Source organism: Nerophis ophidion, linkage group LG01, assembly GCF_033978795.1.
Source record: "Nerophis ophidion isolate RoL-2023_Sa linkage group LG01, RoL_Noph_v1.0, whole genome shotgun sequence".
NCBI classification, from domain to species: Eukaryota; Metazoa; Chordata; class Actinopteri; order Syngnathiformes; family Syngnathidae; genus Nerophis; species Nerophis ophidion.
The window spans coordinates 63,084,513-63,228,691 of record NC_084611.1 but is presented as its reverse complement, the minus strand read 5'-3'; the positions used below and the strand labels follow the sequence as shown (position 1 = coordinate 63,228,691).

The window sequence follows — 144,179 nt, the reverse complement described above, 5'->3', positions numbered from 1 at the left end:
TTTTCTATCCCATTTTGTTTGCAGGCGGATGCATCGGGCAGAGGACTGGGAGCTGTTTTATCTCAGCAGCAGGGGGGGGGGGGGGGGGGGGGACCGACCATCCGATCCTGTATATCAGCAGGAAATTGTCAGAAAGGGAGGTCAGATACAGCACGGTGGAGAGGGAGTGCCTCGCCATTCGGTGGGCGGTCGGTGCCCTTCGGTACTATCTGCTGGGACGCCCATTCAGCCTCTGCTCGGACCACAAGCCCCTCCAATGGCTCCACCGCATGAAAGATGCCAACGCGCGGATCACCCGGTGGTATCTTGCTTTACAACCCTACCATTTCAGAGTGATCCATAGGCCGGGAGCACAGATGGTCGTGGCGGACTTCCTCTCCCGCGCTCAGGCCGGGGGGGGGGGCTAATGGGAGCAATCAATTCTACCTCCAAATCACTTTAAAAATGCATTCAAAAACCGTCACCAATACTTAATTTACGTTCTGTAACCTGTATAACAACTTAGCTGTAGAGATTTTGTTATTGTAAGAGATAACACTGAGGAACTCTCTTCCTATCATAGTAACACATTAGCGTGCTTCTGTATTAGCCGTAAGAGGTATCTACAGCAATAGATAAAATAGCTTCTATGTCAGCAAAAAATGCATTTGAGTTGGTAACGCACAACACCGCGATAAGTAGGGATGATGTTCGATAACCGGTTCTCCCGATTTTTCGATAAGAAAAGAACCGATTCCATGGATTCGAAACCCTATTTAAGAAACGGTTATTGAAGCCACTATAGTAAAGAAAAATATTTGGTTCTTTATTTGAATCCCTGGGAACAAATCCCGTTTCACAGGAAATGTCCTGTGGCACGTCACACAAAATGAAGAAGCTCAGTCATTCGGCGGTAGATACAGAAGCAGCAACAACAATGGACAGGAAAAAACGCTCCTAGGCATGGCTTCACTTCACTAGAAAATACGACGAGGAAACGGCTATCTGCAATTATTGCCAGGCTTTGCTCTCCTGTAAGGGGAGCAGTACAACAAAAACATGTCCTGTCTTCGACACGTGGAGCATCGACAGTGATGACAAAGCACACCCTTCTTCCTCTGCTTCAACATGCAGTCCCAGTTATAGTGCCGGTGAGTCACTAACGTTAACTGTTGTTGGTTAATTTCCATATCTGCTCCCTTGTAGCCTTTAGGCTAAAATAACATCACCTCTTATGTCAACCAGGACTGCAGTAATGTTAGCTAGACCAACGTTACCTAAGCATAGTCAGTGGCTAACGGTAACGTTAACGTTAGCTTTTTTGTATGTATCTGATAACATTAACGGTATTTTGTAGCCTACACCACTCCAGAGTTTGCAGGTCTGTCTAATAAACTAGTGCTTCCAAAATGTGAATTAAGATATTGTTAATGTTGACATTCATGACAGTCAGAGTGACCAGAGCAGTGTCTACTCTGTTTATTTTCTTTTTCTTTTAAAAAATAAAGGTGAGCTTTTGTTGAACCAAGTACCTTGTGTTTTTTTTCACATTCAACAACCTATCTGGATTCAATAAGAGAATCGATAAGGAATCGGTTCGATAAGAGGATTCGATAATGGCATCGAAATCGCTAATTTCTTTCCAAACATCATCCCTAGCGATAAGACAATAACCTGTATTGACTGAAAAACATGAACAATCATAATACAATATCTGTAACGTATTAGCCCACATTCAAAGTTTTTTTTTGTACATAGCTAGCTATTCAGCGTATGACGCGTGACATGCTGCGTATATCATGATCAATATAAAGTGTGACTCACTCGATGGACAGCTGTCTTTTTGGTCCAGCTGGCCGGGGACATTTTTTCTGGTTTATTTGAGGTGAGCACATCATTTATATCAAAATAGCTTGTTTCCAAATTCCACATTTGCATCCATCCATCCATTTCCTACCGCTTATTCCCTTTTGGGGTCGCGGGGGGCGCTGGCGCCTATCTCAGCTACAATCGGGCGGAAGGCGGGGTACACCCTGGACAAGTCGCCACCTCGTAGCAGGGCCAACACAGATAGACAGACAACATTCACACTCACATTCACACACTAGGGACCATTTTTTAGTGTTGCCAATCAACCTATCCCCAGGTGCATGTCTTTGGAGGTGGGAGGAAGCCGGAGTACCCGGAGGGAACCCACGCATTCACGGGGAGAACATGCAAACTCCACACAGAAAGATCCCGAGCCTGGATTTGAACCCAAGACTGCAGGACCTTCGTATTGTGAGGCAGACGCACTAACCCCTCTTCCACCGTGCAGCTTCGAGTCAATTTCACTTCCCTCTTCCGGCTCTCATCTGCTCCAACTTTTCACCCTCTTCTTTGTGCTCGCTTCTATAAGCAGTAGTTTATCCTCCCTTCATTCAGGTTCAAAAAGATAAGGTTGTGAATTCTAATTTGTCTTAAAATAGTTATATTAGTTTTTTGTTACCCAGTCTGCTATGATTAGAACACACAAATGTTTTGTATCCAGAAGTAGGAACACACTGGAAATCGGACGTGCGCTGCTCTGGAAACAGAAATTAATGTACGGAAGTTGTCAGCCCCGGAAATGATCAAAATTATCAAAATATGGTAAATAATATATATATTACACATTGTTATAAACGTGCCTGTTACTACATTATATATAGACTTGCAGTGTGTATACAAAATGTTGGAGGGTTTTGACGTTGTCTTAGAGGGCTTTGAAGGCTACAACAGTGACTCCCATTAAAGTTAAAGTTAGACTCCCAACCATAGTCACACACACACTAAGTGTGGTGAAATTATCCTCTGCATTTGACCCATCCCCTTGTTCACCCCCTGGGGGATGAGCGGAGTAGTGAACAGCAGCAATGGCCCCACTCGAGAATCATTTGGTGATTTAACCCCCAATTCCAACCCTTGATGCTGAGTGCCATGCAGGGAGGTAATGTATCCCATTTTTATAGTCTTTGGTATGACTCGGCCGGTGTTTCAACTCACGAACTTCCAGTCTCAGGGCGGACACTCTAACTACAAGGCCCCTGAGCAGGTTAGCCCCATTTTCCAAGCCTTTGTTCTTTAATCATCTTTAAAATAATGATATTGAAAAAAGACATATGTGGTCATGTCTCTCATAATGATTGTGAACAATAGGCGAAATTGTAAAAAGGTGCAGTTCCCCTCTAGAGCTTATGAAAACTATGATTGTTGGAGTTCTAATTATATATAAGATATGTTGATTTGAGTTTTTTGTGTGTGGTTTTTTTTTATAATATCCACAATCTTCAATGAGAAGTTTGTGTTTTGTGTGACAATGTGTGTTGAATTTTTGTGCTGGTTGATTTCTTTTTCTGCAATGTGACCTGGGCAAGTTGTTTGGATTGTGTCATATGAGTTATTGATGTCCTTCTAGACCAGTGGTTCTCAACCTTTTTTCAGTGATGTACCCCCTGTGAACATGTTTTTTAGTTCTAGTGTTAATCAGAGCAAAGCATTTTTAGTTGAAAAAAAGAGATAAAGAAGTAAAGTACAGCACTATGTCATACGTTTCTGATTTATTAAATTGTATAACAGTGCAAAATATTGCTCATTTGTAGTGGTCTTTCTTGAACTATTTGGAAAAAAAGAAATAAAAATAACTAAAAACATGTTGAAAAATAAACAAGTGATTCAATTATAAATAACAATTTCTACACATAGAAGTAATCATCAACTTAAAGTGCCCTCTTTGGGATTGTAATAGAGATCCATCTGGATTCATCAACTTAATTCTAAACATTTCTTCACAAAAAAAGAAATCTTAAGATCAATATTTATGGAACATGTCCACAAAAAAATCTATCTGTCAACACTGAATATTGCATTATTGCATTTATTTTCACGGTTTATGAACATTCATATTTTGTTGAAGTATTATTCAGTAAATATATTTATAAAGGATTTTTGAATTGTTGCTATTTTTAGAATATTTAAAAAAAAAAAAAAATCCCACGTACCCCTTGGCATACCTTCAAGTACCCCAGGGGTACGCGTACCCCCATTTGAGAACCACTGTTCTAGACCGTGCAAGTACAATTAATGGTTGAGTAAAGTTTGTTGGCCACCAGATGGCGACAACATTGTAGCTATTAGACAAGTGCCTGATTGTATGTGATATGAATACAATGCTCCCTGTGTCAAGACTTGGACTATGGAGCGGTTTATTTTCCCATGGTGCAAAGCGACTGGACTGGACAAGGCGTGAAGGTCAAGGCATGATTTAATTTTACTTGAAAAAAGGAACAAACAAAAGGCGCGCACAAGGCAGAGAACAAACTTGGCCAAGAAAACAAAAACTAGCACAAAGGCAGAACTATGAACATAAAAACGAAAACACTTACTGTGACGTGAAAAAAACCAGCATGGAACAATGTCAGGGGTATCAGGAGTGTATCAAGGGTGATGTCGCCAGCCTGACAACCTGGCAACTATGGCTTAAATAATGCAGACATGATTAGTGACAAATGCGTGAGTCTGAACACATGACAGGTGAAACTAATTGTTGTCATGGTGACAAAACAATAATGCACAAAGAGTCCAAAAACCAACAGAACATAACCAAACAAAACATGATCAATCCCAATGACATGACACCAGGTCGTATTGCAAAGTGAAGTGAAGTTAATTATATTTATATTGCGCTTTTTCTCTAGTGACTCAAAGCGCTTTACATAGTGAAACCCAATATCTATTTTTTTACATTTAAACCAGTGTGGGTGGCACTGGGAGCAGGTGGGTAAAGTGTCTTGCACAAGGACACAACGGCAGTGACTAGGATGGCGGAAGCAGGGATCAAACCTGCAACCCTCAAGTTGCTGACACAGCTGCTCTACCAACCGAGCTATACCGCCCCTAGTGAACATTGGCCGTCTTGTAGGTAAATTTGAAGACACACTGTCAGGTTATAGTTTGGACACATAATTATTTTCCGTTAGCATGCAATGTTGCACATAACAAACTCTCATGTTTCACCTCTGTGTGTTGACATCATTCCTTGTTTATTCATCCATCTTGAATCAGACGGCCAACACCAAATCTGGCAATGCACTTTAGTCCTGTTTAACTAATTGTCACAAGTTTAAGTAGTCCAATCTTTGTGTTGTATCAATCCGCCATGCAAAAACAACACCTTGTGGTTGAAGTGTCCACCCTGAGACTGGGAGATTGTGAGTTCAAACCCAGGCCCGTGTCATACCAAAGACTACAAAAAATGGGACCCATTGCATCCCCGCTTAGAACTCAGCATCAAGGGTTGGAATTGGGGGTTAAATCAACAAAATTATTCCCGAGCGTGGCGCACACTGCTGCTCACTGCCCCCCTCACCTCCAAGGGGGTAAGCATGGGGATGTGTCAAATGCAGAGGACACATTTCACCACACCCAGTGTGTGTGTGACAATCATTGGAACTAGAACTTTAACTAATCGCTGCAACCAACTGTTGTACATTTTTTTAGGGATAATAACTGATTAGAAACCAGCCATACAGTGTGTGGCTAAATACAGTTAAGAGTGCCAGTAATTAGACTAAGAAAAGTAATGTCGAATTCCAAGAGGATATTATCACAAAAAATTTCGTCCGAGTAGTCGCTAGCGCTATGTGGAACAGAAAGTCAACATAAGTACCAACCTGACAAAGAGAAAACCATTCAAGAATGCAAAGTTTTGCAAAAGCAGGGATGATATTTTAATACTATCATCATATTGGGATAAGGCACGTTGATGACACATTCTAGCTGTGTCCCGCTAGTTTGAGAGTGACAAGCGAACAGTGTTGGTACTAACATGTTACAAAGAAACGCATTACTGTAATGCTGTTATTTTCGGCGGTAACTAGTAGTCTAACATTATTTTTTTTATATTCATTTACTCAGTTACCGTTACTACATGATACGTTACTGCGTTATATTACGTTATTGTTTATGTAGTATCGGATAGAAACTGAGAAGATCTGAGTGTGTTTTATACTTTTATTGGAGAGCTGCAATCTCGTCCTTCTGAGTCTTCCTGTCTCACAAGGGGGAGAAGAGTGTGTGTGTTGGAGGGGGGGGTTACGTTTCTGTGTTTACAAACAACAAGACATCATGATGGAGCCGAAGTCGAGTTTCTTAACATGAATATATTCTCACTACTTTTCTTTTGTCGAGCACAAAGAAAAGAACATTTTAGTTAAAATGTAAGTTGTGTCTTGGATCAAAGATCCTATCTACTGCCCTACTAAACATCAAATAAAATTTGCTGAAACGCCTACAAAAGCAACATGCTTCGACCAAGCTAGGAAAGAGAGACACACTTCACCTCCACCACCACCACCACCTAAGCAACAGCGGCTGGATTTTAACGGTGGGACTGCCAGCCAGGACAAATTGATAGAGCCATTGCAGCGTAGGTGCTAGAAGACATGCAGGCTATTTCTACAGTGGAGTCACCCGCTTTCAGGCAGCTAATTAGCATGATATCGGGAGTCAAATGGCAAATGTCATGGAAAACATTTTCCAAGTACCTGGACAGTGAGTACATAAAAATGGAAAGTGAGCTGAAGAAATCATTCCAATTTCTGCCTCTGCTCATCATTCAGCCTTGAAGGTACTCACACTTTTTGAATTTTTTTTATATACTGTTGCTCTTTCATTCTAGTGTTTGATTATCACATCACTCTAAATGTATAGACTATACAGTTCACAAACATATATAGGAATCCTAGTGGGCCAGTCCAATCTTTCCTTATCTCTGAACTAAAACTGGGGAAATGCGTAGAGTGTTCTGGGTTTCAGTACAGTATTGATCTTCTGAAGACATGATTTTATTTCAGAATTCCTTGAGAGAAAAAAAGGCCTTGTTAGGCTTTGTGTATGTCATGCATGCCTTCCTTGGGTGAAGCCAGGTTTACAGTTATGTTGTGACATGATGTTATCATGCGGTTTGTTACTTTTGTAATGTATGTTGCAGCTATTTAAAGTCGTTTTGTCAATTTGTTATGGCCTGAAATAAATTGGGCCTTTGAAACATATCTTTGTCTTTGTGTGTTGTATGTAGACCACACTGCCTAGCAGAGTTCACTGATGCAGATTCATGTCAAGTTGATCAACAGATTGTATTATTCTCCAGTGCAATAACAGTACTGAAATTAAGGCTAAAATGGCATTAATGGGAGCCTTAAAAAAAAAAAAAAGAAGTAACTAAATGGTAAATTTTCACAGTAACGCATTAGAATAGAATAGAATAGAACAGGATATAATAGAACATAATAGACTTTATTGTTACTATATTTGCATATAACGAGATTAAAGACTCCAATTTACGGTGCGGTTGTGGGAACAAATATGGGGTAAAATAAATAACAAGAGGTAATAAAGGAAAAACTAACAATTGAAATAAACAGACTACTATCCAATAAAAATAACAAGCAATCTTGTACAATATACAAAACACTATAGAAATACAAAATACTGTACAATATACAGAACAAGACAAGAGTACCAAAGTAATAAATAACAATCAGTGTCGGACATATTGCACTCGAAGAGTAGTATTGCACAGTAGGGTATTAGGGCAGGATATTGTACAGGGGTGAATTATTATTATTATAAATTAGAGTTCACTTTTTAATGTTAGTAACTGAGTTAATAACTTAATTACTTTTGAAATAAAGTCACTAGTAACTGTAACTAGTTACTAGTTTTCAGTAGCTAACTCAACAATGCAAGCAAATGACAACGTCCTCAACGCAATGTACCGCCATCACTAAGAAGGTAGCAGCTAACGTCCCTTCACAGCGCGAGTTACAAATTCTTGCCTCCATGGTGGAAAATAAACAAAGTACCGTATTTTCCGGACCATAGGGGGTAACGGATTACAAGGTGCACTGCCGATTAACGGTCAATTTTTTTAAACCTTTTTTCATATATAAAGCGCACTGGATTATAGGACGCATTAAAGGAGTCATTTTTTTTGTTTGTTTTCGATATGGAAAACACTTCCTTGTGGTCTACATAACATGTAATGCTGGTTCTTTGGTCAAAATGTTGCATAGGTTATGTTTCTTCAAGCCGCTTTCTGACAGTCGCTTCAGGATGCATCGTTTTGTGGGTGGTCTTTTTTACGACAGCGTCTTCTCCCTGTCATCTTTGTTGTAGCGGTGTAGCGTGCAAGAGCTACAGTGGAAGAAGTGTCAAAAGATGGAGCTAACTGTTTTATTGACATTCAGACTTTAGTTAAATCAATATCGGAGCAGCATCTCCTCATCCGGACACAACAACAATGCCGGAAATGTGTCCCATGAAAAAACAACCGGAACTCTCTAATAACTAGAGTTCCTTGGGTGAATAATGTAAACTCACTACACTCACTATATGTTTTAACGCTTTCATAGCGAGTTTACTGACAGATATAAGTAAGAATTTCATAGGTTCCCAAAGTCGTACTAAACGATTTTGATAGATTTTTGAGCGCTGTGTGTGATGTTTTATATTTTCAATCAAACAAATAAAATGTTGGTGTTGTTTAATTGAGTCATATTGCCATCATATTGACTGCCATCTACTGGTCATACTTATCATTACACCATGTACCAAAAATAATTGCTTCGAGGTCGGTAACCAAAACCAGAATTATTATGTACATTAGGCGCACCGGGATCTAAGGAGCACTGTTGAGTTTTGAGAAAAAAAAAGATTTTAAGTGCGCTTCATAGTTCGGAAAATACAGTACCATTATCATTGGAGGATGAATAATACCTAAATATGCTCCACTGCACACTGTAAAAGGATACAAAAGCCATGCTAAATGCTTAGCTCAACCTCTTAAATGTAAACAAGGATGAACAAATTGTTAAGCATATCGGCAGTAATGATACAAAGTATAGTATCATTATATGGTCGGCATGACAGTGATTATATATTTTTTGTTATCACAAAATCTTTTTTGTTGTTGTTGTCATTTTTGTTATTGTTTGCAAACTCAGGAAATAGGTCTCTGGACACAAGCCAACTTCAAGGGCAAAAACTAAATGGTTTAAATCAAAGACAATAGTAATTTTTGCTTATCTTTAGTTGTTTTGCACAATTGACTTTATTTTGCTCAATATGTTGTGTGTAAATAACGGAAATAAATAAAACGTTTTATTGATATTGTTAGGTCCTGAGTAGTCCTGGGTTCAATCCGGAGCTTGGGATCTTTCTGTGTGGAGTTTGCATGTTCTCCCCGTGACTGCGTGGGTTCCCTCCGCGTACTCCGGCTTCCTCCCACCGCCAAAAACATGCACCTAGGGATAGGTTGATTGGTAACACTAAATTGGCCCACAGCAACCCCAAAAGGGACAAGTGTTAGAAAATGGATGGATGGATGTTACAACGTAATGTTGTGTTTTTGTTTGATTAGCTGAGATAGGCTCCAGCGACCCCCCGCGACCCCGAACGGAACAAGCGGTAGAAAATGGAAAGGTGGATAAATAGAATCGTTCAATGGTCTTTAAAGTTTGAAGCGTCAATATTCGCATTGGTATGACCAATATTGCCCCTGTAACTACTAGATATTGGATCGATACCCACATTTGTAGTAAAAACTAATGTTAAGTACCTAACAACAGAAGAATAAGTGTTTATTACATTTTAACATAAGTGTAAATAGAACCATGTTAGAGCAGGAAGTAACCATTTGTTAACAGTAAATTAGCACGAAGGTTAATAAAAACTTTGACAAAATAATACAACCGGAAATGGTGTAATGTTACATCATACGTCAGCAGTTTGTATCATTTATGTATGTACCAGATAATTTATTGTGATATGTAATGTTATCGCAGGCGGCTGCAGTAAATGTCATTTTACAGATTGCAATCAATATCGCCAATCCCTACTATAAATGTACATTCATAAATACAGTATTTACATACAAATGTTTAATCACTAGAGGGCAGTCTACTGTCGCATCCTATCTCATCTAATCCAATGCATTAACATAAAACGCAATAAAGCAGGATTATGCTTTTCAGGTCCAGTAATCCAAGAGCACTATAAACTATAAATCTGCGCTACTGAACATTTGAGCACTTTTACAAAGGATGAGATTTGATTGCTTCCTATCAGACTCTAATTTTGATTAACTGTCTCATGGCCGCCGTCCAAATGGACACGTCCCACCAATGTCAGACTCATACAGATGAGGAGGTGCAATGTGGGTCACGCTGACGTGGGATTACCATAGAGGTATTTGTAATTTTGTGGGAATATTATAGGGAGAAGATGACAAATACAAAAAAGAGAACAGGATTAAAACTACAGACCTACATACAATGCTCCCTTTTCATCTCCATTTGGTTCTGACAGATTATCTGACGCTGTCCGAACAATTTTGTTGTATTGCTTTTCTCCTGAGAAAACAGTTTCCACTGCAGTAGACATTTGTCTCTGGTTAATTTTTTCATAAGAGTTACACATAAAAAATGCAAATCACAAATTTCCACGGCAGTGGACGCTGGTTCTCAGAATGCAATAATCAACAAAATTAAATAAACATGTTATTCAAATGTTGATATTGGACTCAGTTTGTCAGAAATGGCGTGTCGGATAGTTGTAGAAGAAAAATGAGAAGGTTTAAAACAGTGCTTGAAAGGCTTTACTGATACATCGCGCACAGTATAGTTGACTGATGCTCCATGTGACGCATGTATGTTGTTTTTTTTGACCACCATACTCTTATGCAATCTACGGTACTATTCATGTGCAGTGAACATAGTCAATTATTTTATGTTTATGTCAAATGAGATGGACATTTGTATTGTCATTATTTTTCAAATGTGCTTAACATATATATATATATATATATATATATATATATATATATATATATATATATATATATATATATATATATATATATGTATATGTATTATATGTATGAATGTATATCTATATATATACACACATATATATATATATTTATTTATTTATTATATACTGTATATGTGATATATATGTATATGTACTCTACATTTATTATTATATATATTGATATATATATATATACATATATATATATATATATATATATATATATATATATATATATATTATGTATATATATATATATATATATATATATATTGTGTGTGTATATATATATATTGTGTATATATATATATATATATATTGAATATTTTTCAGATTAATGTTTTTCAGATCAAGTGTTTCTTCTTTCATCTCCGTAATATCGCTAAAATTCACTCCATTCTGTCCACTAAAGACGCTGAGATCATTATCCATGCGTTTGTTACGTCTCGCCTCGACTACTGTAACGTATTATTTTTGGGTCTCCCCATGTCTAGCATTAAAAGATTACAGTTGGTACAAAATGCGGCTGCTAGACTTTTGACAAGAACAAGAAAGTTTGATCACATTACGCCTGTACTGGCTCACCTGCACTGGCTTCCTGTGCACTTAAGATGTGACTTTAAGGTTTTACTACTTATGTATAAAATACTACACAGTCTAGCTCCATCCTATTTTGCCGATTGTATTGTACCATATGTCCCGGCAAGAAATCTGCGTTCAAAGGACTCCGGCTTGTTAGTGATTCCCAAAGCCCAAAAAAAGTCCGCGGGCTATAGAGCTTTTTCATTTCGGGCTCCAGTACTCTGGAGTGCCCTCCCGGTAACAGTTCGAGACGCCACCTCAGTAGAAGCATTTAAGTCTCACCTTAAAACTCATCTGTATACTCTAGCCTTTAAATAGACTCCCTTTTTAGACCAGTTGATCTGCCGTTTCTTTTCTTTTTCTCCTATGTCCCACTCTCCCTTGTGGAGGGGGTCCGGTCCGATCCGGTGGCCATGTACTGCTTGCCTGTGTATTGGCTGGGGACATCTCTGCGCTGCTAATCCGCCTCCGCTTGGGATGGTTTCCTGCTGGCTCCGCTGTGAACGGGACTCTCGCTGCTGTGTTGGATCCGCTTTGGACTGGACTCTCGCGACTGTGTTGGATCCATTATCAATCAATCAATCAATGTTTATTTATATAGCCCCAAATCACAAATGTCTCAAAGGACTGCACAAATCATTACGACTACAACATCCTCGGAAGAACCCACAAAAGGGCAAGGAAAACTCACACCCAGTGGGCAGGGAGAATTCACATCCAGTGGGACGCCAGTGACAATGCTGACTATGAGAAACCTTGGAGAGGACCTCAGATGTGGGCAACCCCCCCCCTCTAGGGGACCGAAAGCAATGGATGTCGAGCCGGTCTAACATGATACTGTGAAAGTTCAATCGATAGTGGCTCCAACACAGCCGCGAGAGTTCAGTTCAAGCGGATCCAAGACAGCAGCGAGAGTCCTGTCCACAGGAAACCATCTCAAGCGGAGCAGCAGCGTAGAGATGTCCCCAACCGATACAGGCGAGCGGTCCATCCTGGGTCCCGACGAGCGGTCCATCCTGGGTCTCGACTCTGGACAGCCAGTACTTCATCCATGGTCATCGGACCGGACCCCCTCCACAAAGGAGTGGGGGACATAGGAGAAAGAAAAGAAGCGGCAGATCAACTGGTCTAAAAAGGAGGTCTATTTAAAGGCTAGAGTATACAGATGAGTTTTAAGGTGAGACTTAAATGATTCTACTGAGGTAGCATCTCGAACTGTTACCGGGAGGGCATTCCAGAGTACTGGAGCCCGAACGGAAAACGCTCTATAGCGGTGCTATACTATCAATGGTTTCGCGCAGGGCGTTGTTAAAGTTGTTAGTGAGGTTATCAATAGAGCCCACATACTTTGGGAACGGTGCCATTACCGAGGTGCAGTAGGTCCGCAAGAGTCGTCGTTGTGGCAGCATTAATGTTGCGGCTGCTATAGCAGTTATTATTATTATTAGCTTGCCGAACATGAGTCTGAACTTCGAATTTTATAAGGTAATGATCGGACATTACTTTAGTATACGGGAGTATCATAACTTTGGAAACGGTGATACCTCTGACAAGCACTAGGTCTATCGTATTACCGCTGCGATGCGTCGGTTCATTTATTATTTGTGTAAGACCACAGCTATCAATTATAGTCTGGAGCGCCACGCACGGTGGGTCCAATGGGGTATTCATATGGATATTAAAGTCCCCCATTATAATTATATTATCGGCGTGCGTCACTAGATCAGCAACAAACTGAGAATTCACTAATAAAGTCAGAATAGGGCCCTGGGGGGCGGTAGATAACGGCCAGGCACAGAGGCAGAGGTGTGGCAGACTTCATAGAAAGCACCTCAAACGATTTATATTTATTATTTAAGTTAGGACTAAAGTTAAAGTTTTCGTTGTATATTAGTGCGACACCCCCTCCCCTTTTGAGGTGACGGGCAATATGCGCATTCGTATAGTTAGGAGGGGATGCCTCATTTATCGCAAAAAAGTTGTCTGGTTTAAGCCAGGTTTCGCTAAGACCGATGACGTTAAGGTTGTTGTCTCTAATGACCTCATTGACTAATAACGTTTTGGGAGACAAAGATCTGATGTTTAGAAAGCCCATATTATAGGTAGTGGGCTGTTTTAAGGAGTTGTTGATAAAATTATCCGTAGTAGCAATAATAATAATTTTGCGTTTATTATGCGCAGTGTACTTAAAATAATTACGACCATATCTAGGAATTGATATGACGGGAATTTTCAGATTGTCTACTTGGTGCTGCGATAAACTGAACGCATCATAATTTGCCACCTCAGTAGAACGCATGTCTAACTCTGACGTAGTCATAGACACAGTAGAAAAAACATTTTGTGAGTTGTGTATTATTCTACGAAAATTGCTATGTGTACAGGGATCATCCAGCCTGGCGCTGGCTAGTTCCAGCTTAACTGACTCCATACCCTGGCTAGCAGGCTCTGTAATTGCCTGTGACCGGGCTTGCTCTAGTGCAGTTAGTCAAATGTGGCTCAATGCGAAGTCTATCTTCCGAGACAAGAGGATAGCGCCTTCCTGGTTAGGGTGAAGGCCGTCTCTCCTCAGCAAGCCAGGTTTGCCCCAGAAAAAGGGCCAATTATCAATAAAAGTTAATCCCTGTTGTCTGCAGAAGCTATCCAGCCACTTGTTAAGAGAGACTAATCTGCTATATCTCTCATCATTGCCTCTCCCAGGCAGGGGGCCAGAGACAATTACTCGACGCCTGGACATCTTTCTGGCGAGATTACAAGCCCTGGCTATATTTCTCTTTGTAATCTCTGATTGTCTCATCCTAACGTCATTGGAGCCAACGTGTATTACTATATTCGCATAACTAGTGGTGCGGTTAGCCTGCCGTACGTGTTTACTAGACCTGTTGCGAGTTAGCTCCCTAAGATTAGCTTCAATGTCAGGTGCTCTGCCCCCGGGAATACACTTAATTGTGGCTGGTTTGCTAAGCTTTATGTTTCGGGTGATGGAGTCCCCTATGACTAAAGTGTGGTGCCCGGTAGACTGGGGTGTAGGACTAGCTAAAGGGCTAAATCTATTATGCGTCTCAACCGGTACACCGTAGCTTGTAGGCCGGTTAGGGCGGCTACAAGCTGGGCTAGTTAGCTCGCTACAGCTAACGCTAGCAGATGTGTCCGCAACATCTAAAGTTACGAAATTACACTGCTCTAACTGGCGGACACGGCTCTCTAGCAAAGCCAACCTATCCATGAGTAAAGTGCACGAAGCGCAGGAAGCCATACTCACAGAAACTTTCCGTCGCCGAGTGGGGTGCCAGCTGTCTTCGGGAAGTGGTGGTCACGGTGGCGGGGGAGAAGCTTCCTTCAGACCGGCGCTGCCTTTCTCCGCTAGCCTCGTTAGCTTAGCAGCTAGCTAGCTGAGGGCGAAGTGGTGAGACAGAGATTGGGTGATTTGCAAGTTAAATTGAACTATTAAATATGTTCGAGAAGTTGTAAATAAAGCTGCAAAACAGTTAAAATCACACAGATAGAACGATACTTAGCTTTTTTGCAACAAGAGCAGTCAGCGAGCAGTCATTCACGTTGACCCGGAACCGGAAGTTATGGATTGAACTTTCACAGTATCATGTTAGACCCGCTCGACATCCATTGCTTTCCTCCTCTCCAAGGTTCTCATAGTCATCATTGTCACCGACGTCCCACTGGGTCATTATTGTCACCGACGTCCCACTGGGTCATTATTGTCACCGATGTCCCACTGGGTGTGAGTTTTCCTTGCCCTTATGTGGGCCTACCGAGGATGTCGTAGTGGTTTGTGCAGCCCTTTGAGACACTAGTGATTTAGGGCTATATAAGTAAACATTGATTGATTGATTGATTGATATATATATATATATATATATATATATATATATATATATATATATATATATATATATATATATACATATATATAAGATGTATTGGTTTATCTAGTTTTCTTTACACACTCTCGTCAACTTGCCCCTCTCCCTGTGCCACTGTTGCACCAATATTTAGCTAAAATCTGTTTTGATTTTTCACCCCTGCTTTAGTGTGATGACATTGACATCAGGAGGGAGTGCATCATGAGAAGCCTTGTTATCTGTCTCAATGAAGATCCAGACACTTTCTTCAAGGAATATCTAGTAAGTTAATAGTTTGTGTTACACAGTAGCATGAAATGATGTTACCCATTTTTATTCACATATTTTGTGGTCCTTTGAGCTCAACACACTACAACTTTGTGAATAACTGCCATTTTGTAAACAATGGGGCTCTTTGAATTTTTTTTTTTTTTTTTTTGGAAGCACTGGTAGGTGCAAGAAAAGACAGAGTCAAAGTCTCCTAAGGTGGTAGTGGCAAACGGGCAGAGGCCCTGTGGAGTAAACAGCTATTTATGTCCCACAGGTCCATCTCTATAGGGATGCGGTTGCCTAAAGCAGTGGTTCTCAAATTTTTTTCAGTGATGTACCCCCTGTGAACATTTTTTTAATTCAAGTACCACCTAGCATTTTTGGTTGAAAAAAATAGATAAAGAAGTATAATACAGCACTATGTTATCAGTTTCTGATTTATAAAATTGTATAACAGTGCAAAATATTGCTCATTTTTAGTGGTCTTTCTTGAACTATTTGAAAAAAATAAATACAAATAAATAAAAACTTGTTGAAAAATAAACAAATGATTCAATTATAAATAAAGATTTCTACACATAGAAGTAATCCTCAATTTAATGTGCCCTCTTTGGGGATTGTAATAGAGATCCATCTGGATTCATCAACTTCATTCTAAGCATTTATTTACAAAAAAAGAAATCTTTAACATCAATATTTATGAAAAAATCAATCTGTCAACACTGAATATTGCATTGTTGCAGTTCTTTTCACAGTTTATGTACTTACATTCATATTTTGTTGAAGTATTATTCAATACATATATTTATAAATGATTTTTGCATTATTGCTATTTTTTAGAATATTTTTAAAAAATCTCACGTACCCTTTGGCATACCTTCAAGTACCCCCAGGGGTATGCGTACCCCTATTTGAGAACCACTGGTCTAAATTATCATGTTGCAGCAATTGCATTATGTTCATGACTGCTTACTGAAGTTATTTACGGGCCAATTTCAAACATTATGCTATTTCATATATATATATATATATATATATATATATATATATATATATATATATATATATATATATATATATATTGTACAAGGTTCTCATAGTCATCGTTGTCACTGACGTCCCACTGGGTGTGAGTTTTCCTAGCCCTTTTGTGGGCCTACCGAGGATGTCGTAGTGGTTTGTGTTGTGGTTTGTGCAGCCCTTTGAGACACTAGTGATTTAGGGCTATATAAGTAAACATTGATTGATTGATATATAGATGTATAAATATATATATATATATATATATATATATAAGTATATATGTGTGTGTATATATATATATATATATATATATATATATATATATATATATATATATATATATATATATATATATATATATATATACATATATATATATATATATTTATGTATATGTGTCTGTGTATATATATATGGTTAATTTTCCAATCACATTTAACTCTTAATGCATAAATGATTGATTTGACTAGCAATGAGGACTTTAAAAAAAAAAAAAAAAAAGAAGCTAATTCATTTTCTGCTAGTGGTGTTCAGCATTTTACCCTTTCTGTTTTTGTGTTGTTCAAGCCTCCGCCACTGAGGATGCAGTGAAGGACATTGCCCTCACAGTCATGGGGATATACAGTACATAATTCGTGGAGATGGCGATAGGGAGCCAGAGGATGTTGGAGTTGTTATTGAGGGCATCAAAGTCCTGAGCAACGTGGACACCGTCATCATGGGGATTATAATGATGTTTGGTCTCAATTATGCCCTTGATCTAAGCTTTCCAGACAACTTCAAGTGCACATTTGAGTTTTTCCAGAAGATACTAATTAACTTGGATGGTCACAAACTGAACACAAAGATACAGCAGCTGAAAATCAAGTTGTTTGCATGAGAGGTGAACACTTGATGACGAAGTTCATCATCGGATCTTTATTTTTGGTTGTATTGTTTTTGCCTTCATTTTCACCCCATTTAAAGACAATCTATGACCTTAAACATTTTGAACTTGAGAATTGGAGAATTGACAATGTTTCAGGGATGAAGAGGCTGTTTACTGAACTGCTAAAAGTACACGATCAACATAAGAAATGCAGTCATGGAGAGTGGAGAGCGATTACGGGGGGTTTAGACTGGATGAACTTTACCTCCCCGTTTTAGTGTGACTACCTTCCACACTGCTCGCATCCATTTCTTTCCTCCGTTTCATCACACAACTCAGGATAAATGGATTAAATTTGATGGAAGATTTTGGATTTTTTTTTTATTTTCTTGAATAGCTAATACTGTTCTCATGTTTTGTTTTTACTTGCTTACATTCAAAGGATATTTGCTACTAGCATCCCATTAATATCAGATTCCTGGTCTGTGATTAAGTTTTTCTTATTTATTTGTGTTTGTTGCCAATTTGATCCATGGGAATTTTGTGGTTGCCTTTCTTTTCTTTATTATATGCAGCTGAGATAGGCTCCAGCAACCCCAAAAGAGACAAGCGGTAGAAAATGGATGGATGGAACTCTAGTACATTAAGGCTAATGGTTACATTAGCACACTTTCGCAGGACTCAAATGTGTTTTTGCAGTTTCCTTTGTGGTGCTGAGTGTTAATTTTACACCACTTTGAGCTATTTTGGAGAACCATTTCTCGCAAAGTTTGCCTCAATTTATTTAAGGAAAGGTAAAACTGTTTCTTGGTGTTTTATATCCAAGACTGAGTTCTGTGTGCTTTGCATCAAGTACATTTGACATCTTTGTTTATATAAAACTACGTAATTGGTCTGTGTTGGTACGAATATCTGACATCTTTATGTAAAATTGACTTCTTGATGTTTTGTTTTCACTCAAACGGAACATTTTGATTTGTGTTTGCAAGTAACTTTGACATCTTGTGGTGTTATTTTCAAGATTGTTGAAAAAAGGATTATTCTACATTAAAATTACCAACCAGGTTTTGTCTGATGTGTTTTTATGGCATCAAGGGTGATTTTTAGCTTGCTTAATTTCCAGTCAATTTTGAGTTGGGCACATATGAAACAATTTCACTTAGTAACCATACTAATTTAATTTTAGCTGTATTTGTAAAAAAAATAGTCTGACAAATGTAAATAGAATTCGCTTAGATATTGCAATAAAATTAGTCAAGCTTTATTTGCTAAAAAATAAATGGATTAACTCATTTTCATTGTATTGTGAGAATGTACTAATTTTGAATTGGGGCAACACATTTTAATTGAGTTCATCCAATGAGTAATTTTTTTGAGTGTGTTGTCCGGTTGGAAATCGGGAGAAATTCGGGAGAATGGTTGCCCCGGGAGATTTTCGGGAGGTGCACTGAAGTTCAGGAGTCTCCCGGAAAAATCGGGAGGGTTGGCAAGTATGGTCATCACTTCCGTGTCATCACTTCTTGTCAATGGGAGAGGACGCAAATAAAAAGGTTCCGATTTTGCAATAGGGGTTTTTGATACATTTAAAGATTTTTGACCACTGATTTGTGATCACAGCCGCAGAAAAGTTACCTGGAATCTTCTAACATATTTTGGTCTGGCAAGTGGCATTGATCCATTAAAATAAGGCGAGTTGGAAGAGCCGTCAACCTCATCAAGCCAATGACCCCCACCGCAATTTAAAGTGGTTGCCTAGCAACCGGAAGATACGGCGAGAGTTTCAAGCTGTTTTAAAGTGCGTCAGACAACACAGACAGATACAAATTGACAGGCTGACACCTCAAGTTGATCTCTGAACGGTGCAAGGGACGAAATTCTTTAAATCAAGACGTTAAAAGTGTTGCAAGTTGCGAAAGAAGCAACTAACTTTAGCTAGCTGTTGCGAGGTCAAAATCTAAAAAAAACTAAAATACAGAAACATTCGGTGTCATCAAAACAAAAGATTCTCTGGAGAGGACACAATGGGAAGGAGATGGCACAGCAACAGGAGGTATAGCTCAGTGGGTTTTGTTGAGCCTTTAATGAATACATGGCGTGTGTATGAAACTATGTGTGTGGAAATTAACACAATGTGAATTACCAAGGGTTTGTTGAAGGTGCGTGTTGGTTGTGGCAGCATCCAAGTCCAGAGGGGAAGATCCAAAAGGGTTTGTGATCCAAGCAAGGTCCGTGGGGCAGGAGAGAGACGTCAAAGGTCCAAATCCGGGTGAGGGGTCGAGAATCGGGGAAGGCAATCAGTATCCGGGTGGAAGTGCAAGGCAACGACTGAGACACGAAGGCTGAGAGAACAGGAGATGACAAAAACGAGCAAGAGAGAAAGCACAGGAGGGAAGCCAGAGACCTGAGAGCTTACTGTAACCAGGGCTACGTTCCGACGAGAAGAGATCAGCGGCGAGGCTCTTTATCCTGTCGCCTCTCATTAGTCCCCGGTGTGTTGTTTAGAGATTGCCACCGGCTGTGGCTGCGCGGTTTGCGCAACAAGCGTGGGGGCATGTCTTGCTTGGCTCACAGCAGAGCCTCTGGGTGTTCCCGCAGCGGAGCGAGAAGCAGACAGTGTGTGTGCCGTGACAAAAACTTGATGTTTGGACACAGGACATGATGGGAGACATGATGCTAAAAAAATAGTCCATGACAGAAAATTGGAAGACTAGAACACAAAGCAGACCTGGAAAAAGTAATAAGACAACTTAAAAAAGATTTGAGAAAAGCAACAAAATATTACGAAGAATATCTGATAAGTATGTAGGAAAATATAGAAAATCCTCTAACTCTGAATAATAACATAATAAAGGATTTTTAGGAAATGCGTTAAATGGTTAATGGGTTACACAGAAGCTAATACAAACAATAACAGAAGAAATTAATAAATTAAACAGGTGGTTTGATAAAAAAAAGACTATACTTAAACCTTAGTAAAATTAAAATAATGTAATTCGGTAACAGTAGAAGAGAAAGTCAAGCACAAATACAAATAGACTGAATAGAAATTGAAAGAGTAAAGGACATCAAATGTTTTAGGTGTAATGCTTGATGACAAAATGAACTGAAACTCTCATTAAAAAATATACAACATGCATCCATCCATTTTCTACCGCTTATTCCCTTTGGGGTTGCGGTGGGCGCTGGTGCCTATCTCAGCTACAATCGGGTGTAAGGCGGGGTACACCCTGGACAAGTCGCCACCTCATCGCAGGGCCAACACAGATAGACAGACAGCATTCACACTTACATTCACACACTAGGGCAAATTTACTGTTGCCAATCAACCTATCCCCAGGTGCATGTCTTTGGAAGTGGGAGGAAGCCGGAGTACCCAGAGGGAACCCACGCATTCACGGGGAGAACATGCAAACTCCACACAGAAAGACACCGGGCCCGGGATTGAACCCCAGAATACTCATGACCATCGTATTGTGAGGCAGACGCACTAACTCCTCTGCCACCGTGAAGCCATATATATAATATACAACATAATATGGCAAAAAATGCATCAGTAATGAATAAAGCTAAATATGTATTGGACCAAAAATCACTTAATATTCTCTACTGCTCGCTAGTGTTACCATATGTGAGTTATTGTGCAGAAAAATAGGCAAATAACTACAAAAGTAACTTCATTTATGAACTGTGTTACAAAAAATATCAGTTAGAAAGATACATAATGTTAGATATAGAGAACACTCAGAGCCCTTCATCTATTGAATAAACAATATTGAAATTCCACGATATAGTGAATTTGCAAACAGCTAATATTATGCACAAAGCAAAATACAACCTGCTAACCAAGAATGGACAACAATTCTTCTCAACAAAAGAGAAGGAATATAATCTTAGAGAAAGATGTCACTTAAAACTCTTGTATGCTTATACAACACTTGAAACCTTTAGTATATCGGTATGTGGAATTAAATTATGGAATGGATTAAGTAAATATCTAAAACAATGTACTAGTATGATCCAGTTTAAAAATAAAACTGTTCTAACTTAAAGTGTGCAAAGAAGAAGAATCATGATAAACATTCTGAAGTTGTTGATAATCTGATTTATTTTACCCTATGAAATACAACTAATTATTATTATTATTATTACTATTGTTGTGTTATTATTCATAGAATATATTGTGAATAAAAGGACGTGAACAAAAGTGTTAGAAATTGCTACATAATAGAAAAGGGGTAGGATTAAATAAATTCTGCTTCTTCCTACTCTTTTGTTGAAAAGAGAAACTGGAAATTGTGATGTATCATGTATCAATGTTATTATAAATGTGCCTGTTACTACATTACATAAATAATTACAGTATCTATATAAAACCTTAATGGAAGTGTTTGGATGTTTTGTTAAGGCATTCATAGGCAGAATAGAGTGGCTCCCATTGGCTCCATTGTAAGTGGACTTTTGATCAAATGTATTTACTATTTAGAATGCAAAAAAAATATATAAAAATCCTCCATTGTCATGCCTTTCATTGGGATCCAAAAAAGTGAACCTCACCTTTAGGATCCAAAAAGTTGCTGCAAATCCATTGTTTGATTTCATTAATACACGCCTCCAGGTGACTACAATCTGGCGTGTTGGTCAGCTTTAAGGGCTTGTAGAGTTGGTTGTCATCAGCATAATCTCGCGGGGAAACCATTCTCACGATTTACACCCGGACACCATATTGGGGGCGTGCCTTAAAGGCACTGCCTTTAGCGTCCTCTACAATCTGTCATCACGTCTGCTTCTCCTCCATACAAACGGTGTGCCGGCCCAGTCGAATAATGTATATGACTTTTTACACACACGAGTGAATGCCAGACATACTTGATCAACAGCCATACAGGTCAACAAATACCCAGAACCCCTTGCAACACAAATATATATATATATATATATATATATATATATATATATATATATATATATATATATATATATATATATATATATATACATATATTAGAGATGCGCAAATAGATTTTAAATAGATTCGGGCGGGTGGCGGTTGAACCAATTCGGAAATATATAAACATAGTTAAATGTTGTTACCCACATACGAAAAATGAGCCTTACTCTTTGCAACAAGTGCCGCAAGTGAGCGCTCCTTCAGCGCAACAGGCCGCATTTTAGAGGCCAGGCGCTCTCGCCTGAATCTTGGCACTGTAGATGCCATTTTATTCCTGCAGGCTAATAAAAAAAATAAAATAAGTAGACATACGGTTGGATATGTTAAATGAATTAGTCTACGTTACCTAGGCTATACAAAATAAGCCCATGTCTAACCTATATTGAGTTCGGTCAGCTGAATAATTTTGATGGTTACGTGTTGTTTGGGCGCACTACAATGCAAAGGAATTAAGGCAATTGCGTTGTTTATTGTGTTTTTTTTTCTATTCGAGATCTACTACAGTGTTTTAATTATTTGGCCTCGCTTTCAAGTGAAGCGCATCTCCGATTGGCTACAATGTAAGGCTATTTAGCCTGCTTTGTTTGTCACGGCCGTTTATTTGAGCATTATAACGTTAACAAGTTATTATTCATTGAAATGAATTCAGAACATTTTTTTTACCTAACGAAAATATAGGCCTAGTCTTTCTAAAACATTTTTTTAACTTCTTAAAAGCATCGTTCTGCTTGCCGCTACTGCGCACACAAAGAGGGCATTGGAAACAACAGTCAACACTTTCTTAATGGAAATGACAATAATATTATAATAATGATAAATGATATTATCAACCATTAATATATCTTAGCCACTAATGCGTGGCCAAGAGATATTAATGCGTGGCACGCATTAATATCTCTGCTGCATTAGATCAGTCTCCTTTCTTTAACAGGCAAAAGCTTTCTAACCTCACTAATGCCTTGCATCGTGTATATTAGATATATAACAACGGGCGGGTGGCGGGCGGGTGTGGTTTTGATTAAATGTATGTTCGGGTGGATGACGACTTTTGTGATGCGGTTGCGGATGAAATAATTGCCTATCCGCACATCTCTAATATATATATATATATATATATATATATTTGAACAGAGGATGAATAACAGCTGTTTTGAAAGTGAAACGTTAAGTTAAATTAACTTAACGTTTCACTTAACTAATGATATTTAGCACTGATGGTCCTAGTATTACAAACAGCTCCATAATAAGTTTCCCAGGAAGTGGGTCAAGTAAACGTGTTTCATTTTTTTTTATCACATTTACAAGTCACAAATAGTTATTTTAATGTTATTTCTTCAAAATGAGAAAGATTATTTTGGAGAGCACGGTGTTCTGCTGACCTCTACTGCGGATATTGTGGATAGGTGGAGGGAATACTTCAAAGACCTCCTCAATCCTACCAACACGTCTTCATAAGAGGCAGCAGTGCCTGGGGAATCTGTGTCTTGGTTGACAAGACTGTGCAACATCACGGGGACATCAGGGGCGGTACATCTGGATTGGCAGACCGGGGTGGTGGTTCCGTGGTTCCTTTCTTTAAGAAGGGGAACCGGAGGGGGTGTTCCAACTATCGTGGGATCGCACTCCTCAGTTTTCCCGGTAAGGTCTATTCACGTGTACTAGAGAGGAGGCTTCGTCGGATAGTCGAACTTTGGATTCAGGAGGAACAGTGAGGTTTTCGTCCTGGTCGTGAAACTGTGGACCAGCTCAATACTCTCGGCAGGGTCCTGGTGGGTCCAAGGGAGTTTGCCCAACCAGTCTACATGGGCTTTGTGGACTCGGAGAAGGCCTTCGACCGTGTACTGTGGGGAGTGCTCAGAGAGTGGGGTAACGGACTGTCTGATTGTAGCGGTCCGCTCCCTGTATGAAAAGTGTCAGAGCTTGGTCCGCATCGCCGGCAGTAAGTCGGATCCGTTTCTAGTGAGGGTTGGACTCCGCCAAGGTTGCCCTTTGTCACCGATTCTGTTCATAACTTTTATGGACAGAATTTCTGGGCTCAGTCAGCGTTGTTGAGGGTATCTGGTTTGGTGGCTGCAGGATTAGGTCTCTGCTTTTTGCAGATGATGTGGTCCTGATGGCTTCATAAGGCCAAGATCTTTAGCTCTCACTGGATCGGTTCGGAGCCGCGTGTGAAGCGAATAGGATGGGAATCAGCACCTCCAAGTCCGAGTCCATGGTTTTTGCCCGGAAAAGGGTGGCGTGCCATCTCCGGGTTAGGGAGGAGATCTTGCCCTAAGTGGAGGACTTCAAGTACCTCACGAGTGAGGGAAGAGTGGATCGTGAGGTTAACAGGCGGATCGGTGCGGCATCTTTAGTAAAGCGGACGCTGTAACTATCCGTTGTGGTGAAGAAGGAGCTGAGCTGGAAGGCAAAGATCTCAATTTACCGGTCGATCTACGTTCCCATCCTCACCTAAGGTCATGAGCTTTGGGTTATGACCGAAAGGACAAGATCACAGGCACAAGGGGCCGAAATCAGCTTCCTCCGCCGGGTGTCGGGGCTCTCCCTTAGATATAGGGGGAGAAACTCTGTCATCCAGAGGAGCTCAAAGTAAAGCCGCTGCTCCTCCACATTGAGAGGAGCCAGATGAGGTGGTTCGGGCATCTGGTCAGAATGCCATCCAAACGCCTCCCTATGGAGGTGTTTCGGGCACGTCCGACCGGTAGGAGGCCACGGTGAAGACCCAGGACACGTTGGGAAGACTATGTCTCCCGGCTGGCCTGGGAACGTCTGGAGATCCCCCGGGAGGAGCTGGAAAAAGAGGCTGGGGAGAGGGAAGTCTGGGCTTCCTTGCTTACGCTGCTGCCCCTACGACCCAACCTCGGATAAGCGGAATAAGATGGATGACTGGATGGATGGATTTTGGAGAGCATTTGTCATACTACATACATTCGTTTCTGCGTTGTATCGAACTCAAAGAGATGTAACAAGAGCCAAAGCATTTTAACTCATGACAAGCCATGACCATTACCCTTAAAAGTCCAAATCTGCACTTGAACCTCTAAGATTTTCTTTTGAAACGTCTTAGTTGACGATTAATTTAGAGGAGTCTGATTCGACAATCAACTTCGCAGCCAACACTAATCTATTAAATTCTGGGATTCTGCTAGCTTTTTTGGGATTGTTACGACTTAGAATGCCTTGCATTTCTTTGTTCTGGGCCGCTGCGGTCGGGCTGCGTGTATGGGGCCCCTCGGGTGCCCTGCTTGACGGGGGCCTGCTGGGTGTTGCGATGTTGTGCGGCAACGAGCTGCTGGTGTAGTGGCCGTGTGTGTCTGTGTCATGGTTTGGTGAACATTGCTTGCAGCGTGACGCCATGGATGCAGAGAATAGCAGGCAGAATGCAGGTACAACTAATTTAACTGTCACAGGAAGCAGGGAATAAACAATTACAGCACACCAAGCAATAGTCTACAAAGTAAAATGATCCAGTACTGAAGGAGGGACCCAGGTGGAACCAAATTTAACTAATTCAAGAGAATCAGGTGTGCTGACAAAACATGGAACAAAAAGTAAAGGTGCTTCAAAACTCAGAGACCAAAGTGGAGTGAATTATATTTAGATAGCGCTTTTCTCTAGTGACTCAAAGCGCTTTTACATCGTGAAATCCAATTTCTAAGTTACATTTAAACCAGTGTAGGTGGCACAGGGAGCATGTGGGTAAAGTGTCTTGCCCAAGGACACAACGGCAGTGACCAGGACGGCGTAGGGGGGATCGAACCTGGGATCGAACCTGGAACCCTCAAGTTGCTGGCATGGCCTCTCAACCAACCGAGCTATATCGCCCAAAACCATAAATACTGACTAAACAAGAGCATGAGGAAAGGAAGGGATTCTAAACAAAAGTAAAAACTAGGAACAGGAATTAAAACACCAACACAGGAAAACCCAAACATGACCAAACTATCAGTAGCAAGCCTGACTGTGGTCTCCTTTTGTTGTTCTTTTTTTTTCTCTCCATTAGGGGGAGGCTCAGTCGTGGCAGTTGCTGGATGTACTATGTCCATCTGGCTGCAGGTACTCTGTGGGCCCTTGCGGGGTGTGGTCTCTTCCTGGCTTGAGGGTTGGTTGTCTCTTGCTTTTCCCGTGCCTTGTCCCCAACCGGGTACGTCTGTCTATGGCCTGCTGCCGGTGGCATGGTTGGCCCGGTCCTGGGGGTCCTGTCGCTGGCCGGCCTACCCGAGTGGGGCCACTGGTCGCTTGTTGCCTGGGCACTGCACCTGCCATTTTGGGTTTAGCTTTCTGAGTGGCTGAGGCTGTTCTTTGGCTTCTCCACATACTGGGGGACAAATATATTGTGCATACAAACATACAGATTTATACGCTAATACATGCGCAAACACATTGTACATACTGACGTATATTCATACATACTGTATGTACATGCATACATACATACGCACATACATTGGTATATACACACGTAAATATACTGTATACACATAAATACACATTCACTATACAAACGTATATCAATCAATCAATCACTGTTTACTTATATAGCCCTAAATCACTAGTGACTCAAAGGGCTGCACAAACCACATCACAAACCACTACGACATCCTCGGTTGGCCCACATAAGGGCAAGGAAAACTCACACCCAGTGGGACGTCGGTGACAATGATGACCCAGTGGGACGTCGGTGACAATGATGACTATGAGAACCTTGGAGAGGATGAAAGCAATGGATGTCGAGCGGGTCTAACATGATACTGTGAAAGTTCAATCCATAATGGATCCAACACAGCCAGCAGGAAACCATCCCACTGTACATATACATGCACATATACACACACACACAAAAACATAATTATGTTTTATTCGAGGTCGGTTGAAGAATGACACACTGCCAAAGTTTCACCTATTTTTACTATAACAATTTATAGGGTTAATTTGTCCGCTCCATTCAAGTATTCATTACATTTATGTATTATTGCATTTGAAGCAATTGTTATGTTGATAATAGAGGTAACTATTGATCATTATCAATACTGTTTTTTTTTTATTGGTATTTTTATTGCTCCATTTATAGTGTAATAATGTTCATTGCCATTTTTGTGGTATTAATATCTGCTTCACTAACTGCTTCTTTGTCCTAATTTTTGGTATCATATTGTATATATTGTATGCAAATACAATATATACAAATATGATTTTGTCCTCCTTTTACTTTGTGTCTCTTTGTCTTATCCCCCCTTGTCCCTGTAATCCCTCCCCGTTTCTTTTTTTCCTTCTATCTTTATATCCCCCATGCCAAACATTAAATAAATCAATTTGATAAAGTCAAATAAAAATAAGGCAACAAGAGAAGTGAATCTGCACAGCACATATGACCATCTACAAACCCCGTTTCCATATGAGTTGGGAAATTGTGTTAGATGTAAATATAAACGGAATACATAATTTGCAAATCCTTTTCAACCCAATTGAATGCACTACAAAGACAAGATACTTGATGTCCAAACTCATAAACTTTATTTTTTTTTTGCAAATAATAATTAACTTAGAATTTCATGGCTGCAACACGTGCCAAAGTAGTTGGGAAATGACGTGTTCACCACTGTGTTACATCACCTTTTCTTTTAACAACACTCAATATATATTTGGGAACTGAGGAAAGTAATTGTTGAAGCTTTGAAAATGAAATTCTTTCCCATTCTTGTTTTATGTAGAGCTTCAGTCGTTCAACAGTCCAGGGTCGTATTTTACGCTTCATAATGCGCCACACATTTTCGATGGGAGACAGGTCTGGACTGCAGTCGGGCCAGGAAAGTACCTGCACTCTTTTTTTATGAAGCCACGCTGTTGTAACACTTGTCTTGCTGAAAAAAGCAGGGGCCTCCATGATGACGTTGCTTGGATGACAACATATGTTGCTCCAAAACCTGTATGGACCTTTCCGCAATAATGGGGCCTTCACAGATGTGTAAGTTACGCATGCCTTGGGCACTAATACACCCCCATACCATCACAGATGCTGACTTTTCTACTTTGCGCCTATAACAATCCGAATGGGGTTTTTCCTCGTTGTTCTGGAGGACACCATATTCTGTGAACTCGTCAGACCATAGAACACCTTTCCACTTTGTATCAGTCCATCTTAGGTGAGCTCGGGCCCAGCCAAGCCGGCGGCGTTTCAGGATATTGTTGATAAATGGGTTTGGCTTTGCATAGTAGAGTTTTAACTTGAACTTACAGATGTAGCGACAAACTGTAGTTACTGACAGTGGTTTTATTAAGTGTTCCTGAGACCATGTGGTGATATCCTTTACACACTGACGTCGGTTTTTGATGCAGTACCCCCTGAGGGATCACGTAATATCATCGCTTACGTGCAGTGATTTCTCCAGATTGTCTGAACTTTTTGATGATTTTATGGACCATAGATGGTAAATTCCCAAAATTCCTTGCAATAGCTCGTTGAGAAATGTTGTTCTAAAACTGTTCGACAATTTGCTTACAAAGTGGTGACCCTCGCCCCATCCTTGTTTGTGAATTACTTAGCATTTCATGGAAGCTGCTTTTATACTCAATTATGGCACCCAACTGTTCCCAATTAGCCTACACAGCTGTGGGATGTTCCATATAAGTGTTTGATGAGCGTTCCTCAACTTCATCAGTATTTACTGCCACCTCTCCCAACTTCTTTGTCACGTGTTGCTGACATCAGATTCTAAAGTAAATGATTATTTGCAAAAAAAAAAAAAATTATCAGTTTGAACATTAAATATATTGTCTTTGTAGCATATCCAACTGAATATGAGTTGCAAATGATTTGAAAATCATTGTATTCCGTTTATGTTTACATCTAACACAATTTCCCAACTCATATGGAAACGGGGGTTGCACATCAACAATATGTTTTGCCTGAAGGGCTGGAAAAAAAACGTGTAAAAAAAACTAAAATTAATAAATACATATTCATTGTAATATTAACCTTAACATGCAACAGGTTTACAACAATTACTGTATTGATTTTTTTGATTGTTTTGTATTACATGGACTTAGAAGTAGAACTTGACTGCAGTAAAAGCACATACTCAGAGATCATTACTGTTTTAATTAATTAGACTAAATAAGAGTAATAACTACTGCAATTGGCAGGCGACCAGTCTAGGGTTTACCCCACCTCCAACCGGAAGGCAGCTGGGATTGGCTCGAGCTTTCCTGCGGAGCAGAAAATGGATGGATGGCTTACTGTATAAGAAAAAACACCCTCAGTCTTCCTTTTTGTCTGCTGTCTGCTTTGTTGTCCACAAGTTGCATACTTTCTCTGTGTATGTTTTTGGCCTGAAAAGTGTTTGTCAATTTTAAACATTCAATTATGTTTCAACACATTTACCCCCACATGTTAAGAGCATTTGTGAACTGTTGAGAGCGATTTATAGCACTATTTTCGGTTGGTAAATGAGAGATGATGAGAGATAATCATTTCACTTCAACATCCTTAACATGTAAATGCTGCCTCTTTGCTTGGTCAGTATTGTGAAGGAAAATATATTCTTAATTGTCTAACACTGGGTGAATACATGTTAAATAAATATATAAATGCATGTAAAATAGGAAGTACATTACATCCTTAATACTACATTACCCAGAATTATTTGCACCGTGGACAGGAACAGGAAGTAAGTCGGAGATACACAGGAAAATGACAATTCCACCATTTGATTAAAGGCCTACTGAAACCCACTACTACCCATCACGCAGTCTGATAGTTTATATATCAATGATGAAATATTAACATTGCAACACATGCCAATACGGCCTTTTTAGTTTACTAAATTGCAATTTTAAATTTCCCGGGACTTTTTTCTTGAAAACGTTGCGTAATGATGACGTGTACGCGTGACGTCACGGGCTATTATGAATATGAACGCTGCGTACACACACAGCTAAAAGTCATCTGCTTTAACGGCATAATTACACAGTATTTTAGATATCTGTGTTGCTGAATCTTTTGCAATTTGTTCAATTAATATTGGAGAAGTCAAAGTAGAAAGACAGAGTTGGGAAGCTTTAGCCTTTAGCCACACAAACACACGGTGATTCCTTGTTTAAAATTCACAGAGGTGAAACTCTAGTATGGATCACAGCGGACATGGATCCCGACTACATGTCAACCAGCAGGTTTCGGTGAGAAAATTGTGGTTCAAAAGTCGCCTCTTTCCGGATATAAGCTGAGCTTGTGCCGTCCATACAGGTGCCGTCGACTTCCCCGAGACACTGCGCGTCAACACCCGGCCGTGGACGTACACTTCCGACTATCAGGTACAGTTAAACTCACTAAAACACTAGCAACACAATAGAAAGATAATGGATTTCCCAGAATTATCCTGGTAAATGTCTCTAAAAACATATGAATCCATCTCAATGAAACGCGATTGCAATCGCGTTTTTTTTTTTTTTTTTTATAGTCCATCGCTATCAATATCCTCAAACACGAATCTTTCATCCTCGCTCAAATTAATGGGGGAATTGTCGTTTTCTCGGTCTGAATAGTTTTTTTTTTTTTGGAGGCTCCCATTAAAATCAGTGTGAATATATGAGGAGCCATCAACATGTGACGTCATCGTCACATGTCTAGAGACAGGGCTTTTCTCCAGTTGCGAACTTATCGTGGATGTTCTTTACTAAATCATTTCAGCAAAAATATGGCAATATCGCGAAATGATCAAGTATGACACATAGAATGGACCTGCTATCCCCGTTTAAATAAGAAAATCTCATTTCAGTAGGCCTTTAAAAATAGTTAATATATTGCTACACATTATTTTTCCTACATTGTCTACACAATAAACTAATATAAGTTTTGACTAGACAGTTGACGTGCACGTTTGAGCGGCGTTTAGAACAAAATATGATTGGCATATATAACGCTGAATGACCAAGCAGAGCATAAGACAAAGATGCGAGGCCACGTAGTTCATGGGAAATAGTTGAAATTGCTTGAATTGGCGCATTTGTGATGTCAAAGAATCCTGGAAGGACTGAATAGGCTTTACAAACATAATTAAAAAGGATCAATTACATGCGTCATTTCTCTAACTCTAACCAACATTAGGAAGAAAAGGTTTATCATTTTTTAGCAGACCTAACCTTAATCCAGTTTTACAAACCCCGTTTCCATATGGGTTGGGAAATTGTGTTAGATGTAAATATAAACGGAATACAATGATTTGCAAATCATTTTCATCCCATATTCAGTTGAATATGCTACAAAGACAACATATTTGATGTTCAAACTGATAAACTTTTTTTTTTTTTGCAAATAATCATTAACTTCAGAATTTGATGCCAGCAACACGTGAAAAAAGAAGTTGGGAAAGGTGGTGTGATGTGTCTTTGTCTCGGGTTTTTCTGGGACCACAAGGAAAGGCACAACACTCCTGCGCAACTTTTTTACAATTTTTTTTAATGATCAAATTTACAAAGTATTTTGTCTTTTCAGCTCTTCCAGGCGGCCTCGGTCTCTCGCTCTCCAGCTCACCTCCACTCATGGTTTCCGACGGGAACAGGTGATTAGATAACTCTTTCCGGCTGAGATATCTACTCAACTGTCTGCTGCTTCATGCACACACTCCACCCGCAGTGAACGGGTAGTAGTAGAGGGGCGAGAGAGGAAGTCGGCTACCGCCATCTGCGTACTCGGCCGGTGGACCACCCGGAAGTTGTAGGGTTGCAACACAAGGTACCACCGGGTGATCCATGCGTTGGCGTCCTTCATGCAGTAGAGCCACTGGAGTGGTTTGTGGTCCGAGCAGAGACTGAAGGCTCGTCCCAACAGGAAGTGACGGAGGGCCCCGACCGCCCACCAGATGGCAAGGCACTCCCTTTCCACCATGCTGTACCTTGGTTCCCGGTCCAAGAGTTTCCGGCTGAGGTATAGTACGGGGCGTTCGACATCCTCTACCCGCTGGGACAGCACCGCCCCCAGGCCCCGGCCGGACGCGTCCGACTGCAGACAGAAAAGGATGTCAAAATTACGCATGTGTAGCACCGGCTCCTCACATAGTGCTGTTTTTACCTTCTCAAACCCCCGCTGGCACTGCTCCGTCCACTGGACCAGTTCTGGAGCACCCTTTTGGGTGAAGTCAGTCAGTGAACCTGTGGTAATAGCCCGCCAGTCCCAAACACTGCCTCACCTCTTTTTTTGTCTTGGGGGGTGGACAGGTTGCGATTGCCGCTGTTTTGTCTACTTGTGGCCGCACCTGTCCCCCTCCCAAGTGGTACCCCAGGTACTGTACCTCCCTCCGGCCAACCGCGCACTTCGCCGGGTTGGCGGTGAGCCCCGACCGCCTCAGGGACTCGAGCACCGCCCCCACCCGCCGCATGTGTTGTTCCCAGCTGCTACTCTGGATGATGACATCATCAGGTAGGCAGCCGCGTATGCAGCGTGGGGCCGCAACACGCAGTCCATGAGACGCTGGAACGTGGCGGGCGCACCGAACAAGCCAAACGGAAGTGTCACAAATTGGTACAAACCGTCCGGAGTGGAAAAGGCGTTTTTTTTCTCGGGACTCTGGTAACGAAAGAATTAGCAGTGCCCAGCCGATCCAGGAGCTTGTCGACCCGGGGCATTGGGTACACGTCAAACCGTGATTGTTCATTCACCCTGCGGTAATCCACACAGAACCGCAAAGTCCCATCCTTCTTCCCAACCAGAACAATGGGACTGCACCATGCGCTGTGGGATTTTTCTATCACCCCAAACTCAAGCATGGTTTTTAATTCCTCCCTAACTACTTTGCGCTTGTGTTCAGCAAGCCGATATGGCCGAGACCGCACCGTAACCCCCGGGCTGGTCTCAATATGATGTCAGATGAGATTCGTGCGACTGGGCCGTGAGGAGAACACATCAGAGTAGCGCCGCTGTAACCTAGCAACCTTCGCTCTCTGCACTAATGTGAGCTGGTCGTCACAGGAAAGTTGAGGGGGCGGCCAGAGCACTGGACCTCTGGCCCCAAGTCCTCCTCCTCCCTCACTACTGTCACCATGGAAACAGGCTCCGCATCTTTCCATGCCTTCAGTAGGTTCAGATCGTAGATCTGAGTGTCTCCGCATCATTCCGAGCAACGAACCTCATAGTCGACATCACCCACTTGCCATGTGACCTCAAAGGGTCCCTGCCACTTTGCAAGTAATTTGGAGCTTGAGGTTGGAAACAATGCAAGTACTTTTTTTCCCGGTGTGAATTTGCGTGGTTGGGTCCCCTTGTAGTACGTGCGCCACTGACGCTCATGGGAACGGAGCAAATTCTCACGTGACAAGTGCCCCACCTTGTGGAGTTTTGCTCGCATGTCGCATGACGTACTTAATTTAATTTTTTGCTGGAGCTTGGACCCTCCTCCCAGCTTTCTTTAAAGACGTCCAACATTCCGCAAGGCCTCCGGCCCTACAATAACTCAAACGGTGCAAAACCAACTGAGGCCTGGGGTACCTCCCGCATCGCAAACATTAGGAGGTCCAACCATTTATCCCAATTCTGTTTGTCCTCGTGCATAAATTTACGGACCATGGTTTTCAGCGTTTTATTTAATCTCTCCACCAGCCCATCTGTTTGCGGATGGTACACACCGGTGCGGATCGCTTTATTTCCCCAAAACAAGTATAGTTATTTTATTGTGCACAACATAAAGGACGTGCCCTGGTCAGTCAGAATCTCTTTCGGGATTCCGACTCGGGAGATGACCTGAAACAGCGCTTGCGCAACACTCTTGGCAGAGACAGAGTGCAAGGGCACTGTGTCAGGATACCGCTTTGCTAAATCCACCAGGACTAACATAAAGCGGTATCCCCATGTGCTCGGGTGAAATTGTCGGATGAGGTCCATCCCAATTCTCTCGAACGAAACCTCCATGAGTGGTAATTGGCGCAAAGGCGCCCTTTGGGTGGCTGCTGGATTCACCAGCTGGCAGTCCGGGCATGCAGCGCACCAACGGCGCACATCTGCCCGGAAGTCTGGTCGATAGAATTAGACCATGACCCGATTAAGTGTCTTATCATACCCTAAGTGTCCAAACATGGGATTAAAATGCACCGCCTGGAAAACCATTTCAAGGCGGCGTTTTGGCACCAACATCTGGGTGTGTTCCTCCCCGGTTTGCGTGTCACGGCCCACTCACTATAATCTATACCGAATAATTGAAACATGGGGGAATACCCACGCTTTCCACGGGCGCACCAGCTGACTGTAAATATAATCCACCTGGTCCCAGGCCTCGCACAAGGTTTCATCACGGGACTGCTCGAGGGGGAAACTTTCGGCGGTGGTCTTTGGGGCTACTGCCGTCCCGGTCCAGTATGGCGTGGCGCAAGTTGGCATACTGCATGCGGGCGGTCGCCGGGAGACTCAACGCCGCCCGCTGCAACTCCCCCACCAGGAGCGGCAGCAGTTTCGCGCCCCATTCCTCCTCCGGCCACCTGCACGACGTCGCTGTGGCCTCGAAGACATCGAGGAATGTCTGGGGGTCCTCCCCATCCACCATGCGCTTCAAGGCAGACATCCCTCCCGCTTTCTCTGCTCTGTCCATCAATACCCACTGCACTTGAGACTGCTGCCGGCTTGCTGCTGATACTTCGGCCAGAACTTGACCCAGCGCCTCCAGAGGGGTGGGTGCCAACATATTTTCCGTCGTCTTTTTTTCTTGGGCGCCACTGTGATGCGTCTTTGTCCCAGGTTTTTCTGGGACCACGGAGAAGGCACAACACTCCCGCGCAGCGATTTTATAATTGTTTTTATTGATCAAATTTACAAAGTCTTTTGTCTTTTCAGCTCTCTCGCTCTCCATCTCACCTCCCCTCATGGTCTCCGACGCTGCTAATAAAAGGAACAGGTGATTAGATAACTCATTCCAGCTGCGATATCTACTCACCTGTCTGCTGTTTCATGGCCGGCCCCTGCACACACCCCGCCCGCAGGGAAAGCGTGAACCACGCCCCTCTCCACAGGTGGCAATACTGATAAAGTTGAGGGATGCTCAATAAACACTTATTTGGAACATCCCACAAGTGTGCAGGCTAATTGGGAACAGGTGGGTGCCATGATTGGGTATAAAAACAGCTTCCCAAAAAATGCTCAGTCTTTCACAAAAAAGGATGGGGCGAGGTAAATAAATAATAAATGGGTTGTACTTGTATAGCGCTTTTCTACCTTCAAGGTACTCAAAACGCTTTGACACTACTTCCACATTTACCCATTCAAACACACATTCACACACTGATGGAGGGAGCTACCATGCAAGGCGCTAACCAGCACACATCAGGAGCAAGGGTGAAGTGTCTTGCTCAGGACACAACGGACGTGACGAGGCAGGTACTAGGTGGGGATCGAACCAGGGACCCTCGATTGCGCACGGCCACTCTTCCACTACGCCTTTGTCCATAACTGCGTGAGCAAATAGTCAAACAGTTTAAGAACAACATTTTTCAAAGTTCAATTGTAAGAAATTTATTGATTTCAACATTTACGGTCCATAATATCATCAAAAGGTTCAGAAAATCTGGAGAAATCACTCCACGTAAGCGGCATGGCCGGAAACCAACATTGAATGACCGTGACCTTCGATCCCTCAGACGGCACTGTATCAAAAACCGACATCAATTTCTAAAGGATATCACCACATGAGCTCAGAAAAACTTCAGAAAACCACTGTCACTAAATACAGTTCATCTCTACAAATGTAAGTGCAAGTTAAAGCTGTACTATGTAAAGCGAAAGCCATTTATCAACAACATCCAGAAATGCCGCCGGCTTCTCTGGGCCCGAGATCATCTTAGATGGACTGATGCAAAGTGGGAAAGTTTTCTGTGGTCTGACGAGTCCACATTTCAAATTGTTTCTGGAAATATTTGACATCGTGTCATCCGGACCAAAGGGGAAGCGAACCATCCAGACTGTTATCGACGCAAAGTTCAAAAGCCAGCATCTGTGATGGTATGGGAGTGCATTAGTGCCCAAGGCATGAGTAATTTACACATCTGTGAAGGCACCATTAATGCTGAAAGGTGCATACAGGTTTTTGAACACCATATGCTGCCATCTAAGCACCGTCTTTTTCATGGACGCCCCTGCTTATTTCAGCAATTCAATGCCAAGCCACATTCAGCACGTGTTAGAACAGCGTGGCTTCGTTGAAAAAAAGTGCGGGTATTTTCCTGGCCCGCCTGCAGTCCAGACCTGTCTCCCGTCGAAAATGTGTGGCGCATTATGAAGCGTAAAATACGAGAGCGGAGACTCCGGACTGTTGAACGACTGAAGCTCTACATAAAACAAGAAAGGGAAATAATTCCACTTTCAAAGCTTCAATAATTAGTTTCCTCAGTTCCCAACCGTTTATTGAGTGTTGTTAAAAGAAAAGATTATGTAACACAGTGGTGAACATGCCCTTTCCCAACTAATTTGGCACGTGTTGCAGCCATGAAATTCTAAGTTAATTATTATTTGCAAAAAAAAAATAAAGTTTATGAGTTTGAACATCAAATATCTTGTCTTTGTAGTGCATTCAATTAAATATGGGTTGAAAAGGATTTGCAAATCATTGTATTCCTTTTATATTTATATCCAACACAATTTCCCAACTCATATGGAAACAGGGTTTGTACAAGAACCTCTAAGGTCCAAATTCCGCCCATTTACTGATTTCACCCATAATGGCCCTGCTCTGTCCCGTTAGGGCATATGTAGGACCTCCTGGGGCCACTAGGACCTTTATAGCCTCATAAAGCTCTTTAGTGCCGCCCTAGTGGCTCCCTGCAGCATTTTCAAAAAAGGATTGCAAATGGAAAAAGATTGTGGGAAAAATAAACACAAACGCAACAGTGTGTTTACATGTAAACGCTTCCACTCCTTCTTTGTCTCATTTTGTCCACCAAAAGATTCATGCCGTGCCTGAATGCACAAAGGTGAGCTTTGTCAATGTTATTGACTTGTTAGAGTGCTAATAAGGCGTATTTGGTCAGAGCATGACTGCGAGCTAATCAATGCTAACATGCTATTTAGGCTATCTGCATGTACGTATTGCACAATTATGCCCAATTTGTAGCTGTATTTGAGCTCATTCAATATCCATCCATCCATCCATTTTCTAACGCTTATTCCCCTTTGGGGTCACGGGGGGTGCTGGTGCCTATCTCAGCTACAATCGGGCGGAAGGCGGGGTACACCCTGGACAAGTCGCCACCTCATTGCAGGGACAACACAGATAGACAGACAACATTCACACTTACATTCACACACTAGGGCCAATTTAGTGTTGCCAATCAACCTATCCCCAGGTGCATATCTTTGGAAGTGGGAGGAAGCCGGAGTACCTGGAGGGAACCCACGCATTCACGGGGTGGGCATGCAAACTCCACAGAGAAAGATCCCGAGCCCGGACCAGGACCTTTGTATTGTGAGGCAGACGCACTAAACCCTCTGCCACCGTGAAGCCCCTCATTTTATCCTCTTCGTATACAATTTAGTTTTGCCTGTCTCATGATATATTATCTGTTTCTAATATTGGCTGCATGTCTGACAGTTGTTTGTGTACCATGTTGTTCCAGACCACAGCAAACATTACATGGCTTGCCAAAGATTGTAATGAATCTATTAAAAGAAGACGGCCTGCTGTCTTTAGCCATTAAAACCCAGTAATTTCCAGGAGTTATCTCACCTTCTGAGTAGCATCTGATTCACTAATGGTTTCTAGTGTTGTAAAAATGTGTAGAATATATATTACATTTCAACATTTCTGTCAATGAGGCTTTGCTTCAGCATGCAACGCATAGTCATTTGATAGTAGGCTATTATAGCTAAATTAGACACTTATGTCTTGTATCGGCCTTCATTATTAGACTTATACATGGCTTTTCATTTTTTGCGGCCCCAGACAGATAACATTTTTGTATTTTTGGTCCAATATGGCTCTTTCAACATATTGGGTTGACGACCCTTGGAGTAGTCCCTTTTGGGGGAGCTTAGGACCTTAAAGTCTAGTCCTATTTGGCGGCACATGATACCTTCAGGGTGGGCTGATGACAATTTTGCTGAAACCCGGGCCCTGTGAGGGCCAATGTCCTATTTGATTTGAATCTGAGGCTGGATACTTTTGTGCGTCAAAAAGAATAACCCCCAATCCCTTTAAGGCCAATTGGTGCCTCTTAGAGTCTTAAGTACCCAACCCTTGCTCAGACTCTTTGTTTTTCTTTCATAGTTGTTTTTATTGATTTCACATTCACATTAACAAAAAATTCAAACCCTCTTCATCCCCTGCTCCTGCTGTCACTCAAAACAATAACAAAAAAACAAAACAAAAGTAAGAGTACATGGGAAAATACCCAGAGTAAAATAAAAAAATAAGTAAATAAATAAATAACTAAAATTCAATACAAAGCACTTGACACAATATAGTTGATAGCTGAAACACACTGTTGAAGCAGCATGACAAGGCCTGAAAATATCATATTCAGATACGTGTCGAGGGCTATTCCTGTAGTTGTGTAGCGGATTGGTAAAGAAAATTCAAAAAAGGTCTCCACACTTTGAAAAACTTGTTTTCAGAGCCCCGTAATGTATATCTTATTTTCTCAGGCTTCAGGTTTGCTAGCACGTCCCTTATCCAGCGGGAGACTGAGGGTGGGACAGCTTCCTTCCACTTCAACAATATCAGGCGCCGTGCGAGGAGGGTGGTAAAGGCCACTATTTTATGACCCCCTACAGGTAGCTCCATCCCTTCAGGAATGATTCCAAATACAGATATTACAAGGTTTGGATCAATTTGAGTTGTTAAGACTGTAGAGAGTGCTTCATAGATAGATTTCCAGTATCCCTTTAGCTTCGGACAAAGCCAAAACATGTGTATTAGTGTTGCGTTATTTAATTTACATCCATCACATAATGGGTTGATTTGTGGAAATATTTTAGCTAATTTTGCTTTTGAAAAATGCAACCTGTGTATCAATGAGTGTCGTGCACACATTGAGGATGAGTGAACTCTTTTCTAAATTTTTGCCCAGGTTACGTCATCTATCGATGTTTGAAGGTCTTGTTCCCATGCGGTTCTAATTCTTAGCATGGAAGTGCATTCTAACCCTGAGAGTAAATTAAGTATTTATGAAATTGCCCTTTTCTTTGTTGGATTTAAAGACATTATTTCATCTGTGGTTGATTTAGAGGGTTTATCAGGGAACTGCTGGAAGAACTGTTTTAACATAATCCCTTATCTGTCGATCCATCCATCCATCCATCCATCCATCCATCCATCTATCCATCCATCCATCCATCCATCCATCTTCTTCAGCTTATCCTAAGCAGGGAAGCCAGGACTTCCCTCTCCCCAGGCACTTCGTCTAGCTCTTAAATGATAAATAAATGGGTTGTACTTGTATAGCGCTTTTCTACCTTCAAGGTACTCAAAGCGCTTTGACACTACTTCCACATTTACCCATTCACACACACATTCACACACTGATGGAGGGAGCTGCCATGCAAGGCGCCAACCAGCACCCATAAGGAGCAAGGGTGAAGTGTCTTGCTCAGGACACAACGGACGTGACGAGGTTGGTACTAGGTGGGATTTGAACCAGGGACCCTCGGGTTGCGCACAGCCACTCTTCCACTGCGCCACGCCGCCCCGGGAAATCCCGAGAAGTTCCCAGGCCAGCCGGGAGACATAGTCTTCCCAACGTGTCCTGGGTCTTCCGCATGGCCTCCTACCGGTTGGACGTGCCCTAAACACCTCCCTAGGGAGGCGTTCGGGTGGCATCCTGACCAGATGCCCAAACCACCTCATCTGGCTCCTATCGATGTGGAGGAGCAGCGGATTTACTTTGAGTTCTTCTCGGATGACAGAGCTTCTCACCATATCTCTTAGGGAGAGTCCCGCCACAAGGCGGAGGAAACTCATTTCGGCCACTTGTACCCGTGATCTTTTCCTTTCAGTCATGACACAAAGCTCATGACCATAGGTGAGGATGGGAACGTAAATCGACCGGTAAATTGAGAGCTTTGCCTTCAGCTCCTTCTTCACCACAACGGATCGGTACAACGTCCGCATTACAGAAGATGCTGCACTGATCCGCCTGTCGATCTCATGATCCACTCTTCCCCCACTCGTGAACAAGACTCCTAGGTACTTGAACTCCTCCACTTGGGGCAGGGTCTCCTCCCCAACCCAGAGATGGCACTCCACCCTTTTCCGGGAGAGAACCATGGACTCGGACTTGAAGGTGCTGATATTCATTCCGGTTCCTTCACACTCGGCTGCGAACTGATCCAGTGAGAGCTGAAGATCCCGGCAAAATGAAGCCATCAGGACCACATCATCTGCTAATCCCGCGGCCACCAAACCGGAACCCCTCAACGCCTCACCGCCGGTGTCCACCAATGGGTTCTCGAATTACAGCCACAACAGGCACCAGGTACTTCGTGGCCACAGCTCCAATCAGCCACCTCGACAATAGAGGTGCAGAACATGGTCCACTCGGACTCAATGTCCCACACCTCCCTTTTGACATGTTCAAAATTCTTCCGGAGATGGGAATTGAAACTCTCTCTGACAGGAGACTCTGCCAGACGTTCCCAGCAGACCCTCACAATGCGTTTGGGCCTGCCAGGTCTGTCCGGCATCCTCCCCCACCATTGCAGCCAACTCACCACCGCTCAGGTTTTGATCCGGGCGGCCATTTTTCCCAACCACACCTCTCCAGGTTTCACTGTAGCCGCCAACATGAGCGTTGAAGTCCCCCAGTAGGACAAGGGAATCACCCGGGGAAGCACTTTCCAGTACTCCCACGAGTGTACCCAAAAAGGGTGGGTCCTCTGAACTGCTATTTGGTGCGTAAGCACAAACAACAGTCAGGACCCGAAGGCGGAGGGAGGCTACCCTTTCATCCACCGGGTTGAACTCCAACGTGCGGGGTTTGAGCTGGGGGGCAACACGAATTTCCACCCCGGCCCGTTGCCTCTCACTGCCGGTAACGCCAGAGTGGAAGAGAGTCCAGCCCCTCTCGAGAGAAGTGGTTCAAGAGCCCTTGCTTTACGTCGAAGTGAGTTCGACTATATCCAGCCGGAACTTCTCCACTTCGCGCACTAGCTCAGGCTCCTTCCCCCGCAGTGAGGTGACGCTCCACGTCCCAAGAGCTAGTTTCTGTAGCCAAGGATCGGACCGCCAAGTGCCCTGCCTTCGACTGCTGCCCAGTTCACATCGCACCAGACATCAATGGCACCTGCTATTGGTGGTGTGCCCATTGGAGGGGTGACCCAAGTTGCCTCTTCGGTCAGTGCCCGGCCGAGCCCGGGCACAGGCCCGGCCACCAGGCACTCGCCATCGTGCCCCCCCTCCGGGCCTGGCTCCAGAGGGGGGCCACAGTCTTCGTCTTCGAGCTGCGCTTTGTCTGATCCCTCACCTAGGACCTGTTTGTCTTGGGAGACCCTATCAGTGCCCCAGACAACATAGCTCCTAGGATCATTGGGACATGCAAACTCCTCTACCATGATAAGGTGGCAGCTCAGAGAGGAGTAATCCCTTATCTGGAAATATCTAAATAAATGGGACCTGGGTAGATTAAATTTCTCGGACAATTCCATAAAAGAGGCGAATATATTGTCTATAAAAAGATCATTGAAGCATTTCAAACCCCTTTGATGCCACATAATAAAAGCTGTGTCAAGTGTTGAAGGTGGAAAGCAGTGATTTGATCCAACTGGGCTTAAAAGACTCATTTCTTGCCGGTTGAAATGTTTTCTATATTGACTGTATATTTTGAGCGAGTGACTTACTACAGGATTGATGTTAATTGCCTTCACTGATAGAGGCAAAGATGCACCCATTAGGGCTGCTAAGGAAGCCGAACCACATGAATGGGTCTCCAGCTTCACCCATGTAGGACTTTCCTGATGTAGGTGGTATTATGTCCAGTAGGACATGCAATACAAGTTGGCGGCCCAGTAATACATACAGAAATTTAGAAGGGCCATACCTCCATCATATTTTGCTCTTTGTAAAAACTCCTTGCGCAGACGTGGTTGTTTGCCATTCCAAATACAAAATGAGATTATTGAGTCAAATTTTTTGAAAAATGTACCAGGGATATAAACAGGCAAACATTGAAATAAATACAGTTATTTTGGAAGCACAGTCATCTTAATTGCATCGACTCTATCTATGAGTGAAATGAACAGGGGAGTCCAATTAGCCAGATCTTGCTTGGTTTGTGCAAACAACTTTCCAAAGTTTTGCCTGAAAAGGTTTTTAAAATTCTTTGTAATAGTAGCTCCGAGGTAATTAAAACTGTCTGTAGTGATCTTAAAAGGCAACCTAATGTTTTTTAATATTGAGACGTCCATATTCAAAGGCAGTAGCTCACTTTTATATAAGTTAAATTTATAACCGGAGATTTCACCAAACCGTTGCAACAGGCTGAGGATTAATGGAATTACGCACTCTGCGTTGGACACATAAAGGAGAAGGTCGTCAGCATAAAGGGACAATTTATATTCTATGTTTCCTCTATTTATGCCCATTATGGAGTGATTAGACTTAATGGCTAAAGCTAGGGGTTCGATAGCCAGGAAGAAAAGAAGGGGACCGAGGGGGCATCCCTGGCGAGTTCCAGGATGTAAATCAAAATGACTTGATTACAAATTATTAGTAAGAATCATAGCAGAAGGGCTGGAATATAACAATTTTATCCATGTGATAAATGTTTCCCCGAATCCAAATGTTGCCACTGTTTCAAAGAGGTAGTCCCATTCTACTCTATCAAATACCTTCTCTGCATCCATGGAGAGAAGACATTCTCAAGCAGCTTGACAAGGAGTATACATTATGTTAAACAATCGTCGGGTATTAAAAAAGGAACGTTTATGCTTAACAAAACCTGCCTGGTCTGGGGATATTAAACTGCGTAAAATATTTTCCAAACGACAAGCCAATACTTTGGCCAATATTTTATAGTCTGTATTTAACAAAGATATGGGTCTATAAGAACTGCAGTCTAAGGGGTCCTTGCTCTTTTTTGACTTTTTGTTTTTATTGTAATTATTTACTGTGTGCAGTAGGAATTCAATTCATGATATTTGATTTCTGCTGTGGTGAAAAATTAATCTTAATTATATTACAGAGGCTTCGCGGTGTCTTGGCTGGGTGAGCAGGTGTCGGACACCTCAGTCACCTTGGACGTATCCTCGCTCATCCATGCGGACTGGACACTGGCCGAGAGTGGAGTCTGCTGTCTTGGTTGCTTTGTTGGGTCTGCTCCTGTCTCTGGCCATGCTCCCTCCACTCCAGCGGACAATGGCGTGGAATACCGCAGAGGCCACCACAGTGGACATGTTTCTTTTACTTTTTTTATTCATAGCTGTATGTAGAAGGGTCTGGTTGTATCTGCTGCTTTAATGTCTTTAATGTACTCTGTGTTCTTTGATGTTTCCCTCTTACACACATGGAAGAGGGATGTGTTCTATGGCTATGAGTTGTTTTTTTCCCTTTGCCTCAGTCTGCACCCCCTCTCCAGGGCCCAGGCTAAGACCGATTTTTATATTTTATTTTAATCTTCTATTTTTTTTCTCCCATCCCCCGTTTACCTGCATGTCATCATTTTTGTAAGGGGCGCTGGAAGCCGGTAGACCCATTAGCAATCCTGTTCTGTCACCCTGTAATGTTTGTTTGATCTTGAATGGGATTGTGCTGAAAATTTTAATTTTCCTGAAGGAACTCTCCTGACGGAATAAATAAAGTACTATCTATCTATCTATTTATTATCTTTTTTCTGCATATTCGGTTATTATGATGCTTCCATTGTACTGACAGATGTACAGTATGCATTCATGCTTGCAGCTCAGAGAGAGAAATAAATATTGGATTATCGGAGATTGAACATGCCCATAAAAGTGCCAGAAATTACTCCGGCACACTTGTGTCAAAGCAAATTTTGCCCATAAACATACATTAGGCCATGTTCTGTAGTGTGTGTGCATGGTTTTGTGTGTGCTTATGTGTTTCCTGGAAGAGATGGAAACGAGCAGACAACTGAAATCCTGACGGATGAAGCAGAGTGGATGAAAGTGAGGCAGGGATCAGAGAAGGAGGAGCGACGACAGGAAGAGATGCGCCTCAGATTATCAGATGCTCCGCAGATATCGAGGACGAGTGGGAAGCGCAGACGTCTCCGTGTTTGCACCTTGCAGAGCTGACTGACGCGAAGAGTGTATTGTCCATGGATGTTCCGGAGGGAAAGTTATTGAAGAAGGTCAGTTGATGCTTAAGTCCTGCGACCTTCTGTCATTTATCTTGTCACCACAATCAATGAACTTCTCCTGGTTTTCCGAACGTGTTTCAACATGTTTGATAGTTGCGAACATACCTGATGTGTTTAGGTCACAACTCTAGACCTCATCCTAATCATGGCATATTTGCCATTTTTAACTGATCAGCTGTCGAGCCTGGCCGATTTTTACAGAATACCTTTCCATATTCTTTGAGTTGCATGAGTTCCAGGAGGGTGTGTGCCTTGCCATAACACCAACTAGTATTTGAGAGCAAGCTGCAACAAGCGTGTTGTCGATCCACAGTGCGCAGTCACTTCTATGACATAAAAAAAGTACAAAACCAAAAACCTGTAAAGTTGTCGCATTTTGTAAGTCGTAAATAAAAACAGAATACAATGATCTGCAAATCCTTTTCAACTTATATTCAATTGAATAGACTGCAAAGACAAGATATTTAATGTTCGAACTGAGAAACGCTTCTTTGTTTTTGCAAATAATCCTTAACTTTAAAATTTAATGGCAGCAACACATTGCAAAGAAGTGTGCCCGGGAGCATCTTTACCACTGTGTTACGTGGCCTTTCCTTTTAATAACACTCAGATAATGTTTGGGAATTGAGGAGACCAATTTTTTAAACTTTTCAGGTGGAATTATTTCCCATTCTTGCTTGATGTACAGGTTAAGTTGTTCAACAATCCGGGGTCTCTATTGTCTTATTTTATGCTTCATAATGCGGCACAAATTTTCAATGGGAAACAGGTCTGGACTACAGGCAGGCCAGTTTAGTACCTGTACTCTTTTACTTTGAAGCCACACTGTTGTAACATCTGGCTTAGCATTGTCTTGCTAAAATAAGATAATGATACTGTTGCTTGTATGGCAACATATGTTGCTCCAAAACTTGTATAGTACATTTTAGCATTAATGGTGCCTTCACAGATGTGTAAATTACCCATGTCTTGGGCACTAATACTATGAGGGGCCGTTAGGGAAATTATTCAGAAATACCTCTTACATACACTACTGAAATGCTCTTACATACACTACTGAAATGCTCTCACATACACTACTGAAATGCTCTCACATACACTACTGAAATTCTCCTACATACACTTCTGAAATGCTCTTACATACACTACTGAAATGCTCTCACATACACTAATGAAACTCTCTTATACACACTACTGAAATGCTCTCACAAACATTAGTGAAATATTCTCACATACATTACTGAAAAACTCTCACATAAACAACTAAAATGCTCTCACATAAACAACTAAAATGTTTTACTCTCACGCACGCACACACACACCACTTGCGTGTGAGAGACAACAATTTTATTAGTATGTGTGCAAGGATTTCAGTTATATGTATGAGAGCATCTTACCAGTGTGTATGAGAGGATCTTACCAGTGTATATGAGAGCATCTTACTAGTGTGTATGAGCGACATTGCATTCCGGTTCTGGCCACCAATAATGCACGCCCCTTTTCAGTTTTTTTTTTTTTTTTAAGCCAAGTTGTTTGTGAACAAAATGTCTGCCTAACTGCCGACAAGTAGCTTAACCAAGGCAGGAGCTGTACTTCATAATTTTAGGGCTTCAGCGGAGAATATAAGAATACTTTGAATGCAACAAGGGTCGGGCTGCCGCCGTGGGTTGCACCTGCTTGCCTCGACACCTGAGCGGACACAAAGCGGTGCTTTGTCCTCCCGACAGCCAAGCAGCCTGTTATATAAAAGTCTATGCCCATACTAACAATCCAACAGTTTTATATGTAATTGTGGAGGGGCGTGGTCGATGGGTCCCCTGCGGGCGGGGCATGCGCAGGAACCGGCTGTGAAGCGATGACAGGTGAGGAGATTTCTCAGCTGGAACGAGTTGGCTAATCACCTGTCTCTTTATCAGTAGCGCTGGAGACCATGAGGGGCGTCGAAAGACCGAGCGAGAGACACGGTGTGACACAGTGAGACAAAAAGGCACAGAGGACTGCAGGAAAGGACCTGGCAAAATACTGCTGAAAAGCATTAAAGTTGTGTTGTTTATTAAGTGTGCCGAAAAAAGGAAAAAGAAGAAAGAAAAATAAAACTGTGTCAACCCAGTGTGTTGGTATCGAGTGGTCCCGGAGAATCCAGTCAGGAAGACTTCCACAAGTGGCGCCCAACCAAACCAGACCCAACAATGTCCACCACAAACCCCCTGGAGGCGCTTGGCCAGGTCCTGGCGGAAGTGGCAGCGGCGTCCCAGCCACAGACACGCGTGCTGCAGGCGTTGATGGACAGAGCGGCGGGCGCATCGGAACGAAAGGAAGGCTCCATGCAACGCAAGACGGAGACGGAGGACCCCCACACGTACCCCCGACGTCTTCGAGGCCACAGCCACGGCATGCGGATGGCCGGAAGAAGAGTGAGGCACGAGGGTGCTGCTGCTCCTGGCGGGGGAGGCGCAGCGGCCGGAGGTGAGTCCCCCAGCGGCCGCCCGCATGCAATTTACGAACTTGCGCCGAGCCATTCTGGACCGGATCGGAAGCAGCCCGCAGGATCACCGACGCTGGAACTTGGCCCCGAAGACAGGCCCTTCACCCTCGTACAACAGCTACGAGACGCAGCGACCAGATGGCTCTAGCCCTGGGCAGCGGAGAGCCAGATGTTCGAACTAATAGTGCTGGAACATTTCATTGCGGCAATCCCAGCCCAGACCGCTGCGTAGGTAAAATATCACCGACCCAGCCACGTGACGACGGCAGTGAACCTCGCGGAGGACCACCTGGCGGTCCAGAAGGAGGCGGCCGCAAGACCCACACCTGCCCCGCGCAGACGATCCACACTGCCGGAGGCCACGGCGCCATTGGAGCCCCGTTGCCAACCGGCGGGGGCTGCGCCGACCCATGAGCAGGTTCCAGCGTCAGACACCCCCACCAAACAAAAAAAGACAATACACACATGCACACACACGCACACGCACACGCACACACACACACACACACACACAAACACACACACACACACACCAGCATTATCACAATGGGGGGGGGGGGGTATAACGGTGCCTCTGCTCCTCTCTTCCAGGGTACCGGCGCTGCTGATGGCGAGCTTCCCCCACAGACGGCACTGTGAGCACCAGGGCAGGTGTGTTGGAGGTGCGGACAGCCCGGTCACATGCGGCGGGAAGGTCCCACAATGGAGGTGGGCCAGGTGATACGGGTTGCCGGGCCTCCAACACCCTCCCCCGATCCAGGGGAGACGTATTGCGTCCTGGTAAGGGTACTAGGGAGTACACACCGGGCTATGGTGGATTCGGGCTGTAAACATTGCATGATCCACCAGAACCTGGTTCGACCCGGGGTGTTGAGGCATGCGACACAAGGGAAATAAGGTGTATAAACGGGGATGTGCACACGTACACTATTGTGCTTGTAGAAATCTGGTACAAGGGCCACAAACATACGGTAAAGGTTGCCATAAGCGCGCACCTTACGCACTCCATGATTTTAGGGACAAATTGGCCGGGGTTTAATCGCTTATCTTTCTATTGTATTGCTAGTGTTTTAGTAAGTTTAACAGTACCTGATAGTCGGAGGTGTGTGTCCACGGGTGTCTTGACGCGCAGTGTCTCAGGAAGGTCGACGGCAGCTTTATGGGCGGCACAAGCTCAGATGATCTCCTGTAAGAAGCGACTTTTTACCACAATTTTCTCACCGAAACCTGCTGGTTGACATTCGGTCGGGATCCATGTTCACTGTGATCCATAGTAAAGTTTCACATCCGGGAATTCTAAACAAGGAATCACCGTGTGTTTGTGTGGCTAAAGGCTAAAGCTTCCCAACTACATCTTTCTACTTTGACTTCTCCAATATTAATTGAACAAATTGCAAAAGACTCAGCAACACAGATCTCCAAGATTCTGTGTAATTATGCGGTTGAAGCAGACGATTTATAGCTGTGTGTGTGTGCAGTGCTCATATTTCATAACAGCCCGTGACGTCATGCGTATACGTCATCATTACGCAACGTTTTCAAGAAGAAACTCCCGGGAAATTTAAAATTGCAATTTAGTAAACTAAAAAGGCCGTATTGGCATGTGTTGCAATGTTAATATTTCATCATAGATATATAAACCATCAGACTGTGTCGTGGGTAGTAGTGGGTTTCAGTAGGCCTTTAGCAGTGTAACTGTAACCAGGAATAAGTCTTCAAGTAACAATATTCAAACACTAACTTTGTTGGGTAAGACAGACTTTGGTTTTATTCTGAATCCAGTGAAACAGATTGGTGGTTTTAGCAGATTATAAAGACTTTCAGGTGTTTATATATGTTTAAGTATTTGACAGACACATTTATTCGAAGCAACATACATGAAAAATACAGTGGTGAAGGGAAAGAAGGAGCTGGGGCCGGAGATCCAGCGCTCCGCCTCTTCTCCTCCTCTTACTTGTGTTGACCAGCTCACATTGGCACAAAGAGCGGAGGTGTCACGTGTGTGTCGCATTTTACTGTGAAATCGTTCCTCCAGTGCAAACATGGACACTCCGGACAACAAGGTAAAGGTAAGATGATTTAATAACAAAAACACTGGTACAAAAACAGACGAAATACACAAAAGAAACGCGAGCCGAACGCACGGAAGCTAATGCTAAGACTAGCACAGGTTTCAGGAAACAAGAAACGTGAAAGTTTCTTACCGCAAACAAGGGACCAAGACGAACTGACGGGATAAGGCAGGCTTAAATAAGAAAGTAATTAACAAAAACAGGTGTGCGTCTGGAACCCGCGGCAGGTGAAAATTAATAAGTTACCGTGGTGACCAAACTAACTCACAAGGTGCACAAACAACAAAGGGATTCCAAACTAACAGAAATAGCACAAAAACATGATCCGGACCACGGATCATGACAGGAGGTTGCTGAATTACAGTGGCGCTATTCGAATGTGTTCTCTGCACGGACCTCATCTGCCATCACATAGACTGGCCTGGGGTTTAAGGTGCGGTCTCGACCCTACACCAAACAAAAAACAAGCAGAGTCAAAAGTCATGGGAGGGCGGAGGGAGGACTTGGCGGTGGGTCGCCAGGCCAAGTGTCACCGAACCCGCCTATTCGAGTGGAACGCCACTGCAGCAGGTGAGGTGGACGACCAGGGGGCGGCCACATCCATGGTCGACGTGGAGGTCGGCAGGTCGGCGCTGTCGAGGCAGGCTTGGAAGCAGCAGCGGACGAGTCATGCGTGGATGCAGCAGCGGACGAGTCAGGCGTGGACGCAGCAGAAGACGATTAAGGCTTGGACGCAGCAGAAGACAAGTCAGGCGTGGATGCAGTAGAAGACGAGACAGGCGTGGATGTAGCAGAAGACGAGTCAGGCGTGGATGCAGCAGAAGACGAGTCAGGCTTGGACGCAGCAGAAGACGAGTCAGGCTTGGACGCAGCAGAAGACAAGTCAAGCTTGGACGCAGCAGAAGACGAGTCAGGCTTGGACGCAGCAAAAGATGAGTCAGGCGTGGATGCAGCAGCAGACGTAACTTGGCTTGGTTCTTGGCATGGTGGTGCTTGGCGGCGTGGAGCTGGTACTGGTACTTGTCGTGGTGCTGGTATTGGTACTTGTGGTGGTGCTGGTACTGATACTTGTGGTGGTGCTGGTACTTGTCGTGGTGCTGGTACTGGTACTTGTTATGAAGCTGGTACTGATATTTGTCGTGGAGCTGGTACTGGTATTTGTCGTGGTGCTGGTACCAGTACTTGTCGTGGAGCTGGTACTGGTACTTGTCGTGGAGCTAGTACTGGTATTTGTCGTGGTGCTGGTAGAGGCGGCCTAGGAGGAGCTAGTGGCTTGACGGGACGCAGCTGTGCTACCTCCGTAGCACAGATGCCAGCGTTAGCCCCCCTCTCAAGACGCGACTCCCAGGCGCGCTCTTTGTGGTCAGAAAATGTCTCTAAGGGTGGGCGGAGGAAGGTTAGGAGTTGGGTAGACTCCCCCCCTCTCGAATGTCCAAAATTTCCTCTGGAAAGGGAGGAAAAAGCCACAGAGTTGGGCGGGGCTAGAGGCCTTAGGGGCGGGGTCGAAGATGCAGGTGACTGAGAATGACTAGACCTGCAGTTACTAAAAATGTCCTGATAATATTTTATAGTCGTCTCAAAGTCACTAGGAAGTGGCTGACAGAAAGAATTAACAGTGTGTGAAAAAAAGTCTTTGTCTGTGAAGTCAACAGAAGCGGACGGGGAAACGTCCTCAGGGAACGCATCATCAGGGTGAGCGGCAACAGGGGGCGTCCACGGAGTGACGTCAACGGAAATGGGCGGAGTGGAGTTGTAGCCAAAGTTCATTTGGTTAGGAGCCCAATCGGAAAAATGTTTGGCAAAATGAGTGACTGGATTACCAAACATCGGCGGCGAGGAAAACTTTGACACTTGTGGCGTCTTGCTGTCCGGAGGAGTCTGAGGGAGTGGCGCGTCCCGGTAGTGAAGTGGAGCCCTTTTGGACCGCTTCCGTCTTCGCTGACGCGTCCGGTACTGTGGTGGGATCAACTTGCCGTTAAGACCCCACATCAGGTCCTGGCGCTCCAAGGAAGAGTGGCGTAGAGTTTCCGCCTCCATTGCCCTTAATGCCATCCTTGTACCTTTCTCCACTTCTTCGAAGCCCATGGCGAAGGAACTGTTAGCTTGGTCCCTTCTGTCCCGTGTGGGTCGCATTTTACTGCGGGATCGTTCCTCCAGTGCAAACATAGACACTCCGGACAACAACGTAAAGGTAAGATGATTTAATAACAAAAACACTGGTACAAAAACAAACAAAATACATAAAAGAAACGTGTGCAGAACGCACGAAAGCTAATGCTAACACTAGCACAGGTTTCAGGAAACAAGAATCGCATACTTGAAAGTTGCTTACCGCAAACAAGGGACCAAGACCGACTGACGGGATAAGGCAGGCTTAAATAAGAAAGTAATTAACAAAAACAAGTGTGCGTCTGGAACCCGCGGCAGGTGAAAATTAATAAGTTACCATGGTGACCAAACTAACTCACAAGGTGCACAAACAACAAAGGGATTCCAAACTAACAGAAATACCACAAAAACATGATCCGGACCACGGATCATGACAGGAGGTTGCTGAATTACAGTGGCGCTATTCGGATGTGTTCTCTGCGTGGCCCGGTCGCACGGACCTCATCTGCCATCACATAGACTGGCCTGGGGGTTAAGGTGCGGTCTCGACCCTACAGACTTCCCGAGCATAAGCGTAAAGTAGTGCGGGAAGAATTAAAAACCATGCTGGATTTAGGGGTAATAGAAGAATACCACAGTGCATTGTGTAGCCCCATAGTTCTAGTAGGGAAGAAAGATGAGTCTGTACGCTTTTGTGTGCATTACCGCAAGGTGAATGAGGGGTCACGTTTTGACACGCACCCAATGCCTCGGGTCGACGAGCTCCTGGATCGGGTAGGCACTGCTCGTTTTTTTACAACACTGGATTTAACCAAGGGCTACTGGCAGATTCCCTTATCACCGGAGTCCCGGGAAAAACGTCCTTCTCCACTCCGGAAGGCTTATACCAGTTTGTGACACTCCCGTTTGGCTTGTTCAGTGCGCCTGCGACGTTCCAGTGCCTCATGGACCAGGTGCTGCGACCCCACGCTGCATACGCGGCTGCCTAACTGGATGACGTCATCATCCAGAGTAGCAGCTGGGAAGATCACCTTGCAGCAGGTGGGGGTGGTGCTCAAATCCTTGAGGCAGGTGGGGCTCACCGCCAACCCCGGGAAGTGCGCGGTTGGCCGGAGGGAGGTACAGTATTTGGGGTACCACTTGGTGAGGGGGGGACAGGTGCGGCCGCAGGTCGACAAAACGGCGGCAATCGCGGCCTGCCCACCCCCCAAGACGAAAAAAGAGGTGAGGCGGTTTTTGGTTATAGCCGGGTACTACCGGAGGTTTATTCCTCGGTTCGCGGACCTGACCAGCCCACTGACCGACCTCACCTGAAAAGGTGCGCCAGAACTGGTCCAGTGGATGGAGCAGTGCCAGCAGGTGTTCGAACAGGTAAAATCTGCACTCTACGAGGAGCCGGTACTATGCATGCCTAACTTCTCCCTCCCTTTCTGTCTGCAGGCGGACGCGTCGGAGCGGGGGCTGGGGGCGGTGTGGTCCTGGCAGGTGGGGGGTATTGACCGCCCCATCCTGTACATCAGCCGGAAGCTCTCGGACCGGGAGGCGAGGTACAGTACAGTGGAGAGGGAGTGCCTCGCCATCCGGTGGGCGGTCGGGGCCCTCCGGTATTACCTGTTGGGGCACCCCTTCAGCCTCTGCTCGGACCACAAGCCGCTCCAGTGGCTCCACCGCATGAAGGATGCCAACGCACGGATCACCCGGTGGTACCTCGCGTTGCAACCCTACAACTTCCGGGTGGTCCACCGTCCGGGTACGCAGATGGCTGTGGGCGACTTCCTCTCTCTTCCCGCTACAAGGGTGGTGGGGAGTGGTCGCGGCCGGACGGCTGCCCGGCCTCAAACTGGCGGTGGAGGCATGTGGAGGGGCGTGGTCGACGGGTATGAAGCGATGACAGGTGAGGAGATTTTACAGCTGGAACGAGTTGTCTAATCACCTGTCTCTTAATTAGGAGCGCTGGAGACCTTGAGGGGCGTCGAAAGACCAAGCGAGAGACACGGTGTGACACAGTGAGACAAAAGGGCACAGAGGACTGCAGGAAAGGACCTGGTGAAATACTGCTGAAAAGCATTTAAGTTGTGTTGTTTATTAAGTGTGACGAAAAAATGAAAATGAAAAAATAAAAATAAAACTGTGTCAATCCAGTGTGGTGGTATCGAGTGATCCCGGAGAACCCAGTCAGGGAGACTTCCACAGTAATTTTAAGGAAAATCTTATTTTTTTAATATTTATGTATATTTGTACATTCAAGTCGAAAAATATATGTAGCCTGTTATATAAAGGTTTATGCTCATACTAACAATTTAACATTTTTCTCTGTAATATGACATACCTTGGTGACTGCAAGACACACTTGACCAACAGCCAACAGCCATACAGGTCACACTGACGGTGGCCGTATAAATAACTATAACACTGTTAGAAATATGCGCCACACTGTGTAGCCACATCAAACAAGATTGACAAACACATTTCAGGAGAACATCTTCACCGTAACACAACATAAACACAACAGAAAAAATACCCCAAATCCCATGTGTTACAATATACACCCCCACCACCAAACCCCGCCCACCTCAACCGACGCACGGAGGGGGGCAGTGATGTGGGGGGGGGCGCGGTTGAGTGGTTGAGCGGGTGTAGCCCGGAAGAGTCTGCATGGGATTCTGGGTATTTGTTATCTTGTGTTTATGTTGTGTTACAGTGAGGATGTTCTCCTGAAATGTTTATCCTTCTTGTTTGATGTGGTTTCACAGTGTGCCGCGTATTTGTAACAGTGTTAAAGTTGTTTATCTGGCCACCCTCAGTATGAGCTGTATGGTTGTTGATCAAGTATGTCTTGCAGTCACTATTATATGTCTGTTTGAGCCCATACACATCACACGTTTAAGTCGGCACACTGTTGGTTCGGTGAATGAGCGAACGCAGAGGGCAATAAAGCGCTGTTACGGTACACCCATGATATATATTTGTCCGGGTGAACATCGGGTCAATCCTACGAGAGGGTCACTGAAAGTCTCGCGGTGAAATCGAGAGTATCGGTAAGTATAATGTTAGGGCGGGATAGCCATTCATAGAAGGTAAACCCACTTTGCACCAAGTTCCTGCATTCAGTGGCCCCCCAGTAAAGTGAATGTGAGACCACTGATCCTAACAATTCAGAAAAAATCTGTAAAATGATGGTATTTTTCTGTGGAACTGTCAGCATTTTCACTTTATTAAAGTTAAAGTACCAATGATTGTCACACACAAAGGTGGTTGATCGTAATAATTTGGAAAAACTCTGTGGAATAAAGGTATTTTTCTGCAGAACTGTTTCCATCGTCACTTTATTAAAGGTGGTTAATCTTAATAATTTAGTAAAAATCTCTAAAATTACGATATTTCTCCACAAAACATTTCATGAAAATTTCTGTAAATATAATGTTTTTGATCATTACCCGGTTTACAATGTTTTACTTTAATTTTATGTTTTTTGTTTGGCAGCCGTAGCTGCCAGTAGATTATAAATGGGTTGTACTTATATAGCGCTTTTCTACCTTCAAGGTACTCAAAGCGCTTTGACACTACTTCCACATTTACCCATTCACACACACATTCACACACTGATGGAGGGAGCTGCCATGCAAGGCGCCAACCAGCACCCATCAGGAGCAAGGGTGAAGTGTCTTGCTCAGGACACAACGGACATGACGAGGTTGGTACTAGGTGGGAATTGAACCAGGGACGCTCGGGTTGCGCACGGCCACTCTCCCCACTGCGCCACGCCGTCCCTACCCCTAGATTACCGTCTTTTTACAGATTTTTTTTTTTACAGTGTATATAATCACTTATTGTTTTACATTTTAGGGGAAGCTGAGCTTCTAAAAATGTGAAATGTGGACTCATCAGACCACAGAACACTTTGCCACTTTGCATCACCCCATCTTAGATGAGCTCGGGCCCAGCGAAGCTAGCAGTGTTTTTGAGTGTTACTGATAAATGGCTTCCGCTTTGCATAGTAGAGTTTTAACTAACAGTTTCAGATGTTGCGACGAACTGTAGTTACTGACAGTGGTTTTCTGAAGTGTTCCTGAGCCCATCCTTTACACATGGATGTCACTCTTTGATGCAGTACCGCTTGAGGGATCCAAGGTCACGGGCATTCAATGTTACGTGCAGTGATTTCTCCAGATTCTCTGAACTTTTTGATGATATTACAGCCCTTAGATGGTTAAATCCCTAAATTCCTTGCAACAGTTCATTGAGAAATGTGGTTAATAAACCTTTGTGCATCCTTTTGACGAAAGGATGCACAAAATTTTAGGTGTTCGTACACCAGTTTTCCTTTAATGTAATCAATAAATGAAAGTATTTTCTTCAACCGTGAATTAAGTAATGCAAACTTAAGTCGGTTATGTTGTTCTTATGTGTAACGCTTTTGTTAAACTTATGAGATTTGGTTGAGTTCAGGTAATGAACTCCATACAGTCGTGGTCAAAAGTTTACATACACTTGTAAAGAACATAATGTTATGGCTGTCTTGAGTTCCAATAATTTGTACAACTCTTATTTGTTTGTAATAGAGTAATTGGAGCACATACTCATCTTGGAGAAAGCAAACCACTAGTTTAAATAGTGGTATTTCAGTTTGAGCACAAGAAATAAGGCCCCTTAGTTGGATATAAGCAGGTGGATTGGATTACTTCTTGTAGGAAAGAGGTCCTAATTGGGACTTCGGAATGCAAAAGTGATAGCCCTATTCTTGAGAAGAGACTACATGTCTAGCTCAACGCCAACATTTAAGTTATGACTTCAAACAGTTGTTTTCCAGACAGTTACACATGAACATTTCATTTTATAGTCAGGGTGTGAATGGGGAATATAAAACTAATGGTTTGACTTCTCCAAGTTGGGAGTGACTCATTTTTCTCATTGTTACCAGTGTTTTGATTGTTAACAACCTTTTGATTGGACACATTTAATTGAATGTAGATTAACTTAACCACATCAAGGCAGTTATACTCAATACCACAGTATTGCTTTAGTATATATATATATATATGTATATACAGTGGGGCAAAAAAGTATTTAGTCAGCCAACGATTGTGCAAGTTCTCCTACTTAAAATGATGACAGAGGTCTGTAATTTTCATCATTGGTACACTTCAACTGTGAGAGACAGAAAGTGATAAAAAAATCCAGGAATTCACATTGTAGGAATTTTAAAGAATTTATTTGTAAATTATGGTGGAAAATAAGTATTTGGTTAACCATTCAAAGCTCTCACTGATGGAAGGAAGATTTGGCTCAAAATCTCACGATAAATGGCCCCATTCAATCTTTCCTTGACACGGATCAATCGTCCTGTCCGTTTAGCAGAAAAACAACACCAAAGCATGATGTTTCCACCTCCATGCTTCACAGTAGGTGTGGTGTTCTTGGGATGCAACTCAGTATTCTTCTTCCTCCAAACACGACGAGTTGAGTTTATACCAAAAAGTTCTATTTTGGTTTCATCTGACCACATGACATTCTCCCAATCCTCTGCTTTATCTTCCATGTATCCATTTTGGTATAAACTCAACTCGTCGTGTTTGAAGGAAGAAGAATACTGAGTTGCATCCCAAGAACACCATACCTACTGTGAAGCTTTGGGGCTGTTTTTCTGCTAAGGGGACAGGACGATTGATCCGTGTTAAGGAAAGAATGAATGGGGCATGTATCGTGAGATTTTTAGCCAAAACCTCCTTCCATCAATGAGAGCTTTGAATGGTTAACCAAATACTTATTTTCCACAACAATTTACAAATAAATTATTCAAAATTCCTACAATGTGAATTTCTGGATTTTTTTTTACATTCTGTCTCTTACAGTTGAAGTGTACCTATGATGAAAATTACAGAGGTCTGTCATCATTTTGAGTGGGATAACTTGCACAATCGGTGGCTGACTAAATACTTGTTTGCCCCACTGTATGTGTATATATATGTAAAGTTAGTCTACATTAAATTGAATTTGTCTAATCAAAAGGATGTTAACAATCAAAACACTGGTAGCCAATACAAAGAATATTTTCTGATGTGTATTTCTGGTCTTGTCATCCTCGTCTGGAGAGAATGATGACACGGAAGTGCCGCTGGTAAAAAAAAGAGACGTCGGAGACGCTTTAATGAACCAAAAGTTGCTTTATTACAAACGAGCGTAATTATACAGGACTGCAGTTCTTGGAGGAGGTTAGGTCAAGAAAATGAGGCACTCTTAACTTGGAGAACCCAAACCATGAGTTTTGTATTCTTCCTTTCTGTCTTTGGGTGTGTGCTAATTCAGGACAGCATACCCTGACCATATGAGGACATGTTCGTGTGTAAGTGTCTGGAAAACAATTGCTTTAAGCCATAACTTACATTTTGGCGTTGAGCTAGACATGTCGTGTCCGGTCTGTCATGTTCTTGTGTTTCCTTATTTTCTGTATTTGTTTCCTGTCCATTGCTCCAATTTCTGTTCATTTCCTGTCTAGTTTCACCACTCTGGCCTTAGCGCTAATTCCCTCACCTGTTCATGGTTGCCAATCAAGCTCTCTTATAAGCCAGCCTGTCCTTCAGCCAGGCCTGTATGAGGTTGTAAATAGTCAGTGACGGTCGGTGAGGTTCATGGCTGGTGAGGCACTGACTTCATTACAGGTTCAAACGTATGAACCCTAAAAAGTATCTTATTCCCCATTTGATTGGCAGCAGTTAACGGGTTATGTTTAAAAGCTTATACCAGTATTCTTTACACATACAAACTGTAACACACAAAAAAGCACATTTAATAAAAAAAAAAAAAAAACGTTATTATGGTTTTACCTTTACTTATAAATGAAGTCCATGCACCGCTCCTTCTGAACAAAAGCATCGATGACTTGTTTATAGAAGTCTTCCTTATCTTTCTTTTAGTTTTAAAAGTCTCTCTGTCTTGATGGAGATCACTGTCTGAAGCAAACCTTTTAGCTCCGTCGTTGGTCTTCCTCTAATTATTACCTACAGCTTCATTTGAAAGTCCACTTTAGAAAACTGTTTTATTTTAGATATGTAATCATCCATGTTAAAAGTCCAGGGGAGAGGAAAAAATAAACGATCGCTGCGGCTGCACTTGACTTGCTAACTGTAGCTTGTTGTCACTTGTTCTGCAGCCGAGTAATCGCAAGAATGATCCCTGGGATCACTAGCGCCCACTATCACCATGAGGCGGGAGAACAGGTGCCTCACACAGTGCGTCTTATGATTGCCCAGCACAAGAAATACGTTACACAAATACAGTTGTTGAAAAAATACACTGTACATTATATACTTTAGCTGACTAAACTATGGAAATGTATAATGTATTCAAATAGCAATACGGTCTCACTGCACAGCAGCCAGCAGTTAGCCGAGTCATTGCGCAATCCGTGGTGAGGCTCAACTGGCTGCTGACTCACTGCAAGTCTCTTCTCAGTATTTGAACGGCAAATGGGAAAATTCAGCGATTTTGAATAAAAATAATCTAAAACTGGTGAAGTAAATGGAAAATAACTTTATAAAGTATAATGACTGGTTACATAAAACAATTTAATTAATTTTTCATTTATTTTTTACATTTTTTTTCATTCCATGATGGCACATGAGGAACTGCCTCACCTGCCTCCCCTGACTGCACGTAAAATAGGGAAGTGTCATCTGTCCAGTTCTGTTCAGTTCTTCTGTTTATGCAAATGATGGCGCTATTTGATATCGAGGGCAAGATCCTTTTAATGTGACAAACATAATTAAAGAAGCCATTAGTAAAGTGAAACAGCAGTCATATCACTGGGGATTTAAACTCTCTGCTGGTAAATCTTGTTATATGATGTTTGCCATGAAGAAAGGAATAGAAGAGATATAAAGGGTACACCTTTTGTCAAAAATGATTGATGGGGGTCAAAGGTGAAGGGGGTGGGGCTTAACCCGGGAATGGGCCGGGCTTAACCCGGGAATGGGCCGGGGTCTAACCCAGAAGTGGGCGGTGCTTAACCCAGAAATGGGCGGGATGTGACCAGAAAATTGGCGGGCCTTACACAAGAAACGGGCGGGGTATTACCCGGAAATGGGCAGAATTTAACCCGGAAATGGGTGTGGTTAAGACCGGAAGGGTGTGGTTAAGACCGAAAGAGGGTATTGTTAAGACCGGAAGAGGGTGGAGTTTAACCAGGAAGGACCTCAGACCGGAAGAGGGAGTGGTTAAGAGGGAACAAAGGAGGGTTTAGTGTGACAGCCATCTGTTTGACCCGCGGTCAATTTTGTGGAATAGTGTATTGATGGATGGGAATGATACGCGGGGTAAAATGTGGGAAAATGTGGATTGAATGGATGAGATCAGCCATCTGTTTGACCTGGGTTCAATGGTGTATTGATGGATGGGAAAGATACATGTTGTAAAATGTGGGGAAAATGCGGAGGGGGCTAAGATGAGGGGTGTGAGTTATGAACTCCATACAGTCGTGTGTGTGTGTGTGTGTGTGTGTGTGTGTGTGTGTGTGTGTGTGTGTGTGTGTGTGTGTGTGGTCGAAGTAAGTTTTATTATTTTTATAGATGGAAACAGGCGTATGGCTAATTATGGCTGAATCGAACAAAATTTTTACTCTAACGTATAATGCTCCAAATTACGAATAACCCTTAAACCTCCCTTTGTAACCCACGTGTGTGTGTGTGCGTGTGCATGTGTGTGTGTGTGTGTGTGTGTATGTATACATGTGTGTGTGTGTGTATGTGTGTGTGCGTTGGTTGGCTCAAAGGACCGATGGCGCTCAGATGTCATGTTCATTTTCCAAATCCCGACTCACTTTGTAACTCACACCACTCATCATAGCCCCCTCCGCATTTTTCCCACATATTACAACATGTATCATTCCCATCCATCAATACACCATTGAACCCAGGTCAAACAGATGGCTGACCTCATACATTCAATTCACATTTTCCCACATTTTACCACACATATCATTACCATCCATCAATATACCATTCCACAAAATGGACCCTAAACCCTCCTTTGTTCCCTCTTAACCACTCCCTCTTCCGGTCTGAGGTTCTTTCTGTTAAACTCCACCCACTTCCTGGTAAAACTCCACCCACTTCCTGGTTAAAGCTCCACCCACTTCCTGGTGAAACTCCAACCTCGTCCGGTCTTACCACACCCTCTTCTGGTCTTAACCACTCCCTCTTCCGGTCTTAACCACATCCCTTCCGGGCTTAACCACACCCATTTTCATGTTAAATCCCGCCCATTTCCGGGTTAACCCCCGCCCATTTCCCGGTTAAGCCCTACCCATTTTCTGGTCAAGTTCCACCCATTTTCGAGTTAAGCCCCACCCGTTTCCGGGTTAAGCCACGCCCATTCCCGGGTTAAGCCCCACCCCTTGACCTTTGACCCCATCAATCATTTTTGACAAAAGGTGTACCCTTTATATTTCTAATAGATGTTCACACCATTAACATATATTGGCAAAATATGGAAAAAGTAGACCATTTTAAGTATCTTGACATGTGCCTAGACTAGGGGTTGGCAACCCAAAACATTGAAAGAGCTATATTGACCCCAAAATACAAAAAACAAATATGTCTGAATCCACAAAAAATTAAAAACTGTATACAAGTCTTATAAAGAAGGCAAAATATGATGTAAGTGGCATGATGTAAGTAACATATGATACAAAATATCCCCCAACAATATTGGATTTTTTAATGTTTGTATTTATTCATTTAATTAGTTGTGTTACAATGAAAACACTTGTTGAAGTGCCAATACAATATTTTTTTTTATATTCCCAAAATTTACTGGCAGAGTTTTGGCTTCATTCCTTTTGGATGTCGAAATGCTTGATAAGTATTTTTCCCAATAGACTGTCTTCATCTACTCTTCTTCTTATGACAGGCTACATTTTGACAATATTTAATGTGAACAAATATTGTATAACTATTTTTATGTGTAAGAACAGTATGTGTATTCATATACTGATTTACCAATAGCAAATAGCAAAACATTCTTCTGATATACATACTTAACAGGACAATGTTAACTAAAAACGGGAGTTTTTTCTTGAAAACGTCGCGTAATGATGACGTGTACGCTTGATATCACAGGCTGTTAGAGAATATGAGCGCTGCGCACACACACAGCTAAAAGTCGTCTGCTTTAACCGCATAATTACACAGTATTTTGGAGCTCTGTGTTGCTGAATCCTTTGTAATTTGTTCAATTAATATTGGAGAAGTCAAAGTAGAAAGATGGAGTTGGGAAGCGTTAGCCTTTAGCCACACAAACACACATTGATTCCTTGTTTAAAATTCACGGAGGTGAAACTTTACTATGGATCACAGCGAACATGGATCCCAACCGAATGTCAACCAGCAGGTTTTGGTGTGAAAATTGTGGTAAAAAGTCGCTTCTTACCGGATATCAGCTGAGCTTGTGCCGTCCATAAAGCTGCCGTCGACTTCCCTGAGACACTGGCGTCAAGACAATCGTGGAGACACACCTCCGACCATCAGGTACTATTTAACTCACTAAAACACTAGCAACAAAATAGAACGATAAGGGATTTCCCAGAATTATCCTAGTAAATGTGTTTAAAAACATCAGAATCCGTCCCAATGCAATCGCGTTTTTTTTTTTACTTTTATTTTTATTTATTTTTTATTTTTTTTCTAGTCCCTCTCTATCAATATCCTCAAACACGAATCCTTCATCCTCGCTCAAATTAATGGGGAAATTGTTGTTTTCTCGGTCCGAATAGCTGTTTTTTTGGAGGCTCCCATTAAAAACAATTTGAAGATGTGAGGAGCCATCAACATGTGACGTCATCGTCTGCGACTTCCTGTAGAGGCAGGGCTTTTCTCTTAGCACCGAAAGTTGCGAAAATTTACCGTGAATGTTCTCTACTAAAACCTTTCAGCAAAAATATGGCAATATCGCGAAATGATCAAGTATGACACATAAAATCGACCTGCCATCCCCGTTTGAATACAAAAATCTAATTTCAGTAGGCCTTTAAATTATGGAACTGATTGAGCAAATAAATCAAACAAAGCACCAATATGATTCAGTTTAAGAGACTGTTCAAAGTGTTCACGAAAAAACAAAAATTATGATATGATTTTTTTTAGAGATAAAGATTATTTATGTATTTAATATTTGTTTACTTACTATTGTATATTATTTATTTATTGTTTATTCACTGTTCTGTTACAGAGAACAAGGAAATGGGATAAAATTGCTATGGTATGAAAAGGGGTAGGATTAAACAAGCTCAGCTTCTTCCAACTCCTTTTCGGACGTGCTGTAATGAAACAACTGGAAATATGCAATGCATTACATTGTATCGCAAGGATGTTCCAAATAAACTGAAACTGAAGTGAACTGAAACGTGTCATGACTGGATTCCCCAGTCATGACTTGTGAAGGTTTTGTTATTTTCCTAGATTTTGTGTTTAGCATATTGCCAGTACTCCTAAGCCTACCTTGTTCACTTTTCCCGTTGCTAGCAGTACTGAGCGCTCCGGATTTGGTTTTGTAATTAGTGTCCCCAGCTGATGCCAATTATCACTTAACTTTTATATACCATGTCACGTGACCTATGGTTGCGGTTGCACAAAGTTCTCTAAAGTTAAAGTACCAATGACTGTCACACACATACTAGATGTGGCGAAATTATTCTCTGCGTTTGACCCATCACCCTTGATCGCCCCCTGGGAGGTGAAGGGAGCAGTGGGCAGCAGCGGTGACGCGCCCATGAATTATTTATGGTGATTTAACCCCCAATTTCAACCCTTAACGCTGAGTGCCAAACAGGGAGGTAATAGGTCCCATTTTTATAGTCTTTGGTATGACTCGGCCCAGATTTGAACTCACGACCGACCGATCTCAGGGCGGACACTCTAACCACTAGGCCACTGAGTAGGTGCAGTTATGTTATTGTCAAGCTACGCAAAGGTAGCAGTCCCTTGCTTTGCTATGTGGTTTGTCTCCTTTCTATCTGCTATCTTAAGCCTCAAACTTCATGGGCTTAATTTGCCTTTGTCATTGGAATTAAAAGTTTATTACCTGCAAATTGTCCTTTGCATACTGGGAGACACGGCAGTTGCAACAATGCGCCCACAACAGAACAACAATACTGTAAAAAGACCAAAATTAAACATCTACTGTAGAGGACTCTGGTTCTCAGGAATATACAAAATATGACTAATAATGAAAGCAGAAGTCAGCCTCACTGGTCTTTAGTTTTCTGGAAATGTGGCCCATAAAACTATTGAATTTATTATCCCTGGTTAAAACTAATTTTAATTTTTCCCACATGTATGTTGCATTACATTGTACATTGTTTTCTTTTTGTGTCTGTGCATGTGTGCAAATAAATTAAATAAATGTAATAACTGAAGCTTGATATAAATGTTATTGCGTTTACTTTTTAATGAACATTTTCACTTCTATTAGCTGTTGCCAAATGTTTCGATCGCATCTGAGGCCAAAAATGTTGATCAAGACATCCCCAGTCACGACTATAATATGCTCTGATAAGAAAACACTGCTCATTAACTCCTCTGCAGGGTTCCATAAAAAAGAAGATCGAGTCCCTGCGACGTTGGAGTTCAGCGAGCATCAAGAGGCCTCCAAAGCCAAAGGCCAAAACCTTAAGCCTGTCCTCCCCTGTGGGGGACCCTGATGACCTTTGGCTGCAGGAAGGAGACAGGAGGAAATTGCGACCCATCGTTGATTCCGTGTTTGGGCAGGTAAGACTGTGAACCCTGGTTTAATTATTAAATATTAACAAGGACTGGGGAATTGAGGACGGAAATACAGTTGTGTTCATATGACGAGGGGGTGAACTGGGACAAAAATAAATCCCAGGACTGTTTTTCTTGTATTTTAGTCAAATCATGGATGGATGGATTTGCTAAAGGTAAAGATGGTTGGCTATAGGCTACCAAGAGCTAGCAGCTACACAACAGCTAAGCACACAATAGCAGACAAGCTAGACATACTCTATGGAATAAGTGTTCTTAATTGAACATTATTAACATCTAAGACACCATATTTGTCAATATAAACAAGTATCAAATAATTATAGTTGCATATTACTTAATGTTAGGAAAGTGCCCTGTAACAAATGTGTCCACATCATTCAAATGATATAAAACGTATGTGTCTCTTTATGAATTGTTGTGACAACTCAATGTCGCCAAAAAAACAAAAGACCACTACTCTTCAATTTCAAGAGAGCATAAATCCATCCTATGCGGTTAATAAAAAATAGGTTAATGTTTTTAATACCTAACTTAACTCATTTTGAATGATCAAACCTTTTCTAGCATTCTACACAGTAATATAATAAAAATGTGTGAGTCGTGCTGATTGGACTACTGACAGTATCGGCCGATACCTAAAGCTCATATGTAGATCTCTTATCGGAAGTTAAAATGTTATATCGGGACACTCCTGGTGATGATTTATGGGAATTTGTTGGTAAAGAAGGACCACCTGTAGGAAATTTCACATTGATCAACTGCATTATTGTATTTTTGTATAACTTTGAAATATTTTTTTAAGATAACACATAACAGTGGTGACTGATTTTTTGTTTTACGTTTGCTAAGAAAACAAGTTGTGTGTAAATACTTACTGACAGACATACCCATATATATATATATATATATATATATGTAGGTGTGGATACCACGGTATCGAGCACTATTCTCCGGATAATCCAATCAAGACATATATATATATATATATATATATATATGTATATATATATATATATATATATATATATTAGGAGTGGGCAAATTAATGCGTTAATTACGCGTTAACTCATCAATCTATTAACGCCAAAAGAGAAGTTCTTGGAAATTTAAGACAAAATGAGAAAAACAAGCCAAGCACAGAAAGATAAGGGAGGAAAGAGGGGAGTGTCCGCCATCAGTGAGAGCTAGAAAGCAACTCATTATTATAATCACATTATTATTATAATTCGGCCATCTTGGAGGGGTTAAGCCTCCCCTGTCTTTAAAACCTTGTGACACCTCTGCTTCAAACTTTAATCAAGGGTCGTTGAACGCACAGTTATATGCAAAAGTGAAACTTAAACATAACTTTGTCCGATGCTGCCACAAATTGATTAAATTTATTCTTACTGTTGGGATCTGTTACTCCAGATCATTCCTTGTTTCTGTTGTGTGCGTGTTTCTTCAGTGTTTGGTTTCACTTCCTGTCCTGCACTCTTATTTCGGTAGCTCTTTTTGTTTGGTTGGTGTTTTCCTGAGCACATTTCCCTGCACCTGTGTTCTGCTGGCAATTAGGACTATTTAAGTTGGTCCTAAGCATCATTCTTTGTTCGGATATTATTCTTTCTATGGTGATGTCAAGTATGAACGTACTTTGTGGACGGCACCTGCTCCACACATACCATGATTTTTCTGCCGTTGGGCAGCATTCAGTCTTTGTTCACTTTTTAGCCTGTTATTTTATCGCACATTTGCGTATGTTGTTTACATGCTTTTATTTTGTTAACGCCTTTTCTTAACAAGATGGCATCTCCCGGATGTACTTCGGCGTCGAGGGGCTCTCGGTAAAGATGGAACATTTGGCAAAAATACCGGACAATTCTGCAAATTTCATGGCTGGCTTACAGCGTGGTCACTCCGGGATCAATTCTGAATGTGGATTGATCGGACTGAATGACGCGTGCTTGCTAGACCGGCTAGCTAGCATCCAGCGGCCTGTGAAGCAGCGGAGTATATGTGTTGTCTGTCTATTTATGAATAATGCAGACGAGGAGTGTTGGCTGAGTTCTTAACGTTTGCTTTCAGAGCGTGCATATCACAACATACAAGATGCCGTCGTGGCGACACAACCTATACCGGGCTACCGCGCATGGTCGTCACTCCTGTTGCATGCTGGGTGGGGTAGTTCTATTTTTCCCTGGCTCATAACATCACAAATAGTACCATATATATGATGCGTTCAGTTTATCAAAGCACCAAGCAAACAATCGGAAAATTCCCATCATATCAATTCCTAGATATGGTCATAATTATTTTAAGTGCACCACGCAGAATAAACACAACATTATTAATATTGCTACTACGGATAATTTGATCAACAATTCCCTAAAACAGCCCACTACCTATAATATAGGATTTTTAAACATAAGACGCTGATAGAAAAAATGTTTCTGCCGTTACCTCAGAAATTGCCTGTTCAGATGTTATGATTGTGGCTCAGAGATTTGTATGTAGATTATATTTATTTTCCATAACAAACAGGATAACTTAAATACCCTGGCAGTGGCAATAAGCTTAAATGTTTGTATTGTTCATGTGGGAGAATATTCCAATAAAGGTGCATTACACACTACTTTTGAATTCATTATTGGGCTTTGCGTATACAATGCAGTTAATCGCGATTAATCAGAGAAATAGTGCGATTAACTTCGATTAAAAATTTTAATCGTTGCCCAGCCCTAATATATATATATATATAGATATATATCTATATCTATATTTATAATATATGTATATATATATATATATATATATATATATATATATATATATATATATATAGATATATATATATAGCTATATATATATATCTATATATATATATATATATATATATATATATATATATATATATATATATATATATATATAAATATATATATATATAGATATCTATATATATATAGATATATATATAATATATCTATATATATATATATAGATATAGATATATATATATATATATATATAGATATATATATATATATATATAGATATATATATATCTATATATATATATATATATATATATATAGATATATATAGATATAGATATATATCTATATATATATAGATAGAGATACATATCTATATATATATATATAGATATATATATATATATAGATATATATATATATATATATATACATATATATATATATATATATATATATATGCATGTATGTATGTGTGCGTACATACATACATGCATAAATACATGCATCCATGCATACATACATACATACATACATACATACACACATACATACATACATACATGGCATACATACATACATGCATATAATCATTTGCGGTTGTTGAAAGGAGTCATGTCAGCAACAGATGGAGCAGATGATGAGAAAAGGAAGGAGGGGTTATTAGGATGAGGGCTAAGGGTGATGGATGTCCTGTCGAAAGAAAGACAGAAGAGATTGATTGGGATTTAGCAGGGATTAACAGTTGAATGAGTGAGAAGACAAGGCAGACAGATGCACATCATTACCACCACTTTGCTTTCACAACATGACCAGGAGCACATCTGGATTTGTAATTTATGTGGGAATGTATAGAACGTATTTCCATTTTTTACTAATTAGATTTACTGAAGTTAGGACGTCTGCCTCACCATCTCTTACACTACAGTGGGGCACACACAAACATTGTCTAAACCTTAGGCAATTTTTTTTTGTATTTCTTAGAGAGCCCACACACAAAAAAAAAACGTGAAGCATTTAGCCGTTTTGATCTTTACGTGTGTGGTGTGCAACGATTCTGTCAGCACAAACACAAGGGTTCCATCCCACCATTGTGTCTGAAGTAAGTCAAAATCTTGCTCGAACAAACGTGATCTAAAATCAAAGAAGATACTTGGCAAGCGCCATAGTAACGACTGGAACACACAAAAACAGGCAACTTGGAAAGGATGTACTAGAGGAAGGATCGATTGTGTTTCTGGGACTGTCCTTGACAGAATAATCCCTGACTACAAAAAAGAAACAAATGTGGAAAAAAATCCTTCTTACTTGTTTGTGTCATGATCTGGCAGATGTCAATCAATCAATCAGTCAAAGTTTATTTATATAGCCCTAAATCACAAGTGTCTGAACAAGCCACAACGACATCCTCGGCTCAGAACCCACATCAGGACAAGGAAAAACTCAACCCAATGGGCAACAATAAGAAAGCTTGGAGGGGACCGCCCGCCGCCCCCTGGGCAACCGCTGCAATGGACGTCGAGTGGATCTAGTTAATAGTGTGAGAGTCCAGATAAAAGATGGCAGATCAACTGGCCAAAAAGGGGGGTCTATTTATCTCTTTTTTTGTTGTTGCAGTGCCTGGTTTCTGAGTAACGGGGTCTAACCACCTGTGCACACATCTGATACTCATTTACTCCTGACTACTTGAAGGGAAACTGCACTTTTTTTTTTAGTTTTGCCAATTGTTCACAGTCATCATGAATTTAAAGACAATGTTTTAATGCATTCTAGCACGTAATTAAAAGTACGCTTAAAGCGCAGCCAATGGGAAGTCCTCTATCCCGGCCAAAAAACCCAACAAATAACCATCCGGAAAGCACCAGTAATAGTAACCTAAAGTTGAGCTGGCACAAGTGGCAAAAAAAGACTGAGAAAGTTGAGGAATGATCATCAAACTATTATTTGGAACATCCCATGGGTGAATAGGCTAATTGGGAACAGGTGGGTACCATGATTGGGTATAAAAGCAGCTTCCGTGAAATACTCAGTCATTAATTTTGGCAGGACTTGCCGGAATTTTAGCTGAAATGTTTATTGTTAATATATTTTAGCTTAATTTATATTTGGGACAATGAGTATAAATATGTAAAAATAATCTAACATATCTGAAAGGCTTAAATGATTACAATCACCCTCCCCAAATAAGCTGTGCCCAAGGCCCCGTTAAAAAAAAAAAAAAGGAAACAAGTAAAACATTTGTAAAAGAGCGTTTTGTATGAAATTTTAACGGAAACTTATTCCTAGCTCTTTCCTGCTCCGTCACTAAACATGGTGACACATTTCCCTCAAAGGTGACACTTTGGTAATACAGGTTTTGATGTGCTATGATGTTAAAGTAGTAGTTATTTCGAACTAAAAAGTACATTAATAAAACATTTGTTTGACATTTTATTTAGTACGGAACTTGCATCACATTTAGTTAACGTTTGTTTAAAAATAAGTTTAATAAAGTGGAATGGGAATTCAAATAACATTTTGCTAATTGTCTCAATTTTGGTTGACTAGATTATATTTTGCAGTAATTTTAGGAATTGAGGACAGGCAGCAAATGTTCTTCCAGTGTTCAAGATAGTGTATATTTACATTTTTAACTGTATTTATTAATTAAGCAATCATGTTTTTAAAAAACTTTTGCAATTAATTGTATTATGTATTATTACATTTTATTTCTTCGTGTCCCATTTATTATCCAGATATCATTTATTGAAAAATTGTTTCACCAAGTGATTTGATTTGCATTCAAATGATGAGAAGAGTTTGATGAAGAAGTTTTAATAAACAGATTTATTTTTGCGTCTGATGAAAGTGGGCGCTTTAGAAGAGCGCACAGTTTTATCCTGCAGTTTTTGCAATGTTATATGCATTGTCCTATTAGCCTGGAAAATATTTAATCCAGCAGATGTCCTTGACTGGAGAGACGACGTAAATCCCACTTTTAGGTCACATGAAAAATCATCCATAAAACGTAGGCAAGTGCACCAGGTGTCAGCCTCTTTTCGAGTGGGTGAAATGAGAGCTTGGGATAGTGGACACATTGCAGTCCGTACAATGTCAGATTAGACTAAATCTCTTTTTCTTTCTTTTGATTTTTTGTTTTTAATAACTTTCAACACATCTTTCATTTGGCACTCCATTCATCAGATTTGTAACAAGCGCAATAGGTGTTCAACTTTAGCCTTAACCCTTTCGGTCTGCAACATTTTTTTTTTTTTTTTATGAATGTACAACTGTTTGTTTATGAATGTACATCTGTTTGTTTATGTAAAACTGTTTGATTATTTTGTTGACCATTGACCAAAGAACTAATAAACTAATAATAATAAACTAAACAATGTTTGGACGTACGATGAACTCAATTTTGTTGTACGTTTGTATATTATCCACAAAGGCAATAAAAGGAATCGAACGTACGATAACTAAAACACAGTTTACGTTTTGGCTAGCATATTCATGAACGAGAGTGGCACACATCCATAACATATTTTGGGCCTGATTTACTAAGATCCAAATACCACGTGTAAAACAGCGTGTACAAAAAAAAAAAATTGCGTGTGCAATTGAAAAGTGGTGCACATTTATGTTATGTGCCCACCTGTGTGCATTGTGTTGAAGTAGCAGGACACATTTATTATTTGTAACACCTTTTTTGAATCGCAAGTCACAGCCAGGCTGTGACTCGCATCACCAGCGCATATGTGCGCCTGGAAAGGCTCCAACGCAAGAAATAGCATGGTGAAAGACATGAACGAATGTCATTAAAACAGTTTGCTCCATCTTTTGACACTTCTTCCACTCCCGTCATTGCACGCTACAAAGCTACAACAAAGATGACGGGGAGAAGACGCTGCGGAAGGTGAGCCACATAAATAACACCGCCCACAAAACGCCACATCCTGAAGCGACTGTCAGAAAGCAGCTTGAAGATGACCTATAGAACATAATACATGCAAAATTTTGACCAAAATAACCACCATTACGTGTTATGTATTGTAGACAGCAAGGAAGAAAGATAAATAAATGATATGACTCCTTTTAATGCACCTTATAATTCTGTGCGCATTATATATGGTAAAAATGTTGAATATCGAAATATCGAAAATTCATCGGCAGTGCGTTTTATAATCTTGTGCGCCCTATGGTCCGGAAAATACAATAATAATTAAGTTAGGTCACTTTTGCCTCAGAGACTGTGTATGTGTAAGTCTTATGAAACTGTAATTGATATTTGTTTGACAAATGTGCTGTTTTAGACTGCATCATTATGCAATATATTTTAAGGACACTTAATATGTACTGTATGTCTAGCTCGTGTGCTATTGTGTGCTTAGCTATTGTGTATATGCCAGCTCTTGGTAGCATATAACCTACCACGTAAATAATTTGAATAAAATAGAAGAAAAGAACATTTAGATCTTACCGACACCCATCAAATTGTATAATGCTTTTTTTCTTTTTTGACTGTACTTGAATGTATAATAGATTTTATATACATTATTCACATGTGGATAATGCTGCATAATAGATTGTATTTATATTATTCACGTGTGAATAATGCTGTATTATTGACTGTATTTAAATTATTGACATGTAAAAAAGAACTAAGTGTTTATTGTTTATTGTGAGCGAACTGTGGTGCTGAATTTCCCCCAGGGATCCATAAAGTACTTTCTATTCTATTTTATTCTATTCTATTCTATTCTATTCTATTCCATTCTATTCTATTCTATTCTATTCTTTTCTATTCTATTAACAGGCTGTCCATGTTTGCACACGTACACACGCTGCAAGACTGCTTGTATAGGAGATTTTACATGCAAGACGATACTTGTTTTTTTGCTGATATCTAAACCATATCCAATATCAATATCATACTGGAACACCCCGAAACAATACCATACATGCAGCACAGTTGTTCTGAACAATGTTTCAATACAGGATGTACATATGAATGACCATTTCTCCACCGATAGTTCTGCAGATCCTGTTTCCCCGAAACTCATCAGAAATCTGGGAAACTTGCCACCTTCTCAGAATACGTGTCCGACAAATAATAGGCATGACAAGTTTATTTGTTGAGCATAATTTGTACACGGTTTTACAGATGCATACTAATACAATAATTCGAATAAAATCATGATTAAAAATATGATTGTAATTTGAATACAATTCTTTCTTTACTTGTTAAAACCAATCTGGGGTTGAAATCAGCAGTGGTAGACACACATTCATTCTCTCGTCCACAATAGAGGGTGAGCTGAAGCCTATCCCAGTTGACTTTGGGTGCAAGGCGCCACACACCACACACACACACACGCACACACACGCACGCACGCACGCACGCACACACGCACGTACGCACACACACACACACACACACACACACACACATTGTTGTATTTGTTACCTTCTTGAGACCTCAGAAAAATGCCTACCTCTTTAAGACCACCCTTTATAGACATATAAAAATTTGGTATTTACAAAAATATTAATATATACATACTATGCAAATATAAAAAAGGCAAGCTTTTATTTTTTTATATGTAATTAGTTTTTAATCTTCATTATTTATTTCAAGTTATTACAGTATGTCTCTATACACATATTTATTCATTTTGAATTAATTTTAAATGGTGCGCATTACGATGTATTACACGCACGTAATACATATGTTGGCCAGGGTTGGAGCACTTCAAATTTGTACACACACTTGTTATTTCGTATGTTGACCAAAAGGGGGGCACTTTTAAAACCAACACAGTCACATACAAAAATCCTTCATTTTTGTTACCGCCCTAATTTTGATCATTTGCATCAGGGGTGCAAATGGAACATTCTCTATTAGATGCAACGGTCTTCCGTACTGCTACCATGATTTTGGTCCTAACTTGTTCACTGGTCCTCATATGAAAGGTACTTTTCCTTGTTGATGTCTCAAGAAACGTAGAAATACAAGAACACAATCTGACTGTTCTCACCCCCCCACGTCCCTCTATACGCGTTCTCATAGACAAATGCTAAACTGTAAACTATGGTCAACCTGCACATCACTGCAGTTTTTATACCGCTGGACAAAGCTCAAACGAAATCTCGTTGACATGTATGACTTAAGTGTTATTTATGACAATGACAATAAAGGAATTGATTGATTGATTGATTAATTGATCACACACACATATCACATTGATGTGCTTATTGTGCAAACCCCGTTTCCATGTTAGTTGGGAAATTGTGTTCGATGTAAATATAAATGGAATACAATCATTTGCAAATCCTTTTCAACCCATATTCAATTGAATGCACTACAAAGACAAGATATATGATGTTCAAACTCATAAACTTTTTTGCAAATAATAATCAACTTAGAATTTCATGGCTGCAAGACGTGCCAAAGTAGTTGGGAAAGGGCATGTTCACCACTGTGTTACATCACCTTTTCTTTTATCAACACTCGATAAACGTTTGGGAAGTGAGGAAACTAATTGTTGAAGCTTTGAAAGTGGAATTATTTCCAATTCTTGTTTTATGTAGAGCTTCAGTCGTTCAACAGTATGGAAATCTCCGCTGCCGTATTTTACGCTTCACAATGCGCCACACATTTTCGATGGGAGACAGGTCTGGACTGCAGGCAAGCCAGTCTAGTACGCGCACTCTTTTACTACGAAGCCACACTGTTGTAACACGTAGCTTGGCATTTTCTTGCTGAAATAAGCAGGGGCGTCCATGATAATGTTGCTTGGATGGCAACATATGTTGCTCCAAAACCTGTATGTACATTTCAGCATTGATGGTGTCTTCACAGATGTGTAAGTTACCCATGTCTTGGCCACTATACACCCCCATACCCTCACACATGCTGGCTTTTCATCTTTGCACCAAGAACAATCCGGATGGTTCTTTTCCTCTATGATCCAGAGGACACAACGCCCACAGTTCCCCCCCAAAAATGTAAATGTGGACTCGTCAGACCACAAAACACTTTCCACTTTGCATCAGTCCATCTTAGCTGGCGGCGTTTCTGGGTGTTGTTGATAAATGGCTTTCACTTTGCATAGTAGAGATTTAATTTGCACTTACAGATGTAGCGACAAACTGTATTTAGTGACAGTGGTTTTCTGAAGTGTTACTGAGCCCATGTGGTGATATCCTTTAGAGATTGAGGTCGGTTTTTAAAATAGTGCTATCTGAGGAATCGAAGGTCATGGTCATTCAATGTTCGTTTCCGGCCATGCCGCTTATGTAGAGTGATTTCTCCAGATTCTCTGAACATTTTGATGATATTATGGACCGTAGATGTTGAAATCCCTAAATTTCTTGCAATTGCACTTTGAGAAACGTTGTTCTTAAACTGTTTGACTATTTGCTCACGCAGTTGTGGACAAAGGGGTATACCTTGCCCCATCCTTTCATGGGAAAGACTGAGCATTTTTCGGGAAGCTGTTTTTATACCCAATCATGGCACCCACCTGTTCCCAATTAGCCGGCACACCTGTGGGATGTTACAAATAAGTGTTTGATGAGTATTCCTCAACTTTATCAGTATTTTTTGCCACCTTTCCCAACTTCTTTGTCATGTGTTGCTGGCATCAAATTCTAAAGTTAATGATTATTTGCAAAAAAATAATGTTTATCAGTTTGATCATCAAATATCTTGTCTTTGTAGCATATTCAACTGAATATGGGTTGAAAAGGATTTGCAAATCATTGTATTGCGTTTATATTTGCATCTAACACAATTCCTAAACTCATATGGAAACGGGGTTTGTACTTTTACGTGACTGTTCAAAGTTAATTAACGATATTAGTAAAACGAATAATAAAATCTTTGTTTAAAGTGAACAAAACAAAGATCTAAAATTGCTAATTTTTCTACTTCAAAAAAAGGCTAAACCACAGTTTGTGAGAACCTTGGCACTGGTGCGGAGCACCAAGACGATATCAAACTTGACTAAATAGAGGAAGTAAAAGGCAGAAGAAAGTTTCTTTTTGTGAACCAGCTGAAGGATCTTTTTTTTTTCTAGTGACTAGCTACACCTCCAGGATGAGGTGGTGCGTTATGGTGCCCACGGTGTATCTAATTTCTGCTGAGTCCCACCGTGGCCGACAGTTCTGTGACAGCAGCGCGCCCCGGTGTGGATCAATCACGTCAACCATGTTTAAACCCCATGCTCCCAACACTATTGGTAAAATATTATTTTGTGCAGACATATCGATTACAGACAATAGGAGATGTAGGAACCCAACATGCAGCAAGCTGTTTTTTACATATGTGACGTCTCATCAGGAAGAAGCGACCGCTCTGAGGAAGTGACAACCAAAACTAAGATTGATCTCTTACACTATAAAACTCTGCACACATGTATTTAGTTGTAATATTTAAATAAGACATGTTGATGATAATGAGGGCAGCATAGTGGTGCAGTGGTAAGGGCTTATGATCCTGGGTTTGATTCTGTGTGGATTTAGCTTTTGTTTTTGTATTTGGGGCCCTGTGATAAGGCGTCGACTTGTCCAGGTTGTAACCTGCGTTCCGTCCGATTGTAGCTGAGCACCAGCGCCCCCCACTACCCCAAAGGGAATAAGCGGTAGAGAATGGATGGATGGATGGATTTGGATTTGGATCATGGGTTCTCTCCGGGTGCGCCGGCTTCCTCCCACCTCCAAAAACATGCACTTGGGGATAGGTTGATTGGCAACACTAAATTGGCCATAGTGTGTGAATGTGAGTGTGAATGTTGTGTGTCTATCTGTGCTGGACCTGCGATGAGGTGGTGACTTGTCCAGGGTGTACACTGCCTTCTGCCCGAGTGCAGCTGGAAGAGGCTGCAAATGTTTTGTATGTAGGAGGGAGTTGTGACGGCACATAACTACAAAGGGCCAATATTGCTCTTTGTATTTGTTATATATATAAACAATATATTTAATTAAACAACAAAGGAATGGAGTGTGACAAAATCCGAAGGGTGTATGGTGTAAGACTATGTGTATGAATGATTAGTTGTTGAGGTTTACGGTGTAGTGTTGAGTGAGTCAGCAGACGATTCCAAAAAGAGGCTAGGCAGAAAGAGGTCGTGATCCAAGCGGGAGGTGCGTGGGGCTGGAGAGCGACAAGAAGTCCATGTTGAAAGCGGTGGTCAAGGATCTAGGGGGGAGGCAGTCGAGATACAGTGGACACGCACAGCTCGAATCCAAGGCAACGGAAGGAAAACACTGCAGGCACAAGGAAGATGACATGGGACAAATCAAACACGGGGAAGAAAACACGAAGCGCAAAGAGCTAAGTTGCATAGAGCCAATGATCACTTACGGGACATCAACAGAAGGTTACGTTCTGGCCACGGATAGTAGGTTGAGCAGACTCTTGAAGGCAGGACCTCTCATTAGCGCCAGGTGCGTAGATTGCCGGCGATTGATTGCAGCTGACGCCGGTCTGACGCACACTTTGCGCGCTCTCGGAGCTGCGCTCAGCGCAACACAGAGATGAATGCGCACTGACGCTCGCCCGAGCCATGACAGCAATCCTCTCTGTGACCCTGCGATGGACAAGTGGTAGAAAATGGACGGAAGGATAAATGATGATGAACGCAGGTATCAAAGTTTGTCTAAGTCTATTAACTTGCATCCCCTTAACATCTGATGATTCAGCTGTGAGGTTGACAATCAAATCAGACTCCTCAGAATCAAATCGTCAAATGTTCAACTATTTGAAGACAGCAATAGTATTCACAAATTGATTTTAATTTAGAAACATTTTTGGACTGTGGGTGGAGAAAGATTGAGTTTACAGCTGGGAATCACTGACTGTGAGGCTTGACATGCTAATGTTTTCATTTAATTTTTTCATTTCATTTTGTTATAATACTTTTGTGTAGATAACACTAATCGGAAGTATTGTGTATAGTGAAGTTAATGTGCATTTTTCCATTAAATATTTATATTGAAGGGCTTCCCCCCACCTCTCAAGACATGCACCCGGGCATAGGTTGATTGGCAACACTAAATTGGCCCTACAGTGTGAATGTGAGTGTGAATGTTGTCTGTCTATCTGTGTTGGCACTGTGATGAGATGGCGACTTCTCTACAGCAGTGGTTCTCAACCTTTTTTCAGTGATATACCCCTTGTGAACATTTTTTTTAATTCAAGTACCCCCATTTTTGGTTGAAAAAAAGAGATGAAGTAGTAAAATACAGCACTATGTCATCAGTTTCTGATTTAATAGATTGTTTAACAGTGCAAAATATTGTTCATTTGTAGTGGTCTTTCTTGAACTATTTGGAAAAAAAATATATAAAAATAACTAAAAACTTGTTGGAAACTAAATAAGTGATTCAATTATAATTAAAGATTTCTACACATAGAAGAAATCATCAACTTAAAGTGCCTTCTTTGGGGATTGTAATAGAGATCCATCTGGATTCATGAACTTAATTCTAAACATTTCTTCACAAGAAATAAATCTTTAACATCAATATTTATGGAACATGTCCACAAAAAAAATCTAGCTGTCAACACTGAATATTGCATTGTGGCATTTCTTTTCACAGTTTATGAACTTACATTCATATTTTGTCGAAGTATTATTTAATAAATATATTTATAAAAGATTTTTGAATAGTTGCTATTTTTCAATAAATATATTTATAAAGGATTTTTGAATTGTTGATATTTTTAGAATATTTTAAAAAAATCTCACGTACCCTTTGGCATACCTTCAAGTACCCCCAGTGGTACGCTTACCCCCATTTGAGAACCCCTGCTCTAGGGTGTACCCCGCCTTCAACATTTTTACCTCAACCACTTCCTGAGAAACTTATCAAGGAGCTGTTTGTAATATTAGGACCATCAGTGCTAAATATTATTCATTTTATCACTTTCCTCGGGTACTTTTCCCCTAGTATTAAAAAGTGTTTAATCCTCCTCTGCTCAAAAGACCTAACCTTGATCCTGACCTCATTGTAAACTACCAGCTGGTGTCCCACCTTCCCTTTTATCTCAAAAATCATTGAAAAAATTGTTGAAAAGCAGCTAAATGAAAACTTAGTGTCTAACAATCTCTGTGAAACCCTTCCAGTCTGGTTTCAGGGCAAATCCCGGACACAGCCCTCGCAAAAATGACTAATGATTTATTGCTAACGATGGATGCTGATGCGTCATCCTTGTTGCTTCTACTTGATATTAGCACTGCTTTCGATACCGTCGATCATAACATTCTAATAGAACGTATAAAAACAAGTATTGGTATGACAGACTTAGCCTTTTCTTGGTGTAACTATTATCTTACTGACATGATACAGTAGGTCTCTCATAACAATGTGATTGAGTGGAGACGTTATCAGGTGATCACAGATCACCCTCCATGGTGGAATCTCTAGCTGTTCCAAGTCGGGACCCAGGATCGACCACTCCTCTTTGCATCAGTTGTTGATGCAAAGAGGATTTTCAAACGGTGCCTGCAGCACGGAAGTAAAATGGCTGATCAAATAAAACAGAAAAGTATCCATCCATCCATCCATTTTCTACCGCTTATTCCCTTTCGGGGTCGCGGGGGGCGCTGGCGTCTATCTCAGCTACAATCGGGCGGAAGGCGGGGTACACCCTGGACAAGTCGCCATATCAGACAAATACGACTTTCCCTTTTTAAAAAAAAATAAGGTTCAAGATGTTAATCAATTCATTGAGGATGTTTATCCTTCTTTGTACTTTGTACTTAGGTCTGAACAGTTTTTTAAAGTGAGTTTTTTAGTACTTTGATTAATTTTGTTTGCTTAATCCATTCTATAATCAAGGCATTAGCGAATAGAAATTAATAGATTAGCCGCACCGTTGAATAAGATGCAGGGTTCAAAGAATAAAGTAGCGCCTTATATTCCGTAAAATACGGCACTAAGAAGTGCAGTTTATCTGCTGAAATGGAGTTGACTATTGTCGTCATATTGTAGGAGCCACCGCGCACTGTAGATGGAGACACAATTAGCTGCTTGTCATTAACATTGTATACAATCACATACGTTTCAAAAAAATCGGCCGATGCTAATGGTGTTACAAGTGGTTAAGATTTTACAGGAGCACGACAAACTTCTAAGCTAATTAACGAATACGCAAATTTACAACATGTTTTCATTAGTGCTAGCAAACTACCAAACCATTCGTAACAAGCTTGACAATGCACTAAAACGTTTCGAAAGACAAAGTTTGAAAAAAAGCTTGTTTTCTCGGTATCTAACAGACATGTCAAGTGTTCCGACTTTATACTACTAAGCTTCCAACACAAGTTTGGTGATATATCCCTTCAATGCATTTGTCCGTGTGCGTACAACATTTTAGACCCATTGTAGCCCAACTTGACCACACACCCTGTAAGTACATTGTATCTTCTTATCTTACACGTCAAAGCAGCCTTACGGGAGATTATCTCACGTCGTAGGTCAAATGATGTTCAATGTACGTGGATGATTCTCCATGTACAGAGAAATAATTAATGAGAGGATGTACTTTTTCAAACTGGTACATCGTCCGTGTATTAAAGCCACACTACCCAACATGTAACTGTGTTTATATGTTATGACAGCACATCATCAGACATCCAGTAAGAATTACATTTTTGGAATCGTTTTATCTTGTTGGATTCCCTGCTGACCTAACGAATTTCTGTCCTTGCTGTTGCCAAGGGATTGATGCCTTCTGTTCTGGAAACGCATTTCTAGTTGGTATATGTTTTTGCAAAGTGAGTCTCCTACCAAACCACATACTTAATCTGAAGTTTATGTGTGACAATGTATGATAACAAGGAATGCCATTCCGGGACTGAAGGTTCCATTTGCTAATCTGGATCAGTGAAGCAAGGCATAATATTATATAACAAGTCTATGTTCAGCATTTGTTTGTCATCACATCATATACTGTGTAATATATATGTGTCAATCTAATTTACACTGTCTCACAAAGTTTAGAAGAATCCTGTTGGATGAATGTCCTCTTAAAAGGTTGGTTATGGTATTAGAAAGTATTGGAACCCTTTCGGCACATTGCGGTCTTCTTTTGACGCTTATCTTTAGTGACACCTGCCGGTGACTATTGGGTATTGCAGCAATTTGCGGATTTCTATATGCAACAGCAAGAAAGATGAGATTGGCTGCACTCTCGTGGTGATGTTTTGACAAAACAGGAAAATAATTTTACCCCCTGCCTAAAACATATATAGTTTTTAAATGAAATAAATATAATAATTATACATCATAATATATACATTAGATTATGTTGATTTTTTTTTATATATTTAAAAACTCCATATAAATGTAGAGATAACGCTTTGTGTTGTTTACTTTTCTATTTTCTTTTATTAAAAATGTATTTTGTTTAAAAGAAAATCACAGGGTATGTTAATCAGTCTAATAAAATATAATAGAGCAAATCCAATTTACGGAAGAATTGAGAAGACAAACTAATATAAAACAGTACCAATAGCAACAATAACATCAACATCAACAATAGTGATTTGAAACATTAAGCAACAAAAAATAAATACAATAACAGAAACTATATGTGTTGTTATTATTCGTATTGTTATTGTCACTGATCATTTCTATCATCATTACAGCCATTAATGTTAAAAACAGTCATAGTTGCTTGCATTTGTTTTGCATCTCATATCTGTGTTGGCCCTGCGACGAGGTGGCGACTTGTCCAGGTTGTACCCCGCTTTCTGCCCAAGTGCAGCTAGGATAGGCTGCAGAGAGGGTCATGCGGTATCAAATGGATGGAAAGTGTACCCCGCCTTCGGCTCGATTGTAGCTGAGATAGGCACCGTGACCTCAAAGGGAATAAGCGGTAAAAAATGGATGAATGGAAGTTTGACAATCACTGTAGCCCAGTGGCGTTTCTCACCACGCACTTCAGTGATGTCCTACTTAATCTGACTTCAACTCTCAAAATACCGTAATTTATGTCACCACATGGACACGGCTGGGGATACTATAGAGAAACACGCTTCCACACTACCGGGAATTGAATCTCTCCAACAGTGTACAAAACGGTCTATTTTTCGGAGCATTTAACATTGAATAAACCCGCTTCAGCAATTCTACCATATCTTACGTAGTACTGTCAAAATTAAAATAACTGTATAAAACAAATTAAATATGAAACAATTAAGAAATAACATATTTTAACTCGTAGTCTGTAGCTGGTCATAGTCGGTTGATTCGTGGCAAACCATTTCACTGCTGAGATAGCTTCCGGTGTTGGCCAACCTGGTCTCCCAAGATATAGTTTCTCTTTAAATATCCTTCTTGAAAATGGCCTTGATATAGATCTGCCACTAAATCAATATTTTGCTCTCCTTCTTTGTGAGCTCATATGGCTCCCCTGCAACTTCCTGTTTTTCCAACTAGTGATTGGTTACTCACTTGGGACTCCCAAGCGAGTATCAAATCACAGGACAAGTAAATGTCAGGACCAGCTAGAAGGCCTTACTGACAACAACTAGTGATCTGATTGGCTATAGCAATTGTCTATCACCTGTACAGAATCAACAACACCTGCATTGTTGATTCTGAAGGCCCCGGGCAGATTTCGTACAGCATGGCAACATAAGCTAGCTGAATTCTGATTGGATACAAACTCAAACCTAAAAAACCACAACACTGGAAGAAGCATAATATGACAGGAGGAGAATATGAATACTTTTAGATATTTAGGGAAATTAACTTAAAAATGACTTATCTTTAATTATTCTGTTTAGGTTAGGCCAGCAGATAAGGCCTTGTTGGCCCTCATGGCCCACCACTGCTATAATAATTATTCACCACAAGAAGGAAAATTCCCATTTTAGGTTCATTTGATGGGTAATATTGGTCATTGATATCCTTAATTCAGTTTTTCTCTGTGCATTTTGCGATTTTGTTCTATTTTTCTACGTTTGCTGTTTTCACTTAATGTGCCACCAGACCTTAAGACACCCCGCCCTAAAAGTGTCCTACTATTTACCCATATATATCAGGGGGGAGGCTATTATATATCATTTGTCCATTAAACTATATTATAAATGTATGTTACATATGATTCATTTTGCTTTAACATTCTCTCCACGAGCAATAAATACATTTGCACAATTCCATATCGAATAAAGACAATGGAGACTCTGAATTGTTTATTAACTAATCGGAAAATAAACAGATGTTACTCTAGTTTACCGGTCTGTATGTGAGCTAGCAGGTGTTTTTGCTGCCATCTTTCTGGGGAAAGATAAAGCCATAATACACAAACTTCAGAATAAGGCTTGGATTCCAGTTGGGGGAATGCATCTTGGATTTTTCTTTAAAAAAAAAAAAAAAAAGAAAAAGCTTAACTCCAGCTTCCTGCAACTGACCCTCTGTGGTGTGAAAATGAAAGGTGGATGTTTCTGCATGCAAGACCTCGCTAAACCTCAATTCAGTTAGAACACCCCCAACTTCCCACACAAGGGGAGGGGGTAACATGAGAAAATGTATGCTGTAAAAGAATACCTCACAATATGAAGGTCCTGAGTAGTCCTGAGTTCAATCCAGGGCTCGGGATCTTTCTGTGTGGAGTTTGCATGTTCTTCCCGTGACTGTGTGGGTTCCCTCCGGGTACTCCAGCTTCCAAAAACATGCACCTGGGGATAGGTTGATTGGCAACACTAAATTGGCCCGAGTGTGTGAATGTGAGTGTGAATGTTATATGTCTATCTGTGATGGCCCTGTGATGATGAGGCGACTTGTCCAGGGTGTACCTCACCAACCGCCCGAATGCAGCTGAGATAGGCTCCAGCACCCCCTGCGACCCCAAAAGAGACAAGCGTTGGATTAATGGATGGATGGAGGGATATTTTCCACAGTAAAATACTGTTATCAAAATTTTCTGTAACATTGGGACGGATGACTGTAAAAAAATACGATATCCTTATATTTCTCAGCAAAGAACTTTTATTTCAAAGTAAAATACTGTATCATATTCCTTTTTCATTTGCAAAAAGAAATTACTGATTATTCAAAATGGTTTGATGCTTAAGGGTTTCCCTAGGCCAGCGTTTCTCAAAGAGTGGGGCGCGCCCCACTGGTGGGGAATAGAGACATGACAGGTGGGGCGCGAGAAACGGGAGGAGATTCCACTTACATTTTTTCTTTTAGATTTTTTTTTTACAACCCGGTTTTCTATACAAACTGTAAATCACTTTGTGATTCTGTCTGTGAAATCTGCTATATAAATTAATGTAAATTACTTATTTTTCCTCTAGGCTTTAAATTTCTAGGTAGAAGCGAAAGTTTGACAGATGCAACTGTAACTAATGAGGGCGGGGCTGAGCGGAACATACTTTCGCGTGGATGGGTAGCAGGCTAATGTGTGGACCACAATTACACAAAATGGATAAATTGGCTTCATATAGAGTTGCAGAGAGGATTGCTCAATGCAAAAAAGCACACACAATTGCTGAGCAGCTGATTCTCCCCGCTGCAATAGACATGGTGTCAGTCATGCTTGACGAGACAAGCGCAGCAAAATTAAAAGCTGTCCCACTGTCAAGCGACACAGTTGCAAGACGTATATGCAACATTACAAGTGTAGGTGTACACCTAATATTGTGCATGTTCCTTATGCATCTCTAATAACCTGAAATCCCTCAAAATGTTTGCATCCAATCGTATCCAGGACCTTGGTAACAGACTCGGCCAATCGATGACTTGCTGGCTGGCGGACTGGCAAATGAGAGGAGAGGAGGGGCGGGACAAGGAGAGAGAAGAAAAAACAACAAGGAAAAAGAGACAAGAGATGGCGGCACCTGGAGAGCTCCGAGATTGACGAAGATTGGCTGACGGAGATTTGCGGTAGGAGTAACGATAACTAACAGCTTAGCTCTTAGTTACCGCATGTGTGACAGGCTAATCTGGGCTACGGAACTGTTAAGGGTTGTCAGTGGCGTGTGGAAGAGCGGAAGACTCCATGCTAACCACGTTGAAGACTCGTCCGCCATTATACCAGCAACAAGTATAAATCGTGTATTGCGAGGCACACGTCCTCGTTAGGTAGGGAAAAGTGTTTTTTTTATGCAAGTGTATTGCTAGCCGTCGTCAACGTGGGAGTCTCGTCACATCAGAGGGACGACATCCAGCCGGTTGACTCCTGCAGTACAGACGTGTTTGCAGTACAGACGTGTTTGTGGCTCGCCCCCCGCTCTCCTCCTCATCCTCTCATGCCAGTGATAAACGGTGCGGTTGGTGAGTAAAAAGACTTCCCCTGCCACACATAACTCCACCATTTGGACCGGACATTGCGCCCATGTTGGACAGGGTTTTTTTTGTTTTTTAACGGTCGTCATAAACGGAACGTTACGTTGGATGACCCAACCCAAAAGGAACTTTGAACTGAATGTGAACAAAGAGAGAACATTGTATAATGTGAAAACTGTGTGAGACTGTTTTCGGGTTTGCTATTAATAGCAAGGGTACTGTGTGTGCATTGTGTTCACAAACATACGACTGTTATTTGCATATGTGGGATTTTTGCTGGGGTTTTGTGTGTTATTGTGCCACTCTAGTGAAGTGAAGGTGAACACAACGTGTTGGGTTTCTTATAAGGGTTACAGATTATTATAGAAATCAATCCTATAAGTCTATATCTTGTTATTATATATTTTTTCTACTTTTCTGCCTTACTTAGTATTAGAGTGCTAATACTAGTTTAATAAATATAACCTTTTCCAACTTTCATGATACTGATTTTATTGTGAAGTTTTTCCTTTCCCTGAAGTAGGGGCGTCTCGTCCTCTGTTCTGGAGCATAATAGTTAGGGGGAATACAGTAAGTCCCACACACTGACACTTACATACTTATTCTGTACTTCAGGTTCTCATCGTGACAGGTTCAAATCCTAGAGCCTAAGCTATTGTGTTCTGACTGGACAGGCAGAGTGAACACGAGATTCATAGGCTTGGGGGTTAGGGATTTAGTTCCTCTAACTTCCTGCCATTCAGGGAAAAGTGATTCCCCCCTACTAGGCAGACGTAGGTCCCGTCTGTTACATTTTGGCGTCACGAACAGGATAACTTCTTGTAGCTTTGTAGTTTTTGCACGATGGCTGAGATGGAAGAGTTAAGGAAGCAATTTAATGATCTCCAGAAAACAGTTACCGCTCAGAAAGCTAGGCTGGGAGAACAAGCGGTACTTCTTGATCAGGCCAGACAAGATCAGAGGGAAGCGTTGATGATGGCTAAGACAGTTATCGAGCAGCAGGCCAAGAACCCTTCGTCTTTGTATATCCCAAGAGAGAGAAAATGTTCCGATTTCACTGGTAGCCCAGCCCTAGGGGAACCTAGCGTTGAGGAGTGGATAGCATCCATGAAGTCTAGTTTCAAGATAGCCCGAGTTCTAGAAGAAGATCAAATTGAGCTGCTCAGACAGCACCTCAAGGGGGAGGCGAAACTAACAGTTAGGTTTCTGTTAAGTGAAGGAACTACTGATATCACAAAAGTCTTTGAAGTTCTAGAGAAAACCTATGGCGACAAGGTCCCGGTTGGTACTCGCCTTAGAGAGTTTTATGATAGAAAGCAAGGGCCAGGTGAAAAGATACGTGCCTGCGCTTATGATCTTCAGGAAAAACTATGTGAGCTGAAACGGCGAGACCCAGGGCGAGTCGAAGATTCAAACCAAATGCTGAAAGAGCAATTTGTACTTGGGTTAAGAGATGACTTCTTACGGCGTGAAACAAAGAGACAAGAGAAAGCCCAACCAACGCTGTCCTTCCTTGACCTGATGCAAGCGGCCATCACGTGGTCTGAAGAAGAAGAAGCCCCTCCAACTGCGGCTGCAGCCAGAGGCCCAGTGCGAGGAGTGGTTCATGCAGCGGCTGCTGAAGAAACCTCCTCTCCACTGACCCTGAAATCACTATACGAAGCTATTCAAAACATTTCAGCCCGCCAAGAAGAACTCTATAAAGCAGTTTACGGAAGGGAGCAAACTGTAATGCACACTAGACCTGCTAGACCACCTCTAAGAGATGAGGAAGGACGACTAATTTGCTATTCCTGCAATAAACCTGGCCACACGAGCCGTACGTGTCGGCAGGGTAAACCAGCAGAGAATAGAGTGACGATGACAGCCATTGCCACAACAGAGTGTCAGGCCGAGAATGACACACAAGGCTCTGGTGGTTTGGCTTTAGCTGGCATTAAAGCCGTTACCCAGACCAACGAGAGGGACTCACCAGCTTCTAGTGGTGCATTTGGGGAGTGCTTCACAATTGATGTTTTGGTAGATGGAGTAAAAACCAGCTGCCTTTTAGACACTGGTTCCGAGGTCACTACCACTCCAGAGAGTTATTTCAGGGAACATTTCCAGGGGACCGAGTGCTGTCTGTCACCAGCTAAATGGGTTCGTCTAACAGCAGCTAATGGCCTTGAAATTCCAGTGATCGGGTGTTTGGAGGCTGATATTGAGTGTATGGGCAGGTTGTTGAAGGGGCGGTGTGTTTTTGTGCTAAAAGACAGTTGCAGCGGCCAGAAAGAAAAGGGAAAACCACCGGGTATTTTGGGAATGAACGTAATCGGAGGGCTCAAGGGTTTCCTGTCTGACTTCAAGGGTGTTAAGAAGCTTGACCGAGGTACTCTAAAGCCAGGCCATGCCAGCCTACGCCGTATACTGGCAACTATGGAAGAAGAGGAACGATGTGTAGGTCCAAACGGGCGGATCGGGTTTGTAAAAGTCGCAGGGAGGCGAGCGGTCACCATTCCCCCGTTCAGTGAAAAGGTGATTGAAGGTCGCTGTAGGATACAACCCCGAGCAACATGCAAAGTGTTGGTTGAGGCATCTGCCAGGGCCAGTCTCCCATGTGGTCTACTGGTAGCCAATGTACTGGCCCAGGCTACTGAGGGGAAGGTCCCAGTGCGCGTGCTCAACTCGAGTGAGAAGACCATCACATTGTTCCCAAGGTGCAGAGTGGCAGAGTTGAGTAAACCCGATGTGATCGTACCAAGGGAAGTAGTGTCCGTGGAGGAGGTGGATGGAGAAGTGTACGTGAGGAAGGTTAGTCGTAGGGAGGTCAAGTCAGTTAAGGGGGATGGATCATTGTATGTTCCGGTACATGCAAATCTCTAGGGCCTGACGTCACCACAGGTTCAGAAGCTGGACGATCTTCTCAGGAAACACAGGGATGTGTTCTCCGAGCATAAAAGTGATTTTGGGTACAGTACCACGGTGACCCACCATATTCAGACTGGCGATGCAAGGCCAATTAAGCAAAGACACCGGTGTATACCTCCACACATATTTCAAGAGTTTAAGAGACACGTGCAAGACTTAGTCGCACAGGGGGTACTTAAGGAGAGCTGTAGCCCGTGGGCCTCCCCTGCGGTAATTGTCATCAAGCCAGACCAATCAGTACGGTTCTGTTGTGATTACCGTAAGCTAAATGGTGTTACATTGAAGGACGCCTACCTACTCCCGAGGGTTGAGGAGTCATTGGATGCCCTTGGAAAGGCAACACTTTTCTCATCGCCAGATTTGACAGCAGGCTATTTTCAGGTGGCAGTCCATGTAGACGATCAGGAAAAAACAGCTGTTACTACACCATTTGGCCTATACCAGTGGACTAGAATGCCTTTTGGTCTTTGCAATGCCCCAGCCACATTTCAAAGGCTGATCGAGGTAGTCCTAGGTGACCTGGCATTTTACGTGTTGCTGATATACCTGGACGATGTCCTGGTGTTTTCTAACGACTTCGATAGCCACTGCGAGAAACTGGACGTAGTGTTCAGTCGTCTGAAGGAACATGGGCTGAAACTTGAGCCAAACAAGTGCTTCCTACTAAAGTCAGAGGTCAAGTTCTTGGGTCATATTGTTTCGGCAGAGGGTGTTCGAGTAGACATGGAAAAGGTCAAAACCCTCCGTGATTGGCCGGTGCCCAGGAGTACAAAAGATGTGCGGCAAGTGGTGGCGTTCATGTTGTATTACAGGCGTTTTGTCCCGAACTTCGCCCAGCGAGCAAAGCCGTTACATTCTCTAATGGGAAAGGGGAAGAAAGAGAGTGGAGGCCAGCCTGTCCTCTTTGTGTGGAGTAGAGAGTGTCAAGAAGCTTTTGATAAGCTAAGGGAGCACCTTTTGTCAGCTCAGGTACTCGCGTATCCTGACTTTTCCCTCCCTTTCACTCTTACCACTGATGGGAGCCTTCTTCGGTTGGGGGCAGTGCTTAGTCAGCGGCAGGAGGGGGTGGAGAGGGTTGTTGCCTTTGCTAGTCGAGGTCTGCGGGGTTCTGAGCGAAATGACAAGAACTATAGTGCGTTTAAGCTCGAGCTGCTAGCCCTTAAATGGGGGATAACAGAGAAATTCTGGAATTTTAAAATGTACTCCAAATTTGTCGTGGTGACTGATCATAATCCTCTGCGTTATCTCGAAACAGCTAACCTCGGGGCAGTGGAGCAGAGGTGGGTCGCCCAGTTGGCAGAGTATGATTTTGAAGTGCATTATAAGCCGGGGAGGGAGAACACTAATGCGGACGTGCTGTCTCGGCTCCCTCGAGCACAGGAGCCTGAAGTGAGCGACACTGATAAAGACTTTCTGGTCATTCAGGCTGAGGATGTGCGGGCCGTTCTATGGCCTGGACCGGAGACAAATGCAGGAAGGTCTAGTGTGCAGGTGGCTTCCCAAGCTGCTGTTGCAGCGAAGGTTGCTGGGTATAGCTGGGAGGAGCTTCAGCAACTTCAGGTAGAGGATCCTGTAGTGGGTCCTATAGCGCGGGCAACGAAATGTAACGCTCGGCCCAACAAGAATCAGTTTCAGGGGATGGCCTCACAATGGGATGGACTGAGCATCCGTCGTGGTGTCCTATTTCGTAGTATTTGTGACCCCAGAGATGGTGAAGAGGTGCACCAGTTGGTAGTACCAGAGTCTCTGCGGATACATGTGTTCAGTATGGATCATGAACATGGGGGTCATTTCAGTCAGAAGGGTACGCTTGCACGTATGACACAAAGTTTTTACTGGCCCTCAATGAGCAGAGACGTACATGAGTGGGTGAGGCAGTGTAAGCATTGTGCACTTGCCAAAGACATATTTCCAACTATCCGAGCCCCATTGACATGCGCTAATGTGACCACCCCTCTAGAGGTACTGGCCATGGATTACACCCGTTTGGAGGTGTCTGTGGGTGGCTATGAGAATGTGTTAGTCATGACTGACATGTTCACGCGTTTTACAATAGCTGTGCCCACAAAAGACCAGTCTGCTAAAACCACAGCCAGGGCCTTTGTCAAACACTGGTTTGTGTATTATGGCTGTCCCTCTAGGCTTCACTCAGACCAAGGCCGCAGTTCTGAAGCCAGTGTTATCAAAGAACTCTGTCGTATCTATGGCATCGCCAAGAGTCGGACAAGTCCATATCACCCCCAGGGCAACGCTCAATGCGAGCGATTCAATAGGACGATGCATGATATGCTTAGAACTTTGACACCAGAGAGGAAACGGAAACACATAACTCCACCATTTGGACCGGACATTGCGCCCATGTTGGACAGGGTTTTTTTTTGGTTTTTAACGGTCATCACAAACGGAACGTTACGTTGGATGACCCAACCCAAAAGGAACTTTGAACTGAATGTGAACAAGGAGAGAACATTGTATAATGTGAAAACTGTGTGAGACTGTTTTCGGGTTTGCTATTAATAGCAAGGGTACTGTGTGTGCATTGTGTTCACAAACATACGACTGTTATTTGCATATGTGGGATTTTTGCTGGGGTTTTGTGTGTTATTGTGCCACTCTAGTGAAGTGAAGGTGAACACGTGTTGGGTTTCTTATAAGGGTTACAGATTATTATAGAAATCAATCCTATAAGTCTATATCTTGTTATTATATATTTTTTCTACTTTTCTGCCCTACTTAGTATTAGAGTGCTAATACTAGTTTAATAAATATAACCTTTTCCAACTTTCATGATACTGATTTTATTGTGAAGTTTTTCCTTTCCCTGAAGTAGGGGCGTCTCGTCTTCTGTTCTGGAGCATAATAGTTAGGGGGAATACAGTAAGTCCCACACACTGACACTTACATACTTATTCTGTACTTTAGGTTCTCATCGTGACATTAGCGTTCTGTTAGGGCGATGGGGGCAGGTGAGGCTTGAAAACCCCCCCTTGTCCAAAGTGGGGGATGACAAAAAAAGTTTGAGAACCACTGCCCTAACAGAACGCTAATGCCAAGCTTAACATTTTCAAATTTATTGAACATCAAGTAACATCAAGTTGTATTAACTCAAACTCAATAACATAAAATAACATCAAGTTCAATAATAAATAAAATAACTTGCATCAAGTTCAATAGTAAATAAAACAAAAGTGTTGTAACTTGCATCAAGTTCAATAATAAATCAAATAAAAGGCTTATAACCTGCATCAAGTTCAATAATAAATCAAATAACTTGCATCAAGTTCAATAATAAATAAAACAAAAGTGTTATAACTTGCATCAAGTTCAATAATAAATCAAATAAAAGTGTTATAACTTGCATCAAGTTCAATAATAAATCAAATAACTTGCATCAAGTTCAATAATAAATAAAACAAAAGTGTTATAACTTGCATCAAGTTCAATAATAAATCAAATAAAAGTGTTATAACTTGCATCAAGTTCAATAATAAATCAAATAACTTGCATCAAGTTCCATAATAAATAAATTAAAAGTGCCACTTTTTCGTGTTTTGATAAAATTTACCGCGCTCACAACATCTGTTAAAACCTCATTGAGTTCGGGGCTGAGCTGCCTTGACGCGAGTGCTTCCCGGTGAATGACGCAGTGTGTCCAATGCGCATTTGGCGCAACCCTCTTTATTAGAGCCTGCTGCCCGTTTCTTGACCCTGCCATGGTCTGTGCGCCATCAGAGCAAAAGCCCACACAGTTTTCCCATTTAAGGTCGTGTTCTTTGAGGAAACCGTCTATTATCTTGAACAGCTCATCAGCAGTGGCTCTATGTTTTATGTATTTCCAAAACAGTAAATCCTCGCACAATGACTTGCCATTCACAAAGCGGACGTACGCGATGAACAGGTAGTCTTTATTGCTGTCAGTAGCTTCGTCCACTTGTAAAGCAAAACAACTTTATTTTAACTTGTCTACGACAGGGGTCGGCAACCTTTACCACTCAAAGAGCCATTTTGACCCATTTCCCAAATTAAAGAAAACAATGGGAGCCACAAAACTCTTTTGAAATGTAAAATGAAATAACACTGTCTAATCCCCCTCTGATCCCCACAATTTCCCCCTCTGTCTTCCTTTTTTTTTTCGCTTTCTATCCCTTGCTGCTCCAGCTCGGCTGCACCAAATGATAATATAAATACATTTAGTAAAGTCAAATTTAAATAAGGCAACAACAGAAGTATCCTACACTTCTCTTCTGTAAAGTAAATGTGAACAGCCGATATGGGCATCTACATCAACTATATGATTTGCCTGGGAAGCTGGACAGGACAAAACAATTACAAAATAAAATAAAAATAAAAAATAAAAAAATTAAATAACACCGCATATAAAGTTTTCTTTTTGCTTTGTACTATGTACAAACAACCTATGATGGGTTACGTTTATGAAATCAATGAACGTCTGCAGAAAAAATGAAATAAAATGTCTGCATGCAACAAAACGTTTTAACTCCGAAAAAGACGTCGGGTTGAAGGTTAAGTAAAATACTTAATGTCTATTTAAGTCCTCCTTGTAGTAATGAGAAAAAAACGCCAAACTTAAATTATTCACTGGCAGAGAACCAAAAATGCCGTAAAATGTCTATTTCACTGAACAATTAAAAAATGTGAATATATGCAAAATTATAGGAAATTAAAATATTTATCATACGTGGTCAATGTGATTTCTGCTCCTGAACCGCAGAGCACAGCGTCTCCACATCCGGGCTGTATGACGTCACCTTTATCTTCACACAGGATTGTAAACTCTCATCTGTGAGGCGTGTGGTATGTTTGTTTTTAATAAAGTTCATGTTGGAGAACACCTACTCAAATGCATATGTGGATCCAAAGATCGACAGGACTCCAAGTGCATACATTTTCATGTTCACATAAAAGTCGGGGATAGCGTTCCAAGTTTCTGACACAAGTTTGTCTGGTTTGGGGAGGTTTTCAACATCACACTATTTGTGATTCTGAGCCAGAACGGCCTTCTGGCGTGAAACATCTTCAAGGTGCGCTGTCAGGCGCTTTAACTTGGACAACCACATGTCTTTGTCCTGCAACAGCTGGCGGCTGCTGCAGGACGGAGACGCGCGCGGCCGTGGGCGTGTCCCGAGGTTTGACAAGCAGGATGACAAGCTGAGCCGCATCAGAGCCGCCGGTTGCCGACCCCTGGTCTACGAGTTGTTCCTCAAGATCACTTGCAATGTCACATAAACGTCTTGCAACTGTGTCGCTTGACAGTGGGACAGCTTTTAATTTTGCTGCACTTGTCTCGTCAAGCATGACTGACACCATGTCTATTGCAGCGGGGAGAATCAGCTGCTCAGCAATTGTGTGTGCTTTTTTGCATTGAGCAATTCTGTATGCAACTTTATATGAAGCCAATGTATCCATTTTGTGTAATTGTGGTCCACACATTAGCCTGCTACCCACACACGCGAAAGTTTGTTCCGCTCAGGTCCGTCCTCATTAGTTACTGTTACATCTGTCAAACTTTCGCTTCTACCTAGAAATTTAAAGCCTACAGGAAAAATAAGTAATTTACATTAATTTATATAGCAGATTTCACAGACAGAATCACAAAGTGATTTACAGTTTGTATAGAAAACGGGGTTGTAAAAAAAAATCTAAAAGAAAAAAATGTAAGTGGAATCTCCTCCCGTTTCTCGCGCCCCACCTGTCATGTCTCTATTCCCCACCAGTGGGGCGTGCCCCACTCCTTTAGAAACGCTGTGTTAGGGCGATGGGGGCAGGTGGGGCTTGAAAACTCCCCCTTGTCCAAAGTGGGGGATGACAAAAAAAGTTTGAGAACCACTGCACTAACCCATTACACCGTGCTGCTAAAAATGTTATTAAAAACAAACAGTGTATACAAATTATATGATAAATATTCAGTGTATAAAAACACTTCCTGCTTTCCTAAAGTGCAGCTTCTGATTGGCTACTCACTTGGGAGTTACAAGTGAGTATTCAATTACAGGACGCTTAAATGTTACGTTCAACTTGAGGCTAGATAGAAGGCCTTATTGACAACAACTTGTAATCTGATTGGCTATCGCATTTATCTATCAACTGTATGTGCCCTTTCACTTACAATGCACGGACGCCCGCATTGTTGATTCTGAAGGCCCCGTGCAGATTTCGTACAGCATGGCAACAGAAGCTGGCTGAATTCGGATTGGATAAAAACTCTAACCTAAAAACAGGAGAATAATATTACATGAAGAGAATATGAATACTTTTAGATATTTAAGGAAAGTAAACTAAAAATTACTTTTATCTTTAATCATGATCATGATTTTTGTTCATGTTAGGCCATCAGACGGCCCACCACTGCTTTGATCCCCCTCAGCCACAATTTAAGAGGTAACTACTGGTCTGTGATTTCAGTCAGATTTTCAACTAGCTTAGCGAATCACCTGTTGATCACATAAAGTGTTTATTGTTAACATAGATCTGAATATGTTTTAGGATCATCATAATCTTCTATGGGCAGCACGGTGAAAGAGGGGTTAGTGCATTTGCCTCAAAATACGAAGGTCCTGAGTTCAATTCCGGGTTCGGGATCTTACGGTGTGAAGTTTGCGTGTTCTCCCGTGTCTGCGTGGGTTTTCCCCGGGTATTCCGGCTTCCTCCCACCTCCAAAAACATGCACCTGGGGATAGGTTGATTGGCAACACTAAATTGGCCCTAGTGTGTGAATGTTGTCTGTCTATCTGTGTTGGCCCTGTGATGAGGTTGCGACTTGTCCAGGGTGTACACCGCCTTCCGCTCAAATGTAGCTGAGATAGGCTCCAGCACCCCACCGTCTACAAAAAGGGACAAGCGGTAGAAAATGGATGGATGGATAACCTTGAGCGTAGCATTAGAACAAGTGAGAGTGCGTGTAGAGTTTGAGCAAAAAATGCCTTATTTTTGTTCTGTTCTTGGGTGTTCCGATCGTTCAAATAGAGAGATAGGAAAGAACTTACATAGAGTCCCGAAAGCAGTGGTTCATAAAGGTAATAAAGTCAAGAAAAAACGAAAGTGTGCTGAAGGAACATGGTTCTTAAAAATATCACGTTCATCATCTTATAGCGTCATTGTAGCATATTTGGTGATATTTGTTACGCTGTAAAATACAGTTTAGACAAAAACTTTTATAAAGTTCAACAAACACGTGTGAGTCACGTTTGATACTTACATGCCTACCGCATTCAGTATTGATAAGGAATATCCATTTTACTTAGACTTAGACTTTGTTCCTCCCGTTCCTGTTGGGACATTGGGCGACAAGTCCCATCCTTTTTCTCCGGTCTCTGGCGGCTCTTTTTGCTCCGTCCCAGCTGACACCCATCTCCTTTTGGCATCCAGTCCATTCCCACACTTGCCGGTCTCGCTCTTGGCAGTCTGAGTTTGTGCCCCATTGTTTTCCTTCTCCTTTCGGAGACAATGTCAGACAGTGCTGCTACAACTGTCCTTCTCATCACCTCCTCATTGGAGTTGTGGTCTCTTCAGGAGATCTTCAGGATGGATCTGAGGCATCATTGGTGGAAGACATCCAGATTGTTGGTGATACTGGCTGTTTTCATCCATGGCGTAGGTTGCTGTTGGTATGACCACTGACATGTAGAGGCTTAGCTTGATGGCCGTAGTGATGGCTTTGGACAACCAGATGTTTCGGAGCCGTTGGAACACTTCTGGAGCTTTGCCAATTCTGTCATTGACGTCTTTCTCCACATCTCCTGTACTTGAGATGTTACTTCCAAGATAGGTAAAGTTGTCAACATACTCAATGTCACATTCGTCTATAGTGAGTGGTGGAAAGTGTTGTATTTCTCCAACTTTTTCTCTGTGCTCATGGAGATTGTTGGTCATCTCTTGGAGTGCACGCTGTGTATGGCTAACCAGAGACAGGTCACCCGTAAAGTCTAGGTCGGTTAATCTGTCCCCTCCTCACTCGATGCCAAAGTTTGTCCCGGTGACGGACTTCTTCATCACAAAGTCAATGACATCTATAAACAGCAATGGCGACAGGATGCAACCCTGCCTCACAACGTTCCCAATGTCAACGTCACTGGTTGTGCTATTGTTAGTTTTGACTCTTCAAGCAGAGTTGTGGTACAGTAATCCATATTGGTATCAATAAAATCCTAACGATATACATCCCTAAAAACCATAAATAAATGCAACAATTGCAGTTAATATGTGTGATCGGTATCATGGATGATCGGATTTGCCAGCATATGCTGAAAGATGAAAATATTTTTCCCTTTCACTACCTCGGAATGTCACAATTTCATATCCATGCTTCCGAATGGCGGAGGAACCCAATTCAAACCTTCGCTCTCATGTCCAACATAACTCTTTCCTCTAATCTGAAATGCCGAGGATTAAACAGACAGCCAACTCTCCATCCATAATTCTGTCCACCCCTCTCCCATCCGCCTTCTCCTCCCCTCAATCGGCCCCCTCTTGACGTGTAGTGCCAGACTCGTCATTTTGAGACCGTAAACATGATGTCGGAAGGGCAGAGAGAGGACTGTGGGGCGGGGATGGATTAGATTAAGTTGGTCCAAATTCAAGGGATCACCCGCAGTAGGCTGGGGTGACAGATCAAAAAATATGCTGGTGTGAGTAAGCAAGAGAGAGAGAGAGAGAGAGAGAGATGGTCATGCAATCAGAAATAGAAATGCAGCTTGTTGCAACTGCTGTTCAGAATTTTTACCCCGTAATTCTCCAAACACTACCCTTCATTAGGCGACTGTAGTTTTGGAAGCCTTAGTTTCATCTGGCCCAAAGTCATTTTTGATCCCAACTTGTCCACTTGAACGGAAAGTAGCATGCTGATAGACTTTGGACTTCCATGTGATTATTGAGCACGGGACAAACCAGGAGAAAGGGGTGGGGGAGATTGGGAAACATCAACAAGACATCTGGAAGAAAAAGTGACAAGGTAAGAAAGTGATCACCTTTATCTGGAAAATACACTTTCTTATCAAAGGGTGTTGATTGAATGCACTATTTTTATTGATACTTTTACTATTTAAATGCAGAGCCATAGCTCCCAAGTAAATGCAGCGATAGCTATCCGTTCCAAAAGGGGCTTTTGGTTATTCTCATTCATCCAGATCGATGTATTCTCAGGGCAGTGAATGGATCGTGAGTGTACAGTTAAGATTGTTTTTGAAAAAGTTTGAACCCTCATCCAAGCAGGCTTTTTAAGCTCATGCTCACAGACTAGATACTCTAGGACAACTCTGGTCCAAAGGAATGGTGCAAGGATCCAAAGTATGTATCCCTTAAAGTGATGACATGCATCAACAAGAATGGATTTGCTCTTTTGTGGTGCGTAACGACGAGGGATGCGACGATTAGCCAGTTTTACTATTAACCGTGATTAAAAAAGTGTCACGGTTATTTAATCGCAAAGACTCCACTACACCGTGTGTTTCAGTCTTCCTCACTTACTAGAAATGGACATTATGCTGGTTAGTTTTTTTCGGCACAACCTGTTCAAAACAAATCGAAAGACACGTAAGTATGCTACATTACATTATGGCAACAAGACTAAGCTGTGAACTTTTCCCAACCAAAAAAAGGCTGAAGTGTGGAAAATTTTTGCAAAACCTGCCAAAAGAATGTTGCAGCTAAATCGCATTTATCTATCAACTGTATGTGCCCTTTCACTTACAATGCACGGACGCCCGCATTGTTGATTCTGAAGGCCCCGTGCAGATTTCGTACAGCATGGCAACAGAAGCTAGCTGAATTCTGAATTCTGAATTCAGGGGGTCAAACGTAGGGCTCGAGGGCCGAATCAGGCTGCGAGCAAGTTTTATCTAGCCCGCAGGATGAGATTGCTAAGTATAAAAATGTAACCTGAAATGTTTTTATGAAATAAACTGCTGTTCGGAATGTGTCCACTGGATGTCGCACTAGCAATTCTTTGAATATTTGTAGATAATGCTACATGTGTACAAAATAAACCACATGAAGTTAGTACACCAGTCAAGGAAAATGCTCAAACTACATGAATAACATACTGTAATTTGATTTTGATATAAAAAAATGTATCTTGATACATTAAAAATTAACACCAAAGACTTGACTGATTAACTTTATCACATAATGTATTCAGAAGATATAAATAACGACAAATAAAGTTAGAATACTATTAACCGCAACTCCACTAACTGTCGTTTATGCACCTCAATGGGCATGTCCCCTGACTAGGAGAATAAATACTTTGGATCCTTTACCATCCTTTTAGACTTGAGCTGCCCAATGTAGTCTTTGAGCATGAACGAATGAGCCCTGCTCGAATGAGAAGAGAAATGTCTGAACAGTTTTCAAATCAAAACAGTTTAATGAATTTAGTCTGGTACAAAAGGTCTGACAGAAACCGAAGCTTACAAGAATGTAAGAACATTTTCCCACGAGAAATAATGTAAATCCAATTAAAACCAATGTCTAGAATTGGTCAATTGTCATTTTCCACTTCTGTAAAAAAATCAGCATTGCACCAGTCCATTCATCCATTTTCTACAGCTTACCCCCTTTTGGGATCGCGGGGAGATGGAGCCTATCCCAGTAAGCAAATATCAATAGGCTCCGATTTTGGTTTTAATACTGTGGTATATTTCTGATCGTGTCACTCTCCCAAGACAGAGTGACTATGTGATGGGTGATGAGCCAAGAAGGCGCCAACGAGGAATCGTCCAACAAAAAGCTTAATTTGTTTCAGCAAGCCTCAGACTGGAACTGCAGCTTCCAGTAGAAAGAGTATGGTCCTGACTACTCTCCTGATGTCCTTTCGGACCACTGTCCTTAAATACCTTGTATACAAAGACCTTTACTCTTTGTAATTCTAGTCTTGCAGCCAGCCATTCTGGACAAAGCCCGGTCTGTTGTTTGGCCAATCAATCTATTTCCTGACCTTATCCCTCAGCTCAGTTTGAGTCGGGTGACTTCCAACACCTAACCTCTCCTCGTAATGCTAATGTGTTTATAATCAATCGTAAAAAAAATAAAAATAATAATGGATTAGATTTATATCGTGCTTTTCTATTCTTAGATACTCAAAGCGCTCACTGAGAAGTGGGAACCCATCATTCATTCACACCTGGTGGTGGTAAGCTACATTTGTAGACACAGCTGCCCTGGGGTAGACTGACAGAAGCGTGGCTGCCAGTTTCATTCATCTTTCATTCACCAGTGTGAGCGGCACAGGGGGCAAGGGTGAAGTGTCCTGCCCAAGGACACAACGGCAGCGAATTGGATGTCAATAGGTGGGAAGCGAACCTGCAACCCTCAGGTTTCTGGCACGGCCGCTCTACCCACTACGCCATGCCGCCCTTTCGGATTCCAATTGTCCACTCTCTAGTTTGAGCTGTCAAGTACACCTGCTATCTAAGGGCATATGTCCTTGCTCTTTCATTAACTCAGTGGCCCAGTGGTTACAGTGTCTGCCTTGAGATCGGTAGGTTGTGAGTTCAAATCCAGGCCAAGTCATACCAAAGACTATAAAAAATTGGACCCGTTACCTCCCTGGTTGGCACTCAGCATCAACGGTTGGAATTGGGGGTTAAATCACCAAAAATGATTCCCAGGCGCAGCCACCGCTGCTGCCCACTGCTCCCCTCACCTCCCAGGGGGTTAACAGGGGGATGGGTCAAATGCAGAGGACAAATTTCACCACACCTAGTGTGTGTGTGACATCATTTTAACATACCAATCATTGGTACGTTAACGTTGCATTCATAGAATAATCCCCTAAAAGTTTCTGTGACCAAATACAAATGCATGCTAGTTCACAATCATACAAGAAAAATGTACATGTCACAATTCACCTCATTACATTACAAACTTAAATCATCCGTCTTGGATGAAATACTTTTAAACAAATAATATAGCATTGCGCGTACTCTTATACAAATAAATAATAAACTCCAAAATTGAGAGTAAGAAAGTGCACAAGTATCGAATGTTCCGGGTTTAAAAGCGCACCGATATTTAAGCATCATTCACCAAATTTTAGAAGAAAAAAATATTTTTACATTTATTAGCCATTTAGCAACACTAAATTGGCCGTAGTGTGTGAATGTGTGTGTGAATGTTGTCTGTCTATCTGTGTTGGCCCTGCAATGAGGTGGCGACTTGTCAAGGGTGTACCCCGCTTTCCGCCCGAGTGCAGATGGGATAGGCTCAGGCACCCCCGCAGTTCCGAGAGGGACAAACAGTAGAAAATGGATGGACAATGGATAGCCGCACTGGATTATACGCCACAGATATATACCGGTATGAAAGATTTTGTAAATGTTTATTTATATACCTTAAATATTTCCAAACGGTGCCTTGCTAGTCAAACAAAACAGAAGAACTCGTCGACCCACTAGCTGCGGAAGCTAGCTCTCCAAATAGCTAAACATACTAAGTAACTCCACGGTGACGTTTTGGTGTATTTACGTAACTGAAACAATACAAAAAGAACGTCATCGTAGGTTAATAATCCTCACAGAGATACTTGTAAACATTTAAGCCTATTCGCTAAAACTAACGGCGGGATTACATTACAATAGCACGTTCAAAAAAGCATGAAAACACTCCTACAGACATCACACATGGGACGGTTTAGTAAGTAAGAATTGTATTCGTTATATTGTGAAACCTATTAACGTTAACGCCATGGATGGTTTTACTTCAGCTTCAAGGCATCAAAAACAGGATGTCCAGTACATTTTCAACTTGCTGCAACTGCAGTGAGTGAACTTGACCAAAAGATAGCCCCGAACAATAAAACACTTTTTTAGTGTCTCTGTCGGTGCAATATACAAACTGTTTGTTGAATACAAAACAACATGTCCAGTAGCGAAGAAAAGCCATGAATTAGCCACACTCTTTTATAAGCTGCAGGGTTCAAAGCATTGGAAAAAAGTAGCGGCTTGTTGTCTGCAAAATACGGTAAAGTGTCCGCCCTGTGATCGGTAGGTTGTGACTTCAAACCCCGGCCGAGTCATACCAAAGACTATACAAATGGGACCCATTACCTCTCTGCTTGGCACTCAGCATTGGAACTGGGGGTTGAATCACCAAAAAAGATTCCCGAGCGCGACCACTGCTGCTGCCCACTGCTCCCCTCACCTCTCAGGGGGTGAACAAGGGAATGGGTAAAATGCTGAGGACAGATTTCACCTCACCAAGTGTGTCTGTGTGTGTGACAATCATTGGTACTTAAATGAACTTAACTTAACTTAACTTAACTTAACTTTAAATCACCTGTCCTAAATAAAATATAAAGTGTAGTATTTCACATTACAATTTAAAATAAATAATACAATTCTGCTTCGGGTCCAAACTTAGTATGGTGAAGGTTGTGATAATGCCACCTTCGTACTGCTAAGCGTTATTCCTTTATTCAGTAGTGTATGTCTCAACTTCTTTATCAAATTGCTGTTATATACAACTTATATACACTCCATTCTGTGGAATGATACGCAAAAGTAATAGTTTCTTACGCCGATGTTTGACTGTACGATAACAGAGACAGTATGGTGGGGGGGGGGGGGGGGGGTGTTGATCGTAAACCAAAGTGGGACTTACGAAACCGAGATACCAAGTAAGTTATAGTGAATAAAGCTGTTGTACAACTGCCTTTAGTTACTTTAATTGGTTCCCCCCTTCAAGGGGGTGTCGCCTGTAGAGAGAAGTGGGGCCCCAGTTGCCGCGGCCATGCTCGGGGAGCTGAAAGAAGCAGGTGAGCTGGACACAGAAGAAGACGAGGACAGAGGAAGCGAGCCGGAGTTCGATGAGCCGCTGTGTTCTCTGGTTAAGAACTGCAACATGCTGCACAACATAGTGGGGCCTGCGTGTATCTTCCTCAAACAAGGCTTTGCACAGAGCCAGATCGTATGTATGACTTGAAATCTGCACATATCAGATGTATTTCATTAAGTGTGCAATCATATTAAGCAGCGATCATTAACCCGCTGTTCCATGTATTCTTTCATAGATAGTATGATGTGAATACATGCTCATAAGTGCTGTTTTCAGTTGTTTACTTTCCCGTTTTTTTTAAGCTTCTTGAATGGTTTTGTGATTTTTAAATTAATTTGCTAATCATGATTAACACATCTACCAATTTACCAATATGGTGAAATCCTTCTGCTTTCGTCTTAACAACATTACAAACATGGTTATGTACTTACTAATGATATGTACTTATTTTGACAAATGTGGTGTTTTAGACCAGTGGTCCTCTACCACCGGTGCGGGTCGGTGACGCATTTGCTACCGGGCCGCAAAGAAACATTACGTTTAGAAACAACTGCATTTTCTCCGACTTAAAGGGGAATTGCACTTTTTTGGGAATTGTACCTATCGTTTACAGTCATTATGAGAGACAAGAACACATTCCTTTTTTTTTTGGTGATTATATAATGTGTAAACGTGCCAAATTGCAGAGGTGGGACCAAGTCATTGTTTTGCAAGTCACAAGTAAGTCTCAAGTCTTTGCCCTCGAGACTCGAGTCAAGTCCCAAGTCAAGACAGGCAAGTCCCGAGTCAAGTCCAAAGTCAAGACTGAAAAGTCTCAAGTCAAGTCCCAAGTCCTGCATTTTGAGTTTCGAGTCATTTCAAGTCCTTTTAACCACAGACTAATATATTTACACAGATTGTGTATACTTTTAAAACGCTGTATGTATTTATTATTTAAAAAAGAAATGTGCTGACATTGCACTTCATAATAGCACTATTAACCAGTTATTTTACACATTTAACTCATTCCTTTACAGAATGAACACATTTGAAAAAAACAAGTGCAACTGTACTTATTTGCACAAAGGTGTTAACATTGTATTTCCATGGCATATCGCATTGTAACTAGTTCCATAGCAGTTTCTATCCTGTTCTTACCTTATCTCATTGATCTCATCTCATACTGTATGTGTGTTGATGTGTGCGTAGACATGAAAAACAGAACTACATGAAAATAACAAGGAACAGAGTTGTAGTTTTTAGATTTCACGGCCCTATGGAATATGTACACATATTCTTAATATAGTATACATTTTAACTGACTTTTATGTGACTATGTTTGTATTTTTGTAGGTGGCTAAAATATGCGGTGCTGCTGACCACCGTATAACGTTACGTTACCGTGTGTGATACATTGACTAACGTAACATTATGTCTAGGTACCTCATGCAACCCTGCTTAAAAAAAAATCACTTCACAAAAAGTATGAAAAAGGTAGCGAACTGCAGTGGACGCAACATATTTTCGTGTTTGCAATGACGTTATAACCATAGACATATTATAAGAAGACGCAGCATTGGCTGCTGTGACGTGAGCAATTTGGCCGCCATCTTAAAGTGGTGATGAGGAGCCGGCAAGCAGCCTAAACTGACAGTTGACAGGTAGCAAACAAAGATGCTGGGCTGGTGTTTAGCGTTTTCCTGCTTTAATGAGCGGACTGTTGAAAATAGGAATTGGGGGATTACTTTTCATAAGTAAGATTGAACATTAACATGGTTGTATTTTGTGAAAAGAATATTACCACAGAGTTGAGAAGGAACAAAGATCTTCAATTTGTATGTGAAAATCACAAAGACATCTTCTGGGGGAGGGTGACGCCCCTGCAGGTATTTGGTTTACAAACTTTCAGCCCCACCAAAAACAAAATTCACCAGCCACCACTGATTATGATGCATTCTCATTTTAGGCAAAGTATAAGACAATACTTTCTTAACAGTATAATTGTGACCAGGAATAAGTCTTCAAGTAACAATATTCAAATACTAACATTGTTGGCTAAGACAGAATTGGCTTTTATTCTAAATCCAGTGAAACAGATTGGTGGTTTTAGCTGATATAAAGACTTTCAGGTGTTTATATATGTTAATGTTTAAGTATTTTGCAGACGGTTTTATCCGAAGCAACATACATGAAAAATACATATAAAACAATCACTGTAAACATGATAATTTAAGGGAAGAATGTAATACAAAATATTAATACAAAGTGTCAAGACAGAATAAACTCTCTGCTGTTGCAGCAACAGAGATACAGTCTATAAGATAAATAGATATCTTATGTATTTATACATTGTTTATGTAGGATATATGCATGTATATACAAACTAATCATATTGTTTCTTCACCTTAAAAATAGCTGACCGTTTTTTCCCCCTTTTTGGGATTAATATTCACAGTTTTGATCTTGGACGTCTGCTCACTTATAGCATATAAGAATATTCCACTACTGTTAAGCAAACTATGAACACGCCAAAAAATGTGTCTTTTATCATAGTTAGACGTATGAGAAAAAAGCCCGTGAATATCAGTGGTATTCAGTGAGGTAAAATGAATTAAATGCGCTGACAGTTCATTGCTCCTGCCAAATGAATTGCACTGAGTGCAGGGGATCACCACTCCAAGATGGCGGCCCCGCATCACGTCAGCGCCAGTAGCGTTCGATGTTGCGTACCCTTATAAGATGTTTATTTTCATAACGTTAGCAGTGAGTTTACAGCCTCACTGATTTAACTAAACAGCAATAGTTACGTTACTCAGCCAATAAATGTTAACTTACATTCAAAACTTACCCTTCTTTGTGCATCTTGAAATGTCGAACGAAGTTGGAAGTTGTTGCGTCTCCGTCTATAATCTTCGAACAAACCGCATGCTTTGCATACTGGAATTCGTTTTTTGTTGACAAAGTCGTAGTTTTAATACCCGAACGAAACAATTTTTGGCATCATTTTTCTTCATTGGCGTGTTGTATGAGAGCTCTTCTTCGTTGGTTTTCATGCAATTTGATTGGCTGAATACTGTGTGACGAAAATAACGTGGTTCTAATTTGATTGGCTGTTGTTCTGACAGGTAGCGCACACTGTCATCGCACACACGCTGACGGACACGGAGCGCTCCTGAATAACTTTTTAATCGTTGGGTTTTGGGGAAAGTAGCAAGTCATGTCAAGTCAAAAGTCACAAGTCATTGATGTTGAAGTCTAAGTCGAGTTGCAAGTCTTTTTACATTTTGTCAAGTCGAGTCTAAAGTCATCAAATTCATGACTCGAATCTGACTCGAGTCCAAGTCATGTGACTCGAGTCCACACCTCTGCCAAATTGCAGCCAATGGCTAATTTCAATATACAGTCCTGGCAGGTGGATGGTATACACAACATGGTCCATAAAAAAGTTAACTTAGACCAACAACAGACATAAACAGTGCAATGAAATACACAGATTCAGATAAAAAAAATTAAATAAAGTAAAACATTATGTTGCAGCGTGAGTTCAGCTCAGGACAGATCAAGAAAAAAGTCACTATATGGAGAAGTGCTATATTGCTAAAGTGCAGGTGTGCTAAAATCTTGCATGTATGCTGAAGGAAGAAAATGTACATCTCCCTTGGCCTATAGTAAGTTGAAGTCCTGCTATTATTGCACGTATCCCTTTTGCGCAAGTAGTTAGCATTAACAGATGTGTTTACAAAAAAAAAAAGGCACCAAAAAGGATACAGGAGTGTATCTATGGATGAAATATTGCACAAAATATGAATGCATAACTTTTGGAATAGAAATAGAAAGCCACATAAATCCATTGGATTTATTGGCAAGTATAGAGCTTATCTATCAATCCTCTTGTCCTTGGCGATGACGTGTCACGTATCACATATGTTGGCCAAAAAATAAGCCCACAAACCAGCAAAATTAGTATAAATCAAAAGTCTTGGAGGGCTTTTTTGCAAAGGGAAAAAGGTTAGCCTTAGGGCGAGATGTATTTTTCATGTACTTATTTTTGTTGTACAAACCCCATTTGCATATGAGTTGGGACATCTTGTTGGATGTAAATATAAACGAAATACAATGATGTGCAAATCCTTTTCAACCCATATTCAATTGAATGCACTACAAAGATAAGATATTTGATGTTCAAACTGATAAACTTTTTTTTTTTTTTGCAAATAATAATTAACGGGCCAGAAAAGTACCCTTACTCTTTTTCTACGAAGCCACACTGTTGTAACTCGTGCTGAATGTGGCTTGGCATTGTCTTGCTGAAATAAGCAGGGGCGTTCATGAAAAAGACAGCGCTTAGATGGCAGCATATGTTGTTCCAAAACCTGTATGTACCTTTCAGCATTAATGAAGCCTTCACAGATGTGTAAGTTACCCATACCTTGGGCTCTAATGCACCCCCATACAATCTCAGATGCTGGCTTTTGAACTTTGCGTCGATAACAGTCTGGATGGTTCGCTTCCCCTATGGTACGGATGACACAATCTCGAATATTTCCAAAAACAATTTGAAATGTGGACTCGTCCGACCACAGAACTATTTTCCACTTTGCATCAGTCCATCTTAGATGATCTCAGGCCCAAAGAAGCCAGCGGCGTTTCTGGGTGTTGTTTATAAATGGTTTTCGCTATGCATAGTAGCGCTTTAACTTGCACTTACAGATGTAGCGACAATCTGTATTTAGTGACAGTGGTTTTCTGAAGTGTTCCTGAGCCCATGTGGTAATATCCTTTAGAGCAGGGGTTCTCAAATGGGGGTTTGCATACCACAGTGGGTACTTAAAGTTATGCCAAGGGGTACGTGAGATTTTTTAAAAATATTCTAAAAATAGCAACAATTCAAAAATCCTTTACAAATATATTTATTAAATAATACTTCAAAAAATGTAATTGGAAGTTCATAAACTGTGAAAAAAAAATTGCAAAAATGCGATATTCTGTGTTGACAGCTAGATTTTTTTGTGGACATGTGCCATAAATATTGATGTTAAAGTTTTCTTTTTTTGTGAAGAAATGTTTAGAATTAAGTTCATGAATCCAAATGGATCTCTATTACAATCTCCAAAGAGGGCACTCTAAGTTGATGATTACTTCTATGTGTAGAAATATTTATTTATAATTGAATCACTTGTTTATTTTTCAACAAGTTTTTAGTTATTTTTGTATCTTTTTTTTTCAAATAGTTCAAGAAAGACCACTACAAATGAGCAATATTTTGCACTGTTGTATCCATCCATCCATCCATTTTCTACCGCTTATTCCCTTTGGGGTCGCGAGGGGCGCTGGTGCCTATCTCAGCTACAATCGGGCAGAAGGCGTGGTACACCCTGGACAGGTCGCCACCTCATCGCAGGAACTGCACCGTTATACAATTTAATACATCAGAAACTGGTGACATAGGGCTGTATTTTACTTCTTTATCTCTTTTTTAACCAAAAACGCTTTGCTCTGATTAGGGGTTACTTGAATTCAAAAAAAATTTCACAGGCGACCTCATGTTTTGGACATTCGGGTGAAGAGAGGGGCGGAGCTTTCTACCGATCACCACCTGGTGGTGAGTTGGCTGCGATGGTGGGGGAGGATGCCGGACAGACCTGGCAGGCTAAAACGCATTGTGAGGGTCTGCTGGGAACATCTGGCAGAGTCTCCTGTTGGAGAGAGTTTCAACTCCCACCTCCGGAAGAACTTTGGACATGTCATGAGGAAAGTGCGGGATTTTGAGTCCGTGTGGACCATGTTCCGCACCTCTATTGTCGAGGCGGCTGATTGGAGCAGTGGCCGCAAAGTTGTTGGTGCATGTCGTGGCGGTAATCCCAGAACCCGTTGGTGGACACCAGCAGTGAGGGATGCCATCAAGCTGAAGAAGGAGTCCTATCGGATTCTTTTGGCTCATAGGACTCCAGAGGCAGTGGACGGGTACCGACGGGCCAAGCGGTGTGCAGCTTTAGCGGTCGCGGAGGCAACCGCTAAAGTTCGGAGAAGCCAGGGACGAGTTCGGGGAAGCCATGGAAAACGACTTCCGGACGGCTTTGAAGCGTTTCTGGACCACCATACGCCGCCTCAGGAAGGAGAAGCAGTGCACTGTCAACACCGTGTATGGTGCGGATGGTGTTCTGCTGACTTCGACTGCGGATGGTGTGGATCGGTGGAGGGAATACTTTGAAGACCTCCTCAATCCTACCAACACGTCTTCCTATGAGGAAGCAGTGCCTGGAGAATCTGTGGTGGGCTCTCCTACTATTTCTGGGGCTGTGGTTGCTGAGGTAGATAAAAAGCTCCTTGGCGGCAAGGCCCTAGGGGTCGATGAGATCCGCCCGGAGTTCCTCAAGGCTCTGGATGCTGTGGGGCTGTCTTGGTTGACAAGACTCTGCAGCATCGCGTGGACATCGGGGGCGGTACATCTGGAATAGCAGACCGGGGTGGTGCTCCCTCTCTTTAAGAAGAGGGACCGGAGGGTGTGTCCCAACTATCGTGGGATCACACTCCTCAGCCTTTCCGGTAAGGTTTATTCAGGTGTACTGAAGAGGAGGCAACGCCGGATAGTTGAACCTCGGATTCAGGAGGAACAGTGTGGTTTTCGTCCTGGTCGTGGAACTCTGGTCCAGCTCTATACTCTTGGCAGGGTTCTTGAGGGTGATTGGGAGTTTGCCCAACCAGTCTACATGTGCTTTGTGGACTTGGAGAAGGAATTCGACCGTGTCCCTCGGGAAGTCCTGTGGGGAGTGCTCAGAGAGTATGGGGTATCGGACTGTCTTATTGTGGCGGTCCGCTCCCTGTACGATCAGTGTCAGAGCTTGGTCCGCATTGCCGGTAGTAAGTCGAACACATTTCCAGTCTTTTGTCACCAATTCTGTTCATAATTTTTATGGACAGAATTTCTAGGCACAGTCAAGGCGTTGAGGGGTTCCGGTTTGGTGGCCGCGGGATTAGGTCTCTGCTTTTTTGCAGATGATGTGGTCCTGATGGCTTCATCTGGCCGGGATCTTCAGATCTCACTGGATCGCTTCGCAGCCGAGACCCTGCCCCAAGTGGAGGAATTCAAGTACCTAGGAGTCTTGTTCACGAGTGGGGGAAGAGTGGATCGTGAGATCGACAGGCGGATCGGTGCGGCGTCTTCAGTAATGCGGACGTTGTACCGATCCGTTTTGGTGAAGAAGGAGCTGAGCTGGAAGGCAAAGCTCTCAATTTACCGGTCGATCTACGTTACCATCCTCACCTATGGTCATGAGCTTTGGTTCATGACCAAAAGGATAAGATCACGGGTACAGGTGGCCGAAATGAATTTCCTCCGCCGTGTGGCGGGGCTCTCCCTTAGAGATAGGGTGAGAATCTCTGCCATCCGAGAGGAGCTCAAAGTAAAGCCAGTGCTCCTCCACATCGAGAGGAGCCAGATGAGGTGGCTCGGGCATCTGGTCAGGATGCCACCCACACACCTCCCTAGGGAGGTGTTTAGGGCACGTCCAACCGGTAGGAGGCCACGGGGAAGACCCAGGACACGTTGGGAAGACTATGTCTCCCGGCTGGCCTTGGAACGCCTCGGGTTCCCCCGGGATGAGCTAGACGAAGTTTCTGGTGAGAGGGAAGTCTGGGCTTCCCTGCTTAGGCTGCTGCCCCCGCGACCCGACCTCGGATAAGCGGAAGAAGATGGATGGATGGACGGGTACATCACTGAAAAAACGTTGAGAACCACTGCTTTAGAGATTGATGTCGGTTTTTGATACAGTACCGTCTGAGGGATCGAAGGTCACGGTCACTCAATGTTGGTTTCCGGCCAAGCCGCTTATGTAGAGTGATTTCTCCAGATTCTCTGAACCTTTTGATGATATCATGGACCGTAGATGGTGAAATCTCTAAATTTCTTGCAATTGCACTTTGAGAAACGTTGTTCTTAAACTGTTTGACTATTTGCTCACTCAGATGTGGACAAAGGGATGTACCTCGCCCAATCCTTTCTTGTGAAAGACTGAGCGTTTTTTGGGAAGCTGTTTTTCTACCCGATCATGGCACCCACCTGTTCCCAATTAGCCGGCACACCTGTGGTATGTTCCAAATAAGTGTTTGATGAGCATTCCTCAACTTTATCAGTATTTATTGCCACCTTTCCCAACATCTTTGTCACAAGTTGCTGGCATCAATTTCTAAAGTTAATGAAAAAAAGAAAGTTTCAGTTTGAACATCAAATATTTTGATTGAATCTTTTATTAGTAGATTGCACAGTTCAGTACATGTTTCGTACAATTGACCACTAAATGGTAACACCTGAATAAGTTTTTCAACTTGTTTAAGTCGGGGTCCACGTTAATCAATTCATGGTAAATGGTAAATATGTTGTCTTTGTAGCATATTCAACTGGATATGGGTTGAAAATGATTTGCAAATCATTGTATCCCGTTTATATTTACATTTTACACAATTTCCCAACTCATATGGAAACAGGGTTTGTATTTATCTGCCTAATGTGAAAGGAAAATAATGACACTGTGAAAAAGAGGTTGGGAACCCCTTGTTTTAGACTGCAATGTTGCTCAAATAAGGTCACTTATTACATACAGTATGTCTAGCTTGTGTGCTTAGCTGACTTATTTTATCTTTGTGAAAACATTGGACACAGTATGTTGCCAAGCTTATGAGATGCGATGCAAATGTAAGCCACTGTGACACTATTGTTCTTTTTTAATATTATTTTTATAAATGTCTAATGATAATGTAAACGAGGGATTTTTAATCACTGCTATGCTGAAATTATAACTAATATTGATACTGTTGTTGACAATATTCATTTTTGTTGCACTACTTTTGGTTTTTGTGTCGTGTTTGTGTCTCCCCTCACTTGCTCTGTTTATTGCAGTCCTGAGTGCTGCTGGGTCAGGTTTGGTTTTGGAATTTGATTGCATTGTTATGGTATTGCTGTGTAGAGGTTTGTTGGATTGATAAAAAAATAAAAAATGAAAAAATAAAAAAAATAAAAATCGATTTTTTTCCCACGCCCCTAAAATATATATATATATATATACATATATATATATATATATATATATATATATATACATATATATATATATATATATATATTATATACAGTACATACACACACCCACAAAACCCAAAACCAGTGAAGTTGGCATGTTGTTCAATTCATAAATAAAAATAGAATACAATGATTTGCAAATCCATTTCAACTTATATTCAATATAATAGACTGCAAAGAGAAGATATTTAATGTTCGAACTGAGAAAAAATTATTTTTGGGCAAATAATCATTAACTTAGAATTTAATGGCAACAACACATTGCCAAGTAGTTGGCACAGGGGCATTTTTAACCCTGTGTTACATGGCCTTTCCTTTTAACAAAAAGGTAATCCCTCATGCAGAGGAGTCGAGAAGCTATAAATAGAGAGTATGTTATTAAGTGCTGAGAAGACTGCAAAATAAAGCGCTCCAAAAGGAGGAAAAAAAAGCACTATGACACAAAAAGACCTGACCGAAAAACTTTAGCAAACGAAAATCACTCCCTCAGAGGGAACAAAGAAATCAATAAAAGAGTGAAACAATACTTATCAACTTGGTTCGCGGCTGTGGACAAAGGCTTGGGGTACGTGACGAGACAATATACCCTGGCAACAAGACAGGGGAAGACGAGGACTATATACATATGAGGGAGGGTGACAAAGGTGGGCACAACCAGGCAATCGGGAGAGACATCAGACCGGTGACACAGGAGACAGGTCTGGACTACAGGCAGGCCAGTCTAGTTCCCGCACACTTTTACTATGTATCCACGCTCCTATAACACGTGGTTTGGCATTGTCTTGCTGAAATAAGCAGGGGCGTCCATGATAACGTTGCTTGGATAGCAACATATGATGCTCCAAAACCTGTATGTACCTTTCAGCATTAATGGTGCCTTCACAGGTGTGCAATTTACCCATGCCTTGGGCACTAATACACCCCCATACCAACACAGATGCTGGCTTTTCAACTTTGCACCTATAACAATCCAGAAGGTTATTTTCCTCTTTGTTCCGGAGGACACTTTTTTGAAGCATGTTTCAGGCATCAAGTTCCAAATTAGCTAATATTAGCAAAAAATAACAACCTTTTCAAGTTCAAACGTTAAGTATCTTGTTGTTGCAGTGTATTTAATTGAATATAGGTTGAAAAGGATTTGCAAATCATTGTATTCTGTTCGATTTAGGATTTACACAATGTGCCAACTTCACTAGTTTTTGGTTTTGTAAAATACTTGACAAAAATAGAAGAAAAGACCAACCTTGTGTGCTTATTGGAGGACATTTAGATGTTAACTGGCTATCCAGCTTTACACAAGTAAACACGCTGCAGGACTTCTTATATCATTTTAAACTGATATCCGATATTAATTCGGAATCGGAACACCCCTGTAAAAAGTTATGTTAATGAAAAGGGGCTTGTTTGTAATTAATCAAGAAAATACAAGTTTTGAGGACAGTTTTGTGCATTGATATTTTACATGAAATGCTACATATTTTATATATTTGTTATGCGTAGGGTTCCCAATAATTATCGGATCAGGTTGATAATTGGAATTATGTTGTCACACCTGTGATTTGATATCACAAAAAAAAAAAGTCAGATAACAAAATAAACACTCCAGAGAGGCAAGACGACTCATACTGTGCTGTAGGTGGGTTAGAGTGATTAAATCAAGTGCTTCTACTTTGTGGGATTTTCCAAACTGTTTTTAGGATAATCCGACCTCACAGTGTAAACAATCATGGCATCCTGCATGCCGCCCGAAACAAATGTCCTCCAAATACTCTGAGGAAAGAAAAAAAAAACACCTTGACTGAACACATCCAACCTCATTGACCACTAACTAGATACCACACTGTAAAAAGAAAAAGCTATGGATGACTTATTCATTTGCTACGTTAAAGTAGAGCACTGCAGTAAAATTGTGCAAGTAACATTATTGTTCCTAACCCAGCATCCTGAAGGAAGCACATAGAGTCTGACGCTCTTTTTAAACTTTATTGTCGACCTTAACGTGGCAACAGCAGCACTCATTACACGTTAAAGGGGTCGGCAACCCAAAATGTTGAAAGAGCCATATTGGACCAAAAATACAAAAAACAAATCTATCTGGAGGACCAAAAATTAAAAGCCTTATATAAGTCTTATAATGAAGGCAACACATGACGTAAGTGTCATGTGTTGCCTATTATCAAAATGACTATGTGTTGCAGGCTGAAACAAATCTTTGTTGACAAAAATGTTGAAATGTTATAATTATTCTACACATTTTTACAACATTAGAAACCATTAGTAAATCAGAGGCTACTCATAAAATGAGATAACTCCTGGAAATTACTGGCTTTTAATGGCCAAAGGTATAATATGTGTGAGTCCAAGTTAAGGCTGTCTTCTTTTAATAGATTTATTACAATCTTTGGCAAACCAAGTAATGTTTGCTGTGGTCTGGAACAACATGGCACACAAACAACTATCTGAAATGCAGCCAATATTCCATACGTATAATGTGTCATGAGACATGCAAAACTAAATTATATACAAAGAGAATCAAAGTAAAGTGTCAGGACGTGGACTTTGGGGTTTCTTTTTCCGTGATGCAAAGGAACGTTGGAGCGGGCAAGGCATAAAGGTAATGACATCTTTTATTTTAACACTATAACTACAAAAATTAAGCAAACCGAAGGCGCGCACAATGGCGGAGAACAAACTTGACTAATGAAACAAAACTTGCACAAAGGTAGAAACTATGAACAATAAAAAAAACTTACTTGGCACGGAACTATGAACAAGCAGCGTGAATCGTAAACATGGCATGAAGCAGAGTGGAGGTAAAGTCGCCAGGCTGACTTCCTGGCAACTTTCGCTTTAAATAATTGACATGATTAGTGACAGGTGTGCGAGTGCAAAACATGAGACAGGTGACATGAGGACAGGTGAAAACTAATGGGTAGTCATGGAAAAAAAAAAAACAAGGAAGTGCAAAAACAGGAAACAATGGAGTCTTAAGCAAAACAGAACATAACTAAACAAAACATGATCACAATCATGACATGAAGTATATTAAATGAGCTCAAATATAGCTACAAATTAGGCATAATGATACAATATGTACATGCAGCTAGCCTAAATAGGATGTTAGCATTGATTTGTTTGCAGTCATGCACTGACCAAATACACCTGATTAGCACTCCAACAAGTCAATAACATTAACAAAGCTCACCTTTGTGCATTCAAGCACAGCATGAACATTTTGGTGGACAAAATGAGAAAAAGAAAGAGTGGAAGATTTTTACATGTCAACAAACTGTTGTGTCACAGTCCACACCATGGTGAGTTCAAGAACCGCCGAAAGTAGTAGGACGAACAATGTTCACCAAATACTCTCATCAGTGAAGCATACACACAAACATATTAAGCAGTGGGCTTTCTAACAATTGGGAAGGTTTGTGTCATGATTGTCCTCAAACAAAAAACATACTAAAACAAACAAAAACAAAAATTCCCCCCATATTTTTCTATTTTCACTCCTTTTTAAAAAAATGCTTCAGGGAGCCACTAGGGTGGCACTATGGAGCCGCATGCGACTCAAGAGCCTTAGGTTGCTAACGTTACCACAACAACACACCACTTTCTGAAGACAGTTACTGCTAGCAAGGTTGCAGTCAGGAACACTCAGAATTTTGAGCATCAAACATTTCATCTTTTGGTATGCATTGCTGCAATAAGTATGCCAATTTGTTTGAGATTTTATTTTTATTTCTTGAATGTATTACTCAATTATCTTTTCATTCATGTCACCAAAGTATTCAAATTATTAGTCTGTTCAACTTGAATGTCACAAATTGGGCACCGCTCAAGCGCTAGCATTCTTTTTAAAGTATCGACTTGATACTGGTATTGTTTAAAATGTCAATGACGTCTACTCTTAATCAGAACATAACTTTACTGATTAATGTATGTGTATTAGTGGTGATGTCGTATTTGGTTAGGACTCAGCTACAGGTACGGTTTGTGAAATCCACCATTGTTTTACTCTTTCTTAATTCCATGTGAGCACAAACAACACTGAAATCTACATTTAAAAAATAAATTAATACGTTTTCGGTACTAGTCTTGAGAAGCAGGAAGTTATCTGTTTGGGTTTGAAAAAATTGTGAAAACCTGATTATGTGTACTGACTCAGTACAGGGTGTACACCACTTTTCACCCAAAGTCAGCTGGGATAGGCTACAGCTGGAATGTGAACATGAACAGGAAACAAGTTAGAAAGTGAATGAGTACAAATTGTTTAATATTAAGTTAAGTGAGCAGAAATGAAGGCTATTGCCTGTTCCAACCTGTCTAATTAATTGATGATTTATTAGGGCCTCAGAAAGATAATGTAGTCGATTTTCACTTTTCATGTGCGTTCTTTTTTTATTTATATTGTTTTGTTAGTAAATTCTACATTACAGGAGTACGTTTTATGGTGAAACAATTACATTTACACTTATCTGTGTTATATCAATGTCCATCCCATGAAAGTGCGGATGACAAAATTGGTTTGGGGCGTAAAATTGAAAAAAACACACGATAAACCTTCGTGATTTGTAATACAATTTGCAAGCGTAATCCCCTTGTGTTGTCCCTCCCCAGCAGCCTCTAATCCCGCTTTGTGTTATTTCCCATGATGAAGTCGCAGGCTCGCAAAACATATCATGGGCATATTGAAAAAAACTCACCTGCATGTCAAACTTCAACTTGTGTCTCGTACATGAACCTTCTTCACATTATGAAATACCATTATTATTTAATAATTTTGATTGATTACCCAACCCAATAATCCAGAGAATATTGTTGTCAAAATGTTTTGTGTTAACCTGACTGTCAATTTCTTTCCACGCATTGTTCTACTCCAACTGACATCCTGCAGGACCGAGACCTGCGGCCTGAAGAAATGGAAGGTATAATTGCATCTCTGAATTATTATCATATCATTTTAACATGACAAATTTCCTGACTTTGCCCACACCTGCACACATTGCCATCCATCCGCTGCAAGCAGCTCCCTTAAGGCTGTAGTGATATTTACATCTTCCATCCATCCATTTTTCTACCGCCTATTCCCTTTGGGGTCGCGGGGGGCGCTGGTGCCTATCTCAGCTACAATCAGGTGGAAGGCGGGGTACACCCTGGACAAGTTTCCACCTCATCGCAGGGCCAACACAGATAGACAGACAACATTCACACTCACATTCACACACTAGGGACCATTTAGTGTTGCCAATCAACCTATCCCCAGGTGCATGTCTTTGGAAGTGGGAGGAAGCCGGAGTACCGGGAGGGAACCCACGCAGTCACGGGGAGAACATGCAAACTCCACACAGAAAGATACCAAGCCCGGTATCTAATCCAGGACTACTCAGGACCTTCGTATTGTGAGGCAGACGCACTAACCCCTTTCCACCGTGCTGCCAATATTTACATCTTTTATATACTAATTAGTTCAAACTTCACCCGTTTTTGACATTAACTTAATTTTTTTATTGGCCAAAAATGCACACAACTTGAAACTAGTTTTAAAAGGTGCACTATTGTATAAGTGCTACTAGGGAAGTGTGCATTTCACATTTGTACCAACGGTAGCTGCATATAAGTACTCAACGCTATCAAATGTTGGCACTTTTGTGTGAGTACATGTTTGTGGCGCTAATTTAAATGTTGAAATGTTTTCTTACATTTATAAGTCCTATTTACCAGTATGTATTATTTGCAGTTTGTCCTTGGTGGGTTGCCGTAATCAGAACACAGCCTTTCCCATCAAGTTGAATGTGCCGGTCTTGTCTTCTGTTGGGTCAGACAAACTGTTTACAATAAATGGGCTTGATCTCCTAGGAACGAAATACCATGCGCTAAAAATCATGTGCAAAGTTTAAAAAAAACTGCATGATGGCATGTTGGGTGTGATCTACTAAGACTGCGTGTGCATCCATCCCATCCATTTTCTACCGCTTATTCCCTTTTGGGGTGGCGGGGGGCGCTGGCGCCTATCTCAGCTATAATCGGGCGGAAGGCGGGGTACACCCTGGACAAGTCGCCACCTCATCGCAGGGCCAACACAGATAGACAGACAACATTCACACTCACATTCACACACTAGGGACCATTTAGTGTTGCCAATCAACCTATCCCCAGGTGCATGTCTTTGGAAGTGGGAGGAAGCCGGAGTACCGGGAGGGAACCCACGCAGTCACGGGGAGAACATGCAAACTCCACACAGAAAGATACCAAGCCCGGGATCTAACCCAGGACTACTCAGAACCTTCGTATTGTGAGGCAGACGCACTAACCCCTCTTCCACCGTGCTGCCAATATTTACATCTTTTATATACTAATTAGTTCAAACTTCACCCGTTTTTAACATTAACTTAATTTTTTTATTGGCCAAAAATGCACATACCTTGAAACTAGTTTTAAAAGGTGCACTATTGTACAAGTGCTACTAGGGAAGTGTGCATTTCACATTTGTACCAACGGTAGCTGCATATAAGTACTCAACTCTATCAAATGTTGGCACTTTTGTGTGAGTACATGTTTGTGGCGCTAATTTAAATGTTGAAATGTTTTCTTACATTTATAAGTCCTATTTACAAGTATGTATTATTTGCAGTTTGTCCTTGGTGGGTTGCCGTAATCAGAACACAGCCTTTCCCATCAAGTTGAATGTGCCGGTCTTGTCTTCTGTTGGGTCAGACAAACTGTTTACAATAAATGGGCTTGATCTACTAGGAACGAAATACCATGCGCTAAAAATCATGTGCAAAGTTAAAAAAAAACTGCATGATGGCATGTTGGGTGTGATCTACTAAGACTGCGTGTGCAATTGATTATTATTCAAATGAGGATTTTGCATGTACTATGCAGCTTTCACCATAGAGACACTACTTTGCTGCACATTCATGTTATCATGATCCTACACCTGTGGAGTTTTGCTTTGTTTTGAAACATCAGTGTGGGAATGTGTGTGTGAATGTGGTAATGTGAAAATATCGTCAAAGCGCTTTGAGTTCCTTAAAAGGGTATAACAGCGCCATACAAGCGCTACCCATTTACCATTTACCATGTAGCAGACATGTACCACTTTTAATGGACATTTTACACTGAACAAAAATATAAACGCAACACGTTTGTTTTTTCTCTGTTGGGGTTGACTTATGCACACAATGATCGTACTATTTAATCAGCATCTTGAAATTCCACACCTGTAAGGTGGGATCGATTATTTTGTCAAAGAAGAAATGCTCACTAACACAGGTTCAGAAAAATTTGTGAACAATATTTGATTTTAATAAGTCTTTTGTATATGTAGTAAAAGTTTTGTGATTAATGACCGGATATTATACGTTTATACTTACAGTATTTTTGCTCCTTTTTATTTATTATGTATTTTAATATCCATCCATCTATCCAACTTCTTCCGCTTATCCGAGGTGGGGTCGCGGGGGCAGCAGCCTAAGCAGGGAAGCCCAGACGTCCAGCTCTTTCCAGGGTATCCCGAGGCGTTCCCAGGCTAGCCGGGAGACATAGTCTTCCCAACGTGTCCTGGGTCGTCCCGGTCGGAAGGGAGGCGTTCGGGGGACATCCTCACCAGATGCTCGAACCACCTCATCTGACTCCTCTTGATGTGGAGGAGCAGCGGCTTTACTTTGAGCTCCTCCCGGATGGCAGAGTTTCTCACCCTATCTCTAAGGGAGAGCCCTGCCTCCCGGCGGAGAAAACTAATTTTGGCCGTTTGTACCGGTGATCTTGTCCTTTTGGTCATAACCCAAAGCTCATGACCATAGGTAAGGATGGGAGCGTAGATCGACCGGTAAATTGAGAGCTTTGCCTTCCAGCTCAGCTCCTTCTTAACCACAACAGATCGATAGAGCGTCCGCATTACTGAAGACGCCGCACCAATCCGCCTGTCGATCTCTCGATCCACTCTTCTCTCACTGGTGAACAAGACTCCAAGGTACTTGAACTCCTCCACTTGGGGCAGGGTCTCCTCCCCAACCCCGAGACAGCACTCCACCATGAGAACCATGGACTCGGACCATTTTAATGTCGTCTCAAATGTTTCTATTAATTATTGAGTCCGATACCTAATTTTTTGCTTATATCAAACAGGAACACTCCAAGTAAGTATTGACCTTATTACACACAAGCAGTTTGATTGTGAACGTGCATCTTACGAAATTTAGAGGTGTTGAAATCGCCATGTAAAGATGCTAATGCTCATCTTTAGCATGCATATGGCATATCCAATGTAAATTAGTATGGAGCTTGCCTATCTTAAAAAGGGCTGTTATAAGGCATGCTTGCTTTTTTGGTATGGAACATTGTAGCATTAATTAGAGACATTGTTTGAGCCTGTGCAGAGTCTGCAACCCGACGTGGCGTCACAAGCAACAATAACAGCACACTTGTTGTAAAGACGTCTTCTCGACTGAGCATCCCAAAAACAACAAACTGGCAGCAATCAGGCGTGTGTGAAACTGCTGCCTCTTCTGTACAAGCCTGGGGTTAGGAAATGCTTATGTCTTATGTAAAACAAGACATGATCATGCATGTGGAAGTGCAAGAGATCCCCCCCCAATAATGTACCTTGATGGTTAGAAAAGCGATACACAAGTATAACCCATTCAATGACTAAAACCCATGCCGCCACCCAAATTATGTGTACATTGCACACAATTAGTAAAAAAAAAAAAAAAAAAAAAGGAATTGCCAGGCTGGATATGCCACAAGAAATGGTGAAATTCTCTCTTAATAGATGAAAAAGAAAAGAAAGATATTAATCCCAATGCCATATTTACAAAAGTAATTATAAGATATTTTAACACAGTTTTTCTCCTGCAGAGCTGCGTGAGGCATTCAGGGAGTTTGACAAGGACAAGGATGGCTTCATCAGTTGCAAGGACCTTGGCGAGTGCATGAGGACGATGGGATACATGCCGACTGAGATGGAACTGATCGAGCTCAGCCAGCAGATCTGTAAGCTCACTGTAAAGCGAGAGAGAGAGGACGAGAAAGAAACTGGATTTAAAAAAATCCAGAAATCCATGATTTAGGAGAAAAGGATGCACAGGAGATAAAAAAATAAAAAAATAAAAAACAACTTAGATGGCGACTTAGACATAGTGCTATCTTAGACACCAGCATTTTAATATGGGTGTCCCGATCCGATATCAGTAAAAACATGTACCGGCTTGCACGTAAAATCTCTGACGAAATCTCCGAAACAGGTAATCTTGCAGCGTGTTTTACTTGTGCAATGGTGGGCAGCCAGTTAACATCTAAATGTCCTCCAATGAGCACATACGTTGGCTCTTTTCTTGTTTTTCTAGTCAAGTCATTTACGAAAGGTAAACATGGTAGGCGAAAGGCAAGTAAGAGCTCGAAACGGTGATCAAGGGTGATGGGTCAAATGCAGAGAATAATTTTGCCGCATCTCCTATGTGTGTGACAATCATTGGTACTTTAATTTTAACTTAACAACAGCTAAGCACACAATAGCGCACAAGCTAGACATACAGTATCTATTAAGTGTCCTTTGTTAAACAAAATTGTAGTCTAAAACAGCACATTTGTCATAAATAAGTTTAAAGTAATTACGGTTGCATATTTCTTACAAATACAAAGTCTACAAGGCAGAAAACGTATTAGAAAGTATAAACATATGCGTTGGCATCATTTAACTTTCTGCTTCATGAGTTTAACGTCATTAATTATTTTGAAAATACCACTCCACTTCACTCAAAAGCAGCATAAGTCCATCCCAAATATTTAAAAGTAAATAGGTTATTAGTTTTCATACCTGGTATTGTCTTCTGTTTGACTAATTTCACTTAATCAAACCTTTTCCAACATTCCAACAGGTATGTATGATTTCTCCTGATATTGTATTAGAAAAATCAACACCAAAACATACTCAAGGCTGTAATATTAATGTCAGTCAGTAATCAAAGCTCTAATATTCGTATTGCATCCGAAGGGAAAAGGTTGTATCGGAACATTTCTACTTTTTACTCTGAATTTCATTTGCAGGGGTATATTTTTTACACAATTTGTTAATTTTTTTAGGAGTGGTATAGCATGACAACTCAGCAACAACCTGCATTAAAAGTGCAGACTTCAGGCCAAGCAAATCAATTTTAATTATGGAGCACAATTTGTACACAAGACAATTCAAAGTTTATTACAGAAAATTACATCAAGGCAAAAATTAGATAATTATGATTCAAATTAAAATCATAAAGTCCAATCATCATTAACACAATTTAATTCAAATTACAATCAAAGAGTGTAATTGATATAATTTCAATTGTTGTGTGCATAATAAAAATAAAAGTGTTTTGAACAATACCAACGTTGAGGCATGTCTCACCTCTTCTGGAAGGCTATTCCAGATTTTAAAAGCATGAAACTGAGAGCCTCACCCTGTTTCGTCCTGACTCTTGGCACCGCAACTTTGCGGCACCTTGAACAGCTGCCAGCATCTTCCGAAATTGTCAATAAACCATGTCACAAAGTAAAGAAGACAATAGGTGATGCTAATATTCTCTAAAATGTCTTCCGGCAGCCACCCAGATAATAAGTGTTAGGGCGTGCTATGAAGCCTTTGGCTTTGTCGCCTTCTAAAACATGTACGGTCTGCTCATCAGTCCAGCTTCATGTTGTGTGCTACTTCCGCAGCAACACGCACACGACTGCAAGGCATACTTGGTGACACAGAGTACACTAGTGGTTGTGATATAAACAATTGTAACACTCTTAGTAATATGCGCCACGCTGTGAAGCCACACAATACAAGATTGACAAACACATTTCGGGAGAAACAGCGTTGTGCATATTAGTAAGTTTTAAAGTTGTTTATATCATAACCCTCAGTGTACTCTGTATCACCCAGTATGCCTTTCAATCTTGTACGTGTGATTGCGGAAGCTGCACACAACATGATGCCGGGCTAACAATCAGTTAGCACGTGTTGTTGAAGGTGTCAAAGTCAATGGCTTCACAGCACGGCCATAATCTTATCATCAGGATGAACGCTAGCCGTGAAAATGTTAGCGGCTTCAAATGTCTTCAATTTTCTGTGAAACAGGTTTAAATATCTCTGTGAGTGGTAAAGGGGGCCGACCTTTGATGTATTTCAGCGGGCCCAGGGTGTACCCCGCCTTCCGCCCAATTGAAACTGAGATAGGCGCCCGCGACCCCAAAAGGGAATAAGCGGCAGAAAATGGATGGATGGGTTGGTGGACGGGTATGGTTCTGATAAAATGTTGGTTCGGATGGACGGCTGGTGGATGATATAATTGCCTATCCACGCATCTCTATAGTGAAGACAAGAATAAAAAGCAAAGTATGAGAGATATAACTGACAGCCAGAGATAAAAGATTAAACAATTAATCACATCAACATAAAAGCAATCAAAGCTTTTTTTCGACTAAAATTCATTAGTCGTTGGAACTTTACTAAGCAAAATTAAACTGTTTAGCATTCCAGCGCACAGCTGAGCTAGCAGTAGTATGCTCTTACATTAACTATGCATGTTGCCTGTAATGTCTGGCCTCGAATGTTATTTAAATAAAAAACTAAGAATATTATCTACAAGTCAGAGTCCGCGGGTAAACCGCGGGTCGGGTAGTTGACATGACAAAAAAATAGGTTTTAATTAGATTTGGGTGGGTGGCAGTTGAACCATCTGGAGACATCTTATATACATGGTTCTGGGATTAGTGTTTTTAGCCATTCAAAGAGCCATTTCAGCAAATAAGTCAATAACAGACACTATAATTCTTTTGAATGACTGTCAGCAGTCACCCAGATTTTAAATATCAGTACATGCTTTTGAAGCCATTGGCTTTGACACCTTCTACTTCATACACAAACTGCTTGTCAGTCCAGCATCATGTTGTGTATGGCTTCTGACGGCACACGCACACGACTGCATGGCATACTGGGTGACACAGAGTACACTAATGGTTGTGATATAAACAATTTTAACACTCTTAGTAATATGCGCCACGCTGTGAAGCCACACCAATTAAGAACGACAAACACATTTCGGGAGAACATCCTCACAGTAACACAACATAAACGCAATACAACAAATACCCATAATCCTTTGTATTCATGACACTTCCTGACTATTTTATACACCCCCCCTCCCTCCCCGTGCGTCAGTAAGGTGGGCGGGGGCACGGGGGTCTAAAATATATTAGTTGTGTTGCGTTTATGTTGTGTTACTGTGAGGATGTTCTCCCCAAATGTGTTTGTCAATCTTGTATTGTGTGGCTTCATAGCGTGTCGCATATTAGTAAGTGTTAAAGTTGTTTATATCACAACCATCAGTGTATTCTGTATCACCCAGTATGCCTTTCAATCTTGTACGCCTTTCAATCTTGTACATGTGAATGCGGAAGCTGCATACAACATGTTGCTGGACCAAAAACCGGTTTGAACATATTGTTGAAGGTGTTTAATGCAATGGCTTCACATCACGTCTACATTTATCTCATCAGGATGAATGTTAGCGGCCTCAATTGACTGCATTACTCTGTGAAGCAGTTTTAGATAGCTCTGTGGGTGGTATAAGTGGACACCCTCTGATGAAATTTTGGTGGTCGGGTACGGTCCCGATTAAAAGTTGGTTCGGGTGGATGGCGATTTTGGTAATGCGGATGATATAATTGCCTGTCTGTGCATCTCTACTACAAATACATTATGTAAAGAAAATGTATCGACATCAAATTCGCAAAATCACAAGCTGATGCAAAATTCATATCAACATTTTGAAAGATCTTACGTGAAATCAAGTATTTTATCAATCAGCATCATTCAACTTACAAACCCTGTTTCCATATGAGTTGGGAAATTGTGTTGGATGTAAATATAAACGGAATACAATGATTTGCAAATCATTTTCAACCCATATTCAATTGAATGCACTACAAAGACAAGATATTTGGTGTTCAAACTCATAATTTTTATTTTTTTTTGCAAATAATAATTAACTTAGAATTTCATGGCTGCAACATGTGCCAAAGTAGTTGAGAAAGTACATATTCACCACTGTGTTACATCACCTTTTCTTTTAACAACACTCAATAAACGTTTGGGAACTGAGGAAACTAATTGTTGAAGCTTTGAAAGTGGAATTGTTTCCCATTCTTGTTCTATGTAGAGCTTCATTCGTTCAACAGTCCAGGGTCTCCGCTGTCGTATTTTACGCTTCATAATGCGCCACACATTTTTGATGGGAGACAGGTCTGGACTGCAGGTGGGCCAGGAAAGTACCCGGAGTCTTTTTTTGCGAAGCCACGCTGTTGTAACACTTGTCTTGCTGAAATAAGCAGGGGCGTCCATGATAAAATTGCTTGGATGACAACATATGTTGCTCCAAAACCTGTATGGACCTTTCAGCATTAATGGTGCCTTCACAGATGTGTAAGTTACCCATTCCTTGGGTAACTTACACATCACAGATGCTGGCTTTTCAACTTTTCGCTTATAACAATCTGAACGGTTATTTTCCTCTTTGTTCTGGAGGACACCACATCCTCTGTTTCCAAATATAATTTGAAGTATGGACTCCTCAGACCACAGATCATCTTTCCACTTTGCATCAGTCCATCTTAGGTGAGCTCGGGCCCCGCCAAGCCGGCGGCGTTTCATGATATTGTTGATAAATGGGTTTGGCTTTGCATAGTAGAGTTTTAACTTGCACTTACAGATGTAGCGACCAACTGTAGTTACTGACAGTGGTTTTATGAAGTGTTCCTGAGCCAATTTGGGGATATCCTTTACACACTGATGTCGGTTTTTGATGCAGTATCGCCTGAGGTATCAAGAGTCCGTAATATCATCGCTTACAGTGATTTCTCCAGATTATCTGAACCTTTTGATGATTTTACGGACCGTAGATGGTAAAATCCCTAAATTCCTTACAATAGCTCGTTGAGAAATGTTGTTCTAAAATGGTTCCACAATTTTCTTAGAAAGTGGTGACCCTCACCCCATCCTTGTCTGTGAATTACTTAGCATTTCATGGAAGCTGCAATTATACCCAATCATGGCACCCACCTGTTCAAAAATTAGCCTGCACACCTCTGGGATATTCCAAATAAGTGTTTGACGAGCATTACTCAACTTTATCAGTATTTATTGCTACCTTTCCCAACTTCTTTGTCACGTGTTGCTGGCATCAAATTCTAAAGTTAATGATTATTTGCAAAAAAAAATGTTTATCAGTTTGAACATCAAATATGTTGTCCTTGTAGCATATTCGACTGAATATGGGTTGAAAATGATTTGCAAATCATTGTATTTCATTTATATTTACATGTAACACAATTTCCCAACTCATATGGAAACGGGGTTTGTACTTCTTCATCATGAGCTTGACTTATTTATAGAGGCCACTTCAAAAGAAACAACACCACTCCACTTCATCTTAAAGACAGCATAAGTCCATTTCAGATGGTTAATAACAAATAAGTTAGTGTTTTTTATACATGCTATTGTTATCTATTTGACTAATTTCACTTAATAAAAGGTTTTCTATTATTCCACAATACAAAATAATTAAATTATTAGTGATTCCTGTGATATTGTATCGGCCGATACTCAAACCTCCTCGTATCAAAAGTGAAAAAGTTGTATGGGGACATCCCTACTGACATCCCAACCAAGGACTATAAAATGACTATGTTTTTTGCCCTCTAGGTGGCGGCAGAGTAGATTTTGAAGACTTTGTGGAGTTGATGGGGCCAAAGATGCTGGCTGAGACAGCAGACATGATTGGAGTCAAAGAGCTTCGGGATGCCTTTAAAGAGGTCTGCCTTATGATGACAGTCTGCCAGAATATACTTGTTTTCTTCTCTCCTAATTCCCTCTTCCGTGCCCTCACTCTCCTAGTTTGACTCCGATGGTGACGGTCAGATCAGCCTTGGGGAGCTAAGAGAAGCCATGAAGAAGCTGGTGGGCGAGCAACTCAACCACCGTGAGATAGATGAGATCCTGCGTGACGTCGACCTCAACGGGGATGGAGAGGTGGACTTTGAGGGTGAGCAAGGATGAGGGGTATTTAACATCACTTATGCCATATCTACACTAAGTCTTAAACCACTTAGAAAAATAATTGTTTAGCCTAAGGCCCCATTTACACTAAGCATAAGGTTATCCAGGGTAAATCACACCTAACCTTATCCGCGTCCAAACACAACAATGCCACCGTTTAAGATCCCTGCCCCCGTCCGTCCGCTGGCTCAACGTGACCTAGTAAGCATGTGCAAAAAAAAAAAATCTATCTGCTCCAAGCTCGTCTTCACGGTGGAAGAAGGGTTAGTGCGTCTGCCTCACAATACGAAGGTCCTGCAGTCCCGGGTTCAATCCCAGGCTCGGGATCTTTCCGTGTGGAGTTTGCATGATCTCCCCGTGAATGCATGGGTTCCCTCTGGGTATTCAGGCTTCCTCCCACCTCCAAAGACATGCACCTGGGGATAGGTTGATTGGCAACACTAAATTGGCCCTAGTGTGTGAATGTGAGTGTGAATGTTGTCTGTCTATCTGTGTTGGCCCTAAAATGAGGTGGCGGCTTGTTCAGGGTGTACCCCGCCTTCTGCCCGATTGTAGCTGAGATAGGCGCCAGCGCCCCCCGCGGCCCCCGAAAGGGAATAAGCGGTAAAAAATGGATGGATGGATGCTCCAAGCTCTCCAGTAGATGACTTTACTTCATTGTGAAGTTATTTAAAATAGCTATATTGTAAATAGTTTGCTGTGCATTTTACATTTGTTTGCTGTGTTTTGTGTGCAAGTTTTTAAATTAAAATGTGTCTCCTTTGAACAATATCCAGTGTTGTGGTATTTCAATTAACTAGAATCCTGTGTGCTGTGGGGAATTGTAGGGAATCACACCTGAGCCATGATAAATTAATCAAATCTTTATTAGACATGAGAAAGAAAACAATGTGATAAATTGTTTGGGACACGAGGGGATGGTTCCATCTTTCAACTGGGTGCTGATGGCGGAGTTAGCGAAGATGTTGGCATCATGCCTGCCATTTCACAGTCATATCCATAAAGCAATATTTGTAGTCACACACTGCAAATCACGATCACATTAACATCACTGAAACGTGTCTTTAGTTTTGTTAGTTTTAAGGCAAACTGTTCGGCAACATCCTGACACTTTCGATGTGTGGGCTTAATTAGTTGCTTCCTCTCCGAACTCACTTCGTAAACGATCAATGAGTCCATGCCGAAGATTCAAGAATTACACGGCTGACTTACCCGTGTAAAATATTTTCCGAGAAGGGGGACCTTAAACGATGGTTTAGTGTGGTTGAAGCGGGCCTTAGTCCATGTCTACACTAAGTCCTTAAAAGCCCTTAAACAAATAATTATTTGGCCTAAGCCCCGTTTTCAAGCTTAAAATCACAACTATGTCTATTTTGGGGGGAATCTTACCTGTAGACATATTTTTTTAGGTCCAGCACTATGAAATAAGTGCCAACCTTTTCAGCATTAGGGCCCTTTAAGATCCTGCAACTAGGGATGTCTTCAGCTAAGAATTTTCATGATCAAACCTGATTTGTTATATTTTTTATGCTAGCATGTATGTTACATGCATGGTAGTGAGGTGGAAATGTCAGGGATTTAACCTGGGGCAGGTGGGGCCTGATCCCGCTCGTGGTAGCCAATTTTGTGTAGTCGAAAAGTTTGAATTTTTAAACAGGACAAATAGTTTGTTACAACAGTTTTAATTACTCACAATCAGATAGTACAAGGTTGGATTGAATCAATATGTGAACAGACAGTGTCTACGGAGACGAAAAATGGTACCCCCTCATGAAGGATTTAAGTGAGAGAGCACACGCGGGTTGGCTTTTCCTTCTTATTTATAAACTCCATGACAGCCTGCTTTCTCTCATAACACTTATGTAACTGTCCAATGTTCAAGGCCGGGATTTGAACTCATTACCTACCAATCTCAGGATGGATACTTAACCACTAGGCCACTGAGTAGGTGCTTTTATTTTGGTTCCCTTTCCTTATTGTCTCCCTGAGCGCTGTTTCCCCTCACCTGCCCATGATTGGCGTCCTGGCTGATTGACACCTTGTGTCAATCAGCTGGCTGCTATTTATGCCTGCCTTGCCCTCCAGTCACTGCTCGAGGATTGTACGCTGTCTCCTGTGTTCCTGGTTCCTGTTTTCCCTGCATTTCCTTTTGACATTAAAGTCATGTTTTCCTGCAATACACCTGCCATCTCTGCATCTTGGGTTTCATGACCAACGAATCATGACTGGCTCTAAAAGGATCAGGGCCTGTCTTATAGTGGAAAAAGTCCATAGACTCAGGACAAAGGATTAACAGACCAGAAGTTCCCAAAATACCCCAAGTAATCCCAAGGTCATAAAATACCCCAAAACAGACTTAGGCTACAACTAAGACTCTTGGTACTCCAAAAGGTCCCACTTGTACCCAAAGGGTCCGAAGACAGGGCCATGGCCATTTTCTTGGTACCTTCTCTAAAGCCCTTCAGAGCCTTGATCGGTTCAATTTGGACTTTGCAGATACTTAGAAAACCAGGTTAGGGTTATGGGAAAAACGACCCACTACCTTCTAGCCTTTTTACCCCATAAGTACAGGAACATTAAGTCCCCATAACCTTTAGTTCTTGGTATCACAGTGCGTGGCTTGTATTTTTAGTTTACCACATTTACAATTTAGTGTAATCTATGCAAATCAGGCTAATGGCTTATGGATGAGTGGTACAGTATATTTTTACAATGATACCATGTAAATAAACAGACGCAATTAGGTCATATTTCTGTGAATACAGTGTAAATAAATGAACTGTGATAGGCAAGCTACTCGTAAAAAGTAGTAAACTAAACTACAAATTACTCTGGATTAAATGTAGCTAAACTACAGGGGAAGCTGTCCCCAGAGAATTGTAGCAAGCTACTCTACTAGCTACACGGCAAAAGTAGCTTGCTACATCAAAGCTACATTTTATGTTATAATGTTAATGTAACTGAGAGTGTACAAATGCACCCAATAAGGGTCCATTGCTATTAACTATCTGTCATTTATCTGGGGACACCCTACAAATACCTCTCGGGGTCCCTGCGCCACACTGTATGTATATATTTTAGTTTGCCTTTTCTTTGGCCCACCTCTATAATGTTATTCATTTTCTCTATCCAGAGTAAAAAACTAAAAAACATATATCAATATCTTGACAAAAAAAACACATTACTTATGTGTTGTTTGGGAACAGTTGGTAAAGGTAATATGCAGTAAAACTTTTCATGAGCTCAACTCACCTTAATGTGTGTTTCTAAATTTGTGTTCCACGTCTTAAATTTAGAAAGCAGTTATGATTTTGGTTTGCAGAGTAAACAACTAAAAACTAAGGTTTTGGGCATTGTTTTTGCTAAACTCATACATTATGCCAAGGACCCGCATTATTGTGGGTTTCCTGGACGTCGTTTTCATCACGAAAGGAAAAATGTAATCTGCGGAAATAATTATTTTCCCATTTTCAAGTATCTTTATTTTTGCTTTTTTTGTGTGTCGTCAGCCTGAAGCGTCCCTCTGTCTCCAAATCCCTCGTCGTCTTGTGCGTGAGTGCACGTCTGTTATGATTTTGCTCACTAGTTTCAATGACTCGCCTTATCTTGCCTCTGATTGGCCCTAACTTTAACCAATTGAGACTCATCATACCAATGTATTGTTCTCATTCATCCAGGTCATGGTATTTTCTTCATATTTTTTGGGCCTGTTTTCGCAGTCCATTTTCTCTCTTTTTTTCATTTTTGATGTAAGCTACATAGCTACATGGGTCCAAAAAGTTGCTAAGCTACAGGAAAAGTTACTTGTTAAAAAAGTAGCCAAACTACCACCAAGCTACTGGAAAATGTAGTTAAAATACCTTGCTTAGCTACATATAGTGTTGTGATCCGCTTTTCGGATCGCCACATATTATTGTGTATTGTTCCATTTTGTTTTCACTCTCCGTCTGATCCTCTTATTTCTTGTTTAGTCGGTCACCATGGTAGCTCATTAGTTCACCTGCCCCTTATTGTCAACGCACACCTGTTTCTTCTAATCAACTTCCTTATTTAAGCTCGCCCCTTTTCGTTATTCTTTCTGGGTTCGTAAATTTGCTTACATGCAACAAGTGACGACTGCTACTGTTCATTATTATCGCCAGCTTTCATGTTACGTTTTATTGCTTATTCTTAGCTCTCATGCTAAATGTTTTGTTTTCTCTTTTGTGGCTCTCGTGCCAAGTCTAGTTTCTCTGTTCTCGTCCTAGCCTTCGTTGCTAGCGCTTTTGTTTACCTTTAGCTTAGCTCCAGTGTTTTTTGTTCATTGCACCTTTTTGCTAAATAAATCTTTATATCTTACCTTACGCTGTGTTCTTGCTCGACGCATCCACGGAGGTACAAACCCGGCAGCGCCATGCCTTCCAGTCGTTACATATAGCTTGTTACTGCCCATCACTGTAAATGAAATACAATGTAATAAAAACTATATGATTTTAAAAACAAATTGTGCCGGATTTTACATAAAAAATCAAGCTTCTGTCTACAGTGTATAAAGTACCACTGATAGTCACACACTCTAGGTGTGGTGAAATTACCCTCTGCATTTCACCTATCCCCTTGTTCCACCCCCTGGAAGGTGAGGGGAGCAGTGAGCAGCAGCGGTGGCCGTGATCGGAAGTCATTTTGGTGATTTAACCCCCAATTCCAACTCTTGATGCTGAGTGCCAAGCAGAGTCCCATTTTTATATTCTTTGGTATGCCTCGGCCGGCCAGGGGTTTGACTTCATGACCTACTGATCTCAGCTCGGATACTCTAAGCACAAGGCTACTGAACATTCATCCTCTCAGTGAATGATGAATTCCAGAGGGTCAACCAATCCCTAAAGGTCCATTTCAGCTGTAAATAATGCTCTGCGTCCAAAAGATGGCGCCATAGGACAAGCAATAACACATATTTTTGTTTATGGTATGGTGCTGCATACGTCAAAGTATACCACACATGCCAACCCTCCCGATTTTCCCGGGAGTCTCCCGACTTTCAGTGCCCCTCCCGAAAATCTCGCGGAGAAACCATTCCCCCGAATTTCTTCTGATTTACACCCGGACAACAATATTGGGGGTGTGCACTGCGTTTAGCATCCTCTACAACCAATCGGCACGTCCTATTTTCCTCCATACAAACAGTCTAAAAATACAAGCCTTTTTTATACACACATGTGAGACTGCAAGCATATTTGATCAACAGCCATACAGGTCGTTTAAACAACTTTAACACTGTTACAAATATGCACCACACTGTGAACCCACACCAAACAAGAATGACAAACACATTTGGGGAGAACATCCGCACCATAACACAACGTAAAAACACAACACAACAAATACCCATAACCCCTTGCAGCACTAACTATTCTAACACACTACAATATACACCCCCGCTACCACAAAACCCCACCCCCCAACCCCGCCCACCTCAACCCCGCCGCTCCCACCAATCTCCCGAATTCGGAGGTTTCAAGGTTGGCAAGTATGAAGTAAGCACGAAAATGCACATCATCATCAGATCTTTTTTTTTCAAGGTCCATCCATGTACATAACAACATTCTTATCCGAGTTATGATCAGAATCAATACATTTTTGCCAATTTACACATGGCTATTGTCCGGTTACATAGATATTTTAAAGATGCAAAATTCATTTCAAAATGCTTAGATCTTTGATTGGCATATTTTCTTCTTGCAGAGTTTGTGAGGATGATGTCTCGCTGAACAAAAGCATATTTGCTGCACTGAATGAGGACTGCACTCCGTCGTCTTGTAACTCACACTTCCTTGTGCCCCGCCTTTCAGTCTCTCAGAGTGTGAGAAACCCCTCTGTACGTGTGTTTGTGTCACGTGAATGTTTACCGTGCTAAAGGTGGTAACATGGAATGCATGGCGGATGTGAAAAAGAAAATAGATTGCATTGAAGGTAACAATTTAAACTGACACCAGCATACATGATGCATATTGCGTGCATAGGTCTAAACACGGTCAAAAGAAATGCAATGAGAGTTATTTAAAAGCACATGGTTAATAAAAATAAACACAATTGTATTAATGCAATGCTAGCAATTTAATTCCAGATTTTACCCAAATACATGATTGGTACTGTCAGAGAGATAATAATTTTGCAATATGTTTATTCCAATGTCGTATGCTGTGTTGTTGGACTGCAGTGCTACCCAAGTGTTTTTCCGTCATGTTGCCTTTTTTTCCACAGGCATTTCAATATTATCTTCACTTTTAGTCGTACACAAAGTATGCTTGTCACACAAACTACAAAAGAAATAAATGTGTTGGGGGTGCCACTTGTTTACATTATGACAATTAACGCAATACCTCGTTATTTTTCCTTGGTCTGGTTGGAAGGTATCAATATTGTCTCAAATAAATATATATTTAAGTCTTTAAAGAAATATATGTTCTATTTTTACATTTTGTGCAACGGCATAGTGAAATACTCGCTCTAAATAAAAATAAATAACATTAAAGCGCTCTGTTGTCTGAATGATTAATGTGTGATACCCTGATGCGCTTTTACCACTTTTTTTCTTTTTTTGTGGCACAAGGTTGTTCTTTGTCCATATATCCCTCCATCTTTTGAAAATTAACTTTGTTTATTTGTTATTATTTTGCCTTACAACAAAAACCACATTTTTTTTATGTTGGGTATCATCTATAATCATTATATAAGGCAATATGTCTTTCTCTTTTCTATGCGTACAAAATAGTAAAAAAAAAAATGCTAGCAACATGCAGCTAACAATGCAGGCAAAAGTGATTTACCTACAAACCCCGTTTCCATATGAGTTGGGAAATTGTGTTAGATGTAAATATAAACGGAATACAATAATTTGCAAATCCTTTTCAACCCATATTCAGTTGAATGCACTACAAAGACAAGATATTTTATGTTCAAACTCATAAACATTTTTTATTTTTTTTGCAAATAATAATTAATTTAGAATTTCATGGCTGCAACACGTGCCAAAGTAGTTGGGAAAGGACCTGTTCATCACTGTGTTACATCACCTTTTCTTTTAACAACACTCAATAAACGTTTGGGAACTGAGGAAACGAATTGTTGAAGCTTTGAAAGTGGAATTTTTTTCCATTCTTGTTTTATGTAGAGCTTCAGTCGTTCAACAGTCCGGGGTCTCCGCTGTTGTATTTTACGCTTCATAATGCGCCACACATTTTCGATGGAGGACAGGTCTGAACTGCAAGCGGGCCAGGAAAGAACCCGCACTCTTTTACTATGAAGCCACGCTGTTGTAACACGTGGCTTGGCATTGTCTTGCTGAAATAAGCGGGGTGTCCATGACAACGTTGCTTGGATGACATTATATGTTGCTCCAAAACTTGTATGGACCTTTCAGCATTAATGGTGCATTCACAAATGTGTAAGTTACCCATGCCATGAGCACTAATACACCCCCATACCATCACAGATGCTGGCTTTTGAACTTTGCGCCTATAACAATCGGATGGTTATTCTCCTCTTTGTTCCGGAGGACACCACGTCCACAGTTTCCAAATATAATTTGAAATGTGGACTCGTCAGACCACAGGACACTTTTCCACTTTGCATCAGTCCATCTTAGATGAGTTCAGGCCCAGCGAAGCGGGCGGCGTTTCTGGGTGCTGTTGATAAATGGGTTTGGCTTTGCATAATAGAGTTTTAACTTGCACTTACAGATGTAACGACCAGCTGTAGTTACCGACAGTGGTTTAATGAAGTTCCTGATGTTGGTTTTTGATACAGTACCACCTGAGGGTTAAAAGGTCTGTAATATCATCGCTTATGTGCAGTGATTTTTCCAGATTCTCTGTACCTTTTGATTATTTTAAGGACCGTAGATGGTAAAATCCCTAAATTCCTTGTAATAGCTTGTTGAGAAATGTTGTTCTAAAACTGTTCGACAATTTGCTTACAAATTGGTGACCCTCACCCCATCCATGTTTGTGAATAACTTAGCATTTCATGGAAGCTACTTTTATACCCAATCATGGCACCCACCTGTTCCCAATTAGCCTACACACCTGTGGGGTGTTCCAAATAAGTGTGTGACGGGCATACCTCAACTTTATCAGTATTTATTGCCACCTTTCCCAACGTCTTTGTCATGTGTTGCTGGCATCAAATTCTAAAGTCAAAGATAATTTCCAAAAAAAAACAAATGTATCTGTTCTATATCAAATATGTTGTCTTTGTAGCATATTCAACTGAAGGATTTGCAAATCATTGTATTCGGTTTATATTTGCATCCAACACAATTTCCCAACTCATATGGAAACGGGGTTTGTATTTTGCCTATAAAGCCATCTAAAAAAAATCACTTCATGAGAGTCAACAACAACATCCTTATATGTTTGAGCCTGAATATACAAAGAATGAGCTACACGTTTTAGAAGCTGGGTGCTAAGCAGATCACTCTATGATGAAATGCTAAGCATCATGGAGCAGTAGTGCTTAGTGCTCAAAAAGAAATACAAAATAATGTAATTAAACCATATCTAACCGTACAATGTTTGCTCTCACTCGGATACTGATTGATGTGATGGTTGTGCTCCCCATTTAGATTGTGAATTCAATAGAATCATTACTCTTCATGTAAAAAAGAAATGCTGGGAGCAAAAAAGCTCCTTGTGGCGTCTTTCTAGCGATGTTTTCGGGTATAAGTTGAATTTCAATGTTAACCAACTTCTCAGCGTATGGCCTCAACCTTCTACAAAACTTTACTTTAATGTTTGAACTGGAAATTGTTTTGTTTTTTTCAAATATTAGCTCATTTGAAATTTGATGCATGCAACATGTTTTAAAAAAGCTGGCACAGGTGGCAAAAAAGACTGAGAAAGTTGAGGAATGCTCATCAAACACTTATTTGAAACATCCTACAGGTGAACAGACTAATTGAGAACAGGTAGGTGCCTTAAAAGCACCTTCCATTAAATGCTCAGTCATTCACAAACAAGGATGGGACGAGGGTCACCACTTTTTCAACAAATTTGTGAGTAAATTGTCTATCAGTTTAAAAACAACATTTCTCAACGAGCTTCTGTAAGGAATTTAGGGATTTCACCATCTACGGTCTGTAATATCATCAAAAGTTTCAAATAATCTGGAGAAATCACTGCTTCGCTGGCCCGAGCTCATCTAAGATGGACTGATGCAAAGTGAAAAGGTGTTCTGTGGTCTGACGTGTCCAAATTTCAAATAGTTTTTCGAAACTGTGGACGTCGTGTCCTCCGGACCAAAGAGGAAAAGAACAATCCGGATTGTTGTAGGCGCAAAGTTCAAAAGCCAGCATCTGAAATGGTATGGGGGTATATTAGTGCACAAGGCATGGGTAATTTACACATCTGTGAAGGCACCATTAATGCTGAAATGTACATACAGGTTTTGGAACAATATATGTTGCCATCCAAGCAACGTTATCATGGACACCCCTTCTTATTTCAGCAAGACAATACCAAGCCATGTGTTACAACCGCGTGGCGCCATAGTAAAAGAGTGCGTGTACTAGACTGGCCGGCCTGTAGTCCAGACCGGTCTCCCATTGAAAATGTGTGGCCCAGCCTTAAAGGCCTACTGAAATGAGATTTTCTTATTTAAAGAGGGATAGCTGGTCCATTCTATGTGTCATACTTGATCATTTGGCAATATTGCCATATTTTTGCTGAAAGGATTTATTAGAGAACATCAACAATAAAGTTTGCAACTTTTGGTCGCTAATAAAAAAACCTTGCCTGAACCCGAAGTAGCAGACGATGTGTGCATCATGTCACCGGTTGTAGAGCTCCTCACATCCGCACATTCATTACAATCATGGACACCAGCAGCGAGAGCGATTCGGACGGAGAAAGCGACAATTTCCCCATTAATTGGAGCGAGGATGAAAGATTTGTGGATGAGGAAAGTGACAGTGAAGGACTAGAGGCCGGTGGGAGCGATTCACATACGGAAGATGCTGTGAGAGGCGCCATGGCAGCCGTTGGGGTGGCAGGACTCCTCGGCCACCTCCAACAAGGGATAGAGCCATACCGCTTTGAACCCGACGCTCACGGTTACAGTCAAGAGGACGCTGATGATATTGATGCTGGAGTAGCACACGACATAGATCGCCTTCAAAATACAGAATGGTAAAATGTTATCTATTTATAGACTAGTTTTAGCTCGTGGCCTAGTCTTGCACTGTTACTGTTAGTGTTACACTTTACACCTCAGACACAGGCCTATCTATAGACCAAATAGCTATCATTGACACAATGTCAAACCTAATCATCCATCCAACCGTCTTCTCCCGCTTATCCGAGGTCGGGTTGCGGGGGCAGCAGCCTAAGCAGGGAAGCCCAGACTTCCCTCTCCCCAGCCACTTCGTCTAGCTCGTCCCGGGGGATCCCGAGGCGTTCCCAGGCCAGCTGGGAGACATTATTTCTATGGGCTACAGCTCCATATACCGGCAATATTAAAAATATGCATGTAAAACAAATAAAATGCATGTAGATTAATAAGATCCACAACAAGACAATGATAATATTAATTATTGCACATGTATGCAGATTGCAGGGGTCAATAATATGAATTGATTTACAAATATTATGAATATTTCTATTTCCAGGTGTACATGTCACAACTGTGTGAACATGGAGACAGTGGCTGAGTGTGCTTGCTGTCATGAGATACAGGCAGTGGCCACAACAATGGAGCAGGAAGGGGTGGAGACGTGCATCATAGACCACCCTGGCTTTCAATCTGTGTGTCTGCATGAATGGGTGCTGCAGACAGCGTATTACGCCTACAAACAGCAATATGGCGTGCTGCAGCAACAGCAAAAGGAGTGAGGCACTAATAAGTTTAAATCATTCTTTATTCTATCAACCTTTGGAAGATTAGTCAGAATGAGCACTTTCTTATCGTATTCTTATTCTGTGAAATGTACTGTGCTATAATGTACATGACATTATATATCATAGAAGTATTACATACATGGACCGTAGATGTCAACAATATTTACGATTTACTGCAACAGTAAATGACAAATGAATAGAATGCATGACAATGTATTTTGCATCTCAGAGAACAGAATCACTGTGTATCCATGTCTGGATACAACAGGTTCCATAATTTGCTATCAACTATTTTGTACTTGCAGGTGGAGACGATATACAGCATATCAACAGTTTGTCTGCTTCTGCTGGGGATATCTAGGAAAGGAGATAAGGGTGGCACTACCAGCTTGTGTAGTACATAAGATTAGAACAACATTTCCATCGATGGACTTCACGGGGTTCCAAGACGTGCAGTGACTGCAACAAAATGGCCACTGCAGTTAACGCCTAGCGAAGCAACTCCTGTGCTTGGCAATGGCTTCCTCCTTGTCTGGCTTCTCCAATCCATCGCAGAGGAAGGGAGGCACATCCACGGTGACGCTGACTGGTGTTCTCTTGTCAGGGGTCTGTCTGCAGCCAGCAACAACCTCCTTGATAAACTCATGGCGAGTGAAACCTGACAGTATTATTATCATGATACAAAGTGTCGATAGTTTACATGTTGTTATGTATGTTCCTATTATTTGTAAGTTTGTCTACGACCCATTAAGTAGACGGCACGGAGCTATTTCTTAGCGTGTCTTTATTTCAGTCGCACTTCAATACAACGACACAACATCCGGATTCCCATCATGCATTGCTTACAACTACGGCAAGTTGCGATGTCCAAAAACATAACATCTCCTCCCCCCTTAGAAAAAATCCCCCCCCCAACAACAAAATCCTTATAGCAAAACACCATAACTCAACTGTATCATGGGCACTTCACCAATTTTTTTTATTTATTTATTTATTTATTTTTTTACATTGTTTGGTAACAGTTACCCAACATAACTCTGAGATGAGGTTAAACGGCCTCACCCCGTGACCACACCCATGGGGATTATTCTGCCCCAGTTGGTTTGGGTTGGTCTCTAAACATAGAGTCTATAAATTCAGGCGTTCTGGAGGACGGCGTTCTCTTACCGGATAACGGGGCTCAACAGAATGTTCAGTCTTACGGTCTCCGCTGGGTGACTCTGGAACAGCCGTGCGTGTTGGAACATCCATCACAGGATCTTGTAGTGAAGAGTCAAAAGCAGAAGTCTCACCAGTATATTCCATTGTTCTTTGGGGTGGTGGCAGCAGGAGATGGGGTGCGCTGAACTCTAACTCGTTCGGAGTATCCACCGACGGCTGGTTGGGGGCCGCTGCTGTCGCCTGAAGAAGTTGATTGATGTGTCTTTTCCATACCAGTCCAGCAGCAGTACTGACGGTGTAAGAGACAGGACCAGATTGCTTGACTATAGTTGCAGGGACCCATCGGGGGCCAGTACTGTAGTTCCTTGCTAACACTGGCTCATCCGGAAAGAAGACTCTTTCTTTAGCCTTCTGCATTCTTTGTTGAATCTGTTTCTCCTGTTGATGCTGAACAATATCCTTCACCGTTGTCGGCTTCAGAAAGTCAAAGTTTGTTCGAAGGTTTCTTTTGAACATCAGAGAAGCGGGGGAAACTTTAGTAGTGGCATGGGGGGTATTCCTATAGCTCAACAGGAATCTATGCAATCTCTGATGAAATGATCCTTGCTCTTGAGATGTCTTTAAAGCTTTCTTCATGGTCTGCACAAACCTGTCAGCCAGACCGTTGGTCGCAGGGTGAAATGATGCGGATCGAATGTGTTGTACGCCATTTGCTTCAAGGAAGGTAGTCATTTCTTGTGACACCAGTTGTGGCCCGTTATCTGAGACCAACTGAAGAGGAGAACCGAACCGGCTGAAAATCTCCCCCAGCCTCTCAATCGTCTTTGTAGTGGTAGTGGTTTTCATTATGGCCACTTCCGGCCACTTACTGTGGGCGTCCACACACACAAGGAGCATACAACCCTCTACAGGTCCTGCAAAATCAATGTGCACCCGTTGCCATGGTTCTTCGGGAAACTCCCAGGGATGTAGAGGAGCTAGTTGGGGTGCCTTCCTAACTTCTTGGCATGAGGAACAGGTTTTGGCGGTAGTCTCTATCTCTCTGTCCACTCCTGGCCACCAGAAGTAACTCCTTGCTATCTCCTTCATTCGAACTATTCCACTGTGACCTGCATGGAGCTGCTGCAGAACAGATTTACGCAATGATGGGGGAATAACCACCCTCCTCCCCCACAGTAAGCAACCAGATTGCACAGACAGTTCTGCTCTCCTGGAGAGATAAGGTTGAATACTGGGGGCATCGCCACCTGATCTACCCCCCATCACCATGTCCATCACCGCAGACAGGACAGGGTCCGTGCGAGAGGCCCTCCTCACATGAGCAGCAGAAACTGGCGCACCATCCACCTGACTGAAGTAAAATATTTCTGCTGCCCGTGGCTCAGGCCTGGTGATAGGAAGAGGCAACCTGGACAGTACATCGGCATTGCCGTGCAGGTCGGCCTTGCGATACTTGATGTCATACGAGTGAGCCGACAGAAGCAACGCCCACCGCTGCATGCGACTCGCGGCAAGTGAGGGTAACCCAGTGTGCGACCCCAGGATGGTCGTCAGGGGTCGGTGATCCGTCAGCAGTGTAAACTGTCTCCCATACAAGTACTGATGGAACTTGCGAACCCCATAGACGATGCTCAACGCCTCCCGCTCTATCTGAGCATAGTTAGTCTCTGCTTTGTTCAAGGTCCGTGATGCAAATGCTATGGGCCTCTCTACCCCGTTCGGCATTAAATGTGAAATGACCGCCCCCACTCCATACGGGGATGCATCGCAGGCCAACTGAATGGGGAGTGATGGATCAAAATGGGTCAGAACCCCTGATGTCACTAATGTCTCCTTTGTTTTCTGAAAAACCTCTTGACAGGCATCACTCCAATTCCACTTCTTTCCTTGACAAAGCAGGTCATGTAGCGGCTTGAGCATGGATGACAAGTTCGGTATAAAGCGGCCATAATAATTCAGTAAGCCCAAGAATGAACGTAATAGGCTAACATTCTCTGGCGGCGGGGCATCGACTATCGCTCTAACCTTTGACGGCGCAGTATGCAACCCTCGGGCATCAATTACATGTCCCAAATATTCAACAGACAGTTGAAAAAATTCGCATTTGTCTTTGCGAACCCTGAGCCCATACTCTTTCAGCCTTTGAAGAGCAGCATCCAAATTGTCCAGATGTTCTTGGTCCGTACTTCCTGTGCACAGAATATCGTCCAAATAGCACTGTACACCAGGGAGGCCATGTAGGATCTGATCCATGGCACGTTGGAAAAGTGCAGGGGATGATGTGATCCCGAAAGGGAGTCGACAATATCTGAAAAGCCCCTTTTGCGTAGTTATGGTGAGCAAGTCTTTAGAATCCTCATGAACGTGCATCTGTAAGTAGGCTTGGTTCAGGTCTATTTTGCTAAACTTTTTCCCCTTACTCAGCCCGGCAAACAAATCGTCAATGCGGGGAAGAGGATACTGCTCTGCTGACAGTACAGGGTTCAGTGTCACCTTAAAATCTCCACAGATTCGTATTTCTCCCATTTTCTTGGGTACGGGAACTATGGGCGTGGCCCACTCACTGACAGTCACCGGTTCCAAAACACCGCTTTTAACTAAGGCGTCCAACTCATCCCCCACTTTTGATCGAATAGCATATGGTACAGACCTGGCCTTCATAAACTTTGGTGTTGTTTTCGGTTTAATGTTTAGCTTAACAGTAATGTCCTTCATACTGCCCAACTCCTTCCGGAAAACCTCATCATGTTTCCTCAAAATAGCAGCTAGACTAGTAGCCGTTGGTGATACCATTTTTACAGTGTGCCAGCTTAGCTTCATTTCCTCTAGCCACACACGTCCCAGAATAGCCGGGTAATTACCTTTAACAATATAGATGGGGAGCTTCCTCACCTGATTGTTACTCTGGACCACGACATCAGTCATTCCTGCCATGGGTACAGGTTCTCCTAGATAGGTTTTGAACCTAGTATCAGACGGTCGCAGCGTAAGGTGTCCCAAAACTTTTTTGTAGACCCCCTCTGAGATGATGGATGCTTTTGAACCAGTGTCTATTTGCATACTCACTGGGTGCCCCTCCAGCATGGGCTCCACCCAGTAACCCTCTGAATCTTCATCCATCTTCATTATATTCAGTGTGTGTACACTCATCTCCTGTTCTCCTTCCGAAGAATCGCTGGACACAGTCTCCCGTTGTCTCACAGTGTGCACCTGTGTTTTCCTCCTGTTCTTCACAGAGTCATGTATGTTGGCAGACTTTGATGTTTTCTCCTTGTTCTTTTTTTTTAAGCAGGCCCGCTCGATATGGCCTCTTCTTCCACAACTGCGACAGTCCATATCCTTACACCAGCATGACATGGCTAGGTGTCCTGATTTTCCACAACGGAAACATGTCCCTTGTCCACTAGGTCTATCCGTTTGAACTGTATGCACTCCGCCTGTAGCGTTCATTTGGTGAGCCTCCTTTGAGGCCATTTCCATGGCGACACTGATTTCAATGACTTTCTGCAACGTCGGGTTACTTTCAGTCAGCAGTTTTTTCTGAGCGGCTTCATTTCTCAGTCCGAGGACCAATCTGTCTCTTAATGCATCATTTAAACCTTGTCCAAATTCACAATGCTCAGCTAATTTCCTCAGCGCTGCAACAAACATGGTAACAGATTCTCCCTCTTCTTGATTTCGTCTGTGGAATCTAAACCTCTCAGCAAGCATTAATGGTTTGGGTGAAAAATGTTGGGTCAGAACATCCACTGTTTCTGCATAGGTTTTGGTCCCCGGTTTGGTGGGCTGCAGCAGGTCACGCAACAAATTATATGTCTTTGGACCCATCACTGACAAAAATGTGGGTACTACTTTATCATTAGCAATGTCATTTGCCAATACAAAATAGTCAAAACGTTCTGCATATGCACTCCACTGTTCCACGTGCTCATCAAAAGGGCCAATATTACCAACAACTCCTGCCATTTTCCTTTCAGGCTCTTGGTTATAAGCAATATCTTCTGACAATTCCTCCTCCTCAGACGGGTCCTCCCTCCGGCGATGTCACGCGTCTCCTCTTCTCTTTTTTTTTTTTTTTTTCGCGCTGTTCACAACAGACGCAGGCTGTGACGCGCCAAATGCTAACTAGCCGCGTTAGCTTCTCTTCAGTAAATCACCGCCACTCATAAAACTTGACCACACACACACAATCCAAACATACCGCGCCCGTGGGACCTCAAACCACCTCGTCGCCACTTGTTATGTATGTTCCTATTATTTGTAAGTTTGTCTACGACCCATTAAGTAGATGGCACAGAGCTATTTCTTAGCGTGTCTTTATTTCAGTCGCACTTCAATACAACGACACAACATCCGGATTCCCATCATGCATTGCTTACAACTACGGCAAGTTGCGATGTCCAAAAACATAACACATGTTTTGTGGCCTCTACGGTATGTTGGCTCCGTCGCGATTTTCTTGACCACATGGCCCCGTGCTTTATACTTCGGGTAGCGTACTGCATAGCGCTCAGCACCCTCTTGTGTAGTGGCTATAGGGCGGCTCGAGTTTTCATTCCAGTGCAGCCCAGCAAGCAGGTTCCTAGGTGTGGTAACAGAATAATGTAATATTTAGACATTGTGTACTTTACTCAGCAGGGAGAACAGATACATTTGAACGTGTGTGTTTAATGATGTCATATATCCATCCATCCATTTCTACCACTTATTCTCTTTGAGGGGGCTCTGGTGCCTATCTCAGCTACAATCGGGTGGAAGGCGGCGTACACCCTGGACAAGTCGCCATCATTCCGCGACGTTTTCAAAAGCATACTTCGCGGGAAATTTGAAATTGCAATTTAGTCAACTAAACTGGCTGTATTGGCATGTGTTGCAATGTTAAGATTTCATCATTGATGTATAAACTATCAGACTGTGTGGTCCTTAGTAGTGGGTTTCAGTAGGCCTTTAACGTCAAAATCTGTCAATGTCACGGCCCAGGCACATGCCAAAGCGCAATCCTCAATGAGCACAGCAGAGCGCACCTCGGGACACACTTATGGCGGCTCCTCTCCTGCACGTGTCAATCCACTGGCTGCAATCAATCTGAAATCAGCGCACCAGTGGGTGATGAGCCTCCTGGTCTTCTTAAGTCTGCACAACATGCCATCTCTGGCCGGAATATAGTTTCTCAATGGTGTACCTACCCTCCGTCGCCCTGAAAGTAAGCTGTGTGTCTCACTTTTCCATTGCTCTCCGTCTGGACTCTGACTGCCTCCCTCGTTCCTCGACTACTTGCTCGCCCCCGGACTCTGACGCCTCTCTCTGCCCCACGGACCTCACTTGAATCTCGAAACTCTTCTTCGTTGCCCTCTTTGATTTTGTCTGTTTCTTCATTCAACATTTACGGTAACATTTACGGTAACACACACACGCTCTTGGGTATTGTCACACACTATTCTATAGTTTATTAGTATTGTTTTGTAGTATATATATATATATATATATATATATATATATATATATATACATATATATATACATACATGTATATATAATACATTATTGAACATACTGTCCCTTGGTGTCTGTTGCCTTCATCCCCCCTTTGTTTAAACATAACAGTGTCAATGTGGGTACAATGGGCCCAGTTCCTTTATAAAACAGAAGGGTCTAATGTTGCAGGAATTCACTGCAAAAATGTTAGTCTCTCTCAAGTTCTGAACTGAACTAAAGGGGCTGAATTAAAATGAATTGCTGGGTTGCAAATTTCCTTCTTCACATGATGGTCAAGCAGCTTGGCTGTAGCATTAAAACTAGTGAGAGGTGAGTGTAAAGTTTCAGCAGGTAAGTTACCAGATCATAATCAAAGAAGTGGTGTTGAAATTATATAATTGGATATACGAAGAAGGGAAATTACCAGCTGAGTGGAAAGAAGCTGTAATAATTCCAATATGTTAACCAGGAAAAGACCCGGAAGAGGCAGATAATTATAGTCCCATAGCATTGACTTCAAATTTGAGCAAAGTTATGGTAAAAAAAAAATCATGAAAGACTTGTATGTTATTTAGAGTCAAAGATATAATAAAAAAACTACCAAAGTGGGTTTCGGAAAGCAAGTAACACAAACAAACCAGCAGTGCAGTTGGAGGAGGAAGTTAGAAAAGAACAAATTAATAAATAAAGTACAAACGTGTATAATTGCAGTATTTTTTGATGAAGAGAAAGCTTATGATGTGTTGTGGAAACAGTGGTTGCTGATTAATTAATCCATCCATCCATCCATGTTCTACCGCTTGTCCCGTTCGGGGTCGCGGGGGGTCGCTGGAGCCTATCTCAGCTGCATTCGGTGGAAGGCGGTATACACCCTGGACTAGTCGCCACCTCATCACAGGGCGGTTGCTAATTAAATAAAATAAAAATTGGGATTATAGTAAGAATGCACAGATGGATAAAAGACTTCTTAACAAATAGGAACATTTTTTGTAAAAATAGAGAATGATTATACTACAACACATGAAGTGTTAAATGGGACCCCGCAAGGGAGTAAAATAAGTCCAGTACTTTTGATAATGATAAATTAAGTGTTCAGTAAAGTGGATGGATTAGTGGGGGTGGCACTGATTGCTGATGATGGAGTGATGTGGAAGAGAGGTAGAATGCAAATCATATACAAAAGAAGATACAAAAAGTGGTAAATAAAGTCCAAGATTGGGGAACAGGTCAGGGTTTAAGATTATCGATTGGGAAAACTAAAGTCATGAATTGTACTAAAAGGAAGGTTCATCTCCAAATTAAACTTTATGGAGAAGTTCAATTATTTGAATATTAAGGAATATGGTTCCATAAACAATCCACATCAGTAAAATTGTGCAGAAAGTAAAAAATGTGTTACATATAATGGGAGCTTTGAGAGGGAAAGATTTGGGGGCTGATAGGTATTGAAAGCAAAATACACTATATTGCCAAAAGAATTTGGACACTGTTGCGTTTGGACCCGGTCTTCTGACGGTCACCTCCCAGGTTGGTTCGATGACACATAAGCTGGTTATAAATGAATCTCAGGCAGAGTTGCTTATTCTGATATTTTATTACCAAAGCTTTGGGAGACCAATCTAGATACAACAACCTTTCAATCGCATCGCCCA

At 41.6% G+C, this 144,179-nt stretch overlaps 2 protein-coding genes across 2 annotated transcripts in view; one reads left to right on the top strand and one right to left on the bottom strand.

Moving 5' to 3' along the window:
- Positions 1 to 44,496: 44,496 nt before the first annotated feature.
- On the top strand, positions 44,497 to 131,534 carry cabp2a (calcium binding protein 2a). The gene is made up of 8 exons (XM_061909076.1): positions 44,497 to 44,692; positions 63,946 to 64,128; positions 100,788 to 101,009; positions 114,830 to 114,860; positions 118,798 to 118,932; positions 124,667 to 124,776; positions 124,859 to 125,006; positions 130,742 to 131,534. The coding sequence occupies exons 1-8, from the start codon at positions 44,660 to 44,662 to the stop codon at positions 130,765 to 130,767; spliced, it is 888 nt and encodes a 295-aa protein (XP_061765060.1). The 5' UTR covers positions 44,497 to 44,659; the 3' UTR covers positions 130,768 to 131,534.
- A 5,123-nt stretch (positions 131,535 to 136,657) lies between these two features.
- The window catches only part of LOC133557992 (uncharacterized protein K02A2.6-like), a 25,382-nt gene continuing 17,860 nt past the window's right edge, over positions 136,658 to 144,179 (bottom strand). Inside the window, exon 2 of the mRNA XM_061909029.1 lies at positions 136,658 to 141,634. Coding sequence (XP_061765013.1) covers positions 137,020 to 141,018 — 3,999 coding nt within the window. The 5' untranslated portion in view covers positions 141,019 to 141,634 and the 3' untranslated portion in view covers positions 136,658 to 137,019. The remainder of the gene's footprint in view (positions 141,635 to 144,179) is intronic.

Bases quoted from the DNA above. Each gene is read 5' to 3' on its own strand.
- cabp2a (XM_061909076.1), top strand. From the start codon at position 44,660: ATGGATGTTCCGGAGGGAAAGTTATTGAAGAAG. The intron at 101,010-114,829 runs GTATGTATGACT...GACATCCTGCAG, and splicing joins GCTTTGCACAGAGCCAGATC to GACCGAGACCTGCGGCCTGA. The intron at 124,777-124,858 runs GTCTGCCTTATG...TCACTCTCCTAG, and splicing joins TTCGGGATGCCTTTAAAGAG to TTTGACTCCGATGGTGACGG.